This window comes from Mercenaria mercenaria, chromosome 7 (genome assembly GCF_021730395.1).
Source record: "Mercenaria mercenaria strain notata chromosome 7, MADL_Memer_1, whole genome shotgun sequence".
NCBI lineage: Eukaryota > Metazoa > Mollusca > Bivalvia > Venerida > Veneridae > Mercenaria > Mercenaria mercenaria.
The window spans coordinates 71,534,218-71,666,469 of record NC_069367.1 but is presented as its reverse complement, the minus strand read 5'-3'; the positions used below and the strand labels follow the sequence as shown (position 1 = coordinate 71,666,469).

The window sequence follows — 132,252 nt, the reverse complement described above, 5'->3', positions numbered from 1 at the left end:
GAACTATTAATCAATTTGGTATGGCCTAATTTTAACATAGATTAATGGGGAATTGAATCCCATTTCGATACATGTAAGTTATATTTTAATTTATGGCCAATTCATGAAATAATCGACATTTAAATAAAACCTATAGCATGTAAAGCATGCTGTCTCTTTTTATAAGGTCAAAAGTCAACCTCCTGGCATACTGAAAATTACACACTTGACAGTTACAACAGGTCATCAAAGGAGAAGCTATATATGTCTCTCAGCTTTTTTATTCATCTGTTTATCACATTTTTATAATAATTTCATTTTAACCTGAATGCAGACATTTATGTACAAGTTTTTTTTTCAAATTCCAGGTTATTTTGAATGTAAAGTATATTTCTATTTTTAGATGCCTGTTTAAGATGTCAGTCTGAGAACAAACAAGATGACTGTGTTGGTGAGTAAAAACTGATAGTAAATTGTTTTATTAAGCCATCTTGTTGGAATGGTTACAGTCAGTGTTTTATAGCTGTTTATATCCCTGGTCTCACCCAGAGCACTCCAGCACTCACAGAATGCAAGTAGATCTAGACCAGAAAAATACAAATCATGGTTGTTCAAATTAAATCAAGATACCTCCAGCTTTCTTGATCAAGGTTTTTCAGTTACTACATTCATACTACTGCGGCTTCAGTTATCGCAAAAACATTCATGATATTATGTTTTCACTGCCTTCAATTATTTAAGAAGATCCTATAGGCAAAACAAGCAGTACAAAGTGATGTCTTCCATTAATGCAGTGATTTACTTTTAAATGATATTTTAAGTATAGGTTAATAAATGGGAGAGTGGTTCCTTTGAGTGATAATGATCGTGGCAAGGAGGTAATAGCCCGAGGGCTATTATCTTCTTCCGGGGCCGGTATCACTTAAAGCCACCACTCTCCCATGTATTTACCTGTTGATTACATGTTTACCTATAATATAGTAAAAACAGTTTAGAGTGCCATTTTTATGGGTACAAGCGTCTACTGGCATAATAATTTTCAGCTTTTCGGTTTCTATTTCATTTCCATTATATACACTGTATATGTATAAAATCAAATGCCTTTATAGTTGTACTTTGTTGCTTATAATACAATAAGTTATTTCACAAAGAATACACAACTTTACGCTGGAGATAACAAAACTCCCATTTAATGTCATGACATCATTTCTGTTTACAGATGTTAATTTCCCGCACTAACGTCTGGGCCATTATTGGTAATGGCCCTGGGGCCGTTTGTGATAATGCATGAGGCAATACGATAAGCACAAAATTGTTACTACTATATGTACTCATGTAATAATTTTATTAATAACTAAGACCAGTATATATTTATGTGTACATTTCATGAATTTCAGTTTTTGACATGTACATATATATCAATTGTTTACATTATATTTCAAATATTTTGACATGTATATTTCAGTTGTTTGGGGCGAGTGCAATCATTCTTTCCACAACTGCTGTATGACATTATGGGTAAAACAGAACAACAGATGTCCATTGTGCCAGCAGGACTGGGTCGTACAACGTATAGGAAAATAGTTCAACCCAACTTTGTTAATAAACATAAGGAGTGGAAGTGTACTGATGAAATGTTACTTGTAATATTTATAAATTCTAATAACAGTACATGTATTGGGACATACAACATAGTGAAACATTGATTGTTGACTATAAATTACCATGAAGTATGGAAATGCAGTGATGAAATGTTATTTGCAAGATGACCCTTGTAATATTTATAATTAAATGTTTTAACCGAATTACGTCCTTTATAATAACAGTATTGGGACATATAACATTACATTTAGAAAAACAGTGATCGTTGACAATGAATTACCATGAGTATGGACATGCAGTGATAAAATGTTTTATGTGAGACACTTCATGTAATATTTATTTATTAATTACTAAAAGAATGATGTCCCGAGTGCAAGCAGTATTGAGTTGTACAACGGACAGGAAAATGCAGATGTATAGTTAAGAAGAATTGTAATGAATTAATCAAGGGTTATACTTTAAATCTGGTAAATATACAGGTTGGTTTTATTATTTACCAACAGTTACTGTGCTACAAGTGAATTTAAAACCAGCATGAATAAATCAGCATTGATGTCAATAAATGTAGACAAGGAAGAATCAGGTTTAAAGCTGTGGCCTGTTGTTGAGAAAAGTTACACAAACAATATCTGATCTACAGTTTTCAGTATATCCCTTGTAAATATTTAATGAATCAGTTTAACAAGCATTCAGCTGCTATGTTGAATGCCAGTCGATGCAGAAGTTGTTTTCTTGAAGTCTAAATACATAAATCTACAAACATCGGTATAATTATTGTATTAGTTGTTGATTATTTTGCTATTATTTGAAAAACTTAGTATATTTTTGAGACAGGTATCATGCTGAAGGAAAAAATCTACTTCCAGGAAGCAGACACAAGTTCTGCCATTTAAAACATAAGCAAACTGAAAAGTACAGCATTTGAAAGACTTGTATATAAAATGATTACATTGTCATACAATTCTGTAGGTTTGGCCAAAATGGCATATTCTTTGGGATATAAATTTTTAGTTTATGGAATAAAAAGAGTAAGGATTTTATATTTTTGCAGGGTTTAATTTCATGGATTGGCGTAAGCACTAAAATATGTCTCCCCACCAATAATAATTCCCAATTACTTGTATTTTGTGGGGGCATAAATTCTAAAGATGAATTAAATGGGACTTTGTTTATTAAATTTGTAGAATATTGACTAGACGACCAAGTATAATTTCACAATAATGACATACTATGATTTAGGAGGCAATTGTTAATAATCTGGTTGACTGATGTAGTAATCAGCAGGTGTGTTGACCTAGTTGTGTAATACCTGTTCAACACTGTCCATAGGTGTGGCCAGAAGCCGTTGATAATATTTGTGCTGAATAAACCATACCTAATATATGTGCATTAAAGATCCCACTTAATTTGCGCTAATATAGTGTTAATTGACATTCAGCGAGTTTCTGATATTATAAACGCCTGGGGAAATCTGAAGGAGTTTCCATGTAACACCAGAGTATCGATTTTCTATAAATAGCCTAATTAACGTGATCATTTTTGCACTTGTTTGAAATGAAAATGAGGCAATGCTGCTGAAAATTCGGCAATTTTCGGAGATCACTAGGTTAGCATTAATTAATATAGTATCTTTCAATTTGATAGCTATGACGCACATTTCAAGTTTCTTCTGACAAAAATTGTTACAACTTGCTGGAAAATCTATCAGAGGTACAAACTGGTATTTGTCTATGGCCCGGATATGTTCGGAAACCTTCGTAAGAACATTGATTCTTATCGGTCTTTTCCGTGAGAATTCCATTTCTATTTTTAGCCATAGAGTATTGCTTTCAAAAGTTATCGTTCTTTATCATACAGCCGTATATTTCGGGTGTAATATAGGTGGCGCTGCAGTCGGAAAACAGGTTTCCCCAGGCTGTCAATTTGCAGGTAGAAAAAAAGTTAGAAATTGTCAGACTGGATTCCCAGGCCAATTCTTTACCTGTGCAAAAAAAATAAATGATCGAGCATCAGTAACTTGTATCGATGGCTTTCACTGGCCGACTGATTACAGGCTAGTGTACCATCTATATGTCTACAGCAATGACTTGCAATGGTAGAACAAGTGAAGAATGCTCAATTACTGGAGAAACTAATACTTGTTTACAAACTTGTCAAAATTTGTTTTATAAATTTTTATAAAATAAAAGTGGTTACCTATGTGAAATTATTGTTGTGTAAATGTTGCTTTCATGACGGTATGGTGCCATTTTTAGCTCGTCTGATTTTTGAAAAAAATCTACGAGGTATTGTCGTCACTTGATCGTCGGCGTTGGTTAAATTTTTTGTTTAGGTCCACCTTTTCTCAAAAACCATAAGAGCTACAGCTTTGAAACTTTGCACACTTGTTTGTCATCATTAGGTGACTAAGTAGGCCAAGAACTATAACTCTGATTGCATTCTGTCAGAATTATGGCTCTTTTTGTACTTAGAAAATTTGAGTTCCTTGGTTGAAATTTGTTTAGGTCCTCTTTTTCTCAAAAACTATAAGAGGTACAGCTTTGAAACTTTGTACACTTGTTTATCATCATTAGGCGACTGTGTAAGCTAAGAACCATAACTCTGATATGCATTTTGTCAGAATTATGGCCCTTTTTGTACTTAGAAATTTGAGTTTCTTTGTTAAATTTTTAGCTCGACTATTCAAAGAATAGTAGAGCTATTGGACTCACCCATGCGTCGGTGTCCCGATTTGGTTAAGGTTTTGTATGTAAGCTTGTATCTCAGTAACCACTTGTGGGAATGGATTGAAACGTCACACACTTATTCACTGTGATAAACTGACCTACATTGCACAGGTTCCATAACTCTATTTTGCTTTTTTACAAAACTATGCCCCTTTTTGACTTAGAAATTGTTGGTTAAGGTTTTGTATGTAAGCTGGTATCTCAGTACCCACTAATGGGAATGGATTGAAACTTCACACACTTGTTCACTGTCATGATCTGACATGCACTGTGTAGGTCCCATAACTCTACTTTGCATTTTTTTCAAAATTATGCCCCTTTTTCGACTTAGCAGTTTTTGGTTTAGTTTTTGTATGTAAGCTGGTATTTCAGTATCCACTTATGGGAAAGGATTGAAACTTCATGCACTTGTTCACTTTATGAGCTGATAAGCACTGTGAAGGTTCCATAACCCTTTCTCCCATTTTTACAGAATTATGCCCCTTTTTCGACTGTATTCATTCAATTGACAAGGCTGTTGAATAGTCGAGCATTGCTGTCCTCTGACAGCTCTCGTTTGTTTAGGTCTACCTTTTCTCAAAAACTATAAGAGGTACAGTTTTGAAAATTTGCACACTTGTTTATCATCATTAGATGTGATTATGTAGGCCAAGAACTATAACTCTAACCCGCATTTTATCAGAATTATGGCCCTTTTTGTACTTAGAAATTCTGAACTATACTCTTCTTATATACTGACCAGCACTTGCAGACGAGCGATGGCACCCATAGGTGGTGCTCTTGTTTACCTATACTATTCGAAGAATAAGTGAGTTATTGCATTCACCTTTTTGTTGGCATCCAGATTTGCTAAAGTTTGGTATGTAAGCTGGCACCTCTGTAACCACTAGTGGGAATGGATTGAAACTTGATTGATTGTACACTGTGATTAAAAAGACATTCAGTGCTCAAGTTTCAAAACTACTTTCTATTTTTACTATGTTCTAGCTCTGTTTTAGACTTATGAAACTTGTTCAGAATGCTTGTCTTTATGAAATCTCAGTCCGGGCACTGGAAATTTCTGAGATAATCTTGAGTGTCTCTTGCCAAACTATGAGCCAGTTCTGGTTCTTCCCAGAAAAGACGGCTTCACGCGATTCTGTAGTACCTGCCTTGCAAAGAACTAGGCCAAGTTAGACTGACATTGCTGAATCTAAAAGATTTCTCTCTCTGTGTTCTGGATGCTTTCTCAGTACTTTTGGGAGTGGCTGCCTTTGTATGTAAAAGTGCCTTTGAAAGGGTTTGTCTTGAAAAGGTCTCTATATAAATCTGGTATGGTAAATAAATAAATAATAAATCTAGACCATATTTGAAACATGGTGATCTAGGGTCATAAATTAGGTCACCAGGTCAAATCATAGAAAACATTAACTTTCTACAGGGCCAATTTTCTAATTTGATCAATGCCTTTTTGAAATCTTGGTAAAGTTCTAAACTGGGTTATCTGAGGTAAACAGGTAGGTCACCTTGTCAAATAAACCTCATTTATGAACACTTGAGGGGTCAACTTTTGTATCTGATCTTTATAAAACTTAGACTGGTCGTCTTTCTGAAAGGTCAAATTTGATGAAGTAAGTTGGTGTGCAAAACGAGGCTCTCATCACCAATTTGTTAAATTGCAATGCAATTTCAGTCATTCTAAACAGCAAACCCTTCTTTTTATTTATGATCATTTAACAACCAATTGTGGATTTTAGGGTCAACTGTTGTTAGCTCATTTCAAATTTTTGAACTATAAACATGGAAATGGAATTTTACTCTTTATTTTTTTTTATATTTTATTTTTAGCTCACCTGTCACATAGTGACAGGGTGAGCTTTTGTGATCGCATTTTGTCCATCGTCCGTCTGTCGTCCATTCACAATTTCTTGTGAACACGATAGAGACCACATTTTGCAATCAATTTTAATCAAACTTGCACACAACTTGTACTGGCATAATATCTCGGTTCCTTTCGAAAACTGGCCAGATCCCATCATGGGTTCCAGAGTTATGGCCCCTTAAAGGGCCAAAATTTGCTCTTTTGGCTTGTGAACACAATAGAGACCACATTTTGCAATGGATTTTAATCAAACTTGCATACAACTTGTATTGGCATAATGTCTTGGTTCCTTTCAAAAACTGGCCAGATCCCATCATGGGTTCCAGAGTTATGGCCCCTTAAAGGGCCAAAATTTGCTGTTTTGGCTTTTGCAGCAATATAGAGACTTCCTTTGTGGTTTGATTTGAAACAAACTTGCAAAACATCTTTAGCAACAATATACCTTGGATTCCATGATGAATCCGTCAGATCCAATGATAGGTTCCAGACTTATGGCCCCTGACTGACCCCTGAAAGAGCCAAAATTTGTTAATTTTTACCTTGTGAACATGAAAGAAGTGACATTTTACATTCGATTTTGACCATATTTACACACAACTTAAGTCACAAGATCTCGGCTCCTTTCGAAAACCGGCTAGATTCCGTCATGAGTTCTAGAGTTACTGCCCCTGAATGGGGCAAAATTTTCTATTTTGGCCCTTTCAGCCATATAGAGGTTTCATTTATGCTTTGATTTAATACAAACTTGCAAAGAATGTTTATCTTGATGATCTCTAGGCCAAGTTCGAAACTGGGTCATGTGGGGTCAAAAACTAGGTCACCAGGTCAAATCAAAGGAAAAGCTTGTTAACACCCTAGATGCCACATTTATGACCCTATCTTCATGAAACTTGGTCAGAATGTTTATCTTGATGATTCCTAGGCCAAGTTCGAAACTGGGTCATAGACTAGGTCACCCGCTCAAATCAATGGAAAAGCTTGTTAACACTTTATGGGCCATGTTTATGACCCTATCTTCATGAAACTTGGTCAGAATGTTTATCTTGATGATTCCAAGGCCAAGTTTAACAGGTGAGCGAGATGGGGTCGTTTGAATAAAAATCTGGTAATGACAGTATCATTAAGCCGAGGTTATCACAGTGCCTGAAATGACATTCATGTATTCCTTTGTTTGTTACTTTTCCAGTCTTCAGTGGCCAAGGTAGGTACAAGGCTATGAGATCACCTTTAAATTTGTAACTTTCGGAAATTCAACATTTAGGAACACTGGTTAGGTCAATGGACTGTAGTTACATAATTATGTCTCCCACCACACAGTGGTGTGGGAGACATATTGATTTACTCCTGCGTGTGTGCGTGTGCCTGTCTGTCTGTCTGTCACAAAACTTGTCCGCACTCTTAAGTCGAACATTTCTCATCCGATCTTCACCAAACTTCAACAAAATGTGTCTGCCAATAAGTGCTCGGCCAAGTTCGATAACCTGCCAAATCGGCCTAGGCACTTTGGAATTATGGCCCTTGAATTACCGAAAAATGCTCAGATTTTAGGCGCATTCCTGGAGCCAAAAGGACCCCTATACTAGTAGTCATGAGTAGTATAGGGGTCCTTTTGGCTCCAGGAATGTGCATGCAGTCTGAGTAATATAGGAGTCCTTTTGACTTGATGAAAGTCGGCCTTTTTACTCTTGTCTGCACTCTAACTCGAACATTTCTCATCCGAGCATCACCAAACTTTAACAAAATGTGTTTGACCATAGGTCCGCAGCCAAGTTCGATAACTAGCCAAATCGGCCCAGGTACTTTGGAATTATGGCCCTTGAATTACCGAAAATTGGCCTTTTTATTCTCGTCCGCGCTATAAGTCCAACATTTCTCACCCGATCTTCACCAAACTTAAACCAAATGTTTTTTATTATAACTCCTCGACCAGGTTCATTAACTAGCCAAATCGCCCGAGGCACTCCAGAATTATAGCCCTTGAATTACCTAAAATCGGCTTTTTACTCTTCAAAGGTATATTTGTAGTGAGTAAACAGTTTATAAAGACTGACTTGCTATTTAAATGATTAGGCAGTTGTGGGAGACATGCGCTTTTCTCAAAAGCAACTCTAGTTGAAAAACTGGTTTTTCTATGATTTAGCCTTGTGACCTAATTTTTGACTACTGGTAACCCAGTTTAAAGTGGATGTAGATTTTATAGAGACAAACATTCTGACAAAGTTTCATAAAGACAAGTAGAAAATGTGGCCTCTTAGAGTGTTAACAAGGTTTTCATATTAATTGACCTAATGACCTAGTTTTTGACACCAGAATACCTAGTAACAAACTTTTCAGAGATTTTATTAAGAATGATATTCCAACCATGTTTCATTAAGATTTGGCTAAAATTGTGACCTTTGGATTGTTAACAGTCAAATGTTGACGATGGACAACAGACTCTGGGGTGATCACAATAGTTCAATGCTCGGGTTAGCTAAAAATTTAATCCTTGAAAGGGGAGTACAGTAAAGTACGAAGATTGTTTTATCTTGGCACCATTTATCAAATATAAAATACTGTAGGTCTCTCCAGGAGAAAACCTTACTTTCAAAAGCACAACAGTAAATAGGTTATAAAAGCAATAAAATATAAAGTATGAAAGCAAAGTTATGTACAGGTATGTAAAAGTTAGCACAGATGCCAGTGTAGGAAAAAATACATTCCACTCGTTTGTTTTGATATAGGCCAGAAGTTAACTTCTTACTGATAATCTCTGCACAAGAACTCAAAACCTTTTCTCAAATAATTCTAAGAACTGTTCTTGCCAATTACACATCTACAGAATCTACTGTTGGAGCTTTTTATTTGCCACAGTAATTCTAACCCAGTTCTTAAGCAGTCTTCAAGGAGATCCTTGCATGCAGTTTATAACATTAAATAGAACAGGAACAAGGTGTATTTTAAGTTAAACTACATTAAATAGAATGGGGACAATGTGTATTTTGTGTGAAACTATGTTAAACAGAACAGGAAAAAGGTGTACTTCGTTTTGCTGGGTTTAACATCACATCAACAAGATGTTACACGGTCACTTTCCAGATTTGGATAGTAGAGGAAGACCCCAGGTGCCCCTCTGAGCATCCAGGCATTATTTCCAGCCCTAGGATAGAACCTTCTTTAATCCAGCTGGATTGCTTCCTCACCTGAAACACTTATCTAAAGCAAGGTTTCAAACTTACAGCAGTGAGGGGCAAGCCATTAGAAGTTGGTGAAGCTAACCACTTGGCCATAGAAGCCCCTGTATTTTGTGAAAGACTGAATAAAACTGGAAGAAAGTGTATTTTGTGTTAAACTTGTAATTAAAACAATAAAACAGGATCGAGAATGCAAAACTGTCAAAATTAAACGCCTTCTGAGCAAATTACTTTTTATTTTGAAAATATTTTACTGTTGTCCAGTTTTCTCAATTTTCAATTTTCTAATTTTTATTTTTATTTTGGGGTTTAACGTTGCACCGACACAATTTAAGGTCATATGGCGACTTTCCAGCTTTGATGGTGGAGGAAGACCCCAGGTGCCCTCCGTGCATTATTTCATCACCACCGACCTTCCGTAAGCCAGCTGGATGGCTTCCTCACGAAGAATTCAAGCCCCGAATGAGGCTCGAACCCACATCGATGAGGGGCAAGTGATTTGAAGTCAGCAACCTTAACCACTCGGCCACGGAGGCCCCTGTCAATTTTCTAAAACCATGACAAAGCCTATGTAGCTGGTTATTGATCCTGGTCATTATGCCCGTGAACATTTTATAAGAACTGCTTAAGAAGTGGACACAGTTAATTTGCGTAATTTTCAGTAATTTAGGGGCTACAACTTGAAATGATTTGGATTATCTGATTTGTTATCAAACTTGTTTGAGATATGCCCATAAATATTGACCGTGTCTAGTGAGCATTGGATAAGAACAATCACACTGTCAATTTTCACAACTTTGAGTAATTCAAGGGCCATTATTACGGAGAGACTTGCATAATCCAGCTGTATATCAAACTTGGCTTAGATATTATGCCCCAAATAAAAACTGCTCAAGTTAGAGACTGGACAACTTTTGCAGATGCGACCCTCCCACTGTCACAGGTGTTCCCATAATATGTCATGTATTGCAGGTGTATAAAAAGCTGTATTTTGCTAAACTTTTCGAAAACTTTTTTTTAAAACATTTTTTTGAACTGCAACACCACAGAAGCTTGTTCAGATATATAAACAAGAGCTGTCACTAATGGTGACAAATGCCCCCGCAGCACCTTGACCTTTGACCTGGTGACCCCAAAGTCAGTAGGGGTCGTGTACTCAATAAGTACTATCAGCATGTGAAGTTTGAAGCTCCTGGTTGCAGTGGTTCGCGAGTAAAGTGCCTTCATGCAAAAAGTTAACGTTGTGACGAACGAACTAACGAATGAACAAACGGACAGTTGAAAACTAATATGCCTCCCTTCGGGGGCATAAAAATCTGTATATACCAGCATACCAAAAAGTACAAAGCATCAATATCTGTATTACTGTTCTCATTTTTTGCAATATCTTTGATCATCTAAGTTCTACAGAAGTAAAGTTAACATCACAACCTGTATCACAGTCTAATTACTCTATAATACAGTTTTCTATACACAAACTCAGATCCACAGTTGAAATATCTTCCTATAGACTCTGCTATAGACCAGTCTAATACTGCATTGCACTTCTGTCTAATATTAAATCCAAATTACTCTATAATACAGTTATCTATATGTGAATTCAAATCCATATTTGAAATACCCTTTCCAAAAACTTTGTTACAGATTGGGCAAGTCGCTAATTTGTTTTCTTCCTCTTCCTTTTTTGTTGCCATTTTCTTCAATGTTGAAAACAGTGTGGCCTGTTTTGGTCTTTTGTTAGGCTGAGAACTTGCTTTATCATCCAAACGTCTTTTCTTTGAAGAAATATTGTTGAAATATGAAGAAACTTTATCATTTGACTCAGACTTGGAGCTTGTACTTGAATTACTGTCCAAGTCTATTAATGCAACAGAACCTTTGTTAGCAACGTCTTTTTCATCTACTTGTTTTTCATCAATCTTGTTCTTCTGATCACTAGTACCACTCCCTTCTCCAGATTCTGAACTTTTCAGAAATGCTTCATAACTAATTTCTTTACATTTCTTTCTTTTACTTGAAGTCCCTTTCTGTGACTCCATTTCATCATTAGCAGCCTTTTGGTCAACTAGGTCTTTGGACTTAACAGATGGCTTGAAAAAGTTTTTTATAGTTACTGGAGGTGTCAGAGCCTTTGTTAAACATTTAGACTTCACTGGTGCAACTTCCTGCACTACGGTCTTCAGAGTATCTGAGTTTGATCCATTTGGCACAGTAGTTTCTTCTGATGAAGTGGATTGGTCCAAATTTTCAGAAGGGTTATTCAGTAACTGGGTCAGTCCTCCTGAAGACTGAGATAGTCCATTTTGTGACGAAGGGGTACTATTTGGTTGCTGAGATAACTGACTTCCTTGGAAGAGTCCACTTGCACCAGGAGGTTGTCCATTCATAATCTGTGACATCAGGAATGTTTGGGAGAGTCCATTATAAGCTCCTTGACTTGATGCCAAGTACTGGGACATTTGTGGTTGCTGAAAATGTGAAAAAATACTCAGCTTTTATTTTTCAGGTATGAAAGTCAATGGCAATCTTTATCTCAGTATCATGGAAAGAACCACTTGAAGTAATGTGGAATTATTTATTACTCTAGCATATATCATCATGGTTTCGGCCCAAATGGCCGTTTGACTGGGAAATGCATTTGTGATTTTCATATTTTAAAAGATAAAAAATATAAGAATTTTACATTTTTACTGGGATTTCATTTAGTGGAATGGCATAATAACAAAATCTATAAAAAATAAGTCCCAATGATAAAGAATTTGTTTGGTAATAAACTAAAATGGAAAAAGACTTCCAACATTTTAAGAAAAATGAAGAATTGTAACACAAACTGATTTCCTTTCTATGGAATGATATGTTTTGTTTGCCATACATATATGCAGGACATAATGAACAACTTTAATTAATCCCAGCCATAAGTTAATTGTCATTATTATGTAAAAGGAAGCTTAAGTACTCTCAAGAGACTTTTCAACTGCAAAAGTAGTTTCCATTCTTTGTTACAAGTTGCTCACACTCAGCCCATTAACCCAATTCCAAAAAAGGGAACAACTTAAAAACAGATTTTTTCTTTTAATTGCTGTGTTCAAAATAAGACAAGGCTTTTGTTCTTTTTTTATCCTTTTTCAAACTAAAAATGCTATGTAAAACATACAGATTGCTGAACTTTCTCAATAAATCTCTGTTCCTTTAATGCCGTCTCCACCTCTGGAATGAGGAGCTGTGGGAATCGTATCCCTACAACACGTTCACCGTCATTCAACTTCACACGTACAACTCTTATCGACGATTCTGATTTACTGAAAATGTTGAAACAGATGGTACAAAATCTTACTGAATGAACAAAGTGACACATCTAATAGTCAATTTACAGATCAAAGTCCAACAAGTGATCTAATAAAAATAGAACACACTATGAATAGACCTATCAGTTTTTTAGTTACACATTTTTTATTTCTGTATTTATTTGCAATGTTGATAATGATAATTACCTTTTCAAAAATACAAAATTCAACAATAATTGGAAAAATAAAGAACATCTATAATTTAATGCAGATAAATGGCATTATAATGTCTGCTCAACTGGAGACAGTGATAGAAATTAGGCTGAATTGCTATTTATATTAATTACGTACAATAAATTTTCTGACAATCTGGAGTATATTTGAAAACTGTTATCAGCCAAAATTTATACAAGTTTACTATGTTTTCACGTTCAGGCTAGTGCTTATTTTGATCACTGTGGAATAAAATTTGACAAAAGACATAAATTAAAAGTTTGTTCCTGAAAATATTTCATATTTTCCTTACCTGAGATTTAACTTTGTAGCATTCCTATTCAGGGTAGTTTCAAGAATATTCATGAAGGTTACAATACTTCCACACAGCAGATGTAGACTGTAACATCTGCTTCCAACTGAAATAAAGTCAAAGTTAACAAGAGCTATCCGTAAGACAGCCAAGCTCGACTATTCGAAATATTGTCACAGAAGCAGGAAATTATTACCCAAAATGTTAAATATCAAAAGAGTTTTAAGTTCGAAACGGGACATAATTTGACCAAAATGCATATCAGTTATGGGACTTGATGCTATCAACTAGTTTAATAACCCCGAAGAAACATGTGAAGTTTCAATTCCATATCTGCATTAGTTTTGGAGATAGTAACTTGCATGTAAAACTTTAACCAGAATTTTCTAAGTCCAAAAGGGGGCATAATTTGCTCAAAATACATGTTAAGAGTTATGGAACTTGACCCAGTGAGGTTGGTAACTGACCTAGAAAAAGAATAAATAAGTTTCAAAGCTATATGCCTTTTGGTAATAGCTGTATGTACTTGTACGCAAAACTTTAACCAGGATTTTCTAAGTCCAAAAGGGGGCATAATTTGCCCAAAATACATGTCAGAGTTATGGGACTTGATTCTATCAACTAGTTTTATAACCCCGAAGACACATGTGAAGTTTCAATTTAATATCTGCATTAGTTTTGGAGATAGTAACTTGCATGTAAAACTTTAACCAGGATTTTCTAAGTCCAAAAGGGGGCATAATTTGCTCAAAATACATGTCAGAGTTATGGGACTTGGCCCAGTGAGGTAGGTAATTGATCTAGAAAAAGAAAAAATAAGTTTCAAATCAATATGCCTTTTAGTAATAGCTGTATGTACTTGCACGCAAAACTTTAACCAGAATTTTCTAAGTCCAAAAGGGGGCATAATTTGGCCAAAATACATGTCAGAGTTATGGGACTTGACCCAGTGAGGTAGGTAATTGATCTAGAAAAAGAAAAAATAAGTTTCAAATCTATATGCCTTTTAGTAATAGCTGTATGTACTTGCACGCAAAACTTTAACCAAAATTTTCTAAGTACAAAAGGGGGCATAATTTGGCCAAAATGAAGGTCAGAGTTATGAGACTTGGTGCTATCAACTAGTTTTATAACCCCAAAGACACATGTGAAGTTTCAATTCAATATCTGCATTAGTTTTGGAGATAGTAACTTGCATGTAAAACTTTAACCAGAATTTTCCAAGTCCAAAAGGGGGCATAATTTGCTCAAAATACATGTTAGAGTTATGGAACTTGACCCAGTGAGGTTGGTAATTGACCTAGAAAAAGAATAAATAAGTTTCAAAGCTATATGCCTTTAAATGATAGCTGTATGTACTTGCATGCAAAAACTTAACCAAGGTGTGACGCCGACGCCGACGCCGACGCCAGGGTGAGTAGAATAGCTAGACTATTTTTCGAATAGTCGAGCTAAAAATACTTCCACAGAGCAGACATAGACTGTTACATCTCCTTCTGACTGAAAATAAAATCACAAAGTTAACAAAACTTCCACACAGTGGATGTAGACTGTAACATCTGCTTCCAACTGGAAATAAATCAAAGTTAAAAATGATGTAGGCTTAACATCTGCTTCTGACTGAAATAAATCATAAACTTAACAATACTTCCACACAGCAGAATCTGATGTAGACTGTAATTTACTTGAACTGAAAATAAAATCAGAGAGAAAACTATCTTTCATATAGCAGACATAGACTCTAACATTTGCTTGTGACTTTAAAACAACTTCAAATACTTTGACACAGCAGACGTATGCTGCATATGGCTGAAGAGAGGTTTGAACAAAAGTTGAATTTTAGTTAAAAGGGTTGTCTTGAAAGTGATTTCAAAAACAACAGCAAACAATGGACTGTGATATATGTATGTTCATTTGTTGACGCGGTCAGATACTCTAACAGAATCCTCTATCTTCTTTCCACCAATCAATAGTAAAGTCTGATGCAAGGTGAAATACCCTATTAAACAGGACCTCTAAGTTAGCTCAAAGTTTTAGTCATTTTACTGTGAAAAGTAATAGATCCTTGGATTCAAGTTTGGTGTCTTGTTAGTTGGGTTTTAAGAAACACGTGACATAAATTAGGTTGTACTGTGACCTCCCAAGTTTTAATGATGGGGAAAGCCCCCTAGGTGCCCCACCAAGAATTATTTCAGGCACAGGTAGGCCAGAGTAGAAGCAAAGAAATTATGTACGCCAGCTGAGTTTCTTCCTCTCATGAAACTATACTACATAAGTTTCAAACCAACAGAGGTTGCATTTTTTGTTGTTGTTGGGTTTAATGTTCACCGACACAATTATAGATTATATATTTTCCAGCTTTGATGGTGGAGGAAGATCCAAGGGGTGCCCCTATGTGCATTATTTCATCACAGGTGGGCACCTGGGTAGAACCACCGACCTTCCGCAAGCCAGCTGGATGGCTTCCTCATATGAAGAATTCAACGACCCAAGTAAGGCTCGAACCTAAATCAGTGAGGGGCAAGTGATTCAAAGTCAGTGACCTTAACCACTGCCACGGAGGCCCCTGATGTTAACAGTTTTAGAGTAAAGTTAACCACTAGTATATTGAGGCACCTGTTTTAGACTGTTGATTAATGGGCCAATGATTAACTGTTAGACAGACTTCCTGGTGCCAAGATTATTAAACTGAGTTTTGAATATAACTTTGCCATTGGTCAACTCAGAAGCAGGTAAACAGATGCTAGAGAAATGAGACTATGTAATTAATTACTGAAAACCTTACCTTTACAGAAGTCTCTATTCTTACAGTGAGAACCATGAACACAACTTGTCTTCGTTATTTCATACAGTTCTTTCCAGCCTTTCTCTAAAATTATAATAAGTCTTTCAATTAGTTGCGCTTTATGAATGGTTTTGAAAAGGAAACAGGAACACTTAGATATGTTGAAACCCCTCTTTGACAAAACCTGTCCTGCAAAAAGCATTTACAACCAACCATGTCAAGATTTTGTATGGTTTTTTGTCCAGCTTCTGTCCTGACAACACCACATGAAAATCCCTTTGAAATTACAATACTGTAACCACTTAATACTTCATTCAAAAACTGTTTTGAACATTGATTCAGTTATGAAATGGAAAGCAGTTCAGGCTATTTTACCATTGCTCTACAACCTTACCTCTTCAGCAGCAATACTACTATAGAGACTTAAACTTGTTTGTTCATTGAGGCTTGTGCTCTAACTTTAATTCACTTGTGGTGAACTGGTTTATATCGCCTTTTCAAGAGGTATTTTCTTACCAAATAATTATTTTGCATTTGTGTATGTTTTCTGACATAATGCTTGCTAATGATTAATGTTCACACAGAATGTAAATTTGCAAGCGTCACTGTTACATACAGGCGAAAATAAAATTAACATAAACATAACCCGGTTTACAGCGAACTACAATCTACAGTTAGCTACATCTACAGAGAGCTACAATCTACAGGGAAGAACAATCTACAGTGAGCTATGAGCTACATCTACAGTGAGCTACAATCTAAAGCTAGCTACAATGTACAGAGAGCTACATCTACAGAGAGCTACAATGTACAGTGAGCTACTATCTACAGGGAAGAACAATCTACAGTGAGCTATGAGCTACATCTACAGTGAGCTACAATCTAAAGCTAGCTACAATGTACAGGGAGCTACAATCTACATTGAGCTATGAGCTGCAATCTACAGTGAGCTACAATGTACAGGGAGCTACAATCTACAGTGAGCTATGAGCTACAATCTACAGTGAGCTACAATGTACAGGGAGCTACTATCTACAGGGAAGTACCATCTACAGTGAGCTACATCTACAAATAGCTACGAGCTACAAGATATATCTACAGGAAGCTACAACTCACAGTGAGCTATAATTACTATCTACAGTGAGCTAGGAGCTACAATCTACAGTGAGTTACAATCTTAAATGAGCTACACTCTACAGTGAGCTATGAGCTACAATATACAGTGAGTTCTAATCTGCTGTGAGCTTCAATCTACAGGAAGCTAAATTCTATAGTGAGCTATGAGCTACACTCTACAGGCAGCTACAATCTACAGTGAGCTACAAGTTACATCTACAGAGAGCTATGAGCTACAATCTACAGTGAGCTACAATCTACAGCGAGTTACAATCTACAGCGAGTTACAATCTACAGCGATTTACAATCTTCCTGTGAGCTAAAATCTACAGGGAGTTACAATCTAAAGTTAGCTACAATCCCCAGTGAGTTTCAATCTACACTTACCTGCATCAGCTCGATCTATTCGAGAGTATCTCTGCATCAAATCTGTTTTCTCCTCTTCAAAGTATGATAACCCAGTGTTAGGTCTAAAACAGAGAAAAATGAAAACATTTCAAATTATCTTTACAGTTTTTAGTTATTTACCAGCTGCATCGAAAGATTTCCATAAAATGTGGGAAATTATCACTTTTGGTACCTGGGACAACTGTATATTAGGGGAACTTCAGAGTGGTATGGATGTACAGAAGATTAAACACTGCCAAATAAAATTGATCATAAAAACATTCAGCCATTACATAACCCTACAAATTATGACAATTTTGGGAGAGCTAAAAGGCAGTTTTTATATGCAGGTTAAAATACACTGCAGTATTTAACCCAAAGTGGTCTCTGTAAAAAAATGGTATTCACCACAGACTTGGTAAGTATATCAAAGTCAGAATTCCTTTGAATTCCTACCGATTCATAAAACTAATAAACCCGTAAGAGATTAAGAGATTCAAGTATGCAAAACAATAATTAAAGACTTAACATCTTGCCTAAAATCATCACTGTATTAACCAATCTGACAACCTCTGACTGTTTCTGTCATCCAAGTCAGGTGGGAGTAAGTATAGTTACAAATTCAAGCAGAAAACTTACATTTGGCATTTAATTTGCTAGTTGGGAAATAGATTTTAGTTTTGCTTGCTTTGTTGGCAAATAAAACATGGTTCTGACTTCAGATGCGTAGCAATCTAATCACGAAGGCCGAAGTGATTAATTATGATGCACCCAAATGAAACAAGAGCACCGCCTTGCGGGTGCTGACGCTCATCTGATTTTTTTTGTGTAATAGAAATATTGTCCTACCCATGATTTTCTAAGTCTAAAAAGGGCCATCATTCTTGCAAAAAGCAGGATAGAGTTATGTTTCTTGATGTACAGTGTCCACTTATGATGGTGAAAAACTCTTGCAAGTTTTAAAGCAATAGCTTTGATAGTTTATGAGAAAAGTTGACTTAAACGTAATACTCAACCAAGAAAATGATTTTCTAAGTCCAAAAGGGGCAATAATTATTGCAAAAAGCAGGATGGAGTTATGTTGCTTGCTGTACAGGGTCAGCTTATGATGGTGAACAAGTGTTGCAAGTTTCAAAGCAATAGCTTTGATAGTTTAAGAGAAAAAGTTGACCTAAACATAAAACTTAACCAAGAAATCTGATATTTTCTAAGTCCAAAAGGGGCCATAAATCTTGCAAAAAGCAGGACGGAGTTATGTTTCTTGCTATACAGGGTCAACTTATGATGGTGAACAAGTGTTGCAAGTTTTAAAGCAATAGCTTTGATAGTTTAGGATAAAAGCTGACCTAAACATAAAACTTACCAAGAAAACTGATTTTCTAAGTCCAAAAGGGGCAATAAATCTTGCAAAAAGCAAGATGGAGTTATGTTTCTTGATGTACAGGGTCTGCTTATGATGGTGAACAAGTATTCCAAGTTTCAAAGCAATAGCTTTGATAGTTTAGGAGAAAAGTTGACCTAAACATAAAACTTAACCAAGAAATCTGATATTTTCTAAGTACAAAAGGGGCCATAAATCTTGCAAAAAGCAAGATGGAGTTATGTTTCTTGCTATACAGGGTCAGCTTATGATGGTGAACAAGTATTCCAAGTTTCAAAGCAATAGCTTTGATAGTTTAGGAGAAAAGCTGACCTAAACATAAAACTTAACCAGGCAACGCCGACGCAGACGCCGACGCCGACAACCGCTCAAGTGATGACAATAACTCATCATTTTTTTTCAAAAAATCAGATGAGCTAAAAACGAGTTTTATTTCCCAACAAAGCACGCAAAACTAAAATATATTTCCATTCTAACACCTTCAAATAATCGAATTACACCAGGAATGGATACTAATATGGAATAAAATGTGGTTTTAAATACGAGGGTGTAAACCGGAGTAGCCAAAAGTAGGTCATTTTGCAAAACATGTTCTAATCGACAAGACAATACACGGTAAAATCCTTCTTTGTTTATATAAAAGAAAATCTTAGAAGTGTTAGAATAAAATTTAAAACACATTTAAATCTAAACAAAATTACCTAGCAATTCTGAAGAGGTGAGATGAATTCTCCTTCTGTGTTGCTAGAATGAATAGTTTCTTTCCCCATACATCTCTCTTTGAGATATAAAACCCATCTTGTTTCTGGCTGTGGTTGTCTGCTCTTGCTACAGCTTGTTCCCAGCTCATACCTCTGTCAATGTTTAACTCTACAAGTCTGAAATACCACTTAAGAAATATAATAGACGTTTCACATTTAGATGGTGCACTGTTCCATGCTAGGTTTTAATTATGTCATTCCCACAAACAATCCCATTACTCTGTGACTAAACTACTAAATTCTTACAAAAGTTTTATGCTTAGTGTTTTTGAGATGATTTTAATCCAACTGCACAGCGCATATCAAGCCACAGTTTAATTAAAATGAATAAAAGTTTCTGTCCCAGAAAGCTGTGTTAATCTTCCATTCAGATGTCTCTACTGTAGTAATGTGTATCAAACATTAACTGTCTCAAACGCAACTGCATAAATACTGCTGTATGAATTACAAAACATCTTTTTACTTTTAGGTTTTACAACCCATGATATATCTTAACAAGAGGGTCATTGACCCTAAAGAGCTCAACTGTGTACAAGTCTTCAAGTCTGTTTGTATCAGTACAGAGTTACACAAGAAGATGTTTAAAGTTTCCACTATATACATATAGGGAAAAATGACCACGCCCTCTGGCATCCATCTTTTTTGACAAATCAAAATAATTTGAACAATCTTGGTAGAGAGTCACATAAGGACCATTGGTGTAATATTATTCTAAAATCGGGCAAGCAGTTTCACACAAGAAGATGTTTAAAGTTTCTACTATATACACATAGGGAAAAGTGACCACGTCCTCTGGCGGCCATGTTTTTTTGATGAATCAAAATAATTTGAACAATCTTGGTAAAAGGTCACATAAGGACCATTTGTGTAAAATTATTCTAAAATCAGGCCAGCAGTTTTACACAAGAAGATTTTTGAAGTTTCCACTATATATGTATAGGGAAAAGTGACCACGTCCTCTGGCGGCCATGTTTTTTTGATGAATCAAAATAATTTGAACAATCTTGGTAAAAGGTCACACAAGGACCATTTGTGTAAAATTATTCTAAAATCAGGCCAGCAGTTTTACACAAGAAGATTTTTGAAGTTTCCACTATATATGTATAGGGAAAAGTGACCACGCTCTCTGGCGGCCATGTTTTTTGAAGATTCAAAATAATCTGAACAATCTTGGTAGTGGGTCACACAAGGACCATTTGTATAAAATTATTCTAAAATCGGGCAAGCAGTTTCATACAAGAAGATTTTTAGCGTTTCCACTATATACATATAGGGAAAAGTGACCATGCCCTCTAGCGGCCATGTTTTTTGACGATTCGGTATAAGTTGAACAATCTTGATAGAGGGTGACATAAGGATCACTTGACTGTGTGAAATTATTTCAAAATCGGACCATTGGTTTAGGAGGTCATTTGAAGCTCTGGCAGCCCCTATGTGCAACCAAGCGGAACCGTTTGAACAACTCTGGTCAATCCATTCATTGGTTTTGGAGGAGATGTCGTTTAGGCCATACCAAATTGATTTGTCAGTTGTCGGAACTACTGCATCAATGATTTCAGTCCCAAGAAAAAGAAAAAAAAATTCACCCGCCCTCACATACATAAAAATCGCCGAATTTTTTTTTTTTTTTTTCTGATTACGCGGTCCGGAATGATAACGGTAAACAGGTTTTATTGCTGTTTTAATGCGTCAAAGTGATATTGATCGGAATCCATGCGTTTGTAATACATGTAGCTGATGACACAAACTCAAAAAGTCAGGAATTATGGTGTTGTTCACCATTTGTTCATCAGTTGTTTTAAATCTGAAGTGTCTGTGCTAGTGCCACACATGGCCTTCGATGTGCCGGTAGGTGATGAAGTAGGCACGTTCTACGATTGTTCAAATTATACAGTGAAAACAAAGCCCGACTTGTAAGACGTGCACTCCGTTTGGTCTCATTGGTCAAGTGATTTATTACTTTCCCCTCACCTCTACGGTTTGGAGTTACACTAGGGGCACAAAGTTGCTCATGTGTCGAAGCCATCTAAATGGGTTTCAGAAGATATGTTATTCCACCTGGGTGCCTGTTTGTCTTAAATATTCCTCATCCACTGCCGTTAAATGGGCACGCCTTCAGATTAATATAGAACAATCAAAATTAAAAATAAGACACTCATCCCTCAGTAATTATAAATACAAAATAAAAACAAAGTGATTCAGTGAGTTTTAGCAAGAATTTATTTGCAAAACCATTCATGTAGTCTTTAAAACATACAGAAAAGCTATCTACTGTCTTAGTCACACTGTAAATGTTTAAGTTCCGTGTTATTCTTAAAGAAATGTTAACTTCATGTATAATCATAACTGCAAAAAAAAAAAAAAAAAAAAATTACCCGCTCGCTCCATGTAAAAGCTACCCGCCTCTGAAAAAGACAAAATTGAGAAAAAAAAAAAAAAAAAAAAAAATTCGCTCGCTCGCTCCCATTTTTTTTGAAAATTTTCCGAAGAACTATTAATCAATTTGGTATGGCCTTAAACACAAATGTTGACGACAGACGGACGACTTGACGGACTGATGCACAAATGATGGACACAACCTGATCACAATAGAAATACAAAATTCTAGTGAACCTTGCAGCATGTATTATAAAGAAACTGTTTCAATTATTCCTTTGGCAGTGTTTTAATACAAGTTCATTCATATACTGTGAAATTGTTATTATTTCTGCGAGTTGTGTCAAATTAAATCCAAACAAAACATCCTTATGATTTTCATGAAATCAAATCTGAAATCTGAGAATTCATGTCCCCATTAGAATGCAGATTTGGTTGAAACCATAACAAGTTATGCCCATGGAACAGAACAACGTCACATTTATCATTTTTCTAAAACCATAAAGAAGGATCAAACCTAGTGGATGTATGGCCTTTGTTGTACTCCTTGAAGATTTCCTTCGGTTTGCCAACCATCTCTACAGAAGATGCTGTGATGTCCAGCATTCCTTCATTATACCTGAAACAATTAAACACAAACTGGTCTTAGTTCCAATTAAGAAATAAAATACTTCAAGTGTTTAAAGCATGTGGAGGCCTTAATCCATCATTTATACTTTAAATCTGACCATGACTTTTGAACCCAAAACAATAGGGGTCATCCAATCATTGGCAATCATCCTATAAACAGGCTGTCTAGCATACCCTGACAAAAAATTAGGGCTAATTTTAGGGCAATTTGTACAAAAAAATAGGGCTAAAATTAGGAATTTGGTACAATTTTAAGGAAATTTTAGGGCTAAATTTAGGAATTTTCAAATTAAAATATGGACTTTAAAGACCATGTAATGTGCTTACCTTTATGTGATTGACACAAAAGTAACTCACAAATAGTGCTTTGTTTACAGAAAAGACGTCTACCACTGGTAAACTGCTTTGAACTGTGCTAAACTGTTTTTTTCTGAATTAGAAGAACTTTTAAACAACATTTAAGACATTTTCTCTTTTTGATCATTGCAAAAAAGTTAAAAAATCAGGATTTTTTGTGAAAAAATAGGGCCTTTTTAGGAATTTCCTTTGATTTAAAAAAAAAAAAAAAAAAGGAATTTTAGCCAAATTGAAAAAAAATAGGAAAAAGTAGGAATTTTAGGGACGCTAGACAGCCTGTATAATAAAGTCTGACTTTGGTAAGCCCATGACCTGGAGTTATTGAGCAGAAACTGTTTTAAGTCTTAAGGTCATTACCTGCAATATTATAGGTGCCATTTACTGACTAAAGGCAATCATCTTACTAAGATTTACTATTGCGTGGAGAGCCTTCCATGACTGAGCCAAAACAGGTTTCAGTTTGAAGGTCAAAATGACCTTTGACCCACAGATTCCTAAAACAATAGGGTCATATACTGACAACAGGCAATTATCCTGTGCAGCTTGACCACTGTAGGTCCAAGCCTTCTCAAGCTGTTGAGCCCTTGGCAGTCTGAAGGTCACAGGACCTTTTACCCCTATAGAACTGTTATCTACTAACCACAAGCAACTGTCCTTTGGAGTTTCAATACTGCAGGCAAAAGCATTTTGCAGTTATCATTTGGAAGCCAAACTGTCTACCAACTGATAGACAGATCAACATGACCAAAACAGTATACCTCATCTTCTACACAGGGAAGCACAGTAACAAGAGCTGTCAGTAAGACAGCGTGCTCAACTTTTCTCAGCGCTTGACTTTGAATTAGAGCTTTGCCAGTAAAAAAAAATCCAAGTTAAAAGGGACATAACTCTGTCAAAATTCAAATCAGAGTTTGGGGAATTGTGTCCCCTGGTGTAGACTTTGATAGTAAATAACTATTTTGAGTTTCAAGTCAAAAGCTTTAATAGTAACAGAGATATTTGACTTTATCAAAAAATTTAACAAAAATTTAAGAAGGGGCATAATTCTATCAAAATTCACATCAGATTACTGTTATGGGTTTTGTTTCTCCTGGTGTAGACTTTAATGGTAAACAAGTATTTTAAGTTTCTAGTCAATAGCTTTGATAGTAACAGAGATATTTGACTATCAAAAACTTCAACCAAAATTTCTAAGTTAAAAAGGGGCATAATTCTGTCAATATTCAAATGGGGATTGTTTCTCCTGGTGTAGGCTTTGATAGTAAATAATTATTTTAAGTTTCAAGTTTCAAGTCAATAGCTTTGATAGTAACAAAGATATTTGACTTTATCAAAAACTTTAACCAACGGTAACAAAGATATTTGACTTTATCAAAAACTTTAACCGACGGCAATGCCGATGCCGGGGCGAGCACAATAGCTCTACATTTTCCTTGAAAAGTTGAGCTAAAAATGTGTGTTATTTTGCAACATTCACCTAAATTGTCAAAAACAGTAGATTCTCTTCACTCACAACTATCAATAAATACACTAACCTTCCTTCTTTCTTTGCATTTTGTATACCAAGTTTCATACACTCTGTAAAATATGTGAATATCTGAAAAAAGAAAGAAACTTGTGCAAGACACAGTCGACACTTACCCTAAGCCTTCTTTACACAAGGGAAACAATCTGTTTATATAGTGAAATTGTTGAGTAAACACCGTTTTGTTAATCCTAATCCTGTCCGTGTTATATCAGTGCAAAGGAAAAGTAACCTATCTATGCTAAATGTTACGCATAATAAGACAGTCATGCATCCAACAATCCTGAAATTGATTTCTTAGATTTTCTCATATTTCTAGATATTTTTCCAAAAAAAAAAAAAAGGATAAATATTCAAGTGTTGTTGTTGAATTTTACCATCGCAGATATTTTTCCCATACTTTGACACATGTCATATATATGGGTAGCAGAGATTGTTCTTTTTCCAGCAGTAGCCTTTTCAACATATTTTACCTTGTGAGATTTTGTGGGTTTTGACATTTTCAAAAAAATCGTCTGTTTGTTGACAAATTTCACCACAGAAAATGTCAAGCTTTCCCCAGGGCATTAACTTATTTCATCTTTACATAATTTTCTATTCAGATTGCTAATCTGTGTGGCAATTATGCATGCTTTTTCCCTGCCTAGAGGTAAAAAGTGCATAGTTTGCATGAGGTTCTAGGTCAATAGCCACCTAAGCCTACAATAAGGTCTTAGCAGTGTTGTCTCCAATTTTCCCAAATATTTTACCCGCGATTATTTTTTTTCAGCTAAATACAGTCTAACTTGTACTAACGGTCATCTCCTTCAGTCGTCATTTTATGACGCCCTCGACAGATTTTCCTCTATTTCATCACTTTATTCAGCGGCCACCTCCCTTCTCTGGTCAGTGGCCACCGGATTTGCCTCCCGACCGCCATATTTGACCCCTTTCAGCAGCCATGTTTCTTCTAAAACCAATTTTTAGGCGATAATCGCTGAAGATACCCGATTTTTGAGAAACACGTGATTGCTTAGTTTTGCATGCCTTCAACACAAACAAGAGCTGTCTGATGACAGCGCGCTCGACTATTCGAAGAATTGATTGAAGAATGGGGTCAAAATATTTCCACGGATATTCAGACTAAAGAAATAAATAGATTAGACAAACAATGTTCCTGTATTACTTTGATTTCGTTAAGTCTTGCACTAAATGGCAATATATGAGGCAATTTCAAAGTCCAAAAAGGACAATAATTCAGCCAAAATAGACGACACAGTTATTTCCTACAGATAGAGACTATTATACTAAACAAGTGATAAAAGTTTCAAAGCTATATGTCAAACACTTTATAAAAATATGAACTGGTACGAAAAACTTAACCAAGATTTCTAAGTCAAAAGGGGCCATAATTCAGCCAAAATCCCTGATGGAGTTATGTACTCTTGCCTATAACTGGACATGGTGATGGTAAACAGGTGTTGAAAGTTTCAAAGCTTTATCTGAAAAGACTTTGTCAAAATATGAACTGGTACGAAATATTAACCAAGGTTTCTAAGTCTAAAGGGGTCATAATTCAGCCAAAATCCCTGATGGAGTTATGTACTCTTGCCTATAACTGGCCATGGTGATGGTAAACAAGTGTTGAAAGTTTCAAAGCTTTATCTTAAAAGACTTTGTCAAAATATGAACTGGTACGAAAAACTTAACCATGAATTCTAAGTCAAAACGGGCCATAATTCAGCCAAAATCATTGATGGAGTTATGTGCTCTTGCCTATAACTGGCCATGATGATGGTAAACAAGTGTTGAAAGATTCAAAGCTTTATTTTAAAAAACTTTGTCAAAATATGAACTGGTACGAAAAACTTAACCATGATTTCTAAGTCAAAAGGGGCCATAATTCAGCCAAAATCCCTGATGGAGTTATGTACTCTTGCCTATAACTGGCCATGATGATGGTAAACAAGTGTTGAAAGTTTCAAAGCTTTATCTTAAAAGACTTTGTCAAAATATGAACTGGTACGAAAAACTTAACCATGATTTCTAAGTCAAAAGGGGCCATAATTCAGCCAAAATCATTGATGGAGTTATGTGCTCTTGCCTATAACTGGCCATGATGATGGTAAACAAGTGTTGAAAGTTTCAAAGCTTTATCTCAAAAGACTTTGTCAAAATGTGGACTGGTACGAAAAACTTAACCAAGGTGTGACGCCGAACGCCGTGGTGAGTAGGATAGCTCTACTTATTTTCGAATAGTCGAGCTAAAAAGACTAAATGAGCATGAGATTCTCAATTAAAACTGATAACCAAAGGTGTGATCCTCTTTTTGTTACGATCAAATGGCCAGTAATTAGCGGCAATTAGCGTGTCACCTCATGTCAATTATGTTGTTCACAGTTTGACCTCAGTTAAAGATAATACGCGATATCTAATTAGTATCATAATATTTGTGATTTTTTCTATATTCTTTCATCAAAATACTATCAAATTTATACGAAATTAATTGTGTTTGAAGGAAATATAAACCACATGATCTTTTACGGAACGTAACGGTAATCTTAGATTTTAGTGTAGGCAGTAAGCGTGGAGAGTAGCTTCCCTTACCAAAATGGCGAAAATTGTAACAAACTTGTTTTGAAATTGGAGAATTGTCTTTTATAATTTTTGTTGTTAAAAAATAACACGTCAGAGTTGTAGATTGCTGAGAAGACCATTCATATTGCGAAGGCAAATGCACATCAATGTATCCTTGTAAAATAATAATAGAAAAGTGAAAAAGAAATGGGCCTCAAGGCTAAAGTCATGATTGAACACTGATCAGAAGTCTGAAAAATACATATATTAGCTGCACCTCCGATAGGCGGTCACCTAGCTTAAGCAGCCAAGTTGTCTACTTCCCCTGACTAGCTGCTTAAGACAGGTTAGACTGTAACTCATTTCAGAAAATGATATTTTGATTATTTTCTTAGTCTACATACTTTGGTACAGATAACTACACATATATCTAAAATAGATTGTTCCTTCTTGAAGTTTGTATTTTTAGTTATACTGCCTACATTCAGGAAATTAGTTTTGTTGAGTTTCATATAATGCTAACACTAAGTCTGGTCATTTGGCTGCTTATGGTGCCCTTCCACATTTTTAAGAGAAGAAAGGGGCTTGGGCAGAACTATCAACCTGAAGGTACAGTGAAAACCAGAATCATGTCACAAAACTTCAACCAACACTTTTACAATATCTGACCTCAGTGACCTTGACCTTTGGGATACCTGACACTTAACAAATGGACAATTTTACAGATTTCCTTAAAATCTGTCAATTACTGCAAACCTCAACAATATTCTTAGATCAAAATCAAGCACATCTCTGTTTGTATCATATTTTCTGTTTGCCTAACAGTTTTCTTTATCTCAAATTGATTTGTTTAACTTCAAGTATATTTACTGTGTGAAGCAAGAATTTATTTATCTACACTTCTTCACAATGTATTTTTTTTTCTTGGTCTGATAACCTCAGTAAATGTTTCGGTTTCCCAGCTACCCTACATTTAGTACCTTTAATCTTTACTGAAATTGTTTAAAATTATTTAACTTCTACTTTGTCTGATGTAGTGTGAGTGTATGTGTACCAAATGCCTTGAAATACATAATTATGTATTGGTATGTTTCATTTAACCTGTACATTTCAGCATTATGATATCTTCTATTAATACTTTACAGCAGGCATTAATTTTGAATATTGACAATGAGAACTATCTAATCATCTCTAGTTATAACAATAACCAAAATAATGTTACACTGTGTTTGAAGTATTGTTCACTATATCTTATCATTTTACAGCATGTGTATATCTACAATAAGAGGCTAGTATTTAGTATGTAGTATATAAATATATCATGGTCTATTTTTGAATCTACTTAACATTTATTGTTATAAATTTTGGTTTCTGCAAAATTATGTCAACTTCAATGTCTGCTCCCCAGGAGTTCTTGTGAAACTGGACCTTTTATCTAAACACAGAAGTTAACAGACTATAATTATACTGAAAGTATATATGGGATATATTTATGATATGTGCCTGCTCAGTTCCCTCAAAAGTTAGAGCATAAAACTTGTAAGCAGCAGTTCAAATCCCAGGTAAGATGTATGTTCTCATTCACAAATGAATACAGAATATGGTAAACTTCTGATTGATACAGGTATGTTGTCATTTCTCACAAATCCTTGCAAAGAAAAGATTAATACTAGTAAGAAGTCCATGAACACTGGTTAGGTTAAATGATCAAAGTATTACAGAATTAACATGCCCACATTCGGGGGCATAAAAATGGCGCTGACAGAATTAAACAATTATTTACCATGTTCTGTTTTTCTACACTCAGTCCGAGAATTCTGTTGAGGAATTTGCTGACATCTCCAGTATCTTTCTCCTTCAATACAGGCCCTGATCTCAACATGTCAATATCCACTAGTCCCATCAACACCAGGCTCACCTGAAAATGATCAAAATGTTTCACTAAGTTTGCTGGTTTTTCGTACAATATTTTGAAATTACTACTTTCATTATTATATAACACTTGTAAGTTTCAGTCAAAACAGCTATTTCAAGATAATATATTTCAAATCAAACAGAAATTTAACTGGATTTGGGACTGAGTCTATCAATCAAATCAAACATGAAGTCCACAAAAATTAAATTCAATACCAACAACACTGATTTACAGTACACCAAGTTTCTACATATAGCCAAAGACTTTCAGTTGAATCAAGATTTTCAAAAACTCAATCAAGGCCAATTAATAACACAGATTTTTTTTACTTGGTATGTATGTAAATATGAGTACATTTACAGAACACAAATTGCAAATATTTTTATTTACCTATCACAGGAAGGTATGTTTTGGTTTAATTGCTCAATTAAGTCTATCTGAGTTATTTGGTATGCAGAGATATATAACAGGGTTCATACAGATCTTGGATACAAGAATTCCATGACTTTTCCATGACATTGCCTGGTTTTCCATGACGCAATCCAAACATACGAAACTCGAAATAAATGCAATGATACACTCATTTTATTGGCAAACAAAGACTTTTATTTCAAACTATTTGCAAAATAAGACTTCAGTTGTTTTTTTTTCTTTTTCAAGTTCCAACAGCTGTTTACTCTTTTTTGTTTTAGTGAGTCAAGTTTATGGTCAAATTTAAGGTCCAACTGCTCTAATTCCTGTTGCTTTTCTTTAGCAGTCCTTTTGCAGTTTCGCCCATATTTGACAGATCAATAAGTTTGTCACAGACGGTGCATAAGGCTTTCCTGTTATCCGACTTGAAAGGCTTTAACCATGCTTTGAACTGTTAATTCCTTTCCCAGTTAGTGTTGTATCGGCAACTTCTTTTCTGACTCATATTTTGCTATTTTTAGCTTTTCACGCTTAGTTTCGTTTTTAAAAGCACAACGAAAATAAACCGGAAACGGTGCAACAGTAAACTTAACGGTCATTTCGTACCCAACCAGATTCGACCCCAATACTGACGTAAATTACTGATTGTTCGATTAAGCGTTTAAATCTGAATTTTTCTGATATTAAATTAAAACAGATGTAATCGTTTTATGCACATACAGATTTATTCCAGATCACTTTCCTACTTTCCATGATGATTTTTAAATTTTCCATAACATTTCCATGACAAAATGCAAAAATTCAATTTTCCCTGACTTTTCCAGACCTGTGCGAACCCTAGATATTGACAGAACTGTGAGTATCTAGGTCCAATCCCAAGGCAGGATCTCCTTAAACCTTTCAATTGCTTTATCACTTTCTTGCCAACTCAAATTTTATATATCTTGTTCCATTTTCACATTACCTGCATATGTCTGTTGAACATTTCAAAATCATATTTGCCCTGTGTCAGAACTGTCAAGGACAATCCAGGTACCATCTTTTTCTGGAAAAAAAAAGAATGAGAGCTGTATTTTATCAACATAATCTGAACCCAAAATGGCACCACTGGTTGCAAATTCAAGTTTTGTGCAATGTCAGTATATGTATCTTTAAAACCAACTGCAATAACTACCACACACTGACCACTGTAGCTTGAAAGTGTGTCCCATGTGTATCCTAACTGTTGAAGTCTCACTAAAAAGTCGAAGTTGTGGACATTCCTTGCAATACTAGACAACTTCAAATATTTAGCCCTGAATTTCACTTTTTCATATGTCTGTCCCCTATGCAATCCTCTATTAAATAAATGCAAAGTTCAATTTTGAAAGTCCTTTGATCACTGATGTATGAAAGGGTTAACAGGTCACTATCAGCTTTTGATCCCTAAAAGTGAACTTGGTCTTGATTTGTTTTTGTAGGGTTAGATTTAGCACCTAGACGATTATAAGTCATATGGCAACTTTCCAGCTTTGATGGTGGAGGAAGACCCTAGGTGCCCCTCTGTCCATTATTTCATCATGAGCAGGCACCTTGGTAGAATCACTGACCTTCCACAAGCCAGTGGATGACTTCCTCACATGAAGAATTTAACGCCCCAAGTGAGGCTCGAACAAACATCAGTGAGGGGCAAGTGATTGGAAGTCAGTGACCTTAACCATTCGGCCACGGAGGCCCCCAAACTTGGTCTTGGACCACTGTCTTCAGGACTGCAACTAGCCATGCATTGGAAAATCTTGCCCAAAATTGTTTAATCTGATGACATACTATGGACCAGATATCGAAGTATTTGGACCAAAATAAAGACAGACATTTTTACCTTTGGGCGCTTTAAACAAAATAATTTTATGATAAAATACAATGGGTAACATCATTTTATAATCATGAAAACAATAAATCTTTACAACAGATACATGACAACTATGATATCGAAGTTTTCTTATCTAATTTCACACCCTATAAACGACTGTATTTCCCCTCTTCCTCTTGCGAGTGATCAAAACAATAAACTGACAGCTAAAAATTGAAAAACAGCATTTTAAAGTGACTGTTTTGTTTTGAAGGTATGTATATTTACATTTTATTGGAAGCTAAAACTGATCTGTTTCTGTATATAATGTGTTAGTCTGATGACAGGTAGAATTATAGCAAAAAACTCGAGTCATGTTTTTTAGTATGTCAGAATTTCAGCAAAATGGAATAATACACTCAGTCATATAGTTTAGTTTGTTTAGTATATGTTTTAGAATATGCTTGGAATAGTCACCTTTCTCTCCAGCTTTGATAAAGCAATTGTGTTACTACATGTTTTGAATTATTATTTGTTTTGTTTTTTTTTTGTGTTAAAATCAAACTAACTTTTTATACATGTATTTGTACTTCTGAAAAATGAGACACGGATGTAAAATGAGTGAAGTTGTAAGAAGGTGCAGATTTATTTTTACTGAAATTTCTTTACTGACATTTACAATTTAATTGTATAAATGTGTGCCAAATTCAGAAATGTATTTGACGTAACATTAAGTTACAGGCAAATAGCAAGTGTTGTGTTAAAACATTCATTAAATGTATCGTTTTCTTAAGATTGTTTAGTTGCAGTTTCTCTTTAAGCAAATAAAAGTAAATTGTAGCAATGAAAATCATTATTCTAGTTCCAGTTGATTTTGTTACTAGTGCATATTTAGTAAACAACATCTACATCAACACTGATATCTAACTATTAAAGTTATTTTTTCTAAACACGTTTAGCAAAATTGATTCTTCATTTTCGTAAGGTCTTTTCCCCTACCAATCAGTGTTTCTTTCAATACAGAACTTAAAACTTCCATTCAGCTGGGATACCAGGACTTTATTATAAAAAGATATTTAATTTCCTGATATTCAGAAGTTATGTACAAAAAAATTGTGTAACAGTGTGTTGGCTCCTACTTTTTACAAAATTAAAGAGAAAACCTCTACCCTGTAGTGGGCTATATTTGTATAAAGTCTCAGGAAGATAAATTCAATGGGATACTTTGTTTTAAGAGATTTTTAATTTTTTTTTTGTATTTTGAAACAATTAAAGGGCAACAACTCTGCAACAACTGAAGAGTTCCTGATGAAAGATATGCATACACCACCACTAGTGTTATTTCTAGAGCAACACAGCTGAGCGACCTCGCCCTGCCCTTTTAAATTGCTGCCACGCTGCCCTTAAAATGTGCCCTTCTGCATTTGCTCTTCCACTAAATCCCACACTAGACATGCCTCGCCGATTTTTTTTATCAGTAAATTAAGTCACCGCGAGTATAGTCAATGAGAATCAATGAAATGTTGAAATTAATTCATAAAGAGTACTGATCCTTTGTACTTACAAAATGGCACCAATTAATAAATTAATTGTCTGTAAGCGGACCACCTGAAAAGCGCCCATAATTCCTTCAAAAAAGCTGACAATCAGCGTATTTTTTTCATGAAAATATGAAAAGTAACATTAAAATTTAAAAAACTATCTCTGGTTTACCCTAATGCATCAAGTAAACCAAGTAAAAAAACATTTTCAGATGACATTCCGAAAGTGTATTAGTATCTGGATAGTTAATTTTGGATATATTTTTTTACAGTTTTATAGCACTTTCCTGGTAATGAAATATTGACAAAAGACCTAATCAATATAAAATGAATTTTGATAAAGATTAGTTTACAATGTGACCTGAAACAGACCTTTTCATTATGTTGTAACATGATCATGGTTTCAAGCTTAAACATATAAAGGCCTCCATATTTCATATTCTCATGAATAAGTTGACATTCTTAAGAAAAAGGCTTGAATGTTTTGACCAGAAGTACAAAGTAATGTAAAAACCCATCTGTAAACTCTAGAGCTGTTCCTGGGTTTGAGAAGATATCATTTACCACTTTATTCTTTTGTAAGTGCACAATTAATAATCATAAATGTTATGAATACATAACTATAAACATATGAAAATGCAACTACTGCAACTTTCCTGTTAAAAACAGTGCCCTGCTCCTTTTTGGCAGCTCCCTACCCCTTTTTTACAGCACGCCGCCCTTTCTGAGCTCTAGAAATAACACTACCACCACCATAAAATGAACTGGTATTTATATAAAATTTCATGAACTTCAAGATACAATACACATGATCATTAGTGTACTACTTTGTAATGTGGGAAGTTATGGATTGTGAAACAATAATAGGGCAGTATCTCTGGTGACTGAAGTTATTCTGGTGCAACTTTTGTGTACACCACCACCCTATAGACATCTACTCGAATTTCATGAAGACCAATTAAAAGGTTTCTTAGAAAAGTCAACAAGAGCTGTCTGATGACAGCCCGCTCGACTATTCGAAGAATTGATTGAAGAATGGGGTCAAAATATTTCCATAGATTTCAGACAAAAGAAAAAAATGAATTAAACAAAAAAATGTTCCTGTATTTGTGGATTTCGATTAGTCTTGCAATAAATGGCAATGTGTGACCATGATGGCAAATATGTAAAGTTATATGTCAGGCAAAATATGGACTTGTATGAAAAATTTAACTAATTTCTAAGTCCAAAAAGGGCCATAATTCAGTAAAAATAGTTGACAGAGTTATGTACTCTTGCCTACAGATGGAAATCATGTTGATAAACCAAGTGTTTAAAGTTTAAAAGTCATATGTCAAATAGTCTTGACAAAACATGGACATATACAAAACAGAACCAATTTCCAAGTTCAAAAAGGGCCATAATTCAGCCAAAGAAGAAGAGTTATGTACTCTTGCCTATTGATAGACACTATTATACTGAACAATTTATAAAAGTTTCAAAGCTATATGTCAAACACTTTACACAAAATATAAACTGGTACGAAAAACTTAACCAAGATTTCTAAGTCAAAAAGGGCCATAATTCAGCCAAAATGCTTGATGGAGTTATGTACTCTTGCCTACAACTGGACATGGTGATGGTAAACAAGCATTGAAAGTTTCAAAGCTTTATCTCAAAAGACTTTGTCAAAATGTAGACTGGTATGAAAAACTTAACCAAGATTTCTAAGTCAAAAAGGGGCCATAATTCAACCAAAATGCTTGATAGAGTTATGTACTCTTGCCTATAACTGGACATGGTGATGGTAAACATGTGTTAAAAGTTTCAAAGCTTTATCTCAGAAGACTTTGTCAAAATGTGGACTGGTACGAAAAACTTAACCAGGGTGTGACGCTGTCACCGACGCCATGGTGAGTAGGATAGCTCTACTTATTCTTCGAATAGTCGAGCTAAAAATCCTTCTTTTTTTACTAAATCAAGGGGAAATACTGCTTTTATTGAGTCAAGAAGGAAAACACAACAACTGAGCAAAGGTCAGGAGCTAATCAGTCCTTGTGAGGATTGGTGATTCTAATTAAAATACTTTTTTAATCACAAGCATTTTCATTTCCTTTTCCAAATCAAGGGAGAAAAATTAAACCCAAACTACCTAAAGGGGGATACTACAACATGTCATGAAAGGTCATGTGCTATTTAATAATTATGTGAGGCTTGGTGATTCTAGTGGAAACACTTTTGAAATAATAAGCATTTTCAATTTCGGAGAGATAGACAAACAGGCAAACAGACAATACCAAAACAATATTCCTCTGCCTTTAGCAGAGGATAAATAAACAAGCGCCATCTGTAAGACAGCCAATATTTGGCTATATGAATTCGTTCGTTTTCGTTCGTTTTGGGTTTAACGCCGTTTTTCAACAGTATTTCAGTCATGTAACGGCGGGCAGTTAACCTAACCAGTTTTCCTGGATTCTGTACCAGTACAAACCTGTTCTCCGCAAGTAACTGCCAACTTCCCCACATGTATCAGAGGTGGAGGACTAATGATATCAGACACAATGTCGTTTATCAAATAGTCACGGAGAACATATGCCCCGCCCAAGGATCGAACTCGCGACCCCGAGATCCGTAGACCAACGCTCTTACCTATTGAGCTAAGCAGGCGGGGCTATATGAATTGTTTTAAATGTTAAAATTTCTATAGTGTTTCAATCCAGTATCTACATTAGTTTTGAGTAGTAAAATGCATGCAAAACTTCAAAAGGGGACATCATTTTATAAAATACAAGTTAGAGTTATGGGACTTGATGCTACAACCAAGTTAATAAACCCAAAGAAATGTGTGAAGTTTCAATTCAATATTTGTATTAGTTTTTGAGATAGTAACTTGTATGCAAAACTTTAACCAGGATTTTCTAAGTCCAAATGGGGTGGGGGCATAATTTAACCAAAATGCATGTCAGAGTTATTGGACTTGATGCTATCATCTAGTTTTATGAATCTGAAGGCACATGATTGTGAAGTTCAATTCAATATCTGCATTAGTTTTAAAGATAGTAACAAGATTTTCCAAATACAAAAAGGGGTCATAACTTGGCCAAAATGTAAGTCAGAGTTATGGGACTTGATCCAGTGAGGTTCGAAATTGACATAGAAAAAGAACAAGAGCTGTCTGTAAGACAGCATGCTCCACTATTCGGCGATTTGACAGTAAAATGAATATATGTCTCAATAAGAGACCTCCACTTTAAAAGGAAGATACACCAAGGGGCATAATTCTGTCAAGACAACAAATTAAAGTTATTGGGATTGTTACTACACATGCAGATGATGATGGTAAAGGTACATTTTGAGTTTCAAGTCATTATCTTATATAGTACCAAACTTACGTCCAAAAAAAAAAAGTTTATTAAAAAATTTAAGTATAAAAGGGGCATGATTTGGTCAAAAATACTAATCAGAGTTATGGGGATTGTTACCACACATGCAGATGATGATGACAAAGATACATTTTAAGTTTCAAGTCTTTATCTTATATTGCATTAAAGTTATATCCAGAAAGCGAAGATTGCAAAATAACATCAAGTGCAAAAGTGCAAATTCTGTCAAAAATACAGTAAGAGTTATGGGGTTTGTAACCACACATGCAGATGATGATTATAAAGAATTGTTTTTAATTTCAAGTCATTATCTTTTAAAGTACCACAGATATGTCTATAAAGGAAACTTTCAAAAAAAAAATTAAAATGAAAATAATTTCAAGTACAACAACTTTGTGACCTTGACCTTGGGTATAATGGGCCCAGCCCCTGTACATAATTTGTTTGTATGATGAACAATGTTTATGTAAAGTTACAGTAAGATATAAGCAATAATAACAAAGATATGACAGAAAAACAAAGGTTGCCAAAAAACTTTAACCAAGAAAGGTCACGCTAATGCCGTGGCGAGTAGAATAGCCCTCCTGTTCTCTGAATAGTGGAGCTAAAAAATTAAGTTTCAAAGCTATAAGCCTTTAAATGAGAGCCATATGTCCTTGCATGCAAAACTTTAACTTTAAAGGTGTGACACTGATGCCAGGTTGAGTAGAATAGCTAGACTAATTCTTTGAATAAAATATTGAACATGTATAAACACACACATAATCTGTGTATGCACAAACAAATTTACACCTAAAATTTGAAAGTAATACCTATTTTGTACCACAAAAAAAAAAAAAAAAAAATCAAACAAGAGGGTCATGATGACCCTGGTTCGCTCACCTGAGTAATATGAGCTACATGTTTTAAATGTCAAACTGATGATTTTTAGAAATGTTTTGGAAGATTTTCCAATGTACAGTCATGATTTGAACAAAGTTTGTAGAAGTCTACTAGGCAATGTTACATATCAATTATCTAAGTTCTAGGCCTTCTGGTTTATTTTTAGCAAATTTATGAAGATTTCCCTACGTACAATCAAGTAACCCCTGGGCCTGGGTCAATTTGACCCTTGGGGGTCAAGATTTGAACAATTTTGTAGAGGTCCACTAGGCAATGCTAAATGTCAAATATCTAAGCTCTAGGCCTTCTGGTTTATTTTTAGAAAATTTTGAAGATTTTTCTATGTACAATCAAGTAACCCCATTGGGCGGGGTCAATTTTACCCCGGGGGTCATGATTTGAACAAATTTTGTAGAAGTCTACTGGGCAATGCTACATGTCAAACATCTAAGATCTAGGCCTTCTGGTTTATCTTTTGAAAATTTTCATAGGAAAATCAAGTGACCCCTGGAGCGGGGCCAATTTTGATCCCCGGGGTCATGATTTGAACAAATTTTGTAGAGGTCCACTAGGCAATGCTACATGTTAAATATCTAAGCTCTAGGTCTTCTGGTTTATTTTTAGAAAAATTTTGAAAATTTTCCTATGTAAAATCAAGTGATCCCTGGGGCGGGGGTCAATTTTTCATGATTTGAACAAATTTAGCAGAGGTTCACTAGGCAATGCTACATGTCAAATATCTAAGCTCTAGGGCTTCTGGTTTTTGAGAAGATTTTTTAAGATTTTCCTATGTAAAATCATATGACCCCTCGGGCGGGGTCAATTTTGACCCCGGGGTCACGATTTGAACAAACTTGGTAGAGGTCCACTAGGCAATGTTTCACACCAAATATCTAAGCTCTAGGGCTTTAGTCTGGTTTTTGAGAAGAAGATTTAAAAAGTTTTTCCTTTCGGTTGCCATGGCAACCAGAGTTCTGCATGGAATTCAATTCTTTGAACAACTGTTGTAGAGCTTAACCAAAGGAACATTCCTGTGAAGTTTGGATGAAATTGGCCTAGCAGTTTATAAGGACATGTCATTTAAAAGTAAAAGTTTACTGATGCTGGACTGTGATCACAATAACTCAAGCCTTTGGCTCATGTGAGCTAAAAAAAAATTGTAAGTCCACACAAAAATCTTACCAGGTAGAGATAGGTCAAACTACACCTCAGAATTGGGTGTCACATGCATGCTGTACTACAGAAAAGTGGTCTCGATTTTTCCCTACAACTAGTAATAAAAAAGTTACAATATAAACTACTTATAGTAGAGACCATACCATAGCTCTTCGCATACTTTGATTTTTCAAACTAAAGTGATTTTTACAAGTGCACCGGTTACGATAAAAATGTAAACAACGGACTCTGTCTATGAAACTTTGAAATGAATGAATGACAGTCGATCTTAGCCATACTACTGATTGACAGTGAATGCTAATGACTCCATGTGTTGCAGAAAGGTATTTTGTTTGTAACTGTAATCTCCCATCAATTGAAATCCTCTCAAAACTGGTAAAATAATTACTTATATTTGGACAAAACTCACCGTCTTTGCCGTTCGACAGCTGCAAAAAAGGGCAAATATAAAAGATTCAGTGTAAGTAATATTTCACTGGTACTACCAGTTAGTAAGTTCATACTCTGGACAACACGTCAGAGAAATTTGGGCAAATTTGACCGATTATGACGTTGGCAGCATTAGATTATATTTTTTCTTTACAAAAAAATTGCCGTTAGGTAACAAAGCGAATACGCCGATAATCCGGAGTTCACCGATTATTGTTCCAGTTCACGCAATGTAATCCAGCAATTAAACTGCATAGCTATTAGCTACTGCTGTTATAGGGAAGTGGTAGAGTGTCTGCCTTAGGTGTGAGAGGTCCTGGGTTCGAGTCCCAGTTAGAGCTTAACTATTTAGATTATGCTGAAGCATAGTTTTTCTGTTAATAGACTGTTCTAGATGTTCTAAATTTTTAGCACACAGTATCATGGATCATTATTTAGCAATCCAGATCAAAGTTGAATGTTAAATCAAATGCACCCAATTTGAAAATATTGACTATATTATGTCCCTTTGATGTTTATGCTGTCCATGTTCAAGAAGAGTTACATTTCCTTGATCACAAAATTTTCGTTAACATGAAAATATTAAATGCTCATAACTCCACACTTCTGGTTAAAATATTGTCTATATTTCTGTTTTTGAGAAATATATGGACATTTGTCTTCATTTCAAAGCTTTTTAACTTCAAACCTATGATTTGAAAAACTTAGGTACTATCTCTACTTACAGTAACAACAAAGGAAAGTAATTCTAAAGAAGGGACCTGCGCATGACCCTCCGTCTCATGATGGTGTACAATTTTACCAAGTTACATCAAAATCCCTCCATGCATGAAGAAGAAATGCTCTGGACAAAGTCATTCTTGTATCTGACCTTTGGCCTCTAAGTGTGACCTTGACCTTAGACCTAGGGTCCTTATTCTTGCACATGACACTCCGTCTTGTGGTGGTGAATATTCGTGTCAAGTTATATCAAAATCCCTCCATGCATGAAGAAGAAATGTTCCAGACAAAGTCATTCTTATATCTGACCTTTGGCCTGTAAGTGTGGCCTTAACCTTAGACCTAGGGACCTGGTTCTTGAGCATGACACTCTGCCTCATGGTGGTGAACATTTGTGCCAAGTTATATCAAAATCCCTCCATGCATGAAGAATAAATGCTCCGGACAAAGTTTACATTCTAGTATCCTTTGACCTCTAAGTGTGACCTTGACCTTAGACCTAGGAACCTGGTTCTTGCGTAAGACACTCCGCCTCATGATGGTGAACAATTGTGCAAAGCTACATCAAAATCCTTCTATGCATGAAGAAGATATGCTCCGGACAGTCATTCTTGAATTTGACCTTTGACCTCTAAGTGTGACCTTGACCTTAGACCTAGGAACCTGGTTCTTGAACATGACACTCCGTCTCATGATGGTGAACAATTGTGCCAAGTTTCATCAAAATCCCTCCATGCATGAAGAAGATATGCTCCGGACAAAGTCTGTGGACGCCGACCGACCACCCGCCTGCCCATCCGCCTGCCAGGGGTGTTCCCATAACACGTCCTGTTTTTCAAATGGGCTTATAAAAACACAGATGTAACAAATAGAAAGAAACATACATGAAGAAGTAAGTTTTATAAAATCCAACAGTTTCTTTAGACTGTAAGTGAAGTACTCTGATTGGTTGAAATAAACATAGCAACAATGAAAATCCAGTTTTCCAGAAACTTGAATATTTGATCTCCTGAAGTCTGGGCATGCTTAAATGTTCTATCATTGTTCATACTAGTTTCATTGTACTGATAATTCTTTTAGTTATCAAAGAATTTTCTTTTTACAGTCAGTGATGGGCAATCATGGAAAATGTGGCATCCCAGGAAAATTTATCAGAACTCTTGAGCAGGCAACTGGACGAAATAGGCTTCAGTCCGAAAAGAATTCAGGAAAGAACCAGTTTAATTAAAAAATTATCTGAAGCTAAAGACATTTCAACGAAAAAGCTCTTAAACAGAGATGACATTGAAAAAATATTTGTTGGAAGTCAACGTGAAGGCACTGGGTTAAATCACTGTAATGATCTGGATGTTCTTCAAATAAACCATGGTGTTTTCTGTCTAATCAATGGACACCCCTTGAATACAGAAAATGGCAAAGTAATTTTTCAGGCAGTTCAAAAGAACATCCCCTATGGATATGTCCTTCTAAAACTCCAAAGTGAAGGTAAAAGCGAAACTTTTCAGCAACATAAATATGCTCTGGTTGAAAAAAATGAGGAAAAGTATCTTTCAAGTAGAATCTTTATGACCAGAAACAAAGATATTTGTCAGACTAGGGCTGGATGGTTGGCAGAAAATACAAATTATCAACCTCAAGAAGGCCCCTCCATACCAAAAAACACAGTTCAAAACCCCATTGAATCTTTCATACTGTCATGTCTGAATCTGAAAACGAAAAAAACTGATGTTGTTTGTGCATTGCCATGTGGAGCAAATCCAATTCTTGAGGAATGGAGCAAACGAAAGCGGAAAAGTGGCTGGCCCTGCCGGAAAACTATAACTCATGTCTTGGGACTACCAGCCTATGTAGTACCAGTTGGTCTGCGGGGAAGCAAGGATGAAGATCTTCAATGGAGAGTCTGTTTCACCAAAGCTGAGATATATCTCATTGAAGATTTCAATATCGTCCAAACAAAGGTTTTTATCATACTGAAGCTCATAGCAAAGTATGTTTTACAACCAATCAGCGATGACATAAGTTCATATGTGGTAAAAAATGTCATGTTGTGGATGTCAGAGAAAATCCCGCAGAGAAAATTTTGTCAGGACAATCTAGTGGCAAGACTTGGTGATGCTATTAAGTATTTGAAAAAAGCTGTAAAGGAAAACCATCTGCCAAACTACATGATTCCAGAAAGAAATCTGTTTGAAGGAAAACTGAAAGGCAATGAGAAAGCACTTCTCATGGACAAACTAAACTCTCTACTTGAAAATGGCGAAATAGAACTCAAAAAGTACATGGACAAACCAGATCAACTATCTGAGGAATTGGAACAGGTCCTTTCTACTTACAGAATAGCAAAGGAAATTGAAACAGATCAGATGAAAATACTGGCATCCTTCACAAAAAAGCAGCTTGTGGAAAAATACATTCAAATGTTTTCCTATGAGTCACATGGTAGTACATGCCATAACATTCTGTTCACTGACAGTGCAGTCCCATTTTCGAAGTTTTATAGCAGAGAGTGGTTTTCAGAGTCAGTCAATGTTCAAAGTAGTAACTACAGAAAACTTCTTGAACAAAGTCTTGTAAGAGGTTTCAGGAACTGCAAGTTTGATACTGCGAACAGTCCAAAAACTGCCATATACAGTCTAACCTGTACTAACGGTCACCTCCGATCAGTGGTCACCTCCGTTCAGCGGCCATTTTATGACGCCCCCGACGGATTTTCCTCTATTTTATCACTTTATTCAGCGGCCACCTGCCGTCCGCGGCCAGCGGCCACCGAAATTGCCTCCCGACCGCCGTATTTGACCCCTTTCAGCGGCCATTTTTCTTCCAAAACCAATTATTTTTAGGCAATAATCGCCGAAGATACCCGATTTTGAGAAGCACGTGGTTGCTAAGTTTCGCGGGACTTCACCACAGGAACGACAAAATGACATGAGCTTCTCAATTAAAACTGATAACCAAAGGTGTAATCCCCTTTTGTTATGATCAAATGGCCAGTAATTATCGGTAATTAGCGTGTCACCTCGTGTCAATTTTGTTGTTCACAGTTTGACCTCGGTTAAAGATAATACTCGATAACTAATTAGTAGCATAATATTTGTGATTTTTTTTTATACTTCTGTCATCAAAATACTATTAAATTTATACGAAATTAATTGTGTTTGAAAAAAAAATAAACCACTCTATCTTTTACGGAACGTAACGGCAATCTTAGATTTAGCGTAGACAATAAGCGCCGAGAGTAGCTTCCCTTACCAAAATGGCGAAAATTGTAAACAAACTTGTTTTGAAGTTGGAAAATTGTCTGTAACAATTTTTGTAGTAAAAAAACACACGCCGGAGTTTTAGATTGCAAGGAAGACCATTCGTATTGCGAAGGCAAATGCACGTCATTGTATCCTGGTAAAATAATAATGGAAAACCCAAAAAGAAACGGGCCTAAAGGCTATAGACTGGTCAGAAGTCTGAAAAATACATATACTGGCTACACCTCCGGTCAGCGGTCACCTGGCTTTAGCGGCCAAATTGTCTGCTTCCCTTGGCTGGCTGCTTAAGACAGGTTAGACTGTATAATGGTAACAGAGATATGGCAACTGCGGTCCTCTTTTGGATATATCATGTATTTGTGTTAATACCACACTGCTGTGCGTAATATGATACAAATTTTACAAAAAATCTAAAGAAATGGTCAGGCTGACATTAAACTGTTGCAGATACAGTCCTTGTACAACTGTCTGTTATTTTTTGTAAAATTTGTATCATATTACCTACATTGTGGTATTAACACAAATACATGACATGTTTAAATGCTGGTATACAAAAATATTCTGTTGTTTAAACCACAGGAGCCAGTATTAAATTCTTTTTTTGTTGAGAAATGGCCAATAAATATTTTAAATATCAAGCTTCTTTTGGGGCAAAATGGCCTATATACACTGTGTTACATGTTATACTACAGTATATATAGGCCATTTTGCCCCTAAATGAGTTTAATACTGGCCCCTGTGGTTAAAACGGGTCTATGTTTTGTTTGGCTAACTTCAGTAAGCCATTAGCTTAATTTACCAAGTGTGACAAGTCCAATGTCATGAGAGCACTTCTACAAATGGAAGGTGCCTTCATCAGGTAACTTGTGACTTAAAATCAGATGGTAAAATTGGCTCGAGTCTTAAGAGTGCCAGAATGTCACAATATACACCACTCCTTGTAAATTACTTTACTCTAGCACCTGTATTTGCAGCTAGAACATGAAAATATTCAAAGAGTATTGTAGAGTTTTAAGCAACCCTTTTTTGTTTGACTAGTTATTTTATTATAGTAGTACTTCTATACAGTAAAGGTCAAAGGCATAGAGTACACTGTCAATTCTGGCAATATTTTTATGATCAAGTGGCCATAACTCTACTTTGAACCGCCCCCAAAATTGACGGTGTTACCTGATGAAGGCACCTTGCATTTGTAGAAGTGCCCTCATGACAATGGACTTGTAATCTTTACAGGTATTGGTAAACATTTCTGTAAATATTTGATTACATATTTTCTTGCTGTATTTCCATGTAAAAGTGTTCCTTTTTTGTATAAAATGTATTACGTATTTTGATAAGCAAGAGTTTAAAATACTGTATGTATGGTAAAAAATGCTGCAAATATTTTTAGATTTTGTAACAGGTTCAGAATATTGAATATCCGTATACTTTAAGGTTTGCCTTTATTCTAAATCAATTTATTTTCATTATTTCTTCATGTACTTGTATTATTATACTCCAGTACTAGACTGTTTTATCTGGATTAAACCCACAGGGTAGTACCTGCCATCTTAGCTCGTATTTATTTCTTAAGATTTTCACAGTAGATTTTTCCTGCATGTGTACATTTAATATTTAAAGATCAAAACTTTATGACAAAGACAATATTTTCTGGTAAAGTACTCTGCTAAATTTTCAATGGATCAGACTGACAACTGAAGCTTACTTAACTTGACCAATAATGCTAAAGATGTCTTGTTAAACGTTTCCCGACTTTAGTGTACTGTTACACATTACTATTATCATTTATGACACTTCCTTGTCTACACAGTGATAGAAACGACTTGCAAGGCCCATATAAATTAATTGCTACATTATCATGAAATGTGTCTTAAAAATGAGGTTGGGGAGTGGGAGGATTTTATCTAACTGGACAAAAAGGAACAAAATGATTACCTAAAATTAAAAGACAAAATACACAATAGTTTGTCAACTAAGTAAATATTTAATTTTTTTTTTAAATGAAATATAAATAATCTCTTTATCCTGACAATTATTTTGACAGCATGCAAAAGGTGGCATCTGGGATGATAATCCTGCAATTAATTTTTATGGTCTTTGGGAATACTTAATTCAAACACTGATTATAATAATAAGAAATATTATCATTTTGAAATTTTTTTTTGTGGCATTAACTAATAATGAATGATAAGGAAAAAATTACAAGAAGTATCAGGACTTTAGATTTGTTAGATAGACTATATATACATAGAATCAATTCATTGGATCTGATCTGTTCACTGGAAGTTGGAAGCTTTCTATTCATGTGTGTTTGTATATAATTGTGTATGTTGTATATAAATAAACTTGAAACTTCAACTTTTTGTCGAGAATTTCCTGTCAGTCAATATCTGCAAACAAGTCAATGTCATTACTGTAACAACTTACATGGCAGATATGATTGTACATAGTCCTGAGTGCATTACGACCATACGGTGTATCAAAGTTAAACTCTGTCAAATCTGCTCCAGTGGCTGCTCGCCGATCACCTTTTGTCAGTGCACCTGTGTAATAGAAATCAACACGTTACTAGTAAATAACAAATGTCCCTGAAAAGGACAGTTCATGCCAGCTGGCAAGGATTAAGAGTCTTTGCATGTAACCTAAGATGTGACGTAAGACCTGACTCATTGTGCAACACTTATTTTAACCAGGCTTAGTTTTGCAAAGTTTCACTGAAATCCCTAGAACAGCTGTGACATGAAGTGTTATGGACTAACAGACTACCTTACTGAAGGACAGTATTATCACTGTATATCTTCTTTTTAAAGATATAATATTATGTAAGCACCGAGTTAAATTGGTGTGTGTTGTTGCTTTTCAAAGTTATACTCGCAACTTAGGTAATATGATGACTTTCCAGTTAAAATAGTGGAGGAAGACCACAGGTGTGTCTTCCTCCACAGGTGTAGCTCTGGGCCTTATTTTAGGGTCAGGCCAGTGCCCATATATCAAGCCAAGCCCAAACTAATAGCAGTGATTTTAGCATTCCATAAACCATGCCCATGCATTAGGGCAAATAGACCACCATTCTATTATGTGAAAAAAGGTCATTTTGCAAATTATATTAGATTTTAACTTTTAATGCAAAGAAGCATTTTTCTTTTTTATGCTTTTCAGACCATTCTAACTAAGTCCAAACGCCCCTTTTTTAATAACTAATGCACATATCTAAATACAGCTGGAATCCGGTACCTTAAGCTTTCTCCATTCAATAAAACTGCCTAGTCATATCCAGAAAAGGCAAAAGGTACTATTTCTAAGTTGAATTTTTGCATTCTGATGTAAAATGCTCCATCCCTAGGAATCCAAGGTACACTGTGAAATTGTTTATATAATTTTAGCATTAAATTACAGTTCTGATAGAAACAACTATTTTGTCAAGACATGAAGTCAGGGATTTCAAATTTTTGAAATATAATAATTTGGAAATTTTACTGTTCAGAACCACAAAATCTACAAAAAATCATCTTCTGCTGACATTTATAAATATAAATTAATGCAATACTAAAAGATCACTGCTGATGATATAACAAGAGCTTGTAGAACGAAGTGCCCCCCTTGATACATTCAGTAATTGCACAAGGTACAGAAATTATTTGGTCACTGTGCACAAAGGTTCTACTGTTCTATGTCAATGTGACCTTGACCTTTGATCTAATGACCTTTGATCTGCTGGTCAGGATCAACTTCCTTATTAAGTTTGTAGGCCCAAGCATTCTCAAGTTATCATCCGGAAACACTGTTCCAGGTCACTGTGACCTTTACCTTTGACCTACTGACCTCAAAATCAGTAAGTGTCATTTGCTGGTCTTGATCAAACTCCCTATTAAGTTTCGTGATCCTAAGCCTAAGCGTTCTCAGGTTATTGTCCTGAAATGGTTAACTGTTCCAAGTCACTGTGACATTGACCTTTGACCTGCAGACCTAAAATGCACCCGCCTGCTTAGCTCAGTAGGGACAGCATTGGTCTACGGGTGAAGAATTTGATCCTCGGGCGGGGTGTATGTGCTCCATGATGATTTGATAAAAGACATTATGTCTGAAATCATTCGTCCTCCACCTCTGATAATTCATGTGGGGAAGTTGATAGTTACCTGCGGAGAACAAGTCTGTTCTGGTACAGAATCCAAGAACACTGGTTAGGTTAACTGCTATTGCATAACTGAAATACTGTTGAAAAACAGCGTTAAACACAAAACAAACAAACAAACAAGACCTAAAACTCAATATGGATCATCTGATGGGCATGACTAACCTTCTTATGCCAAAGTGCTATCATCCGAAAACTGTTTTAACTGTTCTGATTCACTGTGACCTTGACCTTTAATCTACTGACCTCAATATAAATAGTGGTAATTTACTGACCAAGATAAACTTCCCTATTGTTTTGTGATCCTAGGCCCAAGCGTTCTCAAGGTATCGTCCAGAAATGGTTTAACTGTTCCGAGTCACTGTGGCCTTGACCTTTGACCTACTGATGTCAAAATCAATATGGGTCATTTGCTGGTCATGACTAACCTCCCTATCAACTTTCATGAACCTAGGCCCAAGCATTCTTGAGTCATTATCCCGAAACCATTTAACTGTTCCAGGACATTGTGACCTTGACCTTTAACCTACTGACCTCAATATAAATAGCGGTCATCTACTTGACATGACCAATCCCCCTATCAACTTTCATGATCCTAGGCCCAAGTACTCTTGAGTTATCATCTGTAAGCCATTTAGCTGGTCTGAATCACTGTGACCTTAATCTCTGAGCAACTGATCTCAAAATCAATAGGGGTCATCTGCTGGTTTTGACAAACCTCCCTATCAATTTACATGATCCTAGGCCTAAGCGTTCCTGGGTTATCATCCCAAAACAGGTTGGTCTACATACTGACCGAACAACCGACAGCTGAAAAACAATAAACCCATTCTTCTTCAAAGACCGGCATAAATATAAATCAATGCATTACCTAAAGACTGTAGCCGCCTTGCAACTGCTGCTGCAAATCTTCTCTCTCCACCTAGATCTGTTGTAAGAAGCTTGTACAATGGTCCGCTGAAACAAAAAAATTATACTTTGGTCTAAACTTACCAACAGAACATCAATTCTCTTAACTTTTGTTAATTGTGTCCTTGATTTCAAACCAACATAGAAATACACTTTCAAACTGGATAAGTATAAGCAACCTCTGTGTCAAAGGTCACATACATGCTTTGGATACTGCAAAAGCATTTCTACTTGATATTGAAGGTTGCAGTGTATCATAAACAACATGACTACAATATACCATGTATCAATTCTTTTTTAGCTCCATTTTCATGAGAGCTTGAAGCATACTCAAAGATTCTAATTAAAACTAAATGTGTATTCATAGAACACAGGTGCCCCCCAACCCCCTTCCTGTCACTATTAATGGAGTTATGTAATCTTGCCTAAAACTGGACAAGGTGATGGTACACAAGTGTAAAATGTTACAAGCTTTATCTCAAAATGTGGACTGGTATGATAAACTTAATCAAGATGTCAGGTCGACGCAGACGCCAACATCGTGGTGAGTAGAATAGCTCTACTTTTCTTCAAATAGTCGAGCTAATAAAACTGAAGATAAACATAATGTTAGATTCTGAACCTTGCAGAATTTTAAAACATTTCAATGGTATTGAACGTCAAATATTTCAACTTTTAAATTTTCTTTTTTTTTTTCATCAAATTCAGCCAAATTCACTCTACTAACAAAAGCTGTATTCAAACCATAGCTCGCACAATGGTGGTTCAACATGTCACATGAACTGCAGAAACATTTAACAAGAGAAAGCTTTCCAGATAGGCTTGCAAAAAAGTTGTTTGTTCTACCAAGGTCCCTATGTATCCTAAATTAACTGGAGTGGCACCTGGGATATCTATCCACCAATGAAGCTGGAAAGTTCCTGTGTGACCTATACAGCGTCTTGATTTAAAAACCAACAAAAACTAAAGCTTTTACTAAAGGCAATGAATGTACCCCCTGACACAGTACATTTCAATCTGATGCACACAAGATTTAATAATTATGTGAACTGTATGTATATAGTAAAGTAACAAAAACAAAGTCCCATAACTCTGCAGAATATTTTTCTGAAAGAACTCAATATGCACCATGCACAAGTAAGGTTGGTACTGATCACTTGTGTAAAGTTTCATTAAATTGTGTACAACGGTAAGGGAGATTAGGCACACACAAGATTGCCTATGCAGACTATGAATATAGCATAGTATCAAAAATTCAAGTCACATAACTCTGCAAAATATTTATCTAAAAGAACATAACATGAACCATGCACAACTAGGGTTGGTACTGATCACTTGTGTGGTTTCATTAAATTGTGTGCAAGGGTTCAGGAGATTAGGCGTGCACAAGATTGCATGTGCAGACTGTGTGTACAGTATATTAACAAGAGCTGTCACAAGAGACAGCACACTGGACTATCTCGATGCTGGATAGTGAAACTCAGCACATGTGAGGAAGCTGAAGCTGTCACTGAAGTGTTTAATTACTCCAATGTGGATTAAGTTTGACCTATGTGATTAGCCATACCTAGGTTGTTTGACCTATGTGCCTACCTTACTTTGACTAGTTTGACCTATGTGCCTACCTTACCTTGACTAGTTTGACCTATGTGATTTGCCTTACAAAGACTGGTTTAACTGTGTGACCTGCCTTACCTTGACTAGTTTGACCTATGTGATATGCCTTACAAAGACTGGTTTAACTCTGTGACCTGCCTTTCCTAGACTGGTTTGACCTATGTGATCTACCTTACCTTGACTAGTTTGACCTATGTGATTTGCCTTACAAAGACTGGTTTAACTGTTTGACCTGCCTTACCTAGACTGGTTTGACCTATGTGATCTGCCTTACCTTGACTAGTTTGACCTATGTGATATGCCTTACAAAGACTGGTTTAAACTTTGTGATCTGCCTTACCACAACTAGTTTGCCCTATGAGATCTGCCTTACCGTGACTAGTTTGACCAGTGTCATCTGCCTTACCAAGACTAGTTTTACCTTCACTAGTTTGACCTAATAGTATGTGATCTGCCTTACAAAGACTGGTTTAACTATGTGATCTACCTTACCATGACTAGTTTGACCTATGTGATCTGCCTTACAAAGACTGGTTTGACCTATGTGATCTGCCTTTCCTAGGCTGGTTTGACCTACAGATGTGACCTGCCTTTCCTAGATTGGTTTGATCTATGTGATCTGTCTTACACAGACTGGTTTGACCTGTGTCATCTGCCTTACCTAGACTGGTTTGACCTGTGTCATCTGCCTTACCTAGACTGGTTTGACCTGTGTCATCTGCCTTACCTAGACTTGTTTGACCTGTGTCATCTGCCTTACCTAGACTGGTTTGACCTGTGTGATCTGCCTAACTGTTGTACAGCCTTGTCAGCACTCCATGGAAGTTCTACAGTTAGGTGAACGCGTCTTCTCTGGTTAGTAACTCTCTGATCAGCATGTAGAGAGATTCCTGAATGAAAAATATTACAGATCAATATTTGTAATAAACTAATTTGTTTTCATTGTACACAACATTTCCAAAGTTTTAAAGTTCTTGTTTTCTCACCTTTTTTCAACTGTATTTTAGTTACAGTTTGCCAATATCATTTTAGCAACACTATGATATTCTTCATTTTTGGTACATTCTGTGAAGGTTTTTTAAATAATATAAATATCTATTACACTGTCAGAGCTGAATCCCTATTAGAAATGAATCTTTATTTTTTTATGAACTTTGTCATTTCTCCCTTTTAATATAAAGGCATTATAAAAGTTCAACATTACTTCTATATTTATATTTGCATTTCATAGATATTGGGGTCAAAACCTTGAGTAACCATACAGTAACCTTATTATTTTTTTTTTTGTTGGATTTAACATCGCACCGACACATGATAGGTCATACAGCGACTTTCCAGCTTTAATGGTGGACGAAGAACCCAGGTACCCCTCTGTGCATTATTTCATCACGAGTGGGCACCTGGGTAGAACCACCAACCTTCCGTAAGACAGTAACCTTAACACTCTGGATAAAGTACCAGTATAAACTTGTTCTTGGCAAGAGTATGAAAAAACTAAATAATTACCACATAAAAAAAACAATAGAATGAATATTTTTCATACAAATAATAAAAATCTCTCATGTAAAAAACATTTTCTTTGCCTGGCTTTACAAAATAACTTGCCTGTACTAGCAGCATCAGATATAATAGCAACAAGCTTCTTCCCTTCCATAAACAGGTTTCTCTGAAAAACATAGTCAATATAATTTAGTTTGTAAATTCAAATTTTCTTCCAACATTACACTATGTATCTTCTAATTATCATTTCTAAATCTGTGCATACTTCCAGACAGTATTACTACTGCATCAGTAGCTTAAAAAGATGTTAATACAGGTACACAACTTAAACATATTTCTCTTCTAGGTAAAATGTAATCCTGTTATAACAGAGTGATTTGTTAATGGTCTATCAAAAAATTTTCATTCTTGGTTTTAAATTCTAGCATATACTCTTTAGAATTAAGCTAGGATATAAATTTTTATTTCCACAATGAACAAACCACTTCCTATCCTATGTTTTTACTTACCTCCTGAACATTTAGACTATCTATTGCACCATAAGCATCACTATCTGCAGTCCTGGTCTCGTATCTTGGCGCCTCTGTCGATGACGGTCTCACAATTCTTCCCCTCCGCCCTGTCATCTCTGCCACATTCCTGGGACCCCCAAGCTTATCAATGATTTCATCTAATGGACTGTCAGGTAGAGGAATTTTCTTTGCAAAATCCAGGAGCATTTTCTTTGCTGTCACACTCCAAGGATCTTCTTTTATTTCACCTTCTTTCTTTAAAAATATGAGAAAATGTACATACATAAAGAAATGAATACAATTTACACTTAAGGCAATTTTATAACCCACTACTGGTAAACAAAGAAATACTTAGATTGTTTGTTTTCTGATCTATTTTACAGTAGACACTTGGTAATAAAGCATCTCCAACAGATACCAAAGTTATAACAATTTCTCCCCTAATCTCTCCCTATTATACTTTACACTATTAAATATTTGTCCTAAAAAATCTGTATCAGAAGCCATTAATTTTCTGTGCCAAAATATAGAAAAAACAAGAGCTGTCTCCGTAGGATGACACATGCCCCCGATGGCACTTTGAATGAATAGTTATGGCCGATGTTCGAGTTTAGGACCTTTGACCTACGGAGCTGGGTCTTGCGCGCAACACATCGTCTTACTGTGTCACACATTCATGCATAGTTATTTTAAAATCCATGCATGAATGACAAAGATATGGACCGGACATGCTCATCAATGCACTATCATGAAAAATGATCTTTAACGTCTAAGTGTGACCTTGACCTTTGAGCTACGGACCTGGGTCTTGCGTGTGACACGTCGTCTTACTGTGGTACACATTCATGCCAAGTTATTTGAAAATCCATCCATCGATGACAAAGATATGGACCGGACACGCCCATCAATGCACTATCCTTTAAAGTCTAAGTGTGACCTTGACCTTTGAGCTACGGACCTGGGTCTTACGCACTGCACGTCTTCTTACTGTGGTACACATTCATGACAAGTTATTTGAAAATCCATCCATCGATGTCAAAGATATGGACCGGACACGCCCATCAATGCACTATCCTTTAACGTCTAAGTGTGACCTTGACCTTTGAGCTACGGACCTGGGTCTTGCGCACTGCACGTCGTCTTACTGTGGTACACATTCATGCCAAGTTATTTGAAAATCCATCCATCGATGACAAAGATATGGACCGGACACGAAAATTGCGGACAGACCGACAGACTGACAGACCGACAGACTGACAGACCGACAGACGGTTCAAAAACTATGTGCCTCCCTTCGGGGGCATAAAAAGGAACTCTGTGAGTCTTTGGTAAAAGATATGCAGCCAAACTGACATATTTGAAAACACTATCATTTTACAATTTTAATGATCATTTTCGAGCAGTGAGATTGTAAACATTTACCTTTTTAGAAGATAAAGGCTTTTCTATGGACTACCGAACTTCTGGCTTTCATTTCACGTATATCTGGTATAAACTTTTTAGTGATAGAGGCATAAAAATGACTTACTACTGCATCAACTCGAGTTGGGAAGTACTGTTCAACAAAGCGTGTTAACATTTCTCGACACAAGGACAAGAAACCTGTCACACTTCCACTAGACTTGTCCAGCTCACTTTCAAGGGATGCCTGTAATGAAATACAAATAAATAACTAATAACCTAAATTTTTTCCCCATTATTCAAAGGACATTCTAAAATACACTCTATACCTTCTATATAATTCTTACTAATGGAAAACTAATTTTTGTGTTTTTATAGTGGGTTTCATAGTATTCATGTACAAACAATCTTTTCTGTCAAAATGTCATGAAGACATTTGCAAAACTCTGCACTGTTACAAAGCTTCAGTCTTTCAAAACTACATATAACTGAGTTAGCATACAGTAACATGAAGAATGATCTAGTATCAACTCGTACCTCTCCTGTTGTTTGAAGGCCTATTACAATACAACATCCATCATTGATAGCCTCCTTCGCTTCTTTCACTATGGTTGGTACCTTCATACCTAAACTGTAAGAAGACAAGAAGGTAGTAATGAAACTAGAGCTGCTTTTGAGAAAAGCTCATGTCTCCCATAACTGCCTAATCATCTAGATTGGCATTTCGTCTCCATTATCTGAGTCAACCATGCACCAAGACCTGTATCACTGGCATCAGTATTTTCTGTTCAAGGGTCATAATTCCGAAGTGCCTGGGCTGATTTGGCTAGTTATCAAACTTGGCCGAGGACTTATTGGCAAACACATTTTATTCAAGTTTGGTGCAGATCGGATGAGAAATGTTCGACTTGAGTGTGGACAAGATTTGTGACTGACTGATGGACAGACAGACAGACAGGAGTAAATCAATATGTCTCCCACCACACTGGTGTGGGAGACATAATTACTTGTACCCTTAATGATTTGATTTTGTAAAAAAACTTGTTATACAACTTCACACATCACATTATTATTCTGATTTCTCCTTTCATTTCTACATCTTTGTACAGAATCAAACATTCTGTACCAGTATGTCATCAACTAAGCCATACCAATAATATATCAATTTCTCAATGAATGATGAAAGCACTATTGGAGACTAAACAAGAACTGTTTGTGAAACACATATCCAGTATCCAACCCATACCTAATGACGGCCTTTCCAAGTAAACACGGAGAGTAAATTTCTGTAATAACAAGAGCTGTCGGAGGACAGCAACGCTCGACTATTCAACAGCCTTGTCAACTGAATTAATATGGAAGTCGAAAAAGGGGCATAATTTTGTAAAAATGGGAAAAAGGGTTATGGAACCTTCACAGTGTTTATCAGCTCATAAAGTGAACAAGTGCGTGAAGTTCAATCCTTTCCCATAAGTGGATACTGAAATACCAGCTTACATACAAAAACAACCAAAAACTGCTAAGTCGAAAAAGGGGCATAATTTTGAAAAAATGCAAAGTAGAGTTATGGGACCTACACAGTGCATGTCAGATCATGACAGTGAACAAGTGTGTGAAGTTTCAATCCATTCCCATAAGTGGGTACTGAGATACCAGCTTACATACAAAACCTTAACCAAGAATTTCTAAGTAAAAAAAGGGGCATAATTTTGTAAAAAAGGCAAAATAGAGTTATGGAACCTGTGCAATGTAGGTCAGTTTATCACAGTGAATAAGTGTGTGAAGTTTCAATCCATTCCCACAAGTGGTTACTGAGATGTCAGCTTACATACAAAACCTTAACCAAGAATTTCTAAGTCGAACAAGAGCTGTCGGAGGACAGCAAAGCTCGACTATTCAACAGCCTTGTCAATTGAATGAATACAAAAGTTGAAAAAGGGGCATAATTTTGTAAAATGCAAAGTAGAGGTATTGAACCTCTGTACTGCATGTCATATCATGACAGTGAACAAGTGTGTGAAGTTTCAATCCTTTCCAATTTGTGGATACTGAGATACCAGCTTACATACAAAAACTTAACCAAAAACTGCTAAGTCAAAGGGGCATAATTTTGTAAAAATGCCAAATAGAGTTATGGGACCTTCACAGTACATGTTAGATCATGACAGTGAACAAGAGTGTGAAGTTTAAATCCATTCCAATTAGTGGATACTGAGATATCAGATTACATACAAAAATTTAACAAAAAACTGCTAAACTGCTAAGTCGGAAAAGGGGCATAATTTTGAAAAAAAAGAAGAGAGTAGAGTAATGGGACTTGCTTAGTGTATGTCAGATCATGACAGGAAAAGTATGTGAAGTTTCAATCCATTCCCATTAGTAAGTACTGAGATACCAGCTTACATAAAAAACCTTAACCAGAAATTTCTAAGTCGAAAAAGGGGCATAATTTTGTAAAAAAGCAAAATAGAGTTATGGAACCTGTGCAATGTAGGTCAGTTCATCACAGTGAATAAGTGTGTGAAGTTTCAATCCATTCCCACAAGTGGTTACTGAGTTACCAGATTACATACAAAACCTTAACCAAAAATTTCTAAGTCGAAAAAGGGGCATAATTTTGTAAAAAAGCAAAACAGAGTTATGGAACCTGTGCAATGTAAGTCAGTTTGTCACAGTGAATAAGTGTGTAAATTTTCAATTCATTCCCACAAGTGGTTACTGAGATACCAGCTTACATACAAAACCTTAACCAAAATCGGGACGCGGACGTGGACGCCGACGCATGGGCGAGTCCAACAGCTCTACTATTCTATGAATAGTCAAGCTAAAAAGCAAAATAGGGTTATGGAACCTGCATAGTGCTTATCAGCTCATGACAGTGGACAAGTGTATGAAGTTTCAATCCATTCCCGTAAGTGGGTACTGAGATACCAGCTTACATATAAGAATTTAACCAAAAACTCCTAAGTTGAAAAAGGGGCATAATTTTGTAAAATGCAAAGTTGAGTTATTGACCCTTTGCACTGCATGTCATATCATGACAGTGAACAAGTGTGTGAAGTTTCAATCCTTTCCAATTAGTGGATACTGAGATACCAGCTTACATACAAAAACTTAACCAAAAATTTCTATGTTGAAAAAGGGGCATAATTTTGTAAAAAAGCAAAATAGAGTTATAGGACCTACTTTGTGCATGTCAAATCATGACAGTGAACAAGTGTGTGAAGTGTCAATCCATTCCCATTAGTGAGTACTGAGATACCAGCTTACATAAAAAACCTTAACCAAAAAATTCTAAGTCGAAAAAGGGGCATAATTTTGTAAAAAAGCAAAATAGAGTTATGGAACCTGTGCAATGTAAGTCAGTTTATCACAGTGAATAAGTGTGTGAAGTTTCAATCCATTCCCACAAGTGGTTACTGAGATACCAGCTTACATACAAAACCTTAACCAAAAATTTCTAAGTCAAAAAAGGGGCATAATTTTGTAAAAAAGCAAAATAGAATTATGGAACCTGTGCAATGTAAGTCAGTTTATCACAGTGAATAAGTGTGTGAAGTTTCAATCCATTCCCACAAGTGGTTGCTGAGATACCAGCTTACATACAAAAACTTAACCAAATCGGGACGCGGACGCCGACACATGGGTGAGTCCAATAGCTCTACTATTCTATGAATAGTCGAGCTAAAAAGGGGCATAATTTTGTAAAAAAGCAAAATAGAGTTATGGAACCTGTGCAATGTAGGTCAGTTTCTCACAGTGAATAAGTGTGTGAAGTTTCAATCCATTCCCACAAGTGGTTACTGAGATGTCAGCTTACATACAAAACCTTAACCAAATCGGGAACGCGGACACCGACGCCGACGCATGGGTGAGTCCAATAGCTCTACTATTCTTTGAATAGTCGAGCTAGAAACTGTTTTATGTCTTGAAGACACCGTGAACTTGACCTTTGAAATGACTCAAAAAATAATAGGAGTAATCCACTGACAATAGGTAATTTTCCTAGTTAGAGGCCATAGGCCCGAGAGTGTTAAAAATATTGATCAGCAACAGTTTTCAGTTAAAGGGTCACATTGACCTTGACCTTAAACATACTGACCCCTAAAGTCTGGCAGCCAAAGAACCAAGATTTCTACAGTGCTCAGAAATCATTTGCAGTCTCATTGTCAATGTGGCCTTGACATTTCACATATCAGCCACTAATGACCACAAAAAACTGTCCTAAGAAGTTTGATGACAGCAAGTCAAAGCATTCTCAAGTTGTTGATCAGAAACCAAGTGATCTACCAATGGACTACTGATGAAGGAAAAATTTTAGATAAGCTTCGGTCTGAAAGATGATCAGTAGTGTCAGAGTGCACTATAATTACCCAGTTTTTAATTAACTAAAGTCCTTTGGTAAAAACCTGACACCAAACTGTTTGAATTTGAATATTCTTACAATTACCTTTCCAAATTTTAATCAACTCTCTACAAAATAATATACACACCAGAGTTGCTTGAAAAATCTCTGGTGACAGGACCAGAACTGGGCCCACAGCCTTGTGTAGTTGTTGGTTGTCCTTCCGATGGCTGACTCCAGGGCTTTACGCAACTCATTCCTATAAATTACAAAAGAGAAATATTGGTTAAAAGTGCTGAACATTTTCTATACTTAAAACTATGACAACGACAAAACACTATTACACTAGTGCAATATCAAAAATATGTCATGCCTTTATTTAAATCCCACAATATCAAACATGTAATAAACCACAGAAGTAAATGGAAATCAGCTGATTTGTAAAAGCTCTCACAATATATGCCCATACCACAGCAAGTCACTGTAACCTTGACCTTTGACCTACTGGAATCCAAAATAATATGGGTCATCTACTGACCACAGGGAACTGTCCTATGTAGGTTGACAATTGCAAGACGAAGCATTCTCAAGTTACTGATGGAAAGGCAAATGGTCTACCAACCACAAGACTGACACATAGGTAAAACAATATACCCCTTTTTCTTTAAAGGGGGCTTAAAAATTATTTCAAGAATGACTGTTTCATCTAGAACTAATGTGCATGCAACAGAACTATTGATATTTTTCAAGTTACTCTTGTACACAGAGGAAATAACTTATTAAGGAAAATCTCTTACCAGACATGTACTGCTGTGTCATACATCTTCACCTGCTCCTTCGTCAGTGTAGCTTCTATTGTGAGAAACTCAGCTTGCTTGTAACTTAGACCTCTCGACACGTACATTCCAGCTGATTTCATCTCCATTGCCAACATCTCAGCCATACCTGAAATATTGAGTTTCCTTTCAAGGGGTATGCCTCAAGATTATAACAGCACATCAGAATTTTCAATACAGACAGCAATTTAAACACCTGTGGCAAATTCTCACAATATATGCCTGTCACAGCAAATCATATTTGACTTCTTAAATACTCTACTTATTGAGTACACAAGTTATCAATTTTTAAATTTCAACTTTTTCAAGGGCTGTATCTCCAATTTAACAAAGACTATCCATCGTGCTGTCATTGCTTAAGTTACTATATGAACACTCAATTTTCACAATTATTCAGAATAATTCAAGGCCATTGCGAATAGTGACCGGAAGTATTCGGTCTGTTATCAAATGAGTCTTATGACAATAAACTTTGTGACCAAGAATGGTGAACTTCTAGTAAGAACTACTCAAGTTAGACAGTGGACACTGTCTATTTTAAATTTGTAGTATTTAGTAATTCAATGGTCGTAACTTGAGCCTCTTGGAAATCCTGAGTGTTTATTTTGAGCCTCTTGGAAAATCTGAGTGTTTACTGAACTTGACCGAAATATTATGCATATAAACATTAAGATCCAGATGGCAAACACAAGTTTAGACCTAGAGCTAGATTTTCATGAAAACATACGTCTCCCAGCACTCAACAGAATATACATCTCCCAGCACTCAACAGGCAGACACTGTAAAATGCCACAAATTAAGGGCCACAACTGCTGTGATTAATCATTGACCAAAAACATTCCAACTAGGCTTTGTACTTATCATTCCTGTAAAGTTTGGTGAAATTCCAACCAGTGGTATAGGAGAAGTAGCACAGACATCATAGAATTTGACAAATCAAGGGTGATAACTCTGCATAAAATCATTTAACTGCAACCTGCCAATGATATGCCCAACTAAGCTTCACACTGATCACTCTTGAGGTTAGGAGAACTTCAGCCCGAAAATAAATGAGCTATATGCACAATTAGGCTTGGCACTGATCAATCCTGCAAGGTCAGTTAGGCTTCCTAAATAATATAAAATTTGACAGATCAAGGGCAAAAATCACCCCAGAGACCAAGTCTTTCCATAAAAGCCTGTGATAACGAAATGAACAGTAGTTCAGTGTACTAAAATTTTTTCCATCAAAAATCATCAAACAGGAACATGCCGAAGATATGCACAGCTACGTTTGGCAATGACCACTTTTTGAAGTTTGGTGTAAATCTGCTAGATTTTTGTTGTTGTTTTTAATGTCACACCAACACAATTAAAGGGCATATGGCACCTTTCCTGCTTTTAGTGGTGGATCTATGACCTAGCTGCCTCTCTATGCATAATTTCATCACCTGCAGGTACCTGAATAAAACTACCAACTTTTCGCAAGCCAGCCTGATGGTGTTGGAGGAACTGCATGGACAAACTTTGTGGTGGGGCCTCCGTGGCCGAGTGGTTAAGGTCGCTGACTTCAAATCACTTGCCCCTCATCGATGTGGGTTCGAGCCTCACTCGGGGCGTTGAATTCTTCATGTGAGGAAGCCATCCAGCTGGCTTACGGTAGGTCGGTGGTTCTACTCAGGTGCCCGCTCGTGATGAAATAATGCATGGAGGGGCACCTGGGGTCTTCCTCCACCATCAAAGCTGGAAAGTCGCCATATGACCTAAAATGTGTCGGTGCGACGTTAAACCCAACCAAAAAAAAAACAAAAACAAACAAACTTTGTGGCACAAAAACAGACTGACAGACAGATGGACAGCACTAAAGCAATATGTTTCCCCCACTGCATGTGAGAGACGTTGTGGCTTAATTTAATCCATAATAATTCTCACCTAAACCTTTCTTCTGCACAGAGACAAGAAACTGCTCAAAATTCTTGTACGGAGCTCCTTCACCCCAGAGACCAAGTCTTTCCATAAAAGCCTGTGATAACGAAATGAACAGTAATTCAGTGTACTACAAACAATGAAGTAAAAACTTGAATGCTAAAATGTAAGCTGCTCAATGCCTTTTCCTAAACTGACTTATCAAAACAGCGAAAATGCAGCAAAGTCCAATCTAATAATGGATCAAAATTGTAGGTATTGATTTGAGTTTCTTTGAGGGTCTTGACTGTCTCATTATCTCTCAGCTTTAATTCTTCTTTGATAAATTTCTTAGACGAGGAGGCCATGATACTGAAATGCATGGATCAAATCATGTAAATAACAAGTTCTGAATTAGTTCCAGAAGGTGCAGCGGTGTTTCCATCTATCAGCAAGACTATTGCTTAACAACAAAAGTTCCCTACCATAAGGGGTATTATACTGTCATACTTGCTATCAAAGGAACCACATGTTTCCATACTGACACTAAAATGAAGGACCTGCATATTTCAAAAATAACACTTCACAAACATATAAACCATGTTTCATAAAAATATTTCTTTTTCTTCCAAAAATTGATGCAGGATACACTTTTCTTGACCATCAGCACTAAAACAATATATCTCCCCATACTCATATAAACAACGTTTCAAAAAAGTATTTTTTTCTTTCAAAAATTGATGCAAAATATACCTTTCTTCAGACGGACATATAGAAACAGGAACACAATACAAGAGGGCCATGATGGCCCTATATCGCTCACCTGTTATCACTGCACTTGAGGACAAGAAGGTCCTCAGAAAAAATATCTAAGTCCAAAGGAGAGGAACAACAAAGGGAAGAAATTTAATCATAAAAAAAAAAAAATTCTTACAAGGTACAGATATGTCAAAATACGCCTAAAATTGGAGGTACCATCCATGTTGTACCACAGGAATGTGGTCTCGGTTTTTCCCTACAGCCAATAATAAACAAGAGGGCCAAAATGGCCCTATATCGCTCAACTGTTATCATAGCACTTAAGGACAAGAAGGTCAAATAATGACCTAGTTTTTGAAGGCATGTGACCCAGTTTTGTACTTGACCTAGATATCATCAAGGTGAACATTCTCACCAATTTTCATGAAGATCTCATGAAAAATATGGCCTTCAGAGAGGTCACAAGGTTTTTCTATTTTTAGACCTACTGACCTACTTTTTGACCGCACGTGACCCAGTTTCGAACTTGACCTAGATATCAACAAGGTGAACATTCTCACCAAATTTCATGAAGATCCATTGAAAAATATGGCCTCTAGAGAGGTCAAAAGGTTTTTCTATGTTTAGACCTAGTGACCTAGTTTTTAACCGCAGTTGACCCGGTTTCAAGCTTGACCTAGATATCATCAAGATGAACATTCAGACCAACTTTCATACAGATCCCATGGAAAATATGGCCTCTAGAGTGGTCACAAGGTTTTTCTTTTATTTGACCTACTGACCTAGTTTTTGATCGCATGTGACCCAGTTTCCAACCTGGCCTAGATATCATCAAGATAAACATTCTGACCAATTTTCATGAAGATCCCATGAAAAATATGGCCTCTACAGAGGTCACAAGGTTTTTCTATTATTTGACCTACTGACCTAGTTTTTGACCGCACATGACCTAGTTTCGAAAATGACCTAGATATCATCAAAATGAACATTCTGACCAATTTTCATGCAGATCCCATGAAAAATATGACCTCTAGAGAGGTGACAAGGTTTTTGTATTATTTGACCTAATGACCTACTTTTAGACCGCACGTGAACCAGTTTCAAAACTGACTTAGATATCATCAAGGGGAACATTCTGACCAATTTTCATGAAGATACATTGAAAAATTTGGCCTCTAGGGAGGTCACAAGGATTTTCTATTTTTAGACCTACTGACCTAGTTTTGGACCACAGTTGACCCAGTTTCGAACTTTTCCAGTTTTGAACTTGACCTAGATATCATCAAGGTGAACATTCTGACTAATTTTCATAAAGATCCTATGAAAACTGTGTCCTCTAGAGTGGTCACAAGCAAAAGTTTACGCACGGACGCTGCGTGATCACAAAAGCTCACCTTGTCACTTTGTGACAGGTGAGCTAAAAAGTTACTAAAAATAAGCTATTTATAGTAACGTAAAAGGGAAGTAATTAAAACAAGAGCTGTCTCCGTAGGATGACACATGCCCCCGATGGCACTTTGAATGAATAGTTATGGCCGATGTTAGAGTTTAGGACCTTTGACCTACGGAGCTGGGTCTTGCGCCAGACACATCGTCTTACTGTGTCACACATTCATGCATAGTTATTTTAAAATCCATGCATGAATGACAAAGATATGGACCGGACATGCCCATCAATGCACTATCATGAAAAATGATCTTTAACGTCTAAGTGTGACCTTGACCTTTGAGCTACGGACCTGGGTCTTGCGCATGACACGTCGTCTTACTGTGGTACACATTTATGCCAAGTTATTTGAAAATCCATCCATCGATGACAAAGATATGGACCGGACACGCCCATCAATGCACTATCCTTTAACGTCTAAGTGTGACCTTGACCTTTGAGCTACGGACCTGGGTCTTGCGCACTGCACGTCGTCTTACTGTGGTACACATTCATGCCAAGTTATTTGAAAATCCATCCATCGATGACAAAGATATGGACCGGACACGCCCATCAATGCACTATCCTTTAACGTCTAAGTGTGACCTTGACCTTTGAACTACGGACCTGGGTCTTGCGCACTGCACGTCGTCTTACTGTGGTACACATTCATGCCAAGTTATTTGAAAATCCATCCATCGATGACAAAGATATGGACCGGACACGCCCATCAATGCACTATCCTTTAACGTCTAAGTGTGACCTTGACCTTTGAGCTACGGACCTGGGTCTTGCACACTGCATGTCGTCTTACTGTGGTACACATTCATGCCAAGTTATTTGAAAATCCATCCATCGATGACAAAGATATGGACCGGACACGAAAATTGCGGACAGACCGACAGACTGACAGACAGACAGACGGTTCAAAAACTATATGCCTCCCTTCGGGGGCATAAAAAAATTATTGTAAGTGAACAAAAGAAGGATCTGCCAAATAAATCTGTTGACATAAATGAAATTTCAGATCAGTATCTTCATTAGTTAGGGAGATATACCCATTTTAATTTGAAATAAAGGGAGATAATTTGACATAAAATCAGTCCATAGTTATCTACCCTGATTGGCTCAGTCCAACTAATGACAATAATGAAATTACAAATAAGTCATAAGTACTTACTGATATAAATCCATTTTGATTACAATCAGGGGAGGTAATCAAAATAACTCTGGAACCTACGACTGGATCTGATTTGTCATGGAATCCAAGATTTATTGTTGCTGAAGATATTTTGGAAGTTTGTATCAAATAAAACCATAAATGAAGTCTCTATATGGCTGCAAAAGCCAAAATAGCCAATTCTGGACCTTTAAGGGGCCATAACTCTGGAACCCATGAAGGAATCTGGCCAGTTTAAACAAGGGTGCAGAATGTCACAATATACGCCCGTCACAGCAAATTTGTTTACACTAGCACCTGTATTTGCAAATGGAATTTTAATTTTCTAGTTGTTTACAATGTTGTTTTTTTTTAGAAATTATTGTAATTCTTTTATTTTTCTAAGTCCACAAAAAAAATCCTTACCAGGTAGAGATACCTTAAAATACACCCAAAATTTGAAAGTAACATCAATGTTGTACCACAGAAAAGTGGTCTTGGTTTTTCCCTACGGTCAATTATAAAAAAGTTACAATGTAAGTTATTTATAGTAACAACTAAGGGAAGTTAATCTTTAAAGAGAAAAAAAAAAAAAAAAAAAAAAAAAAAAAAAAAATCGAAAAAAAAAAAATTACAAGTCCACAAAAAAATCCTTACCAGGTAGAGATAGCTCAAAATACACCTCAGAATTGGATGTAACATGCATGTTGTACTACAGAAAAGTGGTCTCGATTTTTCCCTACGACTTGTAATGAAAAAGTTACAATATAAGCTATTTATAGTAACAACAAAGGGAAGTAATTCAAAAGAAGGGACCAGTGCATGACACTCCGTCTCATGATGGTGTACAATTGTGCCAAGTTACATCAAAATCCCTCCATGCATGAAGAAGAAATGCTCCGGACAAAGTCATTCTTGTATCTGACCTTTGACCTTTAAGTGTGACCTTGACCTTAGACCGAGGGACCTGGTTCTTGCGCATGACACTCCGTCTCATGATGGTGAACAATTTTGCCAAGCTACATCAAAGTCCCTCAATGCATGAAGAAGAAATGCTCCGGACAAAGTTTTCATTCTTGTATCCTTTGACCTCTAAGTGTGACCTTGACCTTAGACCTAGGAACCTGGTTCTTGCGCATGACACTCCCTCTCATTATGGTGAACAACTGTGCCAAGCTACATCAAAATCATTCCATGCATGAAGAAGATATGCTCCGGACAAAGTCATTCTTGAATTTTTCATTCTTGTATCCTTTGACCTCTAAGTGTGACCTTGACCTTAGACCTAGGGACCTGGTTTTTGCGCATGACACTCCGTCTCATGATGATGAACAATTGTGCCAACTTTCATCAAAATCCCTCCATACATGAAGAAGATATGCTCCGGACAAAGTCATTCTTGAATTTGACCTTTGACCTCTAAGTGTGACCTTGACCTTAGACCTAGGGACCTGGTTCTTGCGCATGACACTCCGTCTCATGATGGTGAACAACTGTGCCAAGTTTCATCAAAATCCCTCCATGCATGTAGAAGATATGCTCCGGACAAGGTCTGTGGACGCCGCCCGCCCGCCCAACCGCCCATCCGCCCGCCAGGGGCGTTCCCATAATACGTCCCGTTTTTCAAACGGGCGTATAAAAAGGAATCAAGATCTTGTGGAGATACAAGTTGTGTGCAAGTTTGGTTAAAATCAAATCATAAATGAAGCTGCTATTGTGCAGACAAGCTATTTTGGCCCTTTCAGGAGCCATAACTTTGGAACCCATTAAGGGATCTGGCCGGTTCAAGAAAGGAAGCGAGATCTTATGGTGACACAAGTTGTGTGCAAGTTTGATTCAATTCAAATCATAAATAAAGCTGCTATTGTGCAGACAAGGTCAAAATAGCTAATTCTGGCCTTTTCAGGGGCCGTAACTCTGGAACCCATAATGGAATCTGGCCAGTTCAAGAAAGGAACCAAGATCTTATGGTGATACAAGTTGTGTGCCAGTTTGGTAAAAATCAAATCATAAATAAAGCTGCTATTGTGCAGACAAGGTCAAAATAGCTAATTTTGGCCCTTTCACGGGCCATAACTCTGGAACCCATAATGGGATCTGGCCAGTTCAAGAAAGGAACCGAGATCTTATGGTGATACAAGTTGTGTGCAAGTTTGGTTAAAATAAAATCATAAATGAAACCACTATCGTGCAGACAAGAAATTGTTGACGCACAGACGCACTAACGCACGGACGGACGGACTGACGACAGACGAAGGGTGATCACAAAAGCTCACCTTGTCACTATGTGACAGGTGAGCTAAAACTTCTGGCAGAATCCACTAATTGTAACACACAGACAGATGGACAGACAGAGCAACAAACAAACGGAATGACTACTAGTGTCTTGTTAAAATGTCCTTTCATGCAGTTATATAAACAATTTTGACAAGTATCCACATGGAGTGCACAGACAATGCTTCAAAAGAAGTACAACATGAACATTTTCAAAATAATGAACAGAATCAACAGATTTTACGGGGCAGTTGATGCAAATTTTCACTTCTGTTGTTATGTCTAAGTCAAAATATGTATATTGTGTGACTGTCAAGTTCTGAGTAAATACAAATGTAAATATAATCCAATTTTTCCTGCCCAACTGTGAACAAGTAACTTCTAATCTTACCATGTTCTTTACATCTGTCACTCCTGTAGCACTGCAGTACAATACTCGAGCTTTTGGCAACATTCTGTACAGAAAATAAAAATCGTTCATCGAAACTGTTTAAAAATAAACTGTTTTTATGGTAACCTTGATCTATGATTATTTAAACATTTTCATTTACAACTGCAAAAATTTATATGACACCTAAACAAATTCGTTTTCTTTCATTGTATAAAACCATGATCACTTGCATTGCAATGCATACTACTATACATCCATGTGTACAATTTTCTCCATTTTTTTCTGCTTTCTTTGCTCATGGTATTTTAGAAAGAATAATATATTATGCTACTAAAATGCTTGCTAAGAATGATAAAGATGATTAGCCTTCATTGACCTGTCAATTCATTTATGTCCTAGCAACGTACCTGATGATTGTCCATAAATCATGCTCTTTTTATTATGATAAACAACTGCAGTACTTTTTCACATTGATATCTCTCTGTCTGACAGTTCTAAGTTCCACTGTTACACCATTATTCTGACATTAGTATAATGTGAAAGAAAACATTAAAGAACACAAGTTGTATTAACCTCTGTATACTGGTAACAGACAGTGCAATCTTGGTACTTGCTTGCTCTTTTCCCTATAAAAAGAAAAATACTCCCTTGTCATTAAATTTTAACTTGAGCTGCTTTTGAGAAAAGCGCATGTCTTCCACAACTGCCTAAGCATCTAAAATAGTTATGTATTTGAGTCAACTATGCACCAATATATGTATCACTGGCACCTGTGTGCAGAGTGATTTTCGTTAATTCAAGGGTCAAAATTCTGAAATGCCTGTGCCAAGTTGGCTAGTAATTGAACTCGGCTCTGAGGACTTATAGGCAAACACATTTTGTTTAAGTTTGGTGAAGATCGGATGAGAAGTGTTCGACTAAGAGTGCGGACAAGATTTGTGACAGACAGACAGACAAACACTTAGGAGTAAATCAATATGTCTCCCACCACAGTGGTGTGGAAGACATAATTACTCTTAATTTTGTGCAAAATGCAAGTTGCATTATACAATATGTGTATTTGTGTATCTAAGTTTATTGACAGCCATTTCTGGTAATCACTTTGGCTAACCCCACACCCTAACCCCTCACCCAATTAATGTTAGCCATTTTACATGCAACAGAAACTGTGCCAATGCTAGAAGTTTTCCTAGTTTGCCATATCGTACAGCATCCATACACAGGACTGATAGAATGCTGATCATTTTAGTTGGAGAGTGATTGAACTTAGGACACCTACTTTCTTGGTCCAGCAACTTACTGTCAAACCGTAGATCCACTGTATGTTTTGTAAAAGTAAGCAATACCAAAAATGTAAGCACTGAGTGCATGGAGAAAATAGTTTATATTCAACATGAAAATGTAAAGAAAAAGGACATAGAGTAATAAGACTATAAACTGGTATCAACATTTAGAATTTCACATATAATCCAGGGTTCTCCCTAGAAAAGAGGAAATGTAGATCATAAAGTGGGCATTTGCACCAAGGTGTGGAATATCCTCATAAAATTTTTAGTAAGACAGAAAAATTTCCCCTTTGCTTTTGTTAGAAACTATGTTATCATTACAAATATATGTCTACTTCAAAAAAGGTTGTTATGCCACTCCCCTCCCAATAATGGCCTGTCAGAGGCAAGTGGGTACTGTGAAATCATCGATATTTGCAGAGAATAATTTTTTGTGGATTTTGTGGTGGAGTCAATCCACAAAGTTTTGTACTAACAAACAAGCAAAATATCCATTCATTTTATGCTCAGAAGTTGATATCAACAAAGTCACATCACCCCGAAATGGCTTTTCTGACCAAAACCATGATCAATAGATGATAGTGTGCCCACATAAATAACTGACTTTACAGTATATAACCTTGTTTGCTGCGACCATGATTTTTGGCCAAAAAAAACACAACAGGACTTACCTGGTGTCATCCATTGACTGCTGGCAAACATCCTACGAAGATGGACGGCCACAGTGTTCTTTAATTATTAAGTGGAAACGATTTTCAGTCTTAAGGTCAATATGACCTTGACATTTGACCTGCTGACCCCCTAAAACACAGGCAATCATCCTATGAAGTTTAATGACAGTAGGCCAAATTGTTCTTCAGTTACTGAACAGAAAAAGTTTTCTGTTTCAAGTTACTTTGACCTACCGACCTTCAAGTCAATAAGGGCCATCTTCTGACCACATCCTATTAAGACTACTAAGAGACCAAGCTTTCAGTAAATGGTGTCAATGTGACTGAACTTACTGGAACAAAGTTTTTAGCTTTATGACATTCATCAAACACGAGGCAACCATCAAACTCCTCACCACCACACCAATCCACCAACTGCTGCAGGCGACTCTGTCTCCCTGAACTGAATGCTCCTGAAATACACAAAGATATTAGTAATTGTAAGTACAGTCAACAAGGTGATAAAATAGGTCTTTACTTGAATGTGGTCTTATCAGAATACAAGTTGCTAGTGCTGGAATTGAAAAATTCAATTGACAGTCTAAGGGATAGGTGATCTTTGTCCACAGGCATTCATGAACAAATACCTCAATGGAAGAGTAATGCAAGGATATTTTTTGTAATTTCTGGAAAACAAGTGAACTAGTACAGCCAACTTTAGTAAACAGCATTTCAATAAAGACTAGTATGATTTTTAGTATTGTGTTTCAAAGAGATAAACTATGAAAAACAGAAAACCATAAATACATTATAACCAGAGTTGGTAACACCTCAAAAGAGATTAAACTCGAAGATGTTTTTCCCCATGAGATAAAATTCTAAAAGTGTAATTTAACCCTTACCCAGCTAAATTTCTATGATGAACTTGTCTATCTTTCAATTTGGACAGAAACATTAACTGTTAAAGAATATGCAGGCTGATCTTGGTCTGCACTGGTCGCAAAGGCAGAATCACTTGCCGCCAGCAGGCTAAGGGTTAATCCTTAAAGGGCAAAACTTCCATACAACATACACATTTCAGCGACAATCTGAACTGTTTCAGATGGTTAATCTTCTAGGATCCCTAACAGCTACCATATTGTTGTCCACTCTACAGAGGTGTAATTTTATAAATATTTGAAATATAATTTGTATTTCCTATTTCTGATTTCTCATAATTTATTTTTGAACAGGAATATATACTGGTATATTTACCTCTACTTTGTACAGTTGAAACAAGAGTGGCATAAGTACTAAATACCACACCTTCTCTGAAATCAGCCGGTAGGCCCAATACCCTGAAAATAGAAAAATACTTCATACCTTATATAATTATATAGAAAAAATGACCTGATATATGATATCAATTATTTTTACAGGATATGTGCTTTTTAATGAACCACTCTCTGCATGCATAATTATGGGAAAATAGCTTGATATCTGCCTCAATGGGCACAAAACAAAAAGTGCAGAACACTTTTTCTAACATGACAGACATTTCCAGAAAACAACATGTCCTTTTTTAAACCAGTTTATAAATTGTCAGTATGAGTTACAGAACATGGCTCTATGATGTCTTTACATATAAACTACAGGAATGTTAAAGAATTTTGTCTATCATTCAAAACTCAGGAATCTGTATTCATAATGGGAACAGGATTATGGAACCTAACACTTGTCATCATTTCATGATGCTGTAGACATGTGTGGGGATAGGAAAGTATTTTGTACAGCAGTTGCTAAGAGAGCAACCTACATGGAAACCTTTAATTGTGCGTATATCAATAGTAGACAGAAAACAAACACTGCTGTTTGAAAATTTTCGAACAGTCAAACTACAAGTGACCAGGCCATATATTATAAATTTTTTGCTTGACTTTTCAAAGAATAGAAGAGCTATTGGACATACTCATGTGTCGGCGTCGACATCTGCGTCTGCGTCCCAATATGGTTAAGGTTTTATATGTAAGCTGGTACCTCAGTACCCACTAATGGGAATGGATTGAAACTTCACACACTTGTTCATTGTCATGATTTGACATGCACTGTGCAGGTCCCATAACTCTACTTTGTATTTTTTCAAAATTATTCCCCTTTTTCTGACTTAGCAGTTTTTGGTTAAGTTTTTGTATGTAAGCTGGTATTTCAGTATCCACTAATGGGAAAGGATTGAAACTTCACACACTTGTTCACTGTCATGAGCTGATAAGCACTGTGAAGGTTTCATAACCCTTTTTCCCATTTTTACAAAATTATGCCCCTTTTTCAACTTTTGTATTAATTCAATTGACAAGGCTGTTGAATAGTCAAGCGTTGTTGTCCTCCAACAGTTCTTGTTTATAGTATTATCACTCTTTGTGTTTATCATGTACTATATATAATGTATTAAGCAAACATTTACCTTATCAATGACATAAACCAATCCATAGATAATTTCAGATAATTATACATACAATTATAACTTTATCTATATTTTTATCATAATGTTGAAAGGACACAGAGGAACCTATATAAAGCTGATAAATAATAACTCAAATAACCTTTACAATTTTTCAGCTTATGTCCTTAAAGATGAACTGTGTGAAAATTTATACCAGAAGTGTTAATTCTGTAATAAAGAGCCAGGACAAATACTGTTCTGTTAAAAGTTTTTTCCTTCTACAAAGGCAATAATATGGCAATGAGTTATAATGAAAACAAACTAAATAATTCCCTTGTAGGAGACTGGACTAGATCATGTGAAGACAAGCAAACAGAAGTAATAACCACAATTAGTGAAAACATTAACAACGGATTTACTGACTTACAAGTACCACTAGAGAATGTTCGAATTATGGTCAATGATAAAATTACCAAGTTTTTAGAGTATATTGACCCCAGGAGTGTGAAAAGTTTATTCATTGAATGTGCAGACTGGGGAGGAGACCTTGATACAGTGGTTGTAAACTCAATTCTCAAATTTGATTCCCTGGAGAAATTTGTGAGTAGAGGATGGCTGCAGATGCCAGGAAGTGACCTTAATTTGATGTTGAAAAACTGTAAGGACAGTCTATCTGTGATTGATGTAGACCTTTATGATCTGTCTCACGTTGAAGATTTTTCTCAATCGATAACGGAAATACAAAACCTTCACTGCCTCAGAATGACACAGATTACATTAGAACATATGCAAATTATGGGACTGACTCATTTTTTATCAGGGTGTACCAGTATCAAGGAAATTCATCTGGAGGAAGTTAAGTGTCGTACTTGTAATTGGTGTGACTTTATTTTTCCTCTTGATTTATCACAAAATGTAAATCTAGCCAACCTAACACTTAAAGATATAAATGTTAAAGTTATAGGAATCAATACCAGCAAGCTAGAGTCGTGTAATTTCTCACAGTTACATGCAGATGGTACTTGTCAAGCTATTCACAAATCATTAAAACATGCGCCAGAACTGCGTAGCTTTTCATCCCGCTCTCTTGACGACACTGAAAATCGTGTTAAAATAATTCCAACACTTCATAAACTCGAATATTTCAAACTCAGCTGGACTTATCTAGGTGAGTTTCAATTAACTTTCTCCAAGAAGATGTTACACCTTCGCGAAGCCAAATTTGTTGGTGTTAGTATGTATGCAAGTGCACTCTTTAAACTCCTGAAAAGTTTACCAACAACTGCACACCTGTTAGAAATAATTTTTGATCCATTATGTACCCATCCTACTGAAGTGGCAGAAAAAGTTTTACAGCACATACAAGAAAATACTCAACTAGAAATTAAACCTAGCTACAAGTTTGATAGGGGAGAATTCCACAACTGTCGTATCACCTCCATCGTAAACACCAATTCCACCTTTCAAGACAATCTTTCCGCCTAATGGTAATGTCCACTGTCCACCAATTCAAAAATAAAACTGCTATTTGAAGCTTAATAAATTTAGAGCAATTCTGTCTGCAAAGGCAGCATAAAATTATCTAATAAAAACTATTGAACATTTAAGTGTCTTTGTTTTTGTATCATGGCCTTTCATAAGTAAGCTGACTAACTTCCTCAATGTTAACCTAGGAAAAGGATCAATCTCAGAGGTAACGGGCATGTGATTCAACGTCAGCAACCTTAACCACACAGTTTGTTTGTTTGTTTTGGGTTTAACGCTGTTTTTCAACAGTATTTCAGTTATGTAACCACAGGCAGTTAACCTAACCAGTGTTCCTGAATTCTGTACCAGTACAAACCTGTTCTCCGCAAGTAACTGCCAACTTCCCACATGAACTATCAGAGGTGGAGAATGAATGATTTCAGATGAAATGTCTTTTATCAAATCGTCAAAGAGAACATATGCCCCGCCCGAGGATCAAACTCGACTCCGCAATCCCTAGGACAATGCTCTCTCTACAGAGCTAAGTGGGCACACAGTCACCTTGAAATGTTTGGTAGTAAAATCAAAGAAGGTGTACCTTGTATGTTTATCCAGTTCCTGACATCCATCTATCACCTTAATGTAACAACCAAGGTCATTCAGATCTCTGTAACAGAAAATGTCTCTCTGAAAATACTACACCTCTTAATATTTCTGCTAACTCTTTAAGATTGCAGAAAACAGATGCTGAACAAAACCAGCCTTGCTTTATCTATAATATCTTTCTTTTTTTTTTTAACAAAATGAAGTGGAACTGTCTTACTCATGTTAGAAATCTATAGTTGGTTGTTTTTAAAATGGTTTAATGCCATTTTTCAACAGTATCTAAATAATGAAATGGCAGGAGAAATCAAACCAATTCTTCAACACTGGAGAAAACAAGTGAATGAAGTATTGCCATGCAATACAAAGTCCCCTACTGGAAGGCACCGAATTTTCTCTACTGCAGTATAACATAATGAACTGGTATCTGTCAATGATGTATAAACAATATTGTACTATATATACAATATGTTATAACAACACACTTGGATTAAAATGTGCATATATAAAAACCCACAGTTGTTTTCATATTGAATTTTTTTGGCTGATTATAAAAATGTTATCATGTAAGTTATTTACAGTAACAAGAAAGGATTAATCTTAAAAAAAAAAAAAAAAAAAAATTATATAAGTCCACAAGAAACTCTTTACCAGGTAGATATAGGTCAAAATACATCTAATGATTGGATGTAACATGCATGTTGTATCACAGAAAAGTGGTCTTGATTTTTCTCTACCACCAGTAATAAAAAAGTTACAATAAAATCTATTTATAGTAAAAACAAAGGGACGTAATTCTAAAAACAAGGGTGCCTCATGGTGGGGAACATTTGGTCCAAGTTACATCAAAATCCCTCTATGCATGAAGAAGAAATGTTCCGTACAAAGCCATTCTTGAATTTGACCTTTGACCTCTAAATATGACCTTGACCATAGACCTAGGGACCTGGTTCTGCGCATGACATGTTGTCTCATCCAGGGGAATATTTGTGCCAACTGATATCTAAATCCTGCTTTGCATGACAAAGTTATAGACTGGACAGGAAAAAAATCCTCTTGACCTTTGATCTCAAAGTGTGACCTTGACCTTTAAGCTAGGGTACTGGGTGTTCTGCATGACACGTAGTATCATCATGGGGAACACTTATGTCAAGTAATATTGTAATCCCTTGATGGATGACAGAGTTCTGGATTGGACAGGAAAAAAACCTTATTGACCTTTGACCTCCAATTGTGACCTTGACCTTTGAGTTAAGGTCTGGGCTTTGCACACGACATGTTGTCTCATCATGGGGAACATTTGTGCCAAGTAATATTAAAATCCCATCATGGATGGCAGGGTTATGGACGGGACAGGAAAAAAACTGTTGACCTTTGACCCCCAATTGTGACCTTGACCTTTGAGCTAGGGGTCAGGGATTAGTGCATGACACGTCGTCTCATCATGGGGGACACTTGTGCTAAGTGATATTAAAGTCCCTTAATGAATATCAGAGTTATGGACCAGACACGAAACAGACCCTGTTCATGCTATGTTAACATTTGACTGCTAAGTGTGACCTTGACCTTTGAGCTAGGGGTCTGAACGTTGTGCATGACACATCGTCTTATTATGAGGTACATTTTTGCTATGTAATATTAAAATCCCTTCATGGATGGGAGAGTTATGGACCGGACAGGAAAAAAGCCTTGTTGACCTTTGACCTCAATTGTGACTATGACCTTTAAGCCAGGGGTCCAGATTTTGCGCATGACACATCGTCTCCTTATGGGGAACATTTGTGCCAAGTAATATTAAAATCCCTTCATGGATGGGAGAGCTATGGACCGGACAGGAAAAAAGCCCTGTTGACCTTTGACCTCCAATTGTGACCTTGACCTTTGAGCTAGGGGTCTGGGATTTATGCATGACACGTCACCTCATCATGGGGAACATTTACGCCAAGTAATACTAAAATCCCTTCAAGGATGGGAGAGTTGTGGACCGGACAGGAAAAAAGCCCTGTTGACCTTTGACCTCCAATTGTGACCTTGACCTTTGAGCTAGGGGTCCGGGTTTTGCGCCTGACATGTCGTCTCATCATGGGGAACATTTGTGCCAAGTAATATTAAAATCCCTTCATGGATGACAGAGTTATGGACCGGACACAAAATTGCGGACGGACGGACAGACAGACGGAGAAGCACATTCCTTTAGTCCTCGAAACTGGTTTTCAACCAGTAGGGAACTAATAATGTCCAATTCAAATCCTTGAATTTGCATACACACGAAATAACTATTTTGGCCCAAACCACAAAATTTTATGCTAACAAAAATTAAATTATTTCCAAGCATATTTCTGCAAAGAGTCACTGCAAGGTACAATAATGTCTTAGGAGTAAATCGTTAGAAGACTCTTCTGGACTGATGAACAAAATGAACAGAATCATCATTAAGTGTTCCTTGATTCACTAACAGTACTGACTTGTTCTCCACAAGTAAATGACAACTTCCAAACATGAATAAGAGTAGAAAGAAACAACTTCAGATTTATCTGTTGAATCATCATGAGGAACACACACCCCACCTCTCAATGTACTGCCCTATCCTGTGCTTGACCTACTGAGTTAAAAACAGCACAGCCTGTTGCTTTTTTTTTATCTTACCATATCAAAAGGATATTCACACAGCCAGTTAAATTCAAAATTTCCTTTTAATCATGTAAATCTATATATCTTGGTAATCACTTATAAAAGTTTCTACAGATTTCCATAAATAAGGGGTGAGAAATTTGATAAACAAGATGTAGTGACTATATTGTTGGTTGGGTCAATAGAATATAAAATCTATGTCTCCTCTCTTGTTATGCAGGTGCAACAGTAACTCTGAAAAGACATCTTTTTGACTAAACCCTGAGTTTCTCTTACCTTCTAGTATCAACAATAAGGTCAGCTGATATTGTGAACCAAATACTCTTTGTTCTTCCTCGAGCGAAGTTGTCAAGAATTACGCCGGCAATCTGAAATATTAATCAATCATTAACAAGTAGAAAGTGAAACTGTATAATGTACTATTACCAAATTAATTACTTATACTTACTACTTACTATAAAACCTTTTATTCTCATAAGAGAGTGGGGTGGGGGTCTAAATCTGACAGATCAAATTGATATTTTAGTGTTTTTTTCCAAGACCTTACAGAAGCATAGTACTGTTAGATCACAAGATCACTTTTCAGCTGGCTTTTGGAACAAAAAGGGCCAAGATTTCAACCTTCATTATAGTCTGTTATTTGTTATCTCATTCAATCATTAGTACATCACTTAAAGTCAAAATATTTTTTTATTCCAGTTATCTGGCCCTCAATCTAATATATGTTGAATCAGACTATCATTTACTCAATTACCTAACTCAGTGGTAATATATGAAGTGTAGGAACAACATTTTCCTAGATTATTCTTTAAATATAAGACAATACCATTCATATTCTACATTCTTAAGAACTGTAAGGGAAGTATTAAGACCTTATTAAATTCTCAAGTATCTTGTGAGATATGATTAGAATTTTTTATAGAGTATTTTGCAGCATACATTTCACCCATTTTGGACATCAAAAATATTTTAAATATTTTTAAAGTTTATGTTTGTGGCTTTGTTAGTCATTATTTAAACTTTCAGGATGTCTCATCAAGCTTTTAATTAGCTTAAAAGCAACATTAATTTTATCAGAAAAAAAAAGGTAGCTGAAAAAGTTTTTTTTTTTTTTTCATGCATAAAGAATTTCGAAAAATACAGTTTTTGTTATGATATTGACTTTATTAAAGATATTTTTGAAATTAAAAAAAGGTCATAGTACCACCTCTACTGACCTTAGAATGAAGTAGAAATAATTTATTTTTATAGAGTTTGCAAAGTAAAACCAAAAATCAGGAAAAATAATCTTGTAACATATACAGGGGTCACGCTGTCGATCGCCACTTGAGCCATTTGCGACAAAAAATTAAATGTGGCTCCGAAATTTTCTAATTGGCGAAAATGGCCCGAAGCTATGTTTGTTTGCAAAACTACGAATATTGCCAGTTTTACGAACCAAAAGGTGTGAAAAATCGATAATCTATGTAGACACAACATCCGTTATTGAAAGGGAGGGAGCCAATTTGCATTTTTTTTATTTGATCAGGCAGTTAATTGGCGATAATTAGATTCTTGAATAACAAACTGGATAATTATAATTCATTTTGTGCACTTGATACGATTTTATGAGCAGTCGGTCGTTAGACAAATTTTCTATGATTGCCGAGGGTTAGTTTGGGCAAAAACAAATAAAAATGCTTTAGATAAGCAAAAATTGTAAGTATTGAATAGCTATGATGATAGAAAAGCAATAAAACAAAAGGTATTTTATCAAATATTTAATTCTCACTAACGTTTTCCGAAATTGTCACCCGTTTTCGCGACCATGATTTTCAGATATTTCTGTCATTTCTGACGAGATTTTTTAGTGCAATCTTAATAAAAAGCCAATAAAAAGTCTACATTTAAGAAAAATATGACAAATGTTGCAAAAGGAGCTCTTATTTTGAAGTAATTTTCGAGAATAAAACATGCGAAGGCATTGAACCCCACCCACTTATAGGCAATGTGCAAAATAAGACACTGTTTTTTTTTTTAAACATTTTATTTTCTTTTTTGACATCTTTATTTTAAATGTGATTTTCAGAATTTTTTTATTAAATGGCAGATGTTTATAAAAATGATAATTTTAGAAATTAACACAAATTGATTTTCTAAATAGCTTTTTAAAGGGTTACTAAGAAATATATAATAACTACATTAATTTCTTGAGTAGTATGAGTACTTTGGTACATATAATGTAGTCCTACAAGAACGTCAATGCTATGTGCTTCGAGGTTGTTGGCCTCATAATTTTATCTTCGGAAAAAGCAGTGGCTCAGAGAAAAAAATTCCCAGTGTGACCCCTGATATAGTAAATAAAACGGTAAAATGGACAAATCCATATACATCTTTGAGAAATGTTTAACCATACAAATACTTGTAAATCATTTGTCATATGTATTTGCTTTCTAAAGCTTTTTATTCATCTTTTTCCAAGAAAATCCCTGACGTATATGACTGTAATTGTCCAACAAGAGAGTCATGATGACCCTGGATCGCTCACCAGAGTATTTTGAGCTACATGAACAAGTGTAAGAGATCAGGTAAGAAAAGTCAAATATAAGTTAGCATTGAAATCCTTTCCCAGTTGTGTGAACATGTTTCAAATGTCAAACAGATGCTAAAATATTAAGACGGTAGGCTAGTATGTCATATTCATGGTCACTGAAAGTCAGTTTTAAGATTGGTGTGCAAAATTGTATATGTCATCCAAATTTCAACTACATGTGGAAGACATAAGAAAGTACTTTGTATTACAAAATACCTGAAAATATCTATCACAGGTCAGCACTGCCTTTATGGACAGCATACTTGTAGCTAAAAGTTTGGTTTTAATTCTGGTTTTTTAAAATCAAATTTAACTAGAACCACAACAGAACATAGAAATGTTCATTTTCATTCTAACCTTTGTGTATACTGGTTATGATCCTATAAAACTTAGGGTAAAAACTAAATTGGGCTTGATGAATATTACCTGTCTGCCTTTGCCTACACCAGCAGCATCCCCGATGAAAAATCCAGCTCTCTGACCATTAGGCAATATCATTTGATGCCTCTGACACTGAAATATTATATAACTTACTGAACACCAATACTGTGCCTGACCACCGAAATATTATATATAACTTACTAAACACCAATACTGGGTCTGACCGCTGAAATATTATATAACTTATAAAACAGCAATGGCATGCATGACCATGAGGCAACATCATCAGATGTCTCCAACAAACAAGTGTTATAACCAATCTTTCAAACACAAAATGATATGTTTAAATGGCCTTCAATAACTATCTGCAGTCAAAACACTGGATGGCCTTTTCCCTTCTACAGCTGAAAACCCAAAATTGTAAATGCATCATTTCCTCAGATTAACATACCACAAATTTAAGGTAATGTTTGGCAACACTTAAACAAATTCTGGTTATTTTTGACATATCCATACTTTGTTTACCACTATTTGATGAAAGTCCATTGCAAAATGGAACAAACCATTTTTATCAAAACAAGTCCTCCATACAGAAATATCCATATTAGGTAATAAATACCTATAGTGCTATCACCTTATAGAAAATCAATAACCAATAGAGGACTTATCAGTTTCTGTACCCTGTACATATAGGGGTATATTGGGAAAATGCTGCATATTTATACATGGTCACTTTAAATCAAAATTTCTGTATAATACAGTGATCTGACCTTTTTGTTGTAAATATAAATTTTATAGAGAAATAAATTTCCTTTCCAATGGTACCAGAATTATATGTGTTTGTTAATGTGAAAATCTTGAAGCACTGCATAGAGCTTTGGAAGCATGACCGTATCCTTCAGCTGGGTAGAAATTTTGTTAATGTTTTTAGTAAAACACAACATTGACATGTTTAAATGTGTAAACCTAAGAGCCTTACTAACAATTCTGGACAAACAAAAGATAACACTACTGATGCCACAAACATAATGGAACAGTTTGCGGGAAAGACAAGCAGGGCATAGCAGGGCTGTAGATCATCAGGCATGTAGCGATCTGATCCAGTCAGAGAGTGAGGGCCAAAGATTCACAGATAAAACCACAAATCTCATTAAAAGGAAATACAGACACAATCAACTTAATGAACAATGAACTGATCATGCAAATATGACGGTGTACTATGTCATCATATACCTTTTTTTTGTAATTGGAATACTTCAAAATAAAATTTAGTAACCTAACTCAAAACAATTTCACACATTTGGACATTTTTTCATTTCAAAAACACAACACTACCAGCTTTATTAAATTTATGTTTTGATTATTTCCATGATTTAACCAAAAATCATCCCTAATTCTTTTCTCATCAATTCAGTCTTTAAATTACATCATGACTTACAGCCTGTATAACTCCCTCAAGTTGGAGACTGCTCAGTTTGCCCTCTACAATTACCTCCCTTGGTAACGACTGGTCCAGCGGGTAGTAGGTATCAGGTGGCGTAATTGCCTGAAAAAAAAAACACAAAGAAACATTGTTTCTGTAATATTTTATGTCAAACCAACACAATTTATCACATAAAACACTTTCTGGCTATTAAACTGTACAGGAGAATATCACAGATGAGTACAGGAAACCCTCCCCACCCCCCAGGACATTTTATCAGGCAATGCACCCTGGTAAAATCAGGCAAGATGAAATGGCTTGTTCACAGGACGACCCAAATATATGGCTCTACAACAAGACATTGTTACCGGATATAATATAGATTAATCCTTCCAATTAATCTTGTTTATTCTGGCTAAATTCCAATTTAATTGTTTGTTTGTAATTTTGCATCGGTTGTCATAACGCTAAGTCGTTGCTATGGTATGTATCGCGAGATTTCGTAGCAGACGATAATTTATAAGTAAAGTCACGTGTTTGCCGTGCTTCCGATTTGCCATTCAGCACGAGGCCGTTTTAAGAACAACCCGCCCACCGCACCCCTTTTTTAGCAAAATTTAAATACTATTTCGTTTGTTTTATGATACTATAGATTTTCAATCAATAATTATAATGGTAAAGTATTAAGGCAGTTACACGTTATATGCAATACTTGCCTTGCCTATTTTTGCAACATTCTTGTTACTTTTTTGCTGCCGAGTTTTTCTCACTCTTTCAGAATGCTTTACTTTTTATGGCATCAGATGTTAAAGCACATGAGTCAAGAAACGTTATAACCAGACAGAATTGACACAATATGCTACTTTTGAAGTTCAACATCATAGTATCGCTCAGAAGCCAATGATTATATCATTCAGCCTTATGCGGAAGGATCACAGGATACGATGAAACCAGTGACACTGTGATGGAAATGTATTCTGTACTGGTTCAAAATATCTATATTGACCGTTAACATTCACCAGCGTTAACTTTTACTTGTTTAAATGTGCGTATTTAAAGAACTTGACACTTTAAGACATCTTTGCCTAATTTATGATTTTGATTACTTATACCATTTGTAATCAGATGTACATGGTGACATTTAGAAATGATGTGAAGTGCCTGCGTTAAGGAGATACATATATTCCTGTTTGTTAACTTTTACTTAGGTTTAAAGGTGCTTATTTGAAACACTTGACTCTAAGACATTTTGCCTTGTTTATGATTATGATTACTTATACCATTTGCAAATCAGATGTACATGGTGACAGTTATAAATGATGTGAAGTGAGTGCGTCAAGGAGATACATATATTCCTGTTTGTCATTTTAAAATTGCTTAGCTTGTTATCTTAAGCCGGTACCAGAACTTATAACTTTAAACTCTAAATATTTTCTTTTACTTTCATCTCTTTTATTTATTTTCTCTCTTCTAATCTTTCTTCTGTCATACTGGCGGAAAATTCTTACGTCTGGGTGCGACTAGGGCATGCCATACTGAGTTGTTAACTGTCAATTACTAAATCTTTTTGCATACTCATGGGTCCCTGACCAGCCGCCCCCATTTACCGGGGTTGGTGACACTCGTGGGTTCAAAATTCAATTTTTTCTGGTTCATTTTTTCGAGCATATAAGAATTGGCCAGAGAGCGAAAAGGGCTAGGCGTTCTTATAGTTGCTCAACCATTTACATAGGTTACATTTGTTGTTATTAGGTTTATGTTGCGCCAATGGTATCTGGTTCGTATATGGTACATGGTGTACCTGGTTACTGTATGGTACCAAAGGGGTACCTGGTTTGTATAAGGTACATGGAAGTAACTGGTTCGTATATGGTACAAAATGGGTACCGGGTTCGTATATGGTACATGGAAGTACCTGGTCCGTGTATGGTACAAAATGGGTACCGGGCTCGTATATGGTACATGGTAGTACCATATGGTACATGGAAGTACCTGGTTCGTATATGGTACAAAATGGGTACCTGGTTTGTTAATGGTACATGGAAGTACCTGGTTTTTATATGGTACCAAAGGTGGTGCCTGGTTCTACCTGGCTTTGGCGCAACGAGGTTCAAATTATCTAAGGCATGCCCGGGTCGCACCCTTTGTGAGGATTTTCAACTTCAATCGCCATTTAACGTTTGAAGTTGTAAGCCACTATGACCTTCTTTCAATCCACATATACCCTAAACGAAAAATAAACTTGTGTTTATAATCGGAAGTGTTTTTATTTTCTTTTAAACATGAAAGCTTAGGTTATACGATGGTACGTCAACCTAGGAATTCTATCCTAGAATAAATCACCCTTTATATATATATATATAGGGGGGGGGGGGTGGAGGTGAACGCCGTTTTTCAACAGTATTTCAGTCATGTAACAGCAGGCAGTTAACCTAACCAGTGTTTCTGGATTCTGTCTGTACCAGTACAAACCTGTTCTCCGCAAGTAACTGCCAACTTCCCCACATGAATCAGAGGTGAAGGACTAATAATTTCAGACACAATGTCGTTTATCAAATAGTCACAGAGAACATACGCCCCTCCCGAGGATCGAACGCACAAACCCGCCATCTGTAGACCAACACTCTACCTACTGAGCTTAGCGGGCAGGTCTCAAAACAAAATTTTAATGCATAATGATAAAGCATTTTAGTATTAACTACTTTTGTATAAAATTTTGATACTTCTTACAGCATTTTTGTAAGATTATCTAAAGCAGAAATCAGCTGTTAATCTGAAATATTTTCAAATAAGAGAAGTCTTCAATATTCTAAACAGCAAGAATACTACAGGAAAACAAAGGGAACATGATGGTCCTATATTGCTCACCAGAGTTCATCTGGCCTACTGACCTTGTTTTTGATCCCACATGACCCAGTTTCAAATCTGACCAAAAGATCATCAAAACAAACATTCTGACCAAGTTTCATAAAGATTGGGTCACAACTCCGACCTCTAGAGTGTTCACGACATTTTCCTTTGATTTGACCAGGTGACCCTACATAACCCAGTTTCAAACTTGATCTAGAAATCATCAAGACAAACATTCTGATTAAGTTTCATAAAGATTGAGTCACAACTGTTGCCTTTAGAATGTTCACGCACTTTTCCTTTGATGTGACCATGTGACATAGTTTTTGACCCCACATGACCAAGATTCAAACCTGACCTAGAGATCACCAAGACAAACATGCTAAATGATTGGGTCCCAACTGTGACCTCTAGAGTGTTCACAAGCTTTTCCTTTGATTTGGCTAGATGACCTAGTTTTATACCCCACATAACCCAGATTTGAACTTGCCCCAAAGATTATCAAAACAAACATTCTGACTAATTCTCATGAATTTCAAACATAAATTGTGGTCTCTAGACTGTTAACAAGCTTTTCCTTTGATTTTGCCTAGTGACCTAGTTTTTGACCCCTCATGACCCAGTTTCAAACTTAACCTAGAAATCATCAAGACAAACATTCTGACCAAGTTTCAAAAAGATTGAGTCACAAATGTGTCTTCTAGAGTGTTCACAAGGCAAAATTTATGTTGACGCACGACGGATGATGCACGCCAAAGCACGCTGGACAATGACCAGTCACAATAGCTCAACTATCACTTTTTTTTAACAATTCCCAGTTTAGATGTTTTACAACACATTTTTCTCAATTGCAAAGGTCCCACCCCCATTCCCAAATCAGTGTAAAAAAACACTGTTCTTTTATCATAACAAACTACACAAACTCCCTAACAAAAGTGGAGTACAATGAAGCAGCCAGCCAAGAAAGTGACACAAACTGGCTGTATATCAACCTTTAGCCTGCTGTCAGCAAATGATTCGCTATCCAGTCAGTAAATTTTTAGTGAGCATCACTTCAAATAGTAAATGGTACTGCCCAAGTTGAATGATGGACTTGTCCATTTTAGAAATTTAGCAGGGTAAAGGTTAAGACAGGTGACTTCTTAAGACAAGCTGAATATAGTAAATTTATTCAAATTAGGAAGACAGCTGACTGGCTGCTAAATACACGTGACTGCTCAATACAGGTGATTGCTAAGGCAGGCAACCTCTCTGCAATGAGGACACCACTTCAAATTCAGCAATGGTCTCGACCTAGAATATGTTTCTTCTATCCTATACTGAAACCCCATCCCCAGCCCCAATAGTCAAAACTGCTTTTTCCTCTGCTAAAAAGACTGTTTGGTCAGTGAATAGCGTACTACAGGAAACTGCAGTTTTTTTTTTATAAAACAATGGTGACTTACAGCTAAAGGTCCTGCCTCCACAATGTCTCCCGGGTGGGGTTTGCACCCTTGCAGTATTTCTCTATGTCGATATCCAGAAAACACTTCTGCACTGTAAAATAAAATGTAGCAGGAGCTTTTAGAATTCTAAAATTCTGTTAACGATACTAAGAGCTAGACTGACCTGACTTTTTGTTTTTGTTTTTCATTTTGTTGACTGGTTTTAAGTGACATGAGAATTTCCAGTCCATGAAGGTCCTTAGACATTTAATGCAACTATGGGTATTATTCCAGAAGCTGGCAGACACCTTGACAGAAACACTAGCCTTACATAAGCCAGCGAAAAGGATTTTTCATCCCTCTGAGACTCAAATCTAGGGACTAGTAGCAAAAACTCTTAGTCGGGAAACTTTGCTCACTCTGCCAAGAAGGCCCCCATCAACAGTCTTTGTTAAAAACTGTATGTGTATATGTACCTGGTAATTAATGAGTCAAATAAAAAACGTTCACATTACTGTTATTTTTCATATCAGAGATGCATTTTATTGGTAGAAAGATAAACAGAAATGAATTTCTTCTAAATCAAATATTTAAGCATACTTCTAAAAAGGCAGCTTCATCAACATGTACTGTATATAATGTGGGTATGCCTTATGATTATGCCTACAATAAACAAGAGGACCATGATGGTCCTGAATCGCTCACCTCTTCCCACATGACCCAGTTTTGAGTATGACGTCGTTTTTTTCTATTATTTGACATAGTGACCTAGTTTTTGAGCTCATGTGATCCAGTTTTAAACTTGACCTAGATATTATCAAGATAAAAATTCTGACCAATTTTCATGAAGATCCATTGAAAAATATGGTCTCTAGAGAGGTCACAAGGTTTTTCTATTATTTGACCTATTGACCTAGTTTTCGAAGGTACGTGACCCTGTTTTGAACTTTATCTAGATATCATCAAGGTGAACATTCTCACTAATTTTTATGAAGATCTCATGAAAAATATGGCCTCTAGAGAGGTCACAAGGTTTTTCTATTTTTATAACTACTGGCCTAGTTTTTGACCGCACGTGACCCAGTTTCGAAAATGACCTAGATTTCATCAAGGTGAACATTCAGATCAATTTTCATGAAGATCCATTGAAAAATATGGCCTCTAGAGAGGTCACAAGGTTTTTTTATTATTTGACCTACTGACCTAGTTTTTTATGGCACGTGACCCAGTTTCAAACTTGATCTAGATATCATCAAGGTGAACATTCTGACCAACTTTTATGGAGATCCATTCATAAGTATGGCCTCTAGAGAGGTCACAAGGTTTTTCTATTTTTAGATCTATTGACCTAGTTTTTGACCGCACATGACCCTGTTTCGAACCTGACCTAGATATCATCAAGATGAACATTCAGACCAATTTTCATACAGATCCCATGAAAAATATGGCCATTAGAGAGGTCACAAGGTTTTTCTATTTTTAGACCTACTGACCTACTTTTTGAGGGCACGTGACCCACTTTCAAACTTGACCTAGATATCATCAAGATGAACATTCAGACCAACTTTCATACAGATCCCATGAAAAATATGGCCTCTAGAGAGGTCACAAGGTTTTTCTATTATTTGACCTATTGACCTAGTTTTTGAAGGCACGTGACCTATTTTCGAACTTTACCTAGATATCATCAAGGTGAACATTCTGACCAATTTTCATGAAGATCTCATGAAACATATGGCCTCTAGAGAGGTCACAAGGTTCTTCATTTTTTAGACCTACTGACCTAGTTTTTGACCGCACGTGACCCAGTTTCGAAAATGACCTAGATATCATCAAGTCGAACATTCAGACCAACTTTCATACAGATCCCATGAAAAATATGGCCTTTAGAGAGGTCACAAGGTTTTTCTATCATTTGACCTACTGACCTAGTTTTTGAAGGCACGTGACCCAGTTTTGAAGTTGACCGAGATATCATCAAGGTGAACGTTCTGACCAATTTTCATGAAGATCTTGTGAAATATATGGCCTCTAGAGAGGTCACAAGGTTTTTCTATTTTTAGACCTACTGACCTAGTTTTTGATCGCACGTGACCCAGTTTCGAACTTGACCTAGATATCATCAAGATGAACATTCTGACCAATTTTCATGAAGATCTTGTGTAATATATGGCCTCTAGAGAGGTCACAAGGTTTTTCTATTTTTAGACCTACTGACCTAGTTTTTGATGGCACGTGACCCAGTTACGAACTTGACCTAGATATCATCAAGATGAACATTCTGACCAACTTTCATAAAGATCCCATGAAAAATGTGACCTCTAGAGTGGTCACAAGCAAAAGTTTACGGACGGACGCACGGACGGACGACGGACGACGGACACCGCGCGATCACAAAAGCTCACCTTGTCACTTTGTGACAGGTGAGCTAAAAACATACTTATGCTATTAAGCATTTTTCATGAAAATTAAAACAAATTTTTAATATGATTATAAATCTTTTACCTGATGGTTTCGTTGACACCATCTTGAGCCAATCTACCCAGTTCTTCATCAACTGGAGCAACAGGGGCAGATAACTCCTTGTCACTGACTAAGACAACATCTTGATTACCTTAATTTAACAGTAAACATCTCATAAGACAAAAGGCAATTGTTCAATATGATTCTGATGTAAAACTCAGTATCTTTTTTTAGCTTAACATAATATTAAAATGTAGAATTTCCTTTAACAATGTACCGATATTTATAACTTACCAGAATATTCTTCTCTTTTTAAGTGTAGTTTCAAGTGTTATAAACTTAAATTTATAAACAAAACCATATTAGATAGATATAATCTACCACATCTCAATAATACACATGCTATGCAGAAAACATAAAATAAAAACTTTTTTCATTTTACCAGCAAACTTGTTTTTAATTAACTGTACAACTTCTTCACCTTTGGATAAAAAAAAAAACAAAAAAACTCTTCCTGGAGTATGAATGACCCTATTTTTTAAGTTTAGGTGTTACCAAAGACTGCGTATTCAATTCAATATTTGCATTAGTTCATAAGATAGTAACTTGCATGCATAATTTTTAACCAGGATTTTTAAGTCCAAAAGGAAGCATAATTTGCCTAAATAGTAAATACATGGCAGAGTTATGGGACTTGATCCTGTGAGGTTGATTATTGTCCTATAAAAAGATAAGTTTTGCTATATGTACTTGCATGCAAAACTTCAACCTGAATTTTTAAAGTCCAAAAGGGGGCATATTTTAGCCAAAATGCATGTCAAGAGTTATGGAACTTGGTGCTATCACCTAGTTTTATAACCCTGAAGACATATGAGAAGTTTCAATTCAATATCAGCGTTAATTTTGGAATCAATAACTTGCATGCAAAACTTTAACCAGGATTTTCTATGTCAAAATGGGGCATAATTTGGTCAACATACATTTCAGAGTTATGGGACTTGACACGGTGAGGTTGGTAATTGACCTAGAAAATGAAAAAATGAGTTACAAAGCTATATGCCTTTAACTGACAGATAAAAGTATTAGCATGCAAAACTTTAACCAAGGTGCAACAACGATGCCAAGGTGAGATGAATAGCTCAGACTAATCTTCGAATAGTCGAGCTAAAAATTATGACAGAGCAAACAAGTAGCTGCGTTCAATAAATTTATGCTTGATGCCCCCGGTGGCATCCTTGTTGATACAAAGCAACCTAAACGAGGTCAAGTTCAAAGTCAAAGGTCAAACTGAGGTCAGACGATGTCTGAAGATGAGGAATGGTCACAGGTTACATCTGCATTAGTATCAAGTCATTCTAGTTAGGGGTATTGATGCTCTAGACGAAACGGTCCCATTTGGTTAACGTCGTACGGACGGACGAACGGACAGGACAATCACTATATGTCTCCCGCATCAGTAAATGCCGGGGGCATAAAAATGACAAATAAACCCTACCATATTTCTGAGACATGTCTTGAATCTGCTGTAAAATTGGATGTGGTCCAGGCTGACTGGCGAGAAAAGCATTATGCGCTACTTCAGCTACACTTGATGCTCCCTGTAACGTAGAACTTGTCGGTTTCTGTAACTCTACAGCAAGCCTTGCTAACATTTGACTGGGTGCCTGATTCACATCTGATAAACTTTTCTGTGGTAAATTTTTTCTATCGAATATTTCACTGTTAGACATCTTTACTTGATGTTCTATTTTGTTGGTTATCACATTTTCAACTGACATTGTGTTTTCTGATGCACCTGTCACTTTATTTTGTGACACCTCTGTCAGAACTGCATCTGTAATGTCTATTACACTTGGTAAAGGTTTTTCAGGCGGTTGATCAACTACTGGAATGACTTTTACAGTATCCTCCAACGCTGCTGATTCATCTTGCATCTTGTCTGCTATCTCTTCTGACATTGTCTTTGTTTTTTTTTGTTATTTACAGATTTTACTCCATTCTACTCTCATCAAAATAAGAAAGTTCTCTGAAATATTAAAGAAAAGAGGTATTAACTTTTAATTATATGTAATATTATAATGTGATTTCAATGAAATTAATGACAAATTATTGGAGATCTATTTTTTTTTTATTTATTAGGGTCACACCGGTCTGACAGACCACAAGTGCATTAGTTTAAACAATATTAGAATTCAAAGTATGAATTTGATTACAGAATCATAGAGCAATATGTCAGGACTCAAGGCAGAAGACACAAACATGAATTAAACCCTTTCCCTGCATGAAGTCATTACTGACAGATATATTTAGCAACATAGTAAAGAGGCCATGATGTTAACCTAATATGCATAGTCTGCAAAATGGCAGCCAAAAGAGAATACAAGGAAAGCATCTTACATTGTATGACCACAACATGGAAAGAATATCTGCATCTCATCTTGGGAGTCAAACTTCCCATAAAGTTTCACTGAATTTTAGCAAGTGGTTGCTGAGAAATACTTTGGACAAGAAATGGTGCTATAGCATACTTTAATGTTAATAATCAAAGGGTAATAACAGAGTGAAAAATCATCAAACTAGAACATGAACATAATATGCCCATCTCCTCTTCAGATGGAAGTTTCCTATTAAGTTTCGCTCAATTCCAGAAAGTGGTTGCTGAAAAGTATTACGAGCAAAAATTGCGGGATGGATGGACACATGTATAGACAAACAGCAACGTAAATGCTTCCCTTTTCAGGGAGCATAACAAACCATTTTAATTGGCCAATTTTATTTTTTTGTTCACTATCATATATGTGTACTATATACATTTGTAGTTTAACTGACTTCAGTTTAAAAATGTTTTAAAACCACCATCAAGTAAAATTTACTGTCAAACAACGTTAGAAAGTTTAAAATACATTGTTCACTGCTTGCCGACAGTGGTACAGCACTTCATTCTCTCTGTCTATAACATGAAGCCTTGAACTGAAGATCTAGACCAGCCCAGAATTTTTCAATTTTGTCTTATATTAAATATATGCACTTCTACTGTCAATGTTCTGTTTGGAATAGAAAATAAAATTCCTTTTCAAAAATATTTTGTCATTATGTTTATTTATTTTGGTAATAAAAAGCCATTGGTCAACATACCTTATGTTAAATATCTTGTAAAAACCTTTCCAACAATAATTGAATTCTGATTTTGATTTGCTTATAAATTGTTGTGTACCCAAGTGTTGAAAAAGTTACAAAGCTTGTTCAATGAATGAAAGTGAAAATGACAAAAAAGTACTAAGTTTCAAACAGGCAGTATCTTGCTGTCCGGTAAACAGACGCCCAGCCTGCCTTTTAACTGACCGGTAACTGGAAGCATAGCCTAACCCAAGGTTAGAATTTAACAGTTTTTTGCACTTGCAAATTTTTGCATGTACAAAAATTTTCAACTCGCAAAATATCAACTTTAGTCATGTAAGTCGCAATTTTGTTCAACCATTTACGGCAGAAACAAGTCTCTGTCCTCCATAACACTACCAGTAAGTGTGTGTAGTACAAAACACGTTTTGTGCAAGCGCATTCTGGTAGTTACCTTGTTGCATAATAATCAAAATCTGCAAACTGTCCACACACTATGTAAAAATGTCATCAATCTGTGCAAACTGTCCACACACTATGTAAAAATGTCATCAATCTGTGCGTACTGTCCACACACTTTGTAAAAATGTCATCAAAATGTGCGTACTGTCCACACACTATGTAAAAATGTCATCAATCTGTGCGTACTGTCCACACACTATGTAAAAATGTCATCAATCTGTGCGTACTGTCCACACACTATGTAAAAATGTCATCAATCTGTGCGTACTGTCCACACACTATGTAAAAATGTCATCAATCTGTGCGTACTGTCCACACACTATGTAAAAATGTCATCAATCTGTGCGTACTGTCCACACACTATGTAAAAATGTCATCAATCTGTGCGTACTGTCCTCACACTATGTAAAAATGTCATCAATCTGTGCATACTGTCCACACACTATGTAAAAATGTCATCAATCTGTGCGTACTGTGTGAAACATCATCATTAAATGCGTATTTACAGCAGATTGAAACTGAAAGTTAAAGAAATTAAAGCCATTGTGATTTCTACTAGTGTTGAACAGCTCACAAAATTTTGCAAAATGTACATGCATCTTGCAAGTATGTGAGCTTAAATTCGAACCCTGTAACCTGAAAAATTTCTGTCAAAATCAAGCAATGTTTTCTGTATTAAAAACTGGCATGCATTTAGCCAGACACTTAAATTGTCTCTTTCGAACAGTATGCCTCTTTCTCGTAATTCTGAGCCTTCTTATTGATCCGAGCCTTTGGAAAATTTGCACTTGCAGCTATTTCCTGTTTCTAAATTTTATGCATATTGTGGCAAATCATAATTATGACAGTTAAACAAGAATAAAAATAAAATAGTATTACTCACATTAAAATAGAAATATACAAAACAGAAAACTTTGGCACAAAATTTGCTTATCTAAAATCACTGGGGTAATATTTAACCTTCTTATAGGAAACAGACACCACTTATTGGAAAACTTTTTTGTCTGCAAACACAATTATATATCTGTTCTTAATTTTAAAAAAGAACTTTTTCAAAAAAAGCCTTAGTTTTTGAGAGCTAGTACAAATAATCACAAGTCTTGGTTCAACAAGAAAGCATCTGGCTGTTTAAAAGGGTGAGGGTCATCATGTAAAAGCCTGGATTATTCATTGACAACAATTGTTAGACCTTTTCTCCATGGGGATTTTTGAAGTTTAGATGTTGGAGCCCCTTAACCGGTATTTCAGTGCTAGTCAGTAACAGTTTTAAGTTTCAAAAGAGTTTTTGCTATAGTTTGATACTCCAACATCTAAACTTCAAAAATCCCCATGAAGAAAAATTTTATGTTGTGTATATTTCTATTTAAGGTATTGGACCCCTAATAGTAATGTTTAAAAAAATGGCATTTGCTTGGTATATTCTTAAAGTTGACCATGTTTCGCACTGTGTTGCAAATTTTAAACAACTTTTACCGTGCCGTTTTTTGTAAATTTTGTATAATTTATGGAATTTCCTCAAGCTCCAGTAGAGACAAATTTCAATGTGATGGCCACTATCTAAAACATTTGCAGAGAATTCATTACAGCATTAATTTTGATAAAAGAAACATCAAACTATTGTTAAACAATTATAAAACACAAAATAAAACTTTAAATATCATTTTCTCCAAGGGTGCCTCAAGTAAACAGATTTAATGAGACAGAATTCTAACTCCAACATTAAAAAATTAAGGTCGAATCCTGTGGGTCTGTTTTGAATTTTGCTCACTTCATTCAAAAATAACCTTGGGGCAGAAGTAAAACCTACCTGCATTTCTTCCACAATATGTAATCTAAAGAATGAAGGCAAAATAGAGAACTTTTACCGCATGTAACTCAATATTTTTAAAGACGTCTAACTCTACCCCTCCTGATTCAGAGGTAAATTCACTTTGAACAGCAAGAAATCGCTTATAAAATGAAAAATTTTCACTTTTGTACAATACATGCATAACAGGTCTTGAAAGAAGTCAAAACTTACTAGAAAAAAGGAAAATATGGAGAAAAAAAATTTGGTCCCAGTGGGGCTTGAACCTACGCCCCCATGAAAATTGCAGTCAAAGTAGGTTTATGGTAGGAATTGAATACTCTTCAAAAAGGAGGTACTCTATTACGGGTCCAATACCTTAAATGCAAGTAATACTATTTTCTTTTTATTTTTGTTAACTGTCATATGATTTGCCACAACATACATAAAATTTAGAAACAGGAAATAGCTGCAAGTGCAAAGTTTCCAAAGGCTTGGAATTACGAGAAAGAGGCATAATAGGTGTCAGAAAGCAGGCAGATCATAAAATATGTCATGCCAATAAGCCAAATCATGAGTAAGGCTATACTTTTGGAAGTGTCTAGCCATCTGGTAAGATTTTCTAGCCGTTCGTAAATAGATTTCCTAATGAATAAGTAATGATTTTATTAAGTTTTAATGTTATTTACTTAAGATATCGTTTCCCTGTCTGCAAACAAAATTTTGTGTGAATACATACTAAAGATTTACAATAAATCACTGCATTATTCAGACGATAAAATGAAAGTTTGTCGAAATCAATAATGGCGAGATCGCCGTGACGTCACTCAATACAATCTGATCATCTGGTGGCTTTTATGGGATCGGAATTTTTAAATTTTAACAACTTTTTCACTGGATTTTCAAAATTAAAACATATTTTGAAATACTTACAATTTTCATATTTTAGTATTCAAATATTTTTTAATGAACAACTGTTTCAAATGCAATATAATTTCAATAGCGGTAGTGTGATGTTCGAAACTTTTAGAAAAACAAGAGTTAAACGTTCATAATTAATCCATTTTATTTCGAAATAATAGTCAAAATTAATTAATGAATTGCTGGTTTTATAAGCTTTCCATTCTTCAAAAAATATATATAAATATGTGTTTTATGAATTAAAGTTTAGGCCGTTAGAAAAAATCACTGTTTACAAAATAACATGGACGTTCGGCGATCAATGTTTTATCATTTCTAAAAATAGAATATCAACAGATTTTCATACAAACACAATCTCATTTGTTTTATCGACTGAAAAATTCAGATAAGTATTGATATCTTAAAAAATTAACATTTAAAACTATGTAAAATCATTACTTATTCATAAAGAAATCAATTACCAGACGGCTAGAACCAGGAAGGTCTAATACGGGGAGTAGACAGTCCGTATAAAATCAATACATTTTGTAAAATTTTGTAGACAGAATAACCCGAGATAGATTTTGCTCCACATGTATGTAGGTTATTCGCTGGTCGTGTTAGAATATGAATTCTAACACGACAAGCAAATAACCTACATATACATGAAGAGCAAAATCTATCTCGGGTTATTCTGCAATAAACCACTCACGTGCAATGACGTCATCCGATCTAGGTGCATAGCAGGGTCATAATAAGTTCCCAACTGTGATTTATCGTAGAATAACCCGAGTTTTTCATTCTTATGCGAAACAATATATCACTCAGGCCTACGCATAAGAACTCAAAACTCAGGTTATTCTACGATAAACCACCGATTTTTGTTGGATTTGAATAAATAAAATGCCAACAGAAAGCTGACACTCTTCTTAATCTTGTAGACCCATAATTATAATTATTGTTTATAATGTCAGATTTCAACATACAGAAATATTCTTTTTGTTGTTTAAACTCCAAAAATTAATTTAATCGTAAATCCAATGAAAAATACAATGTATTTAAATTAAAATAACAATGAATTTTAAATAAAAAAAAAAGGCTGACAACAAATTGACATTTAGTATTCCGAACATTTAGATAAAACTGCAGAAAAAAAAACTCTAGGTTTAACACGCATTTAAATGGTGAAGAACAAAGCAATATCATAAACAAATATTTTCTGGCAACAGTTTACAGCTTCGACTTGCTAATTTCATCAAAATATGTTCTAATTTTATTGTTCTAATTTAAATACTCGGAATCAACAAGGCAAATATCATGTAAAAACGACATCTTTCTCTCTGGGTAAGACAAGCCTAGATTTAGCCATTTCCACAGGGCGAAATGTAACATTAATGTAGAGATTTTCCATTTAAAAACAGATGCAGGCAAAAATTTCATGGCAGAACTTTAAATTTGTTTTCAACAAAAAATTAAACAAATGCTTTCCCAGACTTTCACTGAAAGGACTAGTTAAACTGTAAGGCGTAAGTGTGTGTGTAATAGCAGAATAACCTACGGCGTACGCTTCAATTGGACGACAGCATAAAATAAGATAAATGCCGCATTCCAGTCCCCCGTATCAGTTGTTCCTGCTAGAACGCAGGCTACCGGACGGCCAGATACTTCCTATATTTTTTGTGTCTGAAATGCTGTCTCAGTGAAAGAATCACATTTTTACCTGTCATTTCTCAATTTTGCCTATTTTTGGGGTATGTGCCTGGGTCATAACTGATAATGGAAAAACAACTTTCTGTTAATGTGTCGCGAAATCTAATTGCAAATCGAAAAGGGTGTATCAATATCTTTCATTCGGTAAAAACTACGAATACTTAGACTGTACGTAAATTGGTCCATTCTTAAAATAGCATTATAATGTTTAAGTGTGCTTGTACGAATTTGTTGAGTAAGCAAAATTACCAGCTTCCCGCCGTCAAGGGAAGTAAAAATATCAACAAACATTTCGTACAAATTAGAGTAGTTTCCCTTGCGAAGAAAAGGTAAAAAGTAAATTAGACACTTATTTCCATTTTAAGAGTTAATTACAAAGGCTTTAAAACTAATATGGTTACGATTTATTGATATTTAATACATGTTAAATATACGTGGAACAATTTTGTAAATTTCATCAATTTTCAGTGAAATAAATTTGAATGTCATCTTATTTCGCGACGATATTTTCAACATTTTGCAGTTATGTTCTCACAGACACTTGAAGATCAAGCCCCCACCACTCTCAGTCCAGGACAAATGTCAGCAAATATTTTTAGCTTTCTAAACAAACAGAATCAAGCCTGCAACATTTTCAGTTTTGTCATGTTGAGTGACCTTCGGAGTTCCAATTTTTTCTTTTTTGTTACAAATTCAACATACTGGCTTTAAATATGGAAGTGTCAAGCCATCCTGTAACTTTCTGGGAAGTGTCTAGGCGTCTAGTACTCCCAGCCTGTGTACCGGACACTTAACCTATCAGTTAGGGTTTTTGTAGCCATCTAGTAATCAGCTCATAAAATCAACTTATTTAATTTGTATAGAGTAATAAATTAATTTTTGCCCAACATAGCAGTATTTACCTGTACGCAAAAACTAGGCTGAATTAATTCAGGCCAAAAAGTTTGTTATATTTTTAATTTCTGTTTCCCAACAAAAGGTAAAAGCATATGATTATTCACGATATCGACATTATGGATAAAATCCCGTTTTCCGGTATAAACCACTAATTAATGCCCGTTCCCATTTTCACGGTGAGGGGGGTATCGGCCATTACGCTACATGGCGGTAGTGGTTAGATTATCCTTTTTTAAAGTTTTAAACAAAAAAAAATGAATAAAAAAAAAGTATTGCAGATTATCATTAAACATTGTTGTAATTAAAATATAGCAAAAATATCCTCAAAGTTTACTTTATTTTTGAAATTTTATCTTTTATTCTACACTGCCGCTTCCGTGGCTCGATACCGAAGGTGTGAAATTTTTTGCATTGATTATTTTTGCAAAAAACAATGTTGCTGAAGTCGTAGAATAGTATTTCCATTGTGAGAAAGTAAGATCTTTCATAAATTCTTATCTTCTGGCAAAAACAATCGCTCATAGTGTACACGGTCTTTATATCGGTTAATCTCGCCGACCCCCCTGACCCTATGTACGGAAATACCGGAAAACGGGATTTATCAATAATGTCGATATGGTCAATGCCAATAATTTATGGCGAAACAATTAGTACCTAGAAATCAATTATCAAATGTGTCCCATAGAAAAAGATTATGCCTATACTTTAGGCGCAGACCGCACAGAAAAATAAGGATGTTTCCATCTAATGTTGCTATTAAACGTAATATCGGCCTTAGGGAGAATAGGACTTGAAATACGCAATTTTTTCTTGTTAGCAGTCAGGGGTGTAACTGTTTCAAGTTATCACAGTTTATAACCCATTTAAGTTATTGCTTATATTTTCATAACTTGTTTCAGTTATCATAAAATATTACAAAGCCCTCCTGTGCCAATTCCTCATTTTAAATGTGACTAATGCAATTATTTCCTGAATGCTTGAACTCTTATCTTTCCAGCTGATAAAGTTTTACGCAAAAGGTTTAAAGCTATAAAACTCTTAGCATCCCATTATGCTTATCAGGTCATGATCAGACTAAAAGAGAATTTGATTAACCACAGTTTGCTACTTATTTCACTGTACAGGTCACTTTGTGAGAACAGCAAAAAGACTTTTTTTTAATAACTTACCTGAGTTAACTTATATTTTATAACTAATACAGGTTATAAAATGATTGAAAAAATAACTGAAATAAGTTACATAACTTAAAACAGTTACACCCCTGACTGGTTAGTAAGGCAGAATCCACCAAAATTAGTGTAAAAATGTTTAAGCAGGAGAAATTTCCATCTAAGGATATACTTTGCTTAGGCGGAAAAAGATACCCAGAAAAGCTTGACTGGAGTAATATCCGCCTTATGTAAAGAATTAACTGCCCAACATTGCCGGTCACAGGGTTCTTCTAAACACCTTTTAGCACAGTGGCATCATGGTCAGCGCTTTTATTTCGAAATCAAAATAAGCATGGTACTTTAATGCCACAGCCCTTAAATTAACCTACAAGCCACTGGCTCATAAGTGTATCATTTTATATCGTGCTAAGTGTGTCATAGTCGGATGTGTTCAGAATAATGCTGCTTTATAAGCTGGTGTGACAATTCAGAGGGGATTAATTGATGTTTGTCGTCAGCAGGTCTCCCAGATTTGATGAGTTCACTTAACCTTTACCCTGCTAAATTTCTAAAATGGACTTGTCCATCATTCAATTTGGGCAATACAATTTATTATTCGAAGAGGCATTTGCTGAAAATGTACTGCCTGAATAGCGAACAGTGCAGACCATGATCAGCCTGCCTGAATGTTCAGGCTGATCTTGGTATGCACTGGTTGTAAAGCCAGAAATATCTGCCACCAGCAGGCTAAAGATCAAATGAGAAATGAAATGAATTTCCTTCTCAGAAAATGAAACAAATTTGCCAGTAATAATTAATTAAAATCACTAAAACCCTCAAAAAGCCCTGAGCTTAGATACTTGGCATGCAGGTTTGTGTAGTGGTCCTTTCCAAGTTTGTACAAATTATGCCTATGGGGTCAAAATTGGTTCTGCCTAGGGGTCACTTGTTAATATAAGAAAAACTTTAAAAAAAATCTCTTGTCTGAAGCCTCTTCTTTTATCAAATTTTATTTTTTAAACATTTCAGGATAATTAAAAGCAAATATGGGACGTTATTCATCAGATAGTGAAGAAGAGAAGAAGAAAAGAAAAAAGAAGAAAAAGAAGAGGTCAAGGTCAGTTGAAAATACATGTTAAGTTTTTGTTATAACCTGAAATATTTAATGTCTTATTCATTTAATCCGCACCGTGAGAAAACAGAGTGCATTTGCTACTAGCAAGGATCCATGCTGTTCACTAAAGGTTTCTCTAAATGTAATAGGCTTTGAAAGCGAACAGCATGGATCCTGACCAGACTGTGTAGATTCACAGGCTGGTCTGGATCTATGCTGGTTGCAAAATGCACTATGTTGGTTTTCTCATTGTGCGGGTCAATTTTGTTGAATTTTGTTCTCACTTCTAGGTAAAATGTTAAACCAAATGGGTAGCTTTTTAAGCATCCCTCTTTAAAGAACAACTTGATAATTAAGGCGTTTACTGGAGATGCATTTACTGGAGATTGTTTAGTTACTACCAAGTTTTGAAGTAAAATGGAACAGCAGCAATGGTTCAGGGTTCAAACCTTGGTTGTGTTATACCTAGTCATGCCACAGATGTTTTTTAGGTCAGTTATATACATGTTAATTCTTACACAAACACAGCGATAGGGCCTGTATAGGACCCCCATAGTTTGAGTCACATAATGGGACTAGGTTATACCAAAAACCTTGTAAAAATTAGGGATGTGCACTTTTGTGCAGTGTGGTTTTATTAGTGTATGTTGACCAGCAGGTGCCATTATTACCATATATACTGAAAAGTACTTCAGAGAGACACCAATCCCAAACACACACACAGAAATGAAACAAATAATACAAAAATAATTTCAGGTCAAGGTCCAGAAGCGAAAGTATAGAAAGCCGACACTCAACAAAGCCAAAGAAATCGAAGAAAAAGAAGAAGCGCAGGTCAAGGTCAAGAAGTAGATCACCTGATAGATATAGAAGGTATGGTTGTAATAAAAATGTAATTTTATCCATGTATCTGTTGTATTTTCTGGTCCTTTGGGATCATGGAGTCCATTCAATGTTTATGGATAAAAGAGTTCTGTATAAGGTGGTGCTAGGGAGCGTGAGGAGTGTCGCACATTTCATTACCTCTGATGGACAGACTCAATCAAACTGAGTCTGCTATTATTTTTGCTTAGTTTTGTTCTATGCTTCCAAAGGATCCTGTCACAGATTTTTAGCTCAACTATTCAAAGAATAAGGAATTATGGCCCGTTTTAACTTACAAATCTTGGTTAAGTTTTTCGTACCAGTTCATATTTTGTGTAAACTGTGTGACATATGGCATTGATGCTAATATTGCTTGTTTATTATAACAGTCTCTATCTGTAGGCAAGAGTACATAACTCTCTGTCAAGTATTTTTATGCCCCTGAAGGGAGGTATATTAGTTTTCAACTGTCCGTCCGTTAGTTCGTTCGTCAAAACGTTAACTTTTTGATAGTATCAAAAGGTACAGGGCCTTCATGGCTCTCTTGTTCTTAATACTCATTGTTTTTTATGCTTTTCAGAGTTTAGAAAACATTCACTTATTTTCACTGGCTGCAAATTAAATGCAGAAAATTCATATAGTGGTATACCTTGTTCTTGCTTTCAGGTCCAGGTCTCGAAGTTACGATAGACGGTCAAGGTCACGTAGTAGGGACAGATACAGAAGTCGCTACTCAAGGTCAAGGTCATGGAGCAGAGACAGGAGAAGAAGAAGGTGACAGTAGAATTGTTCAGGGCTGAGTAGGCAAGCCTGTGGGCCAACAAAACTTCTTTTGTTTCCGTTTATCTGTCAATGATTTAGATCACCGTCATTGATACTACAGTAGTATTGATTACTATTGGATAACATCAATAAATATAAATCAATGTCTCAGTGAAACTAGTTTTGTAGAATGCGCTTAAGGGGTAGGGGTTTGGAGGTTGGTAAGAATTGTTGGAGCCGGGGGAGGGAGTGCAGGGAGGGGTTTCGGTGATTAAAGATGTCGGTGTGACATATTTTAATAAATGTTTGTTTGTGGAAAGCATGAAAAGTGCCCCCTTTTAAAGGTAGGCAGGCTTTCAGTTCAGGTAAATAAATGAGGCCATGATGTAAATTTCACCATTTAAACACAATCAAAATAATGAAATGCTTCTTAGGTGTTCTATTTATACAAAATGAAGAGTCATCTTCAGAGATCTGTTGACAAACCTGGAAAATCTCATACACTTCAGATAATGTATTTTACCTCTGGTCATGAAGAAAGCATACTGATACCTTTAAAGCAGAGGGTGCTGTTGGTAAAATAGCATTTTCATCCATAGTTGTAAGGAATGTTGAACTGAAAGTTGCTTGTGAAATTCACATAATAAAATCTGTATACTTATAGAAATATCATGGGATATCTTATTTGATAATAAAATGGTATAAATAAATAATATCTGATTTCCAAGACATTTTGTTACATGAAATCTGAATGTGAAAAGTACATGTATTAATACATAATTGAAAAACGATTGAATTGGAAATGTTTTTCATTTCCAGATTGATTGCATGTTAAAATTTCTTCAAAAAGAACTTTTTAATACAGTATTGTAGATAACAGATTAGACAGTTGTGTGTATATTTAGAATGCTTTGATGGCAGACATGGGGATTTTAATGAAACCTTGCCCCTCATCGGTTTAGGTTCAAGCCTTGCTCAAGGCATGAATTCTTCATGTGAGGAAGCCATCCAGCTGGCTTACAGAATGTCTGTGGTTCTACCCAGGTGCCTGCTAGTGATAAATAATGCACGGAGGGGCACCTTGGGTCTTCCTCTACCATGTTGCCTGGCAGCAGCCATATGACCTATAATTGTGTTGGTGTGATATTAAACTCAACAAAATAAATAAATGAATTTAATAAATCATTCTTTGTATAAGATTTCATGGTTTTGGTTAAATTGTCTTTCTTTACTGGGACTGTCTTGAATTCTTTAGTACTACTTAAATCATGATTTTATTTGTTAACTGCGATTGTATATATGGATTTATGTATCCCCCAGATTTAATACCACAGAAATATGAATTATTTTGCAGAACTAGTTTTAAGAAATTGCCTTTTATTCTATAGAATTATTACAGAGCTTAATCAAATCTATGCCAATATGTGAGACAGGTAAATAATCAACTGTTTCTCCATTGTCTTTAAGGTCAAGATCCTATGACTCGCATTCAAGGTCATCCAGAAGGTCAAGGTCATACTCACCAGAACGGAAAAGTAGGAAAAACAGGTCCTCAAATGAAAGAGAGTAAGTTATGTGTAATAAAATACCTTTCAGAAATTCCCTCATTAATCTATACTCTAGAAGATACCTACTGGAAGCATAAAAAATTCTCAGAATGGAAATTAAAAAAAGAACCTTATATGTCTATAATTTATATCTCAGTTTATTTTTAGTTTGACTGTTTGAGGAATGGACTCACCCTTTGCTTAGCATATGTCAGTGAGACCATCCAGATAAGTTTTTGTTTGTAAACTGTAACTTCTTGTTGCAATAGAATGAAACTTCACAAATTTGTTCATTGTGATGGACTGACGTATATGTAGGCTTTATGACTCTGTTTTGTATTTTTCAAAGTTATGCCTCTTTTCGACTTAGTAGTTTTTGATGGAAGCTGGTATCTCATATTGCATTATAAGAGGAAAAGGTTGTGTAGCTTTTACTTCATATTTCAGCTAAATGGTTGTCCCTTTGTACGGCTTATGTAATTGTATTTATTTAGTAATTTATTTTGTTGCAAGGATTTTGAACACATTGTAGTCCTGTACTTGTGTCCTCTGACAGCTCTTGCTTTCCCCCAGTGTCATCCTTTATCCATACATCTATCCCATCTGTCCATCTTGCCTGGAGAATAACTTTAAAACCATTGTGAGAAATGGAATGAGGCTAGTAATAGATGGCAGTGGGGAGGAAGTGCAGAGCAAAAGATCCATAACTATCTTGAATTATATCCCTCTTTTTATCAGGGGTGATAACTTTAACCGTTAGCCTGCTAGTGGCAAGTGATTCTGACTGCAACCAGTGCAGACCAAGATCAGCTTGCACATCCATGCAGTCTGATCATGGTCTGCACTGTTTGCCATCAATCAGTATCTTTTTGGTGAGCACCCCTTTTAACAGTTAATGGTACTGTCCAGTTTTACAGATGGACAATTGCATTATAGAAACTTAATAGGGTAAGGGTTAAACAACTAACAAGAATATAATGAAGCATGACAGACATAATGTTAGACAGCAGTAAGTCAGTGATAGTAAAATCTTGCGTATATTCTCCAGAATATCTCTCTTTTGTACTTACTTTATTTTTTTTGTGCGGAAGATAACTTTAAACTTGAAAAATGACACCAAAAGCTTGTCAAACAGATAATACAATGGAAAGTGAAATATCTCAGACTTTTACAGCTTTTTCTTCTCCAGTGATTGTGAACTAGTCTGTAAATAAAATTTTACACTCTTTATTTTCAGGGATCCTTGTGCAAATATTCCAGGATTTGCTGAAATGGTAATATGTTTTCACCACCCTTAATTCCTGACACTTCATATATTTAATGCATTACTTGTTTAAAGAGTCATCAGTTAAAATTGTATCATATAAACACACTGAAAAACATAAAATTCTCTAGAATTATAGTTATTTGAGGTAATGTGGAAATTTAACATTGCGGATAACATTGCAGATAAAAAAGCAGGAAGTTCATTTTCAGTTTGGAATTAGGGTGTAGATTGTATCCTTTAGTGTTATTATATCACATAAAATCAGGTTCTTGCAATAAGCCAATTTTCTTAGGTTGCAGTCATTGTTTGGAAAACAGTTAAAAAATATTGTTATCAAATGAACTCAAGTTATTAAAAGTTACATGTCTCCGAGCATTTAATGTATGCCATTTGCCACAAATTTCAGATAGGTTAAAAAATCACAACAAAGGTGTGACACCTGTTGTCAGCAAATACATTTTTCATTGCATAGATCTTAGAAAAGTACTTGTAGAGTTTTTCATTCTTATATGTCATAAGTCACATAATTATGAACCGGTATTTACTTTCACAGACTCCAGCGGAACAGGCAAAGATCAGAATGCACATGGCTTTAAAGGCAGCAGGTATGTTGTTGGATATGCACATACCAAGTCATTAGTCTATTTCTTATAAAAAGATACAGTGACATGGGCAATGTTAGCAGTTGTGATATGGGTGCTAGCTTTGAATCACTTTTCACCTACACAGCTTTAAAATCATGCCTATGGTGTAGAATTCTCCCTGTGAGGAAGCCATAAAGGTAGCTTATGGAAGGTTGGTGGTTTTGCTCAGGTACCCACCCATGCCTGAAACAATGCCCAGAGGGGCCACTGGGGTCTTCCTCCACCATCAGAAGCTGTGGAAATTGCTACATAACAAACAGTATGTTGATGTGAACTCTAAAACCAACAGAAAGCCGAATACTTTGATATCAGTCACAACTGGAATCAAACTTGGGTCACTCTGTGGTCCAACCAATATTCATGAAATATTATTTACCAGTCCGCTTACGGAAGGTCGGTGGTTCTGCCCAGGTGCCCGCTCGTGATGAAATAATGCACGGAGGGGCACCTGGGGTCTTCCTCCACCATTAAAAGCTGGAAAGTCGCCATATTAACAATAATTGTGTCGGTGCGACGTTAAATCCAACAAAATAAATAAATATTTACCAGTCCAGTTGAAAAATCAACAAAATTCTTATCATAATGATGTATATCAGTGTAAAAGTCTCAGATACACATAATAATAAAAAGTGAAATACACAATTTTAAATTGACATTGAAAAGTAGATTTTCTTTTGTCCCTATTGAATCTCCCTTTAAAAGGCGATAGATACTTTTGGCCTCCATTTTTATTCACCATTTTGCCAGTGACAGTACTTTGTTTTAATTGTTCAGCTGCAGCAGATGAGAAGCTGAAGGGAGATGTTACAAAGAGCCATTCCTCCACCAGTCTTCATGATTCAATGGCGTTCTCCCAGGCTATACAGGATATTGAGAGCTCAAGTTTTGCTGCATCATCTTTCAAATCTAGCCGAGGGGTAAGTTATTATTTTGCTGAGTCAGTAGTATGTTTGTAAATCACCAAAGTTTCTTGTATGTATTCCAGAATACCAAAAGAAAGAAGGCTTATGATGATAGCAAAAGAAACCTTGAGTTGCAAATATTAAAAATATTTGCTCATACGATATATGTAAAAAGTAAATTGAAAATTCAAAAGTATTCACAAGGGATTTAATTTATTTTCTTTGGTGGTTGGGGTTGGATTTGCCAGAGATATTTCCATTGGTTATCATGTTTACTTTGCTGTTATGTATGTATGGAGAAATAAAACTTTTTTTAAATACTTTCAAATATGAATCAAATAAAAGATATGTGTCATGAGTTGACTTTGATTAGTTTCTAGTTAATCCCCCGCCATGGCGGAGGGATTATAGGAATGGTCTGCATCCGTCCTTCCGTCCGTCCTTCTGTCCGTCCTTCCGTCTGTCCTTCCGTCCGTAACAAAATCGTGTCCGGTCCATATCTCCTAAACCCCTTGAAGGATTTTCATGAAACTTGGGTCAAATGATCACCTCATCAAGACGATGTGCAGAACCCATGAGTCAGCCTTGTAGGTTCAAGGTCAAGGTCACAACTCAAGGTCAAAGGTTTGAGCCTGCCATTTTGTGTCCGCTCTATATCTCATAAACCCCTCGAAGGAATTTTATAAAACTTGGGTCAAATGATCACCTCATCAAGACGATATGCAGAACCCATGAGTCAGCCATGCCAGCTCAAGGTCAAGGTCACAACTTAGGGTCAAAGGTTTGAGCCTTCCATTTTGTGTCCGCTCTGTATCTTCTAAACTCCTTGAAGGATTTTCATGAAACTTGGGTCAAATGATCACCTTATCAAGACGATGTGCAGAATCCATGGGTCAGCCTTGTAGGTTCAAGGTCAAGGTCACAACTCAAGGTCAAAGGTTTGAGCCTGCCATTTTGTGTCCGCTCTATATCTCCTAAACCCCTTGAAGGAATTTTATAAAACTTGGGTCAAATGATCACCTCATCAAGACGATGTGCAGAACCCATGAGTCAGCCATGCCTGCTCAAGGTCAAGGTCACAACTTAGGGTCAAAGGTTTGAGCCTTCCATTTTGTGTCCGCTCTATATCTTCTAAACTCTTTGAAGGATTTTCATGAAACTTGGGTCAAATGATCACCTCATCAAGACGATGTGCAGAACCCATGGGTCAGCCTTGTCAGCTCAAGGTCAAGGTCACAACTCAAGGTCAAAGGTTTGAGCCTTCCATTTTGTGTCCGCTCTATATCTCCTAAACCCCTTGAAGGAATTTTATCAAACTTGGGTCATATGATCACCTCATCAAGACGATGTGCAGAACCCATGAGTCAGTCATGCCTGCTCAAGGTCAAGGTCACAACTTAGGGTCAAAGGTTTGAGCCTTCCATTTTGTGTCCGCTCTATATCTCCTAAACTCCTTGAAGGATTTTCATCGAACTTGGGTCAAACGATCACCTCATCAAGGCGATGTGCAGAACTTATGAGTCAGCCATGTCGGCTCAAGGTCAAGGTCACAACTGAAGGTCAAAGGTTTGAGCCTTCCATTTCGTGTCCGCTCTATATCTCCTAAACCCCTTGAAGGAATTTTATAAAACTTGGGTAAAATGATTACCTCATCAAAACGATGTGCAGAAATTATGAGTCAACCATGCCAGCTCAAGATCAAGGTCACAACTAAGGGTCGAAGGTTTGAGCCTTCCATTTTGTGTCCACTTTGTATCTCCTAAACCCCTTGAAGGATTTTCATCAAACTTGGGTCAAATGATCACCTCATCAAGAACTCATGAGTCAGCCATGTCAACTCAAGGTCAAGGTCACAACTGAAGGTCAAAGATTTGAGCTCTGTATCTCCTAAACCCCTTGATGGATTTTCATGAAACTTGGGTCAAATGATCACCTCATCAAATCATTGTGCAGAATTCATGAGTCAGCCATGTCAGTTCAAAGTCAAGGTCACAGCTAAAATCAAAGGTTTACCCTTTCACTATCCATAGCAGTGGCGGGGGATTTAGCTGTCTTTCAGACTGCCTTGTTTGATTACTAAAATTGCTTGCTCTACATGGCTAGCCCTTCACATCTGTTGGATTGGGCTCTTTGTCAGGATGAAAGCTCATCTGTTTGAAGAAGAGCATTGGCTTTACATTGGTGCCTAAAATGGTACACATACGTGCACCTGTGTTCTTCTTCTTCCATTAAATGGTAATGAAAGTAACCAAATGACCTTTGTTCTTACTGTTACTAAAACCAAAATATAAAATCTTCTTTTATCCTCAGGATAGAAAAGAGGAGAAATCAGTGAAAGATGACTTTACATTTGGTACAGCAGGAGAGCTGAAACTGGACTCACAAAGGAAACCAGTACTGGTAGATGTTGAAAATGAAGATCTTGCTCATCCTAGTGTAAGAACTTGGCTCATTCATTTATCCTCTAAACATTGTAAATGTGTTCATCATCAATGACAAAAACTTGGCTGTTAGGAGTAGGTCAAGTTTTTTTTCTTTTATGGTTCTATGGAATGTTTTGAAAATATTCTCAGAATCTGCACACCACTTTTCAAAGTAATTTACATTTTGCTGTGGTTTTGGTCTTTCTCACGGGGGAGCAAGTGTTACATGAAGGACGGAGTTCTTCTGATAACCTGTCATGTCTTCTTCTGATAACTGTAATGGAATTCCTGGAAAACGTTACAGAGTTCTCCTGATATCTGTATGACAAAAAAGGAATCGGTCAACAAAATGGTAATTACTTACCTTTAAAAAGAGAGAATGGGGTGTAAAACTAAGTTTGATGATCAAGGTTGCCTTATGATTTGTGCTATGCATCAGAAAAAAATGTTTAGTCTAATGATAAAATGAACAGAAATCTCATTGTGATAATAAAAACACAAGGTCAGTGTATTTTCTTATACTTTTCCAGTTATACACAGACCCAGAGGAAAAACTTGACCAGTGGATACAAAAACTGGCTGCAATGAGAAGAAAAAAGCTGGAAGGCGAGGCATTGACTTGATGGAAACTATTTATATTCTGTATGGTGTATCCAGTGTTACTAATTTTTAGATCTCAGCACAAGATATGCTGTTCATTCTTTATGGCATGGAAGACAGTTCTGAATAGTGATTATTCTTTGATTCACACATAAAAATGGCAGCTTTGATTGAAAAACCATGTGCACAGGGAATACATTTGACACAGGGAATAGTTTGTGTGTTTAGGCTATACATTCATAATCTGTGGCTATATTGTGGCATTCCTGAAAGACGGATTATGATAAATGTGCTTAAACTTTGTTATTTCCTTAAGAGATAGTAATATTCATTATAATAAATGACAATAGAAATTATGTTTTTGATAAAAAATGATTCTGTGAATTCTGAAGAGTGCTTATTTATAAAGACATATATCTACTAAAATAGCTATTAAATCCATGTGACTGTGTAGCATGACATACTCAGTTACTTGGCTGAGTTACGTTTTGAATCCAAGCCTAAAAAATTAAATTGCTGAAAATATGATAGAACCATTAACAAGAGGGCCAAGATGGCCCTTGGTCGGTCACCTGTGTAACACACCATAAAAGTGTAAACATGTACTTAGTGATTACATGGAAACAAATATTCTGACCAATTTTCAGTAAGATTGGACCAAAAAACATGGCATCTTGAGTGTAAACAAACATTTTCTTTGATTTGACTGAATGACCTAGTTTTTGACCCCACATGACCCAGATACGAACTTGTCTAAGACTTGCTGGTAACAAACATTCTGACAAAATGTATGAAGATAGAATAAAAATGTGCCCCCCTAGAATGTAAACAAGCTTATTCTTTGATTTGACCTGGTGATCTAGTTTTTGACCCCACATGTCCAAGATAAAAATTCAGACGATATTTCATGCAGACAAACATTCTGACCAAGTTTCATGCACATCAACTGAACAATAGTGTTAAAACACTTTTCCTTTGATTTGACTGGGTGACCTAGTTTTGTGACCCCATATGACCTAGTTTCAAACTTGGCATAGGAACAAATGAAGACAAACATTCTGACCAAATTTCATGAAGATAGGGTCATAAATGGGGCCTCTAGGTTGTTTACAAGCTTTCCTTTGATTTGACCTGATAACCAAGTTTTTGACCCGACATGACTTAGTTTCGATCCAGGCCTAGAGATCATCAAGATAATCATTCTGTGCAAGTTTTTATCAAATCAAAGCATAAATGAAACATCTTTATGGCTGAAAAGGCCAGAATAGAAATTTTTGCCCCTTTCAGAGGCAGTAACTCTAGAACCCATGACGGAATCTGGCCGGTTTTTGAAAGAAACCAAGATCTTATTGTGACTTAAATTATGTGTATGTGTGGTTAAAATCAGATATAGAATGTCACTTCTATCATGTTCACAAGGTAAAAATTACCAACTTTTTGCTATTTTAGGGGTCAATCAGGGGCTGTAACTCTAGAACCTATGATTGGATCTGGCAGAATCACCATGGACTCAAAGATTTATTGTTGTTGAAGACATTTAAATTTGCAAGTTTGTATCAAATCACCATAAAAAAGTCTCTATATGGCTGCAAAAGCCAAAATAGCAAATTTTGGACCTTTAAGGGGCCATAACTCCGGAACCCATGATGGGATCTGGCCAGTTTTTGAAAGGAACCGAGATATTATGCCAGTATAAGTTGTGTGCAAGTTTTCTTAAAGTTGATTGCAAAATGTGGTCTCTATCTTGTTCACAAGCCAAACGTGGCAAATTTTGGCCCCTAAGGGGCTATAACTCTGGAACCCATGATGGGATCTGGCCAGTTTTTGAAAGGAACAGAGATAATTACCCATACAAGTTGTGTGCAAGTTTGATTAAAATCAAATACAAAATGTAATCTCTATCATGTTCATAAGGAAATTGTGAATGGACGGACAGACAAAGGGTGATCACAAAAGCGCACCCTGTCACGTACTGACAGGTGAGCTAAAAGCATACCAAGGAGAGGTTATGATGGTAGGGACAATGTCATAGCCTATGAGTATACTTTTTAGCTCACCTGAGCCATAGGCACATGGTGAGCTTTTGTGACCGCTCAATGTCCGTTGTCAGTCGTGTGTCCGTCAACATTTTCTAAAAAAATCTTCTTGAAAACCACTGGGCAGAATTACACCAAACTTCACAGGAATGATCCTTGGATGGTCCCTTTTCAAAATTGTTTAAAGAACATAATTCCATGCAGAACTCTGGTTGCCATGGCAGCTGAAGGGAAAAACTTTAAAAATCTTGTCTAAAACCGCAAGGCGTAGAGCCTTGATATTTGGTTTGTGACATCATCTTATGGTCCTCTATCAAAACTGTTCAAATAGAGCCCCTGGGGTGAAAAGAGGTCCCGCCCCCGGGGTCACAAGTTTTACATAGATTTCTATAGTAAAAAACTAAAAAATCTTCTTGTCAAAAATAACTTTACCTAGGCCTTTTTTATTTTTGTATTTTTATTTTGTATGTAGCATTGCCTTGTGGTCCTCTACCAAAATTGTTCAAATTATGAATTATGCCCCTGGGTTGAAAAGAGGCCCTTCCCGGGGTGGGGGGTCTCTAGTATTACATAGACTTGTATAAGGGAAAAAACTTTAAAAATCTTCTTGCCCGAAACGGCAAGGCCTAGGATTTTGATATTAAGTATGTTGCCTTTCCTAGTATTTCTCTAATAAAATTGTTCAAATTATGACCAAAGGGTGAAATGAGGCCCTGCCCTGGGGATACCAAGTTTAACATAGACATATAGGAAAAGAATTTAAGATCTTCTTGTCTGAAAGTTCAAGGCCAAGGCATTTGATATTTGGTATGTAACATTGCCTGATGGATCTCTAACAAGTTTGTTCAAATTATGCCCCTGGGGTGAATAGAGGCCCCGCCCTGGTGGTCACTTGTTATAATTATTAGTTATGTAGGAAAGAATACTTAAAAAATTATCAGGTTATATTTCCTAGACTAGTATATTGTGGCTGGGTGTGAGCCATGGAGGACATGCTCTCTAGTTGGTTAGATATCTTCCCTGACCGGTTTCATTCAGCAGTTGTTGCCAAACTTGCCTAGTCATTACGCTCGAGTCCTGTGAAGAAGTTCACAACTGCTGAACGAAACCGGTCAGGGAAGATATCTAACCAACAAGGGAGCATGTCCTCCATGGTTCACACCCAGCCACAATATACCAGAAGCAACCCTACTTGGATCATGGAGACCTGCTCCGCAGCAACCCACCTCTGGCGTAACTCCAGCATCGGCAACTATCTTTGCAACCATACACTTGCCTTTAGCTACGCCAGCACGACAGTTACCGCGGGCACTAACAATACAGAGCTGCAGAACAGAGAGTGAAAGCGAAACAACTCAAAATATGAGGATAACCTTAAACATATCCAATATATGTATGCAGCTTTAAAAAGAAGCAACATAGATCCTAGATATATATGTAAAGTCTCAAGTCATTAAAGACTACACACTAAACGTGCAGCATAAGTATATCTAATCAAAATCATTGAAATCATGCAGAATGATCCAGAGACAGCAAATAACACAAAAATGTAAGATGTAACAGGTAATATTCTTGGATCCACGAGCTGCGTACTCTCAACCCAGTAGGGATCAATATTTACGGATAGAATGGGAATACTCGGCCATTTCATTTATCTTATATATTTCCTAGACTAATTATAATTACCTGATGACCCAAGCGATTAGGGATCACTTGACTATGACCTTGACCTACTGACCTACTTTCTTGATTTTTAAGATGCAGCCTTGAAATTTGAATGACATGTACAGTTTTACACACCAGTCTTAAAACAGTCTTTCAATGACCATGAATGTGACCTACTGACCTACTTTCTAATATTTTAACGTCAGTTTGCCATTTGAAATATGTGGCTCATATTATACAGGTGAGAGATTCAGGGTCATCATGACCCTCTTGTTTTTATTGGCTTTGGTCTTTGTATCATTACAGTAGACTGTTGTTATTCTGTAATCCAAAGCTCTATTACCGTATGACTTATATCCTGTATTTTGTCATTTTTTGCTTGCTCCACTTGCAAGGGTCATTTGATATTTATTCATATATGAATACTGTTTACAGAAGTGTGAAGCAAACAAGTAAAATGTCACAGCAAAATGCATGCCATAAGAAATATCTTGCAACAATATGGAATTATGGCAGTGTTAAATATATTAAAGACGTATACGGGAGTTGCCAATGCGCATCTTTTTGCGCATTTACTTTTGTTACAAAGAAGGAAAATTTTAACTAGCGGAGAGAATTTTCTTAAACTTTGCATGGTTATAGAGCATCATAATAGAAACAAATTTATGAAAAAATATTTGGGTGTCCCCATGCTACTTTTTGAGTTATCTGTCCCTGAATGCTAGAGTTTGCTCTTTTAGGTCATTTTCAAGGACAGATAACTCAAAATCTAGCTTATGGATAGCTTATTTCATTTCACATTATTTTTTGTTATTACATTTCCAGTCATTATGCAAAATTTGAACCTATTCTATCAAACAGAATTTTTGCTGTATTTGAATGAGTAAACATACTGCATTTTTCTTGAATAAAGGGCATAATTTGAAGAAATTTTCTATTTGTTTGAGTAAGCGACTATAGAATAAAATTTGTCTCATAAAATCTCTGCAAATTTTGTGCAGTTGAGGGAAATAAAGTAACAAACACTAATTGGAAATCAAATAAAGTGTAACTAACCATTACTTTAGTTATCTGCATTCAGGGGCAGTAAACACAAAATGTAGCATGAGAACACCCACTTCCTTTTTCATAAATTTGTTTTTAATATGATGCTCTATAATCGTGCAAAGTTTAAGAAAATTCTCTCCACTAGTTAAAATTTTCCTTCTTTGTCTATATAACAACTCCCAGATACGTCATTAAGAGGAACTGTGGAAAACGTGAGAAATTGCATTTCAGTAAAATAACACAATTACCATAAGTTATTTTGAAACAGACATATTTTCCAAATACTTAATGATCACTGATCAGGATACAAAGGTTACTATAGCCTCTGTATGTTAAGAAATCATCAAAGGGCCATAACTCCTAGAAAAATATTGTCAACTAAAATTCTTGCTCTCTTGCATATTTCCACATCATTACTGATCAACAGAAGTTTGAAAGAAATCCTTCAAACCTACTTTAACATCATCGTTGATCAACTTGAATTTGCAAGAATCACACCAAGTTGGACAATTAAGCTTAACACCACTTGCAGAAGGCATCATTAAAGTGCCTGTCTGTGACACTAAGTTAGTAACTGTGTCTGACAAGAAGGTTTCAAAAAACATGAAATCAGAGCAAATTTTATCTTTGTCTTTGTTAAGACAAGTGTATAATGTGGTTAAAGAAATAATACAGTGAATACTAGTACTGAATTGTTTGAGAAGGTCATATATTCTTCATAAGTGAAATAGTGCCCAGTTATATTTTCTATTTTAGATGACTTTGGAATTTCACCTAGAGACCCAAAGGACATGCTGAAAGCATTCTCTGATATATTTATGACATTTAGTGGTTGTACCAAGTTTAGTGAATGAATGGAAGTGAACACAAATCTATATGTACAGAACCAAATATGGCCTGTCAGTATACAATGTAATGTTGATACTAAGCAACAAAAGTTTATCAGTCAAGGCTTTGTAAGGCATTGTCTTTTGTGGTTGTATATATTTTTAATCAACTTGGACTAAATTCAATAGTACACCAAAAGCATGTTTTTTTTTTTATTTCAGAATAAAACCAGCAGATGCAAACAACATGATTTGTGAAGTGATTACAATACACAAATATATTTAAAAAAGAAAAAATACTTATCAACAAAAGCAATAATCATAGAAGTCAAATAGCAATAGTATGATAATAGCAACAATCAGAAGTCAATAGCAGAAGGCAATAGTAAAAACTTTACAAAGTTTCTGTTGAAGATATTAAATATTTTATATGTATTAAGGAAATATTTGGAGGTTTTCTTGAAGCTCAGAAATCATATTGTTGGCATACATGTTTGAATAACATTTTTGTTATGTTTTATAAAAAGAATTCGAAAGCATTATTGTGATAAAACAATGAATGCTTTCTACTAAGTAGAGCTGGTTTTCCAATTAAATTACTTTAGTTTCAGTTTTAGTTTTATTCACAGAAACATTGTAAAATAGTTGCCTTTGTCATGTAACAGTTAACATCGAAAAATGGCAAAAACACATGTGAAAAGTAGCACACAAACCAATATCATTTCATATAAAAATATAGCATAGCAGTTATTGCAGGATTTTAAGGTATTTGGGTGTTTCTCAAATTCCTCTAGATTTTAGAGAGTTTGATCAAGAAAGATTTATTTGTGATAAAAAAATATAATATAATTTGTTCAAAGAAGGCCAAAACAGTTAATCCAATATTTTTTATCGAATAGTGATTGAAATAATACCCAGAGCTCATGGAATTCTGAGAACACAATTATTTACAATTAATTTACACATACCAGTGAATCTTCCATGTTCAATCTCAAGAAAGTGCGAACATAATCTGAAAAGTGTTGCTATAAATGTTTACTCAGATTATTATTTTTATCATGCCTAGGTAATCCTCAGCAAAGGTTCAGTTTTATGTGATAACCAAGAAGCTTAGACATCTCATTACGAGTTGCAGACCGTTCCTGGAAACTGGTATAAAAATGGAAAATAATGTCAGTATTAAAGTCTGTTTCTACAAATGGAATATTCAAATCATTAATCGAGGATATTACATTAGTGTCTTTTCATACTGGTATATGAAACAAATTGATTTTTTAATAAATGAGAGGCTCTGCCGAGCATTTAATCAGTTTTGTTCAACTAGTTCGATGCAGAAAGACACACACATGACATTTCTTTTATCAGGTGTTAGCTTTTTCTTCTGAAACATAAAAAATTCTTCCTTCTTTAGTTGTTAAAAATCCAGTCAATTTTACTATTATATAGTAACATCTCTTAAATCAACATCAAGGTCAAAGCTTTTTTTGACACTCTAGTCTTCAGTGTAATACCAAAACTGTATACATGTTGTGGCTTTATTTTACTACCACAACGTCTAATAGAGATCAACAAATATATCAGGATGCACAAGTTACCTTCGTTTAAAAAATGCACAATTTATTTTTATTTACAATAAACTCTAAGCCCCATTTTGACGGATAATGGTATAAATTATAAAGCAATAGTAAATAGAACAATATAGCCTGCAAACAAAATCATATACATGGAAACTATATTCAGACCATTGAAAGGTGAATGAATACAATATCATCAATAAATAGAATAAAAGCAAGGAGATACTGGTTCGCCCTGTTTAACTCCTATTGTTACGTCAAAAGTATCATGTTTAATTCAATTTTAACACAAGCATTTACATTATTGTAGGCAGATATTTTCATGCTGGTCATTTTACAGCTGATACCAGATTCAGTTAGTTTTACCCATAAAGCATCACGAATTACAGTATTGAATCTATAAATATGCCCAGCAGTTTAGATTTAGCGGTAAAACCTTTTGAATTACCAAGTGGAGTATAAATATGGCATCAGCAGAAGAGCACCCATCATGAAAAACAAATTGTCTTCTACTCAAACATTGATAGTTTCACTCCTTTATTCATTCCATTTATTAGCAGTAAAGAAAATAGTTTCGCGTTAACATTAACGATGGTTGCAAATTGTACGTTGATATGGTGAAATTAAATGTTTAGTATCACGAAAAGTCAGCTACTACAGTATTATTCAAATCACAACATTTACTTCTTTCCAATAATGGTTACATAAGTTTCGAGAATTCATCAACAGAAAATTGTTCTTCTAACTGTTCACATAAAAGCATAAAATCGTCACTGTTCAACAGAGAATTAACTGTTTCAATTGAATTGGCAAAAAATCATTAGGATTCAGTCAACTACAAGTATACTTGAAATAGGCTTTGTCAGTCACTTGTTAGTTGAGGGTTTCTTCTCATAGACTGCATTTAGAGACCTGTAGCTGGATTAGACAATAAAGTATTTCCGAGGTGGAATGACTATGTCATGTTTGCAAGGCGATAGGAGATAAGTTTCATTTTGTTTTGAATTGTACTTTGTACATTGATCAGAGAAAGCAATATATCTCTTCAAAATTATGCTGAAGACCAAATAAATGCAAATTTATGTGACATTGCAAAATTAGAGCATATGTGCACCAAACTTTTGCTTTAAAGAATGAAAATATTTATCATTGGTCAATATTTTACTCCCTCTTTAAAAAATGTCCAGCCAATAAAAATATTTTTTTATTTGAATCATATATAACAGTTTATTCATTGAAACAAAATGCAAAAGTCGATTATCTGTTGACCTTTTCTTTTCATAGCCTAAAATTAATTATATAGTTATATTAATTACATTAATCTGTTATTTGTGTATACCTTTTTCTAAATGTAAATTGTATGTAAATATGCACAAGCATGTTAATTTAACATTTCTTTACAAATTGCGAATATAGAAACAGGCTGATTCGGACAAATTGGCTGATTCGGCCCTTGCTGATTCGGATGAAATATTTTGGCTGATTCGGAGCATATACTAGTACTTTGAATAAAAGTAGATAATGACCATGTATTTTGGCTGATTCGGATCGCAAACTTTGATTTAAGAGTCAATTATGACTATATATTTTGGATGATTCAGCAATGTTCAGGAAATAATGTTGATTATATGTATTTATCTTGAAGTAAGGATATAAAATATACACCGTACAAGCAGGTAAAAAGTTCAGACAAGCTAAAATGCATCATTTTTGCATTTAAATAAGCACTTTTATTATTCTTTGCATCAGAAATTAAACTTGATACTCATAAATGTTATTTTTATTCATCATGTTAGTGTCAGGAAAACTTAAACAATTTTAGTCGAATAAGCCAAGTAAATTTGGGCCAAATCAGCTATGGTCCGTCGTCAGCGAATGTTTATGTCCTCACGGACTTTAAGCCTATAGAAATTGAATGAATAAACGTGAGACTTGAAACTCTTTAAGGTTTAGCAGTATATCACAAAACAACGGATTTGTTTAGTAAATGAAAAGTATTTTAAGTCTTCCGCATTGAGTGTACGCACGCATTGAATGTACACTATTAAACCAATGTTAAACCTAACCCTAACATTTAGTCAGTATATAGTATACTCAGTACTTGCGTACATCCAATAGGGGCGATTTAATTTTGACAATGCATCAAATCGAAGGCATGTAACAGCTTTTTAAAAATGGTGAGTTTTTAAAGGCGCTGAAACTATCCAGAAGTGTGTAAATAGACAATGGTTTTGTAGGGTAATACAAATGTTTTATATGCTGTTAAATTTTCATGTAAAACAATGATTTCTTTCTATGATTTAATGGCGTTCGAACTTTTTTCTCCGAAACATGGACTTATATCTTAATGCGCTGTAGTTGTTTTGTTCCATTGATTTGCCTATGCATTGCAGTTCTCTTAACAGTTTCTATCTGTTGGCATATTTTATACTGTACTGAAATTAAGCTCACATTATATCTTAAGTCACAATGCGTCGGTTGTTGTTGTTTTTAAATTCTTCTTCTTCCAGTGACGTGTAGAGCCGCATTATTATTGAATGTCATCAGTACCAAACTTAGCCTTTACTTTTTCAGACGTTACGCAATTTTTCACAATGAACAATAAGTCGATAAAGAGAAATAAACAACTTGACCAAAAGACAATAGTTCGGTAGCGGTCACCATCTGAAGACCAGTCAAACCACTTCATACTGCCGCTTTCTTGAATGGATAATGACAGTGCAAAAGCAAAAGTCATACCTTCCGTAAATAAAATGCAAATCTCACTTATAAAAAATCTCCGAAAAGTCAACCTTTTTTTAGAACAACAAAAGCATAAATTTGAAACGCATACTGCCGCTGATGCCAATACTACAACTAGCCATGTTATATGAAGTGCCATACTTGTATCCGAAAAGTTTTCCTTTAAAGGATAAGAATCAGCCTCATCAAAATCAAAAGTGAAGCTTTTTTCCAGCTGTTCCTTGTATGCAGATGATGTTACTGGTGATGTTGCAAGAAGAGTAATCACTTCTACAAAATTCACCACAAATGAAAACACATGTCGTGTTATCCATACACTGGATCTGTTACAACATTTTTTCCCCCTCCAAAGCATTGGAAAAGGATCCATGACACCACGTCTAATGAATTGATAATATCCAAAATCATTTTTATATCTTATCTAGTCGTAGATAGTTTCAAGTTATCTTAAGTACATTGTATATCAAATGCCGTTTAACCAACAGAACGTGTTATTATACAAGTTCATATCTAGTATAGTCTACGGTCAATGGCGTAGCCGGAGTGAGGGATGCAACAAGGGCTAACGCACTCCTTTTTTCCAGCAAAGTTTACAACCATTTTTTACGCTTTTCTGTATTCTTTTCGTCTTTCTTTGCTTCCCAACTTATTATGGAATTTGTCTGCATGACAAGCTGTGCTTACGTTATAAAGACTTTTTTTAACTGTATGAGAAGAATATAATATACACCGAAAGCAGAAATATAGAAATCCACAACATGTACGAAATTAGTTTATACTAATTTGTTTTAGCTCGATTGTGATGAAAGCTTCAAACTTATTGGAACCACTCTCGAGTCCGCTTCCTGGAAAACCGGTACTGGTGTCATATGAGAAGTCATGGTCGTGACCCCAGTAGGGCTCGAACCCATGACCCCGGGATTGAGCGGCCGACACCTTATCCACTAGACTACCGCTCCCCTTAGACCTCCGCCCCGCTGTACGAAATTGTGATTTACTGCGACAAACCGCCGCCTTGAGGTTTTCATTTGAAGTGACGGAAATCTGCGCTGAAGCAGTGAAACCGGGTTATTTTCTTAAATTTAAACCTCTTGCTTAGAATAACATGACTTTAAATTCAGATCATATGGTATACTAGAATTAGATGATGTTTAGCAGACACGCCTATGCAGCTATTTGTTATATTAAGTAGAAAACAATGTTTGAGTAAATGACGGAAAGTATTACCTTTATTTCTGTTTAGGGGATGGTCGGAAAAGGAAGGATGTACTAAATTTTCTTAAAGGAAAATATATAATTTCTACTTTCTACAAGATACACATTTCACTGACAAAGAAATAAAACTTATACGCAGTCAACCGGGGGCTATGAATGTTTTTTTTTCAGTAATTTTAATAGTGAATCAAGAGGCGTAGCAAATTTCATTAATAATTATTTTGAATTTAAATTTAGAAGTTTAGAAAGAGACCAGAAAGATAACCAAACTGCCCATTTCAGCCTTGCTCTGAATCTTGTATTTAAAGTGAGGTATAATATTTGAGAGGAGTATATTAAATACATCTTGTGAGAATGCAGATATTACTTTGATTAATATTTGTATGGTCCAATAGGAATGATCCAGCCTTTAATTCAAATTTCAAAGAAAAAAAAATCGCAAATTGAAAATCCATTCCTAGTTGAGGGGGGGGGGGGGGGGGGGGGGGGGGGGGGGGGGGGAGCACCGGTCTAGATAGAGCGTCTGCTTCCGGCTTCTCTTCTCTTATAGCCTCTTAGCAATGAATTCCATTTGGAATGAGGTGTCAAGACGGATTAAAATGGATTGGTATAAACTATTAGGGGGTAACCCATCCATTACCTCAAAATTTAGAAATAAAAGATGCACCAGAGGCCACCATTTTATGCCTATATTTCAAAATTTCTAGTGGGAGAGCCCCCTGACCCCTAATATGAGGCCACCATTCCACACCTGTATCTAAAAAGTTTCCATGGTGGAGACCCCCTTGACCCCCTTGACACCCCCCCACCACCCACTACACACACACCTAACATGGACAAGGTCGGTGACGTCTTTATTCTAGACTCCCCCCCCCCACCCCTACACACACACCTAACATGGACAACGTAGGTGACGTCTTTATTCTAGACTGCCTCCACCCCCCTCACCCCACTCAGTAAAATATTTCTGGATCCAGGCCTGCACGCGAAATAGTAATACAAATTATATTAGAACGATATTAGAATATGCATGGTTAAAGAGAAACCCCATTATAATTACTTTTCTAATTTCAAAACGTAAATAAGGTTTCAATAGAGCCAGGTTATAGGACAAATCATCCAATGATATTATCAAATATTGAATTTGGTAAATTTTAAAAAGGTAGATCATTCTGGAAATTTGATATCTCTTTGTTAAAGGACATTCAATATGCAGAGCGGATAAAACTCTAATAGAGCAGGTAAAATGTCAGTATGTTTAAGAAATACTTTATAATAACGCCTATATAGATAATATTAGCAGCGAACATATAAAATTTTGCATAAATGATCATTTGTTGTTGTTTTTTTTTTTTTTTTTTTGTCTTTTTTGTGAGACGTTAATAGAAATCAGAGGAAAATCTATAGCATATTCATCAAATAAAAGGAAAACGAAGATAAAAAAACAGGACAGGACATTTTATTGAAAGAGATTTCATCTATTGAAAAAGAGTGTGATATTGACTACACTCATTTAAAAGCAAAACAGAACTGAAAGTCACTAATGGTTTCACTGCAGCTTTTTTTCAAATTCTTCTGGTCAGTCATTGGTAATTTCTTGGTCAGGTCAGACCCTGACCTGCAATATATGTTAAATTTATTAATGACTTTTGTAAAACGAATAATATTGTGCACTTCAGGCCTAACTTTGTACAGAGATCATACTATGTATGTACATGCGGAGAGTAAAGAATTTATTATGTAAATAGATATTTGTATCTCGGTATTATTTTGACTGAGCATCTTGATTATACTGTTTCAGCAAAAGTGATAGCCCAAAGTGTTGGACGTGCCCTGGGACTTCGACTTGCATGGTTAAAAAATAATGGAGGTTTGCCGTATGATAATAACGCGAACTGATTACTCGCTTGTTGTTCCTGTCATAACATATGGCTCCCCCATTTGGGGGACTAAATCCTTTTACTTTTTAACTGCAGTCAGACACCGAGCAAACAGATTCTACCTTGGCACTAGTAAATGCACGGTGAAATGGCTTGGAAGCCAATATTTGTAGATCATTGGATATCAGTATGTTGTCATTGGCATCGATGTCTGAGCTATGATGATATACGTATTAATAAAAAGATATTTAACTAGGCTTGTAATAAAGGTGGCTAAATTTCGAAGTGGCGTTGCACCTATAAGACTGGAAACCGGCCGATATGTAGGTTGCCTGAGAGCCAACGTATGCGTCTCTTTGGCTGTAATTTTGTAGAGTCAGAAATGCATGTCATTTTGGACTATCCACAGAAATTTGTTATTGCAAAAGGTCATTTCTGTTGTTGAAAATTATGAGAGCCTTAGTAACGAAGAAAAACTTACACTGAACATTATTTACTCACTCAGATTTCCATTTTGAAATGTCGCCTTTCAAAAGCACGATATATCGCGATGTCACTCTGCGTTGTGGAGCGTCATATCGTTTTGTCTCTATGTCACTTCGTAATGTCACGATGTCACTTCGCATTGTCGTGTGTCGACCCTGCAAAAGCGACGGCGACATTATCAAATGACAGGCGATAATCTCAAACTACGCTCGACAACACGAAGCGACATTTTCCTAATGTTATGTCGTATGTCGCGGGTTTGGGTGAGGTTCGACACGCGACAATTCCAAACGATACACGACACGCGAAGTGACACTCGACAATACGAAGCAACATTTTCATAAACATGGCATCTTGAGTGAAAACAAACATTTTCTTTGATTTGACCTAGTGACCTAGTTTTTGACCCCACATGACCCAGATACGAACTTGAGGTGATGATAACAAACATTCTGACCAAAATTTTTGCAGATAGAATAAAAAGTGTGCCCCCTAGGGTGTAAACAAGCTTATTCTTTGATTTGACCTGGTGACCTAGTTTTTGACCTCACATGACTCGGATAAAAATTCTTACGATATTTCATGCAGACAAACATTCTGACCAAGTTTCATGCACATCAAATGAACAATAGTGTTAACACGCTTTCCCTTTGATTTGGCTGGGTAACCTAGTTTCTGACCCCATATGACCCAGTTTCAAACTTGGCCAAGGAACAAATCACGAACAAATCAGGGGCCGTAACTCTAGAATCTATTATTGGATCTGACAGATTCATCATGGAATCCACGATTTATTGTTGTTGAAGACATTTTGCAAGTTTGTATCAAATCAAACCATAAATAAAGTCTATATGGCTGCAAAACCCAAAATTTTTAACCTTCTAGGGGCCATAACTCTGGAACTCATGAAGGGATCTGGCCAGTTTTCGAAAGGAACCGAGATATTTTGCCATTACAAGTTGTGTGCAAGTTTGATTAAAGTTGCTTGCAAAATGTTGTCTCTATAGTGTTCAAAAGTCAAAAATAGCATATTTTGGCCCTTTAAGGGGCCATAACTCTGGAACCCATGATGGGATCTGGCCAGTTTTTTTTAAACGAACCGAGATATTATGCCAATACAAGTTGCATGTTAGTTTTATTAAAGTTGATTGCAAAATATGGTATCTATCGTGTTCACAAGAAAAAAATAGCAAATTTTGGCCCTTTAAGGGGCCATTACTCCGAAACCTATAATGGGATTTGGCCAGTTTATGAAAGGAACCGAGATATTATGCCAATACAAGTTGTGTGCCAGGTTTGTTAAAATTGATTGCAAAATGGTCTCTATCTTGTTCACAAGCAAAACATAGCAAAGTTTGGCCCCTAAGGGGCCATAACTCTGGAACCCATGATGGGATCTGGCCAGGTTTCGAAAGGAACCGAGATATTATGCCATTACAAGTTTTATGCAAGTTTGATTAAAATCAAATACAAAATGTGGTCTCTATCGTGTTCACAAGGAAATTGTGTACGGACGGATGATGGGTGATCACAAAAGCTCACCCTGTCACATAGTGACAGGTGAGCTAAAGAGCATACCAAGGAGAGGTTATGATGGTAGGGACAATGTCTTCGCCTATGGGTATACTTTTGTGTTGACTTTTGTCTTTGTATCATTACAGTAGACTGTTGTTATTCTGTTATCCAAAGTTCTATTACGATATGATTTTCATATCCTGTATTTTGTCATTTTTTGCTTGCTCCACTTGCAAGGGTTATTTGGTATTTTATTCATATATGAATACTGTTTACAGAAGTGTGAAGCAAACAAGTAAAATGTCACAGCAAAATGCATGCCATGTGACTAATTCGTTTAAACGAAATAGTTATTTCGTTTAAACGAAATAAAAAAAAGTCTCACATTACCTAAGTGGAAAAAAAGTGGGTAACATGTCACTTTAGGGGCACCGTACAATGCCAACGTGTTATTGTACAAGTTCAGATTTAGTATGGTCTACTGTCAAGGGCGTAGCCGGAGATGCAACAGGTGCACACGCAGTTTTTTTCCAAAGTTTACAAATAATTCTTTTAACACACCTTTAATGCCTTTTTATGCTTTGTCTCGATTCGCTCGCCATTTAGAGGAGCCCCGTTAATTCAATATAAATTATGCAGTCAATGCGGAACTTGATAGAACCCGTTTACGCTTTTCACGGGCTCAGGTTTATGGAAAGCCGTAGAAGACCCCCACTAATTCCATATAGATTATATAGTAACAGCGGAAATTCGGGTAACCCCGCGCTTCTGCAACCCCGCCAGTAGCTCCCGCTGATTCAATATAGAATCTACTTATATAGGAAAATTTAATGCGGAAAATCGGAAAATCCGCCCATTTAGAGGAGCCCCGCTAATTCAATATAAATTATGCAGTCAATGCGGAACTTCGAAAAACCCGCCGATGTCGAGGACCCCCGCTGATTCAATATAGAATGTATAGTAACAGCGGAAAGTTATTCAAAACCCCGCCCATTCAATAACCAGCGGGGCCGCCGATTCAATAATCTGTGGACCCGCTGATTCAATAAACTGCGGAAAGTCTAACGCTGGAACGCGAGAAAGCCGCCGTATAGTACCTGTTTTATGGCGGCGAAAAACATCCCTAGTTCCCGCAAGTCCGAATTTTCAGAACTTTCTTACGGAAAGCCAACGCTGGAACGTGAGAAAGCCGCCGTTTAGTGCCTGTATTATGGCTGCGAAAAACATCACATACTATATTGAAAGCCATAGAGGACCCCCGCTAATTCCAAAGAAATTCGGGTAACCCCGCGCTTCTGCAACCCCGCCAGTAGCTCCCGCTGATTCAGTATACTTATATAGTAAATGTGGAAAATCGGAAAACCCGCCCATTTAAAGGAGCCCCGCTAATTCAATATAAACTATGCAGTCAATGCGGAACTTCGAAAAACCCGCCGATGTCGAGGACCCCCTCTGATTCAATATAGAATGTATAGTTTTAGTATCAGCTCAGTAGAGACTGAGTTATAAATAGAACACGCTACCTGTATGATAAGCCCTTAGATAATGAGGTCACTCTAGTCTTGTCTTGGCTACGGCCTGAATAACATCTCTGTAGTTCAGTCAATAAAGGATTGAAATACCTCTTCTTATTTATTGTGTTAACCCGTATAATACAACACGGTGGCAGCGACTCTGAACATTAAACGGATTTAAAATTTTAAAAAATAGTGGAAATACTGGATTAAATATTTGTGAACTAACGCTTGAATTTCACACTTTCATTCAGTTTCAAAATGGCAAATTTCAATTTTAAGCATCCGGAAAAAATTGACTTTACACATCCAGAAAATCGGGACAAATGGTAAACAATATTTTTACGTTTTCGGTCAGCGTCTCAATTGGTGGAAAAGGAAGAAGAAACACAATTTAACACATTAATTTACTGTATGGGTGAAGAAGCGAACAGTATTGTTGCCTCATTCAATCTGTCAGCGGAGGAAGCAAAGAAGTGGGACATTGTCACGACTCATTTGAAAAATTACTTCGTCCCAAAACGTAATGTCATCTACGAACGCTCAAAATTCCACTCCCGAAGTCAACTGGCCGGGGAAAGCATGGAAGCATTCATGACAGCCCTTCACTCCCTTGCTGAGCATTGTGAATTTAGAGGCTTGAGGGACGAACTTATAAGAGATAGAATTGTCGTGGGATAAAGGAACCACAGACTATCAGAGAAACTTCAATAAGACCCAGAAGTGACACTTGAAAAGGCCATGACACAAGCCAGACAAAATGAGGCAGTTAAAGCCTAACAGGAGGTAATAAGTTCAGGGGATACAAACAGAGTGGATGTTGTCAAGAAAAAGAGCAGTAGTTACAAAAATGCTACAAAATCTTTAAATGCATATAACTCCAGTGATTCGGGGAAACATGCAAGTGAGTGCCACAGGTGTGGTTCGAAACCTGGACACAAACGTAATCAGTGCCCAGCAAACCAAGCAAAATGCGCAAAATGTGGACTTACCGGTCACTACGCAAAATGTTGCAGAACAAAAGTACGAAAAATAGTATCGAATGATCAGAGTGACGACAGCTCGATGAGCTCGGACGAATCTGAGTCTTTTATCGGATCAGTGGAAGGCGCCGGAAGTAGACCGTGGACAGTGAAATTATCAGTAGAGGCATTCACCAGTAACATTTAAAATTGAAACAAGGGCAGACGTCACATGTATTTCAGAGGAGCATTACAATCGGTTAGGAAATATCCCATTGAAAAAATGTCACAGATCATTATTTGGTGTAGGAAATGTAGAATTATCAGTGCTAGGGAAGTTTCAGTGTAAAATAGAATCAAAATCAAAAATTTGTGTTCAGGAGGTGTATGTAGTGAAGCAGTTAAAAGAGGCTCTCCTAGGTCGTCCGGCAATAGAAGCGCTTGAGTTGATAGACAAGGTAAATATTAATTCTGTTAACGCGTCGCCCGAAAATATTTACTCTAAATTCCCGAAATTGTTTGAAGGGCTTGGCAAGACTGACTGGGAATACAAAATAGCATTAGACCCAAATGTCAGACCATATTCCCTCTCTGTACCCCGTAGAGTTCCTATTCCTTTAATGAAAAAGGTCAAAATCGAATTACAAAGAATGGAGCAAATGGGGGTCATTTCTCCAATAGACGAGCCAACTGAGTGGTGTGCCGGTAGGGTAGTCGCGCCAAAGTCAAATGGAGAAGATATTAGAATTTGTGTAGACTTGTCCCGCCTCAATAAGGCTGTCAAAAGGGAAAAACACCATCTAACATCAGTAGATGAGTCATTGGCAAAACTTTCAGGGGGTCGCTAGTTTAGCAAAATTGACCTGTCTGCAAGTTTTTGGCAGATTCCACTTGCAGAAGAGTTACGCCCACTATGTACCTTCATAACTCCGTTTGGGAGGTATTGCTTTAACATGGTCCGTATGGGTATTAATTCAGCGCCCGAATATTTGCAAAAGAAACTGTCACAGCTGCTCGAACCTACTGTAGGGGTCATATGTCAGATGGATGACTGTCTCTCAGGTACCGCTAAAAGTGAGCACGATACCAGATTGTTTCAAGTGTTGGAGATATTGCAAAATGCAGGCATTGCACTGAACCAGGCAAAATGTGAGTTTGGTAAGCAACCAGTCACCTTTTTAGGGCATGTAATTGGCCAGGGTACAATTGAGGCCGATCCCAGCAAGGTCCAAGCTATTCTTGAAATGCTGGAGCCACAAAATGTATCTGATGTACCTAGATTTAGAAACGCACGTGTCAGCGGATAGTTCATCATTTGGGTTAGGCGGTATACTTAGGCAAAAACACGGGCAGTTATGGAAGCCGGTAGCTTACGCCTCAAGGTCACTGTCTGATACTGAGCGTAGGTATGCTCAGGTTGAGAAGAGGGTTTAGCCTTAACGTGGATTTGCGAGAAAATCGCAAACTTTCTTATAGGGATGAAATTCCAAATAGAAACAGACCATAAGCGGTTGGTTCCCTTATTTGGTACTAAGGATTAGTCAGAGCTAGTTACCTCCCAGAATTCAAAGATTTCGCATCAGACTTACGAGGTTTGATTACACAATTTCTCACACTGCAGGTAAAGATCTGGTAATAGCAGACTGTCTGTCAAGGGCACCAGTTAGCAGTCAATCCCAACAAGATTTAGATTTTTTCCTAGAGTGTAATGCTTTTGTAAATTAGGTAATTAAAGGTCTTCCCGCTTCAAAAGACCGACTGGAACAAATTAAATCAGCCTATTCTGAGGATGAAATTTGTAAGAACCTTTTGATCTACTGTTCTGATAAATGGCCAGAAAAATCTGCACTTCCCGATAAATTGCTGCCATTCTGGCAGTACAGGGGTGAAATCACGGTAAATAAGGATCTCTTACTCAAAGGTTCAAGGTTAATTGTCCCAGAATGTCTGCATAATGAGATCCTGGAGAAAATTCATGAAAATCACCAGGGCATTGCGAAATGCCGCGAGAAAGCAAAAGTGTCAGTTTGGTAGCCTGGGTTATCAAAACAATTAGAATCTCTGGTAAAGTCCTGTTCAACATGCATAGAGCATTCAGCAGATCAGGCTGAGCCCATGAAGTCTACGGAATTTCCCAGTCGTCCTTGGCAACGCCTTGCTACGGATTTGTTTGAGCTAAAAGGCCAAACATATTTATTAGCGATTGACTACTTTTCGCGGTACATCAAGTTCAAGGTCACACTTAGAAGTCAAAGATTAACATTGTATGTTTCTTGTCCGGTCAATAACTCAATGGATATTAAAATTACTTGTCACAATTCTTCCCTATCATGAGTTGGTGTGTCAAGCTCAAGACCCAGACCCCTAGCTCCAAGGTCAAGGTTACCTTCGGAGAACTGTTTTTTATTTGGTCACAAAATGATTTATACCTAAACTTTTCTGGCCTATTTTGCGCAGACAACTGTAGCATTCTTTGGCACACTTCGTGGGCGGTTTTCACTAATAGAGACAGCTCTTGTTTGGGGTTCTATTATAAATACTTAGTATATTTTGAGAGTTATATATACTTGTATTTTTTTCCCTATAAAATGTGAAGTTCAGTAGTGGCTGTTTGTCAAGTTACCTTATAGACGCACCACAAACTAACTGTAATCTTTTGTATTTCCATGATGGTAATTATACATTTTTTGCATGGAGAAAATGAGAAATAACAAATGTCTAGTTTCTACGGAATCCTGTTTCCGCCATCGACTTTTCGACCAGACAGATACGCGAAAACTTGAAATTAAGCAACTAATTTCAACTTTTCGCGCTAAAAATTTACCGCGAAAAGTCGAAAACTTGAAGTTTTTAACACGACAATTGTCGTGCAAACGTCAACTTCTCGATCTAGAATCAAGCGCGAAAAGTAGAAATTTAAAAGCCTTAACTTCAACTTCTCGCGCATTTACTAAGATACGCCAAATTTATGCAGCTTATTGCATTACCTTTTCTCTTTTCTTTATCAGACTCAATTCATAAAAGTCGTTCGGTAACTCGAATCTCTTTTACTTTGTCGTCTTTTCCTTTCTTTAAATTGAAAGTCATGCAGAGATAAGCATTATTTTAATCTTAGACAGATTTGTATTTTACTGCGGCCCTTTCTCTAAAAGCAGAATATAACTTGCTTTTCATCTGTCTCATTAAATCATTATTTTTTTTCTTCCCTCCAATTATGTTCGCAGTGACTCAAGTATTCATTCGTGATCATTTCGCTATTTTTCTGTTTAATCCTCTTTTTTTTTAAATTCACAATTAATTGATCTTTTGATTATACTAAAAGCCCGTATAGTTTGACATTTTTCACTTATTTCTTGTGAAAAGATCTGTTTTGTTGCAATAGATCTTGTTTTAGAGTTAATTTATATTCAGCAAGATTTACAATATGATTTGTATGAATTTTACATAAATCATTTAAAATGGCATTATATATTCTGTGCGCCCATTGTAAGATAAAACGTGAAAGACCTCCGAGGCCAATGGTCGATGACTTCGAATCACTTGCCCTTTCAACTATGTGCTTGAGATTTAGCTTTGGGTGTGGGATTTTTATGTAAGAAATCCATCCAGTACGCTTGCAGTAAGTCGTTTGCTCTACCAAGATGCCAATCCGTATATGGAATAATGATCAGAGAAGCACCAAGGACTTTCCATCACCACGAACCTTAATATCTTTAATTGTCTCGTAGAGATAAGAACGCTTAATGGTCTCAAAATAGCTTTTACATTCACACTTATTAAATAGTACGTACATTCGTATACGCCCGTAATATCAATATTGTATTTGTAATCAGTATAGTGAAGCATTACTTCCAGAACTTTGCAAATAAATTGGCTATTTCGTAACAAATATTTTCTTCATCATGTGCAGGCGTATTGCTCATTTTGTCCGAACATGATAATCATTATTACCTGCCGCGAATGTAATTAGGAGCCTGAGACGTCTTAACTCGTACTCAAGTACCCTCAGGACGGATATATCTATCCAATTCTTTAACACATGACTGCAATATTTCTTTCATATCATATACAGTATTATGCGTTTCTAACAGATCGTTTTTGTTGCATACCGTATTTTACATATAATAATAGAAATTCAAAGCAAATAGGAATTCTTTATTTGCAATACTCTTACTTATGGTAGAGTATGTACGCCCAGCGCGGGATATTAACGTCCGTAAACTGAAGTTATAACGTTTTAGTGAAGCACAATAATAAAGTTCCACTTTGGTTTTATCCTTTGTAGCGTAACGGTATGTTCTTTGCGTAAAATAACGTATTTTGGACCGAGAAATATACTACATATAAAAAGGACGGAGAGAAGGTCTCTGATATTGTCTTAATTCACATATACAATACCATATATAATAAATGCATGAAGCGCTAGTTTGTCATTACCAGCACAAGAATGCAAGATGGGCTACGGAAACGCCAGTCCGGTGTGCAAGAAATATTTCATATATACCTAAAAAATATTTTCCTTTTTGTTTCAATGGACCGCGATCGTGCAATATTTTTCATTATTACATACCTAAAATTATTTTCCATTTGGCAATATTACCGCTTCAGAACAAGTATATCCACATACAAAGTTAATAACCTATACATATTGACGTTCCAGTTTCATATCAGGTGCGTGTCTTCAATTGTGACGTCAGTTTCATGGATGTCATAACGTTTTTAAGTTTTTTTAACTAGGACATTTTCAGTTCCACTCTAGCTAAAGAACAAAATTTATATCGTTGCTATAATGAAAAGTACACGTGTAGTAATTACAAAAAAAGATTTTTAGAATTGCATCGAGAACTATGCATTCATTCTTCCTAAAGCCGCGCTATGTTGCTTAGTTGCGTTATGTTCTTCAAAAGATTCTTTTTACAGACTTTATAACAATGAAAGTGTGCACATGTAATAGTATAACTCCACTCCTCGCCACCTCGTACATATTGCTTTCATTTGGACAAAGATATCTTAGGGATACCATTAAATGATAAAAAAAACTACACACTTGGAAGAAAGTCTGATTTTCAGTCACATACTTGCTGGTATGTTTTACTCGAATATAAGTAATGCATTAAGTCACAAGACTTCGATGAGTGTCAGTAACGCTTGCCTGTGTCGCGTTTAGAGTTAGTAACATCATCGGTTAGAGTGAGAAACATGATATTAAATAAATATTGCGTGTTTGTGATAAAACAGTTGCAGAAATATATTTCTAAGATTAAAACTGGCATTGTCTTTAATCGATCATTGACTGTCTATAAGTATTGCTTTTAAAAAAGTGTAGTATATTGTTTTATTCTGGAAAATAGTAAAATGCTTTTATTTTCTTAATAACAGACGCCCGTTTTAAAAATCTAAAAGTTTTAATCAATCTATGCAATTACTTTTGGAATTTAAATTTATGTTTATGTCAAGACACAAGTAAATCTAATCAAAGTAATTAATATATATGAACTTTATATAAGCCGTGTCATATTGAGCGATACCGTAACCAGAAGTCGTTGAGATATGTCACATGATATCGTTTAGACATGACTTGCGTTGGAACGTAGTTCTCACGGAGTGGTATTGGACTAAGAATTCATGGCATGCGGAAATGCGTGGAATGAAGTGCTAAGCTCAGTGACATTTTCAATCAATCAATCATTACACTCAGGAATGGGATATTTACCACATGAAGTTGTGTTCGGACACAGGCCAAAATTTCACATCCCCAAGTCGATTTTCATACAGTACCCTCAGATATGAAAAACATGTGTTCGGAAGCAAGTTGGAAAACTTAACATCATCAGAACATAAGTAAAAACAATGTTTCTGCTTATGATAAAAAATGACCGAATATGATAATTTATCAGGCAATGTCCTTCAGCTTTCGCAGGGAGATTATGTTTACCTTGAATCACAAACAAAAGACACTGGTCAGAAACTTCAAAATCGTTACTCAGGATCATATGTTGTCGAAATTTGCCCAGCCCACATCTTGTCAATTTACGTAACATGTCTTTGTTGACTAGTATTCAGTTTGGAGTTATGGCACAACTCTCAACAAAATTCCTAATTGGTCAGTTTATATTGTATTGCTATTCCGTTAATAATGCGTGTATTCACACGAAATTTCACATATTGACATTTGAAAAGGTACTGCGGCTAATTATTTTTTTTTTTTTTTGGCGACTCACGGCTAAAGTAACCGCATTAGGCGTTTTGACCAATATTGCATATATTGCACGTACATGACATGTGCACGAACATGCACGTGCTCGTTTACACTTTTCAAGTGGCATAACTGACGAAAGTTCTACTAGAAAAGCACATACCACAAGCGGAAAAACACATATCACAGTGACACAAGAGCAACGCGACTGAGCTGTCGGCATGTTGCTATTCGGGACACATTTACGACACGTGTGTAATTATTTTTGCAATTTAAAAAGAATTTTAATATGATTTGTTTGTAGCTGTTACTTTGACGGTTATTTCCATGATTAACCTTATTTCCGTTTACAAGAACCTTCAATCGGTGGCTATCTACCATCCGCGCTCTTTTAGCGAAATTTAACCGAAATACAGTTCATTGAAGTGACCAATTTTGAATTTTATTGTAAAATTCCGACAGCCCAGGCGCGTTGCTCCTGTGTCAATTTCACCATGATATGTGTTTTCCTAGTGGGACTTTTGTCACATACCATGCAGGTGCAAAATATGCTATTTTGATCAAAACGCCTAATGCAATTATGTTGGCCGTGAGTCTGCCAAAAATAAATTGACAATTAGCTGCAGTACCTATTCAATTGTCGGTATGTTAAATTTCTTGTAAATACATGCATTATAGAATTTTATATTAAACAGACTCTATTTTGACAGGCGTCACTGTTCATAGTCAGGATTTTCGCATATGCTTTTTCAGAGACAATCTAAGGTTAAGGGGACGCATATTGCTATATTCACAGTTCATACAGAAATGCGGAAGGGTGCATATTCAAGAAATCGATGGTGGGAAAATAAAATACATATTCCTAAACTGATATAATACTGATGGACACCTGTAATATTCAGTACTTTGTGGATAAGGATGCAGTACTATGAATGTAATAGGAAAACAGAAGTCTTTTTGAAAGTACATTCAACACAAAATGTTAAGCTTTTGTATAAGGAAAAAACAGATTTTTTATAATAACAGTGTTCCAAATAATGTTGAAGGGATGAAAATTTCTTTCTCACACACCGGGTTTGCTTAAACATGTAAAAATTTAACGCCACGTCATTTCAGCTCGGGATGGACGCCATATTTCTCATTGATAAAAAATGTAAACAAAAAAATCAGAGTGGGATTACCATTGCAAGGGCATAACATGACATTCTACACAATGAATACCTTAGAACAGATATCTAAGATGCTACACAGGTCAGGCGGGTTAAATGCATAATGTCGATCACTTGAAATTCATCTTGAAAAGGTGGCTAATTTTAGTTTATTTACATGGTTTTCAATTTTCCCACGACTTCTCGGCGATTCACTGCAAATGTATTACTGCGCCGGACGAAAGGTAACTAATAAACAACGGGAGACAACTTAGGTGTCAGCACGTGTACGATTTTTAAAAAAAAACATGTCGCTGATTATAATTTCTTATCAAATAATGAATCCTATTCAGGTATTCGTCTTTAATATTAGAACATTATTAATTTGTGTGGACATTTATCAAAAAATATTACTTACAATGGACTACTTTGCGCATCAAACTGGTTTCCGTTTCAATTGTGAGGCACTTCCGTTATACTTTTTGACAACAATAACAAAACACAAAATGAATCAATAAAATCACTTATAAACCGATTGCTACTTAAATCAGTGTAAGTATAATTGTTGTAACAACATTATACATGTTCGTTACGTTATGAGACATAGTTTATCTTGAACTGCATAATCCATTAATTACGTTTACATGATACTGCATTTACAACTTATTTGACCCCGTTTTTTTACGTGAATGACAGCATTCTCGTGCAACTCGTGCAAACAGAGTTAAGAAAAGTATGGTGGAGAATTCAAGGACAAATTATAAATGACATTAAAGTGAGGATATCTGTATATTCGTCAAGTTTTGATCATTGACATTCCTGCTGTGTATTAGTAAGTTTTGTGAACAAGATTAGAATGTTACTTTTGCACATATACACATTGATTGGACCTCTCAACCAAATTCCATACCTTATTTTAGGCATTTTTAAGACAATACATTTTCAAAAGTTTGTTGAATGTGTTTTGATATTTAAGTGCATTGTAGTTCATGAATACCAAGTTAAAATTAATAATGGCAACATATCTAGGCCCTTATTGTAAGCCACTAGACTTCTGTAACGATAAATGTTTAATGTATTAAGGGGAATATACTCTTTAAGTTTTGGAATGTGGCATTCCTTGACCACCGTATCTTTTCTTATGCACTACTTTGTAAACAAACTAAATAATGTGTTTTAGCTTACATATGCGAAATGAAAAGCAAGACAGTGAACTTATTTCACATTCTTACTTTAAATTAGAATCTGTAAGAGATTGATAAATGTTTGGACAAGGTGAAGCACTATTATTTTCGCACAAAAAAGTATTAATTGTTGACTTTGAATGTACACAATAAGTGTTATGTAATTCAACAATAACTTACTTGTTTCAGTTTTTCTCATTTTTGTTTTAGTGAGCAATCCTTTGTGTACTTATAACAGTTGAAACTCTATCC

At 35.9% G+C, this 132,252-nt stretch overlaps 4 protein-coding genes across 5 annotated transcripts in view; 3 read left to right on the top strand and 1 right to left on the bottom strand.

The window, feature by feature from the left end:
• LOC123553942 (RING-box protein 2-like) overlaps positions 1-3,787 on the top strand; it is a 7,429-nt gene extending 3,642 nt beyond the window's left edge. The window contains exons 2-3 of the mRNA XM_045343698.2: positions 383-430; positions 1,445-3,787. Of these exons, the coding sequence (XP_045199633.1) occupies positions 383-430; positions 1,445-1,563 (167 nt within the window). The 3' untranslated portion in view covers positions 1,564-3,787. The remainder of the gene's footprint in view (positions 1-382; positions 431-1,444) is intronic.
• Positions 3,788-10,695: 6,908 nt separating this feature from the next.
• On the bottom strand, positions 10,696-94,118 carry LOC123553943 (protein strawberry notch homolog 1-like). Its single transcript, XM_053548647.1, has 32 exons — positions 94,088-94,118; positions 87,359-87,889; positions 85,906-86,014; positions 83,422-83,512; positions 79,142-79,249; positions 77,749-77,835; positions 75,027-75,118; positions 72,115-72,183; positions 68,885-68,967; positions 67,985-68,103; positions 66,268-66,320; positions 65,695-65,758; positions 59,713-59,803; positions 57,763-57,910; positions 57,114-57,224; positions 53,158-53,251; positions 52,748-52,867; positions 51,217-51,474; positions 50,813-50,873; positions 49,968-50,097; positions 47,553-47,638; positions 44,977-45,092; positions 30,316-30,396; positions 28,809-28,943; positions 24,480-24,541; positions 22,475-22,576; positions 19,522-19,698; positions 17,440-17,522; positions 15,937-16,020; positions 13,152-13,257; positions 12,496-12,640; positions 10,696-11,809 (listed from the first exon to the last, which is right to left on the bottom strand). The coding sequence occupies exons 2-32, from the start codon at positions 87,819-87,821 to the stop codon at positions 10,910-10,912; spliced, it is 4,428 nt and encodes a 1,475-aa protein (XP_053404622.1). The 5' UTR covers positions 87,822-87,889; positions 94,088-94,118; the 3' UTR covers positions 10,696-10,909.
• Positions 28,398-42,538, top strand: LOC123553944 (uncharacterized). Of its 2 annotated transcripts, none has more exons than XM_053548649.1 (2): positions 28,398-28,587; positions 40,395-42,538. In XM_053548649.1, exon 2 carries the CDS (start codon positions 40,411-40,413, stop codon positions 42,127-42,129), a length of 1,719 nt encoding a protein of 572 aa, XP_053404624.1. In that variant the 5' UTR covers positions 28,398-28,587; positions 40,395-40,410; the 3' UTR covers positions 42,130-42,538. The 2 variants fall into 2 exon arrangements, with proteins under 2 accessions (XP_053404624.1, XP_053404623.1); XM_053548648.1 differs by lacking the exon at positions 28,398-28,587 and adding an exon at positions 31,354-31,453.
• Positions 94,119-94,146: 28 nt separating the features above from the next.
• Positions 94,147-106,393, top strand: LOC123553945 (serine/Arginine-related protein 53-like). Its single transcript, XM_045343702.2, has 10 exons — positions 94,147-94,167; positions 96,916-97,003; positions 97,757-97,873; positions 98,531-98,638; positions 100,094-100,192; positions 101,411-101,447; positions 101,994-102,045; positions 102,859-103,001; positions 105,297-105,422; positions 105,940-106,393. The coding sequence occupies exons 2-10, from the start codon at positions 96,933-96,935 to the stop codon at positions 106,030-106,032; spliced, it is 846 nt and encodes a 281-aa protein (XP_045199637.1). The 5' UTR covers positions 94,147-94,167; positions 96,916-96,932; the 3' UTR covers positions 106,033-106,393.
• Positions 106,394-132,252: the final 25,859 nt, after the last annotated feature.

Bases quoted from the DNA above. Each gene is read 5' to 3' on its own strand.
- LOC123553944 (XM_053548649.1), top strand. From the start codon at position 40,411: ATGGAAAATGTGGCATCCCAGGAAAATTTATCAGAACTCTTGAGCAGG.
- LOC123553943 (XM_053548647.1), bottom strand. From the start codon at position 87,821: ATGTCAGAAGAGATAGCAGACAAGATGCAAGATGAATCAGCAGCGTTG. The intron at 47,639-49,967 runs GTAAGGCAGATG...TTTTTGTTTCAG, and splicing joins CACAGGTCAAACCAGTCTAG to CGGACCATTGTACAAGCTTC. The intron at 22,577-24,479 runs GTTAGTGTATTT...TAATTGTTTCAG, and splicing joins AATGCAAAGAAAGAAGGAAG to GTATAATGAAGGAATGCTGG.
- LOC123553945 (XM_045343702.2), top strand. From the start codon at position 96,933: ATGGGACGTTATTCATCAGATAGTGAAGAAGAGAAGAAGAAAAGAAAA. The intron at 100,193-101,410 runs GTAAGTTATGTG...CTTTATTTTCAG, and splicing joins AGGTCCTCAAATGAAAGAGA to GGATCCTTGTGCAAATATTC. The intron at 105,423-105,939 runs GTAAGAACTTGG...ATACTTTTCCAG, and splicing joins AAGATCTTGCTCATCCTAGT to TTATACACAGACCCAGAGGA.